Here is a 144179-nt window from a genome sequence, read left to right as displayed (position 1 = left end):
AAACAGGGCAAATCCCAGCAGAGGGGCTGGCTGGTTCCAGCTCCGCTCCTCAGCGCCCAGTCCTGCCCCAAAACAGTTCCCATAAACAGGAATATTTACATTCCTGAAGAAGTTTGCCTTGCCTGTTTGTTCGTTTGTACACCACCTGTAAAATTACTCTAATGTTATACGATGCTACAAACACTGGAGAATAAAAACATTAAAAGAAGAGGTTAGGGCCTTGTGCCTTGTTCTTTGAAAAAATCCAGTTGGTAAGCAGTGGGAAAGGCTGTCATCTGCTGTGTTTCACTCTCTAGATACTCTTAACAGCTGGTTACATGGCCCTAAAATGATGGTATGGAAAACAGAATTTTGACTATATCAGTACTTTAACAAAGAAAGGAGACCTCCCCTATTTGCAGTTAGGTTACTGGATTATATTTTTAACAAAAACTTGGTCATACTACTGGATACATAAGAAAATTTAAAAAGACATACAGTCTAAAAGCTCTTGGTCTTTTGATACTGACACTGGTAACTAAACAGTAAGAAAATGAGGTGAGAACTCTTTTATTAAACCTAGATAACAGCAAAGCTTCATTTTAGAATAATCATTTTTAGTATTTAAAGGTAGTTATAAAAAAAGGTTTTCATTGACATCATATACCTATATTGAAATACGGGCTGCAGTAAAGATGTAGGAGTTTAAAGAATACAAGCTTAGCTTGAATGAAGAACAGCGAATTGGAGATCTACAGTTAAATAGGGCTATATATAATTGAAAATCTGCTTGCTTGAACACCACTGTGACTAAACAGATAAATATCATTATTCAAAAACATCAAACAGAATTTTGCTGTTTACCTATATCAATATGCAAAACAAAAAAAAATTATTTTTGTTCTTTATAAATTCATATTAGATTACAAATGAACAACAAACTATAAGCTTAGAATGACATATTTTTTTTCAAGTATTTAACACTGCTAATAGAAGAAAGCAGGCTAAGAAATATTTTAAGTATATATAGCTAATTCCATGGAAATTCAGTGGATGGGAGAAAAAAAGCCCCATATAACAGAAAAAGCTATTTGAAACAATAATACAATGTGCAGCATATATTAAAATCCATTATTTCTGTCAAATATTTAGTCAGCATGGATGTGTAAACATATGCAAAACTGTGATTTTATGTTAACCAAAATCTGACACATACTGTTGGACTCTGGAAATACAAGAGGGAAATTCTATAGCATAAAAGTGACCAAAATTCATATAAAATTAGTATTTAAACTTAAAGCAAACATGCATGGAAATGCTGTTACTAACAAGTTGAATAATATCCTCAAAGCTTGCTTTTTAAAAAAAAATACTGTGCATTTTATATTAAAAAGACATTCAATAGAGTTCTCACTACAGATTTTGTATTTGCTTTTCCGTTTTCTTATTAACTCATGTTTTCTCTATGCTTAACTCATGAAATACTAATACTGCAACCCATTTTTTTAAAAAAGCTCTTCAGTTGATTAAAAAAATAACTGAAAATACAGTTTGTTATTTTTTTTGCAGCATTTCCAGAGACAATAGACGCTCAATAGTTTGGCAGAATCAAGAGAGATCATGGTTTATCCAGTGTGTGTGACAACTGCTTGCTGAAAAGGGAAAGTATATATGATATTGCAGTTTTGGTTCCTAAAACTATATCAAGGCTACTCTTTTAGTCAACTTGGAAATTTATATACTATACACTAACCCTCCTTTAATATCCTCTCTCTCTTTCCTCTGGGCATTTATTGCTGTTCTTTCTAGTTCAGTAACCAGTGAGCAGAAGGTTCATTAAAACTAATTGAATTGGAAACTTGTCTGCCCTGGGAAATGTTAACTCTTTGTTGTTATCTCTAGGAAATTCCTTTTGTTATTTTCCTTTGAATTATACTATTAGGCTGCAACATAGCAAGCACCACCTTGAAAATATTTTCATTTCACAGCTTGTCTAGACAGCAACTTTAGGAAGGCTTCTCTCCACCCCCCACCCCCCAGTTTTTCACAGCAGAGAGCAATATTCTGTGTGGGTGAATCCGAGCGTGGTGCTCACCACAGCCACCACGCTGCCAGTTTAACTCCTGGAGATCGCGAGAAATAGAGCATCTAGCAGGCGCCCACCGCAGCTTCTTCCAAAATGGTAAAATAAACAGCAGAACTACAGGTTTAGGAATCGTGGCTGCTTTGATGCAGATCATCATGGCACAACAAACCCCAAGTGGATACGACATTAAATACGAGGGACTAAATGTTGCAGGGAAATGACGGGGTGATTAGCTTGCACAGTGTAGCGAATCTTATTTTAACTTCCTTCTTTAATCATTTGTGAGCAATACTTACCAAACAGATAAGAAAGTAGTTTCAGGACAGTGTTCTGTTCAGCTCTTTGTAGCTTGAAAATATTGATGAAATAAAACACTTGATAATGGTCACAGTGGTAGATTTTTGACAGCTTTAAAAATCAATTGAAAATAACAGGCAACCCACTGTTGCAAATAAAAGTAAATATTTATGACTGATTTGACTGAGCTTCAATACCAGTCAATCACTTTCTAAAGGATCTTTGCAATTCATTAACCTCTTTTTACTGGTCTTGTCCCTGTTGGTATTAGCCATTAAAAGGGAATAAGGGAGGGGGGCTTGATTTTTCTGTTCTCATCATTCATAGCTTATTTGTTCATTCCCTCCAATCCCATACGTTGCTGTTAAATTGATTGTCTGTTTAGTCATATGAATGATAAAGTAGCTCTGCCAGGAAGAATGAAAGCATCCATTAATTTCTGGGAAGGGTGGGTTTCTTTGATTCAGCCTCAATCTAAACCAAAACTACTTCCATAGTTTCCTACAACATCAGTAACTAAATTTAGACCATAGCATATTGCTGATAAGTACCATAATTCTCTTCACAAACTTTTTGACGTCAAAACTTCAGGGAAAATTATATTTATTAATACCTATTAAAGACTGTTGTTACCAGTCTGGTATCCTTAATCTGTAACATGACGCAGCAGGAAAAAGACAGCTATATTAATTTTATAATTTAAATATGATTTCTAAAAAAGCAATGTTTGCATGCTACAATGGAAGAAGAATATACACAGTTGTTCCTTTAAATAATAAAGAGAATGAAGGGATGAAGGTAGGTCTGATGTACCAGCCCATAAAAATTCCATGTTTGTTTGGGTTTTTTGAAACTGATGACCTGCAGCATTATTCTAAACATAGCGAATGATACAGTACCTTGTCCCTTTAAAATATCCCAAAGAGACAGCGGAAACGATGTATCTAGACAGAATACTTTCCTTACTCTCAGACTGTAGTCAAAAGGACTTCTAATTGCACACAACTTGCTTTGTTATTGAAGAACTAGCTGTGGAGACAGAGAATCTGAAGGATCTAAATGAAAGTCAGCCTAGGGACAACCTCGTATCATACATCCCCGCTAAGAAACACCTTCTTCCTCTTAACTCTTGTCCCATAATCAGGGAACAATGATGAAGGAAGCCTGTCCCGTATCACAGTAATTCTTGATAGCTATACCTTAACAGTTGAAGACGCGTATGATGTAATTGTTTTCACCAAACCCACCAGTTTCTTTTGCTTGCACCACACTGAGCACTTCTGAAACAGAATACTGTAAAAGAGAATTGTCCAGCCTGGGAGGCCAGGCTCTTGCTTTAGTGCCCTTGCCCAGAACTCACACTCACCTGAGGGGTAACTGAGTTACCACACTGTGTATGGTGCCTGTATTCCGACCCAGTCTGTGGATGGTGAGACCAGCACATCCCTGCCACCACTGACCCAAACAGACCCTGTTTGGTCTGAATGGGGACCATTGACCACCCTCCTCTTTGAGCATCACAGCGACCAGGCTGTGTTTTCATCTGGTCCTGAGGCACAGTAGGATTAAGAATGCATCTTTTGCTCTTATCGGCTCTGAGGCAAATCTCTATTGTCAAGAGTCTGGGCTGCTGCGTAAAAAACCCTGAACAAGAGAAAATGCTGGCAGAGGTTGGGGCATCTGGAGGGTAGGAAAGCTGGATGTCCGTGAAACAAAGCAATGCTATCCTTGTAGAACTCTCCTGCTCTGCAAAGCAGCATTAGGAGAAAGGGATTAATCTATATTTACCTGTTTGCTGACCACGCTCTAGAGTATCCATTGCAACAGCACAAGAGCAACCACAAGGACTGTCCTTCAGGATGGTGAGGGGAAAATATAATTAATGTTACAACTAACTCCACAGCTTAAACAGCTTTGGGAGTACCACGGCTAAGTCAGAGTCTTTCACTTCCATCTCTACTTCATGCGTTAGCTGCAGGTCCCCTCTCAAACCTTACTCTGCTGCCTTTCTGGGAGCAAGAAAGGGACTTGCCAAGGGACCAGCTGACAGCAAGGTGAAAACATCCCTAACGTACTGTGCTTACTGCTCCACTTGAAACAACAGGTGCCCAGGCAGGGAATGGCAGACTGAAAGACACCCAGGGCTCTGCATAGTTCGGGCATGTCTAACCGTGGGTTTAGCACACCAGCACTTAACTCTTTCAGGTAAGGTCCTGTTTCAGTACTTGAACTTCAGCACTTCAGCATGTTCAGAACTCCTTTCAGAAGTGACTGCTTCGGTACTGAACATGCAACAGCAAAACATTTTACAAAAATATGTTTCCTTTACAACCTGCTGAAGTTTTCTAAATGTTATTCACTCTCTAAAGTGAAAAATTTACCTTATTCAGGTAAGATAATAGTTGATCATCCTGTTGTCATCTTCAGACCGGAGTATTGTGATGGGCTGCAGCACAGAGCTGTGCAAGAAGGTCACCCACTCTCCACCTGGTGCAGAATGTGGCAGTGGGATTTAATGCCGTCAGCTGAAGACAATATATCTTTATATCACTGTGGTAGAGACAATACTAATTCCTCACTCACCACCAGGACCAATTCAAGATGATGATTAGGGTAACAGATGAATTATCTGCAGTGAAAATTTTTTTGACAGATGTACCACCCTTTTCTGCTTATGAATTATCCCTACACAAACTTCCGTTGATACTAATTTATTACATTCATTTATAAATTACCCTGATTTATTCAATGACTCATTTACAATATCAAGGATAACTAAAGATTGCTCACACACTATTCTCAAGCCTACTGGCTTAAGCATTTATTTTTCTGTCTGATTAGTCATTTAAGTCACATGATGTTATTTCTAGTCATTGACAGCTACCCTACAAATTCAAAAAGGCTCATATCCACAGCTCAGGGAACTCAGTCCAGATGTAAATGCCTTAAACCTTCTGGTAGGGAATTTTCAGTTAAAGAACCTTCAGTCTGGATTTTTTTTTCCCTGATAAATACAGCCCAGGTTGAGTTTCAGAGAGTGAGGCATGACTTCATTTCTGCAAGCTTTCACATAATGCAGAGTTGAGAAGGTACTTTTATCTGCTAGTCAAGGTACTCATTTGCTGCAGATTTCATTATTTAAGGTCACTCCCTCCTTTGCTCCAAGATTCAGCCTAAATTTTCCTAAGAAGGGTAAGGTTTATGAACAGCAAAACAACTGCTACTGAATCTTAAAAGACAAGTTCTTAATCTTTCCTTCTAGGATTCATCATCACTTGTTCAATGTGATGCTGCATTACCATGTTACATGATGAATATACCAATTTAAGTTCAGAAATGGCATCATATCTGCTGCCCGCACTCCTGCCTTCTAGCAGTTTGTAAGGCACAGCTGTAGTGACTTGAGCTGTTGAGAAAGCAGCTCTGAACCCATCTAACTCAGCTTCTCTGTAGAGTGTACAGGGAAAGACAGGATCTACATAAGATTAGACAATTAAGTTCTATTTAGATGGCAACTTGGACAATAAGACAAAGATCATAAAATCTATTTTATCATCCTCTTTCTTTGAGAATGAAATAAAACCTCTTTCCTTGTTTGCAGAGGGTAAGAAAATCATATGAAACCTAGACAGCAGTGCACACAAAATAGGATGGAAGGACATCAATATGTATTTCTCTTTTCATACCACCTATCCTGTTGACTTTGTCCAGGATATTATTCCTATCCAGCATGGAAAAAAGCAAGCATGATAGTAACACTGAGGAAGTTCCTGCACTCACTTTCCCCATGCGGCAATGGCAGCAAAAACACAGTGCTCTGGCTCTCAGCACACGCAGCTCTGAGCCCACAGTGCTCTCCAATCCCAAGGGCTCCAGTCTTGCTCTCAGGAGAGTAATAAACCCACACAATGAAACCTTAATTTTCCTCCAAAAGTTACATTTACAACTTTTCTCCATGGCAGTAACTGTTGTTGTGGAGCATTTAAAAAATAGTCATTATAAACTTGAGTTTGGTTTCAAAATTAATGATTCATATGTTTAACCTATTTCAGGACATCTCTATCTAAAATGCAGGGGAACCAGGCATTCAGACACTCTTACCCTTCAGTAAAAGTTCTGCTGACTGCAAGGGGCTCTTAACTTGATTTCTTGTAGATAAATACAGAACGTATTTACAGCTGCCAATGACAGATGTTCAGTGCAAATATTATTCCAGCAGATTTTTTAATCAGATGGTGTAATGCATGATAGTGTAATTTAAAAAAAAAAGTGTGAATACAGTGAAAAAATTACCATTTGAAAGGCAAAACTATTTTTGCAGAATTCATAATGAACTTATTTTTATCATCAGCAAAACGATGCTACATGACACACAAAACTTATTTCTTAGTTGTAAGAAACCAAATAATTAAAAATTGTATACATGTTCACCTTTATGCTCAGGTGCAGAGAAGTCCCACACACTGTGACCTGTATTTGTTCAGCACCATGGAAACCATTTCACTCCATTATCCAAACATTATTTACATAAAACCGAGGGGGAAAAGGTAAGAGAAAATAAAAGTGACACAGGCAGAAATAATGACAGCGATTGGATTCATGGTGGAGAAGTGGGCAAGGAACCAAGAGGGCTTTAATGAAATTTACATTCACTGAGGGGAGCGGTTTATGCAGAGCTGATGGCATCAAAATGGGATAAAAAGGAAAAGTCAAGCTTACGTGAAGTAAGATTTTCTCCTTCCTGCACTAGCACTTGTGCAACTACTTTATCAGAGTGATAAAGCTTACTTAAACAGAGCAGAGGAAACTTGGCAGGAGGAACACAATGGTACAACAGGTAAATGAGCATAAACTTTGTGATCAGACCACATTTGTAATAGGCAGTCTATGGTGCGGTACCTACAGTTTCACAAGTAATCGACACACCTCTCTGATGGGGAGAGATGTTTTCTGCTGAAGTCTATAAACAGCTACTCGACAATAATGTGCTGGTTAAAACATTCTAAGATTGTAAAATATTTTAAAATTGATGCTTTGAGACTGCTACTCAGCATCACCTTGTACTTCTGGCAGTGACTGCTTCAGTACTGAAGATGCAACAGCAAAACATTTTACTAAAATGTGTTTCCTTTACAACCTGCTGAAGTTTTCTAAATGTTATTCACTCTCTAAAGGGAAAAAATACCCAGAACAATCAGAAAATCAAGAGAAATATTAAAAAAGGCTGAATTTAGTACAGACACTTCCTTGTTGATCTGGCTCATGAAGCTGCCAAAGCCAAGAATTCTGCAAACAGAGGAAGGGAAAAAACAAGCAAACCAAGAACAAGAACCTCCTCATCCAGTTTTTCTGCCTCGGGGTGAGTTAGATACACCTTAGCTGCAACTGCCAGCCTCTCCCAGGATGGCAACTCCAGCCACGGCAGCAGCAACCCTGTCCATGGCCAGAACACATGCACCGACCAACTTCTCATGTAATGACTTCCAAAACAGTTTATAACTGAGTGTTAGAATACTGGATGTTAATGTCACTTAATTAGAAGATTTTCATTTTAATGCCTTTCGCACATTTAGAGCCAATTAATGCAAGGTACTAAGTACTCTTAAATCACATTTCAGCCAAGATGAGCTAAGGATGATCAACTGCTCACAAGATGAACCGTTTCTGATTTGACAAAGGATGGGAATTCTCAGCTGAGATCTTGCAGTGTTCTTCCAAGTGTCCTTCTTTGAGATGGGACATTGGAGAGAAGCAGAAGAAGCTGAAGAAGCAGAAGAAGCAGAAGAACTGAAGGCTTCCTCTATCAACAGCAACTGCAGAATGTGGCAGTGCAGCCACCGCTACCCCAGAATACACAGAAAAAAACTTCAGTGCTCTGGTTGTAGTCAGTTGAGGGCTGGTCTCACCCTTGATTTCAACTGGACACAGACTCCTCTTGCTCTGTTGTGTCTTACCGTTAGAGGTTTCAGAGCACTGTGATGCTGAATGTGCTGCCAACCATATGTTCTATTCCCATGTTACTCGTGGCTACATAATAAGCAACTAAAATGATTTTATGTGTACAATGTATATATCAGTGTGTGGTTTCCAATCATTTGGAAGGAAATGGACCACAGACATTTAAAATAATTTAGATATTCAACAGTTCTAAATTTTTGGTTTTAAGATAACCGTGCCTCCTCTTTCCTGAGTAGTACAACCAAAGTACTTAACAGCAAGGAAAAAAAACCAAACTGGCCTGCACTGAAATTCCACCACTGGAAGATGTTAAACAGAATTACAACAACAACAACAAAAAAAATGTTGTACCATTAGCTTTCTGTGGAAAAATAAGTGGTATATAGCAGGAAATATAAATGCATTATAGCAGGAAATATAAATAGCCACTAATATACTGTCTCCATATGTTAGACTGAACAACCATTCTGAAATATTGGTCCCAGTAATTACTGGCTGATCTAAATAATATGGACCTAGTACAGCCCTATGTTTCTCTTTATCAGCTAACTCCAAACAGAAAGACCTGGCTGCATGAGAGGATCCTTTTCCCCACTATCACACATTCAACTTGACTGCATGACAAACCAATGCTCACGTGTTTTTTTAACTTGTTCTTGCCTTTTGGTATATGAAAACAAAAGAGCATTGTAGGTGGCATAAGGTATGATTTGCTATGGATGCAAACATTGAAGGTGTCCTTATTTTCACTGTTTATAAGCCCTTACTGTCCTGTTGATGTCACTGGATTCACTCCCAATTGACAGAGATGTACAAGAACAAAGGCACAGAAAAAAAGGACAGCAGGGAAGAGAAGCAGCAGAAGCAATGAGACCAAATGTATGCCAAAAATACCACCATGATGCAAAGTCATGTCTATTGGTTTATAGATCATTGGACACTAAAAAAGGCAGAGTAAAGGAAAGAAGTCACCAGGCGACTGCAAAAACTGGAAGTTAAAAATCCACTCACAGCTATATGAACACTGGAAAGGAGACCGAATACATCAGAAATCAGGTGTCACTAAATACATGCAAGCATAACAGGTTTTTTGAAAAGTCATAAAACTTGCTACTTATCATGAAGAATCCCTTCTAATTCCAGCAGAATGCACAGAGCTAGGGCAGACTTACCCATTGTTGAAATGCTCTTAAACCCAGTTTGCCTCCTTCATTTAGGACTACTCAAACACTCGTGTAGGTTCCTCTGGGTAAGTCTCACTAGTTGCAGTTTCACAGCTGATCTCTGATCTAGGTCAATATTTCCTTTGTGACTGATACAGTATCATCTCTTTCCTTTTGAGCAATTCTAACTTTGATCTCTTTTTCTTTACAGCTTTCCTTTTCATGTATCAGTTTATATGAGGAGCATGTACCCCAACAGGAAAATGTTTACCAGTCTTCACTGCTACATATCTGAATGTATCCCATAATTGCTGATGTCCTAAATTATGTTAACTAGCCTGAGCTAACAAAATACGGGCTTTCTAAAACATGCTACTGTATGTAATACTTAACCATGGACTAAAACATAGCTGGGTTTTGGTTGGTTTGTGGTTTGTTTTTTAGTTTTTATTTTAAAATAAATCTTTTATGTAATTAAAAACAAATTATCCTTCTCACTCTTAAGTTGAGAAGAAACAAGACTGGTGTTTTCAGTAAGGTAGCCTCTACCCATTTTGTTATCTGCCTTCCAGGAAGAAAAAAGGCAAATCAAGCATATACAAAAATCTCTAAAAAGGAGACTGCATAGGAAAGATACCATCTCATGCACTTTTACTCTACTCAAAATGCTGTTGAGCAGAGATTAACTGCAGTGTCTTCACTGTGAAGGGATCGCTGCCTCTGACCAAGCCCTTTCTTTGCAGCCATATGGCTTTTTTTTTTACGAGATCTCAGTGAATACTTCCATATCTTTGCTGAAAGTTCTAATCAATACAAAAAATGAACCTCACTTTGTAAACACTGTGATCACATCAATTGCTATTGTATTTGTAATTACATTCATTTATCAAATGTGCTACTAGGATGATCATAATAATCTCAACATATCCATAAAAACTATCTAACTAACATTATCTCAAGGTGTGCACACATCCCCAAGTCATGAATCATCCATCCTATGTTATGAATTTACCACAGAAGTTACAGGCAAGTATTTGTGAAAAAGAAACTTCCCTCATTTAGAAATTTTATTTTCGTGAAGTATCATCTTCCTGTGCTCATTTAGCCTCCATAAAACAAAAATCTAGGCAAGGCCTTTAATACTCACCCACTTGTGATACTGATGGGTAAACAAGAAAAAAAGAAAAAAGGAACAGAAAAAAAAAAAAAGATTCAAAACCCTTAATTTCACCTTTGTACGAGCATATTTTGTTCCTGAAACACTGAGAGTTCAGCTGACCAAGCAGAAAGTAGAGAACAACTAGTAGTACAAAGAACATCCAATTTTAAAACACACCTCACGAACAATACAATGTTATCTGCTTATTTTGAGAAAGTTGGAGGTGACAGACATCAGATTCTTGAATACAACACAGAACAAGAACAGCGAATAGAAACTCTTTTTCCATTCCCCAGCAATCCCCTAACCTCATGTAATCTACATTTCTCACTAAACCTTCAGACAGCTGCTGAATGCACATATTAAAAAAGTTTTATACAAAATAGGGTGTGCACTTAGTTAAGTGAATGAAAAAAGGACAAATGTAAGAGAGGACAAACACAGCCCTTTTAAGAATCTACTTTCTATTTTCAACCCAAGACTTGTTTTCCATTTCTGTGCTCTTTCCCTACATGCATCCAAATGACACACTCTATTGCTCACACTAAGGCAAATCCCTGAGTAGATCCAATGGAAGAACAACCCAGCCAGTCATCAAAGGGTGTATATTAGAAAGGTTAAAGATTAATCAGCATTTTTCAAGAATTTTAATAATTCTGCTGCTTGTCAGTTGCTTCCAGAGCGCTAATATTGCAAAGAGCAGTCCCATACAAAAGCTGACCTCTGAACCCAATATGAAAAAAGATATTTGTGGTCCCGAAGAGTAGAAGACTCCAAATTTTGCACGAGACAGAGAAGAGAATCGACAACAAGACCTGTCCAGTTCTGGATTCTTCAGTGCCATCTGCTCCCTGAAGGGAGATGCACCACAGCTCTGCGTCAGTAGAACCCCACTGCAAGCCAGTTACATCCATCCAACATGTCGGGAAGCCTCTGAGCAATGTGGTATACTTTAAAGGTATGCTTAAAAGTCAAGAACAATTCTTTTATCCCAAAAAGCATCAGACAGCTTTTTGACACCAAGCTGACATAATTTTTTTTGCTATTTTGCTTCCCAACGGAAGCCCTGTATTTTTAGTATGATGTAATTCTGGTCCTGTTTCCCATTCAGTCACTAATGCTGTGGGGCAGGGTGATCATAAACAGCTGGACTCAATGATCTTAAAGGTCTTTTCCAACCTAACCAGTTCTATGGTTCTGTGATCTACAAAGTGACATGGAAGCTGTTGGAAGAAAAAGGTAATCCATTAAGTCATGGGGCATTTGCTTACCCAATGCAATGCTGAACGCAGACAGATGTTCAGTAACATGATGTGGAGTACACTGACAGAGTTGTTCTCCATCTAACATGTATAAAATTGTGTTACTTTAAAAATTATATAGATTAAGTCACATACAGGGTAAAAGCATTTAACATGCTTAAGGGCTAGTATGAGATTTAACTGCTGCACAATGCAGCGTGCACATCATTATATGAAAATAGGAAACAAAAGATGTATCAGTGCCTGCGAACTGAAGTCTCTTTTCCCATTCCTCAATGCACTCAGGCAAACAGGCTGCTGCTTGCCATCCCCTGGGCCACCACCTGCGCCTGTGGATCTCCTTTCTGGTCCCTACGCTTGTGCTCAGGGTGCAGCAGGGACATTGACAGGCAGGAGTGTCATCAAAGATTTCATATAGCTGTATGTGCCCTGTTGCTCATAGTTACAAAGCTGCAGTCCAAGGAGGGGGGGGGGGCGGGGGGGTGGAAGGTTTCTCTGGCATGATGCGGAGGCCATAAACCTTAAGATTTTGATCATTCATAGGTATTTCTAGAGCAGACGCCTTCAACCACTACCAGGTGATACTGTAAGCATCTAATGGGATGTGCTCCAATACAGACTCTGATCCCCCATACTCAGTATTATGTTCCACTTGCATCACAAGATGTTCTACTGATTTTATAGGAGATTTCTAAATGATGATGATGATGCCAAGAACAAATGAAAGAACCTGGCCCTGTAAATCTTACCTTTATATATTTTACTGAATTCTTATACGCAAGGCTTGCCTAATTCCTTTAACACATACCTCTGGGAAAACATATGAAACATTGAACTTCACTCTTGAACACAAACATTTCATAGACATTCAGAGAGAACTAGAAGTACTTGAAAACCTCTGATCCCAACTTCTGCCTTTTTCCTTGCATGGATGCTAATGCTGATTGTCATGATCCCAAGCTCACTGAAGTCAATGGAAACTTTTTACCCTCCTATGGATTTTGGATTATGTCCTACAGAAGCATAAAGTGTTGAGTCAAGACCTAAACCACAAGCTCATTACAATTTTATCTGTGCTTACAGAACAGGCCTGTAATCTTAATTTATGTATTTGTTGCTGAAACAAAGGAATGTTGGTAAATAATTCCTAGAATTACAGGGCACCCCCCAAAAGACGGCATTTCCACTATTTTTTGAAACATGATAGTATCCTATCCAAATTTTATCAAGACTCAACAAAGGTATAGAAGACATTAATAAGTGACATTTTAGGTACTAATTGATAAAAATCCACTAAAAGAGGATTGGCAGTATAATCTCAGCTATTATGATTGATTTGTTAGTTAAATCTGTGTTTATAATCAATTGCCCTCCAGATAAATAGGTGGTTTAGCCTGGGTGGTATGTTAGATCACTAATGAAAGATCTAGGGTAATCCCTGAACAATTATGTAGTCCTGTGCTTACAAAACAGCCTCATATACTGAATCCATTAACAAAATTTAGGTATTTAAGCACTGTCTTTTGGATGTCCTAGAATATTAATTATACCTGTTATATAAAACGTATTTAATTACAGCAAAACGTGAATCTGGATGAATTAGCTACACACATAAAAGATTACACACATCCTTTTCTCTGTTATGAACAATTTAGCATCAGCTCTGAAGCATGAGCTTTGTAATGTAGATGTTCACAGCGAGAAATCAGCTGTGAAGGGACTTCAGAAGAAACATAGAGAACAGAGCACCAAAGACCTCTTTGGTAATTGCTCCACAGGCCTGGGACATCACCAGAAGCAAACCACCACACCAGTTTGCCACCAAGATCATCAAAACATCCCAGGTAAAGCCACGACAGTATCTGCACCACTATGAAATGATTCCCAGCCCAAAGCGGCTTGAAAGGGATATGTAGCATTTCCAGCACCAACACTCACGGAAATCCACATTTTCAACATGCTTTTTTTGTGAGCAAGTTAGTCTGAAAGTTCTTGGAAATGGTACATACCTTCCAAAGAACGGAAGATCACGAAATGTTTATAAACACCTGCTTTGTTCAGCTACTTCTAATTGTTTCTGGCCATCAGACTGAGCTACAACAGTGAGCAGTTACCCATCTTTTGACCAACATCCCAAACTTTTCACCATTCTGCCACCACTGGAAACTGACACTGAAAATCTTTTCAGTATATTTTTACTGCATCCACCTTAAACAGCAAAGGAGCTCGAAGGATTGGATTTAAACAATGCAGATTTCCTAAAATGGAAAATTAAATCCCAGAGACATCTCCCTCATTTCTTGTTTTGAAAGGAAATTCATTTCCATGCAGTTTACTATGTTGGGAAACTTTTGGGCAAAACCCTCAAAACAGAGGCCCCATTTCTGTATGGTTATCAAGGATCAGATTTTCTCACCTCTCCTCTGGAATACCCTTACCCAGCAAAATCCCAGTTTAGTGCCTCTGCCTCAGTGGTGCACAGTGACCCAAACCACAGCAGCACTGAGAGGATCATGAGACTATGAACTAAAATATGTGAATTAAACAAGCAATAAATTTGAATGATTCTGAGCCCTAAACCTTTGGAATAATGGCTTCAGAAGATCCAGTAAAGTACAGTAAATAAATGCTTCCACAGCTGAGTCACAGCGACAGTCTGTCTTACATGACCAGGGAAGACAAGTTATGTACAATGAATAACCCCAGTTTGCAGGTTCAGGTAGCATATCTACATTAGGCTTGGGCAGTGAAGGATTTTACCTGCATATGGAAGTACCAGGCATTAGGAAACACCACAGTCCACCCAGTCACAGAAAAACTGTTTGCTCAGTCTTTGGACAAACCAGCTTCAGAAAACAGAAGGTAACTTCTACTTCATTTCTCACCCTAACACTAAGTTCATTAGGGTTTTTGTGTGTGTTTGCTGTTACTGTGAGGGGTTTTTTGCATTACATTTTAAGAATATACACACCTCAAATAGCCTGAATTATCATATATAAAGCAATTATCTGTTCTGGTTAAATGTATTTTTAAAACATTCTAATACATAACCTTGCCTCTACACATGGTTATATATCTCTGTTGAGTGTGGACAATGTACAATTGTTCTGCAGCTCCACTGCTGTATTCCTGAAACTAGTAAGATCAAAACAAACAATCTAATAAGACTCGCTTGGCTGCATCAGAGTTGTTTATAAAAATGGCCTGTATATTACTGGTACATAAAAATCAGGCAGCTGGGCCTCACATGTGATCCCGGATCAGAGTACAAAGGCAAGGGAGGTGCAGCATATATATTGTAATGGAGCATAATCACCACGTCATATCATACTTCTGAATAAAGTAACACATCAACATTTGTCTGCATTCTTAGACATACCCTTAGCTTCAAATGAGAGGAGCTTGTGTCTCTCCCATACCACATAATTTTCAAGAGCCTCAGCCACCCGTGTTTCACATGCAGGATGCACACATGAAAAGTGGAGGCATGGTCAATGCTAGGAGGGGCATGGATAATGTCATGCACACATTGCTACTGCACAGCACTCCTGCCTTGCTCTGCACCCCAGCTACCCACAGTGCAGAGGGCAGCGCTGGGGGCACATCACCCTTCCCACTGTGACCTGCCAGCCCAGGGCCCAGGGCCACCGCCGGTGCTCACGCAGGCCCGGCACCCACCAGCCAGGCAAACCCCAAAAAACTCACCTGCTCCCAAACTGCCGACCTGCAGCTGAGGGCCTGAAGCCTTCCTTGGGGACGCTGGGGTGCAGCGCAGCAGTCGTTAGTAAGCCTTTTTTTTGTTGGGTTGTTGTTTTTTTTTAATTTTCATTGCCATGACGCTTGAGAGTTTCTCCCAAAGTAGACAGAGATTGCCCTACCCGACCCAAGCCACCATTAACGCGCTGGAGCCGCAGTGGTGCTTCCCACACCTGGCAGGCTCCTCCAGGGAATAAACACGGCAGATCCTCGTGGGCTGGGACCCACCGACGGCCTGGAAGGGGCAACACCCGCAGCCAGCGCCTGCGCGCCCCCGCGCACCCCTGCCCGGCCCTGCCCGGGCCCGATGCCGGCAGAGGGCGGCAGAGGGCAGCGCCGCCACCGCCGCGGCCCGGCCCGGCCCTGACCAGCGCGGCCCGGCCCGGCCTCGGCGGCCCTCACCGGCCCTGATCAGCCCGGCCCTGACCAGCCCGGCCCGGCCTCGGCGGCCCTCACCGGCCCTGACCAGCCCGGCCCTGACCAGCCCGGACCGGCCCTCACCAGCCCTCACCGGCCCTGACTAGCCTGGCCCGGCCCGGTCCAGCACGGCCCAGCACAGCCCTCACCGGCACAGCCCTGACCAGCCCGGCCCTCCCGTTCCTGCCCAACTCTGCCTGGCCTGGCCCAGCCTGGCCCAGCCCAGCCCTCCAGCCCCTACCCGGCCTTGACCAGCACTGCCCGTTCCTGTCTGGCCGTGATCATCCGTGCCTGGCCCTGCCCAGCCCTGCCCAGCCCAGCCCTCCTGGCCCTGCCCAACCTTGACCAGCCTTGACTGTCCCTGACGACTAGCCCTGACCATCCCTGACTAGCCCTGCCCGGCCCTGACCAACCTTGACCATACCCGACAACTGACTAGCCCTGCCGAGCCCTGACTAGCCCTGCCGAGCCCTGACTAGCCCCACCCGGCCCTGCCCAGCCCGGGGACACAGAGCCGGCAGCTGCTGCCCAGCCCAGACACCCACAGCAGCAGTGGGGCCTTGCAGGGTTCACTTTGCATTCAGATGACGTGGGTTTGGCTGTAGGCATAAACATAAAAATATTTAATTTGAATAACCTGGGGAGAGCTAGGCATGTCTTAAAAAGACTCACTCTGTAGACAAAAAAATAGGCTTTTACTGAAAAATGGAAGGGTTTTTCCCTTGGAGGTCACATAGAACCGGTGGGCCTCATTTCTTGCCATCAGACAAGCACTGGGTTTGCCCAGGAAAGCACTCAAAATTAATTCATGCTATCATTGCCCAGCATTTCCTGCCCAATACCCACATACTCTCACAATTAATAAATTACTCTCACATCTTGCAGTGCCATTTGAAGCACAGGGCCGCACCAGGCACGTGTCAGAGCTGCTGAGAAGGGAGAGGGTGCCATGGAGGACACATCTTATGCTGAGCAGCAAAGATGACCAATACGAGTTACAAGAAGAACACCGTGGAGACGTCTGCTCTTCTGCAAACGCCCTTCACTTTGCCTGGGACTTGGAGAGGACAGTTTGCCAAGAAGTCCTGGAAAGGAAGCTGGTGACAACAAAGAATTGCAGCAGCTGTTCCCCTGAATGAACGAACCTCAGTAGAATTGTCCACAAGAAAAGGACGGTGGATGACTGTTCAGACCCACCCTAAAAATGCGGCACTCCTACTACAATTCTGAAGTTACAGACGTCAAAACAAGAAAATGCACGACTAAAAGTAAGGCAGGGAACTGTACACAGTAAGCAAGAATGGTGTTCAAGTGTCATCCTAAACTTGCATGGGAGAAAACACTCTAGGTTTAACTTTATATTCCAGCTACCCTTTCATATTCATTCTTCGAAACATGACATTAATTCCCAAAACCAAACTTCTCAGTTTTCCTCTATAATCAAAAGAATTTCAGAATTCTCCAAAAAGCATGAAAACGCCACCATGCAGAATCTGATTTAATGCAGCAGTCAGGGCAAGATCCTCATTAAATCTTCATCCTAAAGTACCAGAACTGCGTAACTTTTTTCCACTTTTCAGCGCTTTCACCAGCGCTTAATCTTAAAATGTTAAAGCCCTTGACACTTAACTGCTGTCCTGTGTATTCACCTGAAATAGCTTGCCTGCGTAACTTCATTGCATTCTAATGCCACTCCTTTTCTATCCTGCATTCAATGCAAACCATTGTCTTTTAAATAAGTAAGTCAAGTCCAAGTAAACCCATTAAATTTGGAACCATTCAGGCTTAAGATTTATGCTACAGCATCTATACATTTCTTCTGAACGAACGTAGTTAGTTAGCCTCAAGGTAGTCTGTCTCGTAAGATGTAAGCCCATTGTTTGCCACTTTAAGCACATTCATTAATAACATCTCAAGGATTTTAAAGTAAAGTTTGAAATAGATGCAGACTGTGAGAAAAAGAGATGGGCATAATTAAAAGATGTCACATGCATACACCCTAAATCTAATACAAAATTCCCCAACCCTAGAGTCACATCTGATTGAGATATGGCCAGGCCTCATGAACACCATTTTAAAACTATCTTAGTTCTTTAATAGCCTTTTCACAGTGAAACCCTCCCAGGAAGCACTGACTTCCCAAGGAATATGTTTTATTGAAGATCCATGAGAGATGATTTTAAAAGACAAAATGACACATTCTCCTTTCCCTGCTTGCCCTGCCACCAAAGATGCCAGGATCTCAGCAAGACAGGTAAAAGTTTCTTACCATTTTAAAACTCCCATTAAAGTACTTAATCTTAGAAAAAGAAATAATCATAAACTGAGAAGCTATAAAATCCAGAAAGTTTCTGTAGAGTGTAGGATTTTTAAAAATGTCAAAGAGAAACACGATAAATATACGCTAAGATAAAATTGTAAGTGGCAAATGATTAAAGTGTGAGGCCAGTATTAGAAAATACTCCTTATAAGTAAGTAGAGAAAATGCAGTCATCCTGCCAATGAAAAGCAGTCAATTACAATAAATAGTGTATGAATGCATCTCATATGCTTTCGATGCAATACACACACCAAAGGAGAACTGTCGAATTGTTATAATTTGCATGGGAGAATTACAAATGAGACATAAAATATTCTTTTGAAATGCAAGTTATTTTTATTTTGGAATTACCATGATCAACAGTGATCCCCTGCATCCAAATCACCAGACAAGGCAATAATAAATCACAAGGACTTATGCTGTAGGCAGCACAAAGAACAGAGGGTCACTGACTGTTTTGCAGATATATTATCATATTCACTTTCTACCCTAAGTATTCACAGGACATTTGTTTTTTCAAGTATTCCATATTAATTGCCAATTACACTGATCTACTTTGAGATATATTTGCCCTGTCCATTTGATGACTGCCATCCCCATGAATGAAAAAGTGAAGAGAATATAAGGGTGATATAGTACAACCCACATCCACTAGAAATTTTATGTACAACCTTTGGGCTTGTGGCTTATCTTCCCAGATACAATTTTTTTGTAATTACTTTTAGAACTTTAAAGTATTCTAAAACAAAAAAGTACACTAAAAAGGACTGGATTGCCATGGGGTTGATTCCTGGGGGGGCGGGGGGGCAGGCGGTGTTTTGTTGGGTGTTTTTTCCCCAGTTACTTAAAAAGTTACAGGGATTGCATAAATATCTATGGCTAGTTGTCGGCCTGATCAAACAAAAATGCAACCCTGATTAATCAATACCGATGGCCATTATTTAATTTCTCTTCTGGTTTCTATAAACTGAGTATTTTGTTCTGCCATAAATCCTGTATTTCTTTGTAGTTGCTGTTTATAGTGTAGTATTAAAAGTAATGAATTATTTTATTGGCCTCATTATCTCCATAAGAGGCATGCAAATGCTGTATGCTGCTTTGACTTAATCTTTGTCAATCAGCATGTCTTGCAGAAAATGTATATCCATTGAACATGAGCTCCGTACAAGGAACACAGTATCAACAGCTTTATGTAAATCTCTAGAAATACAGAAATACATGAACAGTTTTAGTGTTTGCAAGTTGTGAAGATCCAAATTTCTTCATCTGCTGATACTGTAAGCTACCACACCTATCATATGTGAGATGCCATCTCTAAAGAGGAAACACTAACAAAACAATCTCACAATTTTGTTGTATACCAAAAAGAAAAGAAAGAACACAAGCTAGTTAGATAAAAATGTTTCTATGTGTTAAGGTCCCTATAAACTTCCAATAGCTGTCAGAAGTTCTCTTCAGGAAACAATTTTGGGTTTTATATATTGCTCCTGAGAAAACTCCGCATGTGTGACTAGGACCAAAATGAAGAAAAGCTTCTTCTTTGTTCTCAAAGATGGACAGCAACAGGAAAGCAATTGTTTGGGAGTTTTCATGTGTTTGATTATTGGAATCGAAGAAAATGTGCTTGTGCAGTTCAAGATAAGATAAATTTTTACATTTATATATTTCAGGTCACATGCACAGTTCCTGGCCAGCGCATTTACAAATATGGAAACTCAAAACCAACATCCAAGTTTGGGAGCTCAGAGCCTGTCTCTAAATTCACTGCTTATTAATTTTAGACCTGCCTCCAAATGCCTCCAACAGCTACCTTCTCTTCCAGTTCATTTTCCACTCAAGTTCATAAAAAGAGCAGCAGTGCTTCTTCCAGTGGCATTTTCTATTGTCAGCAAGACCAGAGTCACAACCTTCTTGGCCCGCTTTTCTTACTAGCTCTCTACTGCCTGTTCACACATGCAATGCAACCCACAAGGTTTGATGTACTCTGTCATTATATCCCTCCAAGATCTAACTGGCTGGCTGCAAAGCTTTTTGGCATAAGGTATTTACTGTCCAGACAAAAAAAAGGTTTCTTTTCCTTGCAGTTGTATCAGTGCTGGGGTGAAAACAATGGACTCTTTTTTTTTTTTTTTTTTTTTCTTCCCACAGTTACATCTTTTAAATTTTTTCAGTCATCTTCTTTGCCCTCCTGGCCTTCCTGTTCCATCACCACTGGGAATGATATCCACAGCTCTGCCCAGTGTCTCTAAACAAGGATGAACGCCTCCAGAACTGACTCGCTGCTGAGGGTGAGTTCTAGGTCTGAAATGGAAGAATTTCCTCTTCCTAGGATTTTTAAAACTTGGGTTGCTTGTATTCAGCAAACAAAAAATTTTGGTCAAGTAAAGGAAATCAGATTGCAAGGTAGGCATTCCCAAGAAAGTAATGGCTGGATTCCTTAAAAATAAATTCTTAAGCAACTGGGCTCTTGATTTACTGAAATTAATGTGCCTCATATCTTTCTAATTGTTCTTCTAGTACCTCCCTACTTTTAGTAGCACATATTTTTTGTTAATTGATTACAATCAAATTTCTTCAATTTGTCCCACATTCCTCAAAGTCTGCTAATCTAGAGACTAATTCTTTTGAGCTACTACCTTTCATATAAACCCCCAGGTGGATTTCAAATATGATATGATTACTAGACCCTAGATATTCACCAGTTTCCATCATATTTATCATACTTGCTTCATTTCCTAGGAGAAAGGGTCTGATTCATTAAAAATTATATGCCCCATTTAAGCAGGTTTTCTGCATACTTTACTCAGGAAAAAATGCTGAATGCATTTTTTTCCACATAAAAGTATGTCTTTTTTGTGATTTATCAACCTCTTATACCCTGTCTATAAGTGGATGCCTCTCTGTCATGTACCCTAGTGGTACATAACTCCTGAAAAGGGTTATAACAAGCATTTCCAACTTCCAGCTCAGAAACCACAACTGTTTCAGACAGAACAAATGTCACGTGGTTTTACTGTTTATGATATTTTTGTGGTTTTACTCAGGCACCATGATTCACAACTTGAATTCCCTGGAACAGTTAAATTCACACTGAGTTTCACTTCAGTTTTGAAAGACTGATATCCAAGTATTTGTGGGTCAGACGCGATTCAAATAATACTAAGGTGGGTGGGGTTTTTTGTAGAAGCACAGATTTTCGCATTACTGTAATTTATCTGTCTTTATTACTTTGGAGATTTAAGTGAGCCATGCCACAGTTAAGCACAGGAACTTTTAATAACATCTAGGATGAAATTCACTCTTGGGCCCAGAGCTCAAACAAGGTTCTCTGGTCCACCTGAAGGCTTCAAGATGGAGTTTACATAGTCAGGCACCTTTGCACAACCTCCTTATATTATGACAAATTTCATAGCTGAGGGAAAAAAGCCTTTTCAATACTTACCTCATGAAACTGTTTCTTCCTTTTATTTCCTTTTGGTTGGAGAGGGGGAGAATATGGGATGGGGAAAGGGCATTAGAAAGAGGTAAGATAGGCAGCAAGAGGCAGATAGCTCTAAGGAAGATGACAACCAAAAAAAGAAGGGTGTTCTCTATCAGCACAGTGTTGGTTTGGAAATCTTGAAGCTAATACTGAAACTAACTTCCGTATCTTTTAAATGAGAGAAGATCTGAGACAGAAAGCTTGGTTTATAATGAACACCTCTCATAAATGACTACCAGAAAGCTTGCAAAAGTCCTTATTAACATTTCTAGAGTACAAGTGAGTTCTGAACCCTCAATATACATGACAGTATAATTATTATTTAACAACACTTTGCAGCGGTCACCATTAACAAAAACACCCCAGTATTTATCAAGTCCTGCTGATATTCAACCCATAGGAAAATGAAGGTGGTATCATCAGATACCACAGGAGCACTGTCAGAACTGACAATGACTGCCTCGTAAGCAGCGGCCAAGTACTGAGCGCTTCCATAACAGAAGCCAATACTAACTCCAAAGAACCACCACTGATCTCACATATAGGAGTTACCACATCCCTTTATGGTTAGTATATCCAGGCATGAAGAAACATAGAAGTATAAAGAGACATTCTCCTGTAGTTCAAACTGAAAAAGTCTGAAACGTCCCCAGAATTCTGAAGCATGCACTGTCTACATGTTCACATAAAAGATGCCTCTAGTAAAATATCAGAAGGATAAAAATTGCAGAGACAAAGGGCAATTTCCAATATCACTGTTCACACAGATCTCAACAGATACTCCACAGACACAGCAAGAAGCTCCCACTGACCAAGTTTTGAGTTTCTTGTCAAAAAGACAGGAGTCTTGGAGCTGTGAAATTCATGGAGAGAAAAGGTTTTCCAATAGTCTCTGTGGCTGTCACGAATTTATTCACATTAGTCTTCTGCTATATTAATCAATAAGGTTCTGCAAAATCACTTTGCCTGCCATAGCAGGGAGTCTTGAAAGGCAACTTCCTAAGAGCAGTTAAGATCTGGTACAAGGTGAGACAATCCTTGGGCTTCTCCAAGCGGTGCTATACACAGTGACACAGCCTGTGAGTGCTGGTTTCCTTCCTACTCCACGGTCTTGTTGATCTCACCTTTGTACAAGTGGTTACTGATAGAAGTTGTGCTTTCCAGTCTCTTCCTTGCTGTGCCTGTATCTCATTTGGCAAAGGAGATAAGCACAAGGACTTCTGCTGCTCATAGCATTTTGACAGAGCTTCAAACCAAGGTAGCTAAAGCAAACCCTTCCTTTCAGCACTCCCCAGAGTAAGATTCTGCCTCAGACTTCTGCCTTTTTCCTTAAGGAGAGAAACTGTCTTTTTGCTGTAATCTGAAGGAATAAGATTTATCCTGAAACACGGGTAGTTCATATTTCACAAAACCAACATAGTTAATACATGCAAAAGTGTAATTCTTATATTAAACAACAAAAAGATTATGAAACTAAGTAAAGCACTGCATCATTTAATCTTGCCAATGTTTAAAATGCTAAGTGTTATGCAATTGCTTGCCATGATCCAGACCCCAGCTTAAGAAAGCAGCAGAGATTCTGTTAATGCCCTAGAACACTACCATCGTACAACACACTTCCATCAGGGAAAAACACCAAAAAAACCAAGACCTTTGCTTGCACTGCAAGGGGCATTTATTCTGTAACACACTTTCATGATGCCCTGATCTGTTATATGATATAACTAATGACTGAACCATACAGTGTCATGGATGCTTTTGCAGAAGATGGTCACTTGCTAGCCTCTGCTAAGATGTAGTAATGGTAACATCAAAGATTCTGCAGTCCCAGTCCCTGTGGACGTCATTGAGTTTTACATGCAGAATTAGATAATGCCCCACAGACAAGAAATGCACATACCAATAGGGAAATAGTCCCTTATGTAGCCATACAAAAAACTGTCACAGAAACATGCTCAGGATGTGACTGAGCTAAAATACAAGTGGTCTGTGTAAGAACAGGGTATCAAGTTGTTCTTTAACTTTCAGCTTTTGGGTTCCACTTTGAACTCAGTAATTATACAACACAAAAAGTAGGCAGTTAGCACAGAGAACAGATTTAGCTGCTGACAAAACGCTACTATTCACAAAGTTCAACCAGTCAGAACTTCAGTTATTCAGAAGTCCTCTGCTTGCAGTATTATGGGTATGTTTTCCAATAGCGTGTATTACTCAGGCTAGCAAAACCAAAACATAGCCATGACGAACTACACAAAACTTTTCCACTGTATCTAACAAAACTGCAAAAAAGGGAAATTTAGATTCTATACGGAATAAACAGAGAAAAAACAACATTGCAATCAAAGTTTATCTGTTATTTGTCTTATATTAAATCAGAACCAGCTCAAAGCTAATTTTTTTCTCCATTTTGAAAAAACTTCCTCACAACTTCATCTCAATATGCCTTTTGATACTGCTTAACATTTTCTTCTAATTATTTAGAAGAAAACTGACTCGCTCAGGTTTTGGGAAGCTTCACATCCTAACCCATACAGTCGGCCATACCACCTAATTATGCTTACAACATCAACCTGAAATCTGCAAAAGAGTTATGCCAATGATAGCACAGAAAAACACATGCTAGGCATAAACATCTTCAACATGAAAGTCCCACTATGAGCTCTCATTTCTGCTTACAAATAGCATATAGTTTTTGGGGTTTCTTTTTATGATATAGGATCCAGTCAAATTTTGTTAAAAGCACAAATGAAATTATTTTGCAGAATTTCCTACCTCTCAACTTAAAATGCCCTTTTTGTGCGTGTTTTCCATTTGGTTTATTATCCAGACCACTAATGTCCTTATAGAAATATTTTACAATTTTGTAATCATTCCCTGTGTCCCTACAATGCCATTTTATCTATTTACCAAGCATCTCATACTAGAATACATCTTTATGCAGACACCATTTCATTCAGCACCTACCTTACCAGTCACGTTTGCACTTGTTTTGTATTACTTTGCATGCACAACTTTGCATTTTTGTGCTTTGTATTAGACCCTCAAAACATTTGATTGTGTTTAAATGAAAGAGAGAAGCCACTTACATATTTGTGATAAGTTTCCCTCCCTTATGCGGAACATGAGCTTCATCCCAGCCCGATCATGGAAGCAAGATTAAATTGTCCAAAGTGTTACTGGGAGAAGTTCCTCTGATATGGAATAAAACTCTGGAAGGCACGGGTAGGAGGAGCAAGAAGAGCTTTAAAGATTAGAAGGCCTCATAGAGTTTGGAAGGGACACATTTTGAATCTATCACACTCCGACATTAGAGGTAGCTTTATGTTTTGCTTTAAGAACAGTACAGACCCCAGTGAATTATACAATGGAATATGTCTCTTCAATGTAATCAAAGTTGACCTAACAGATTTGTCTTTCTGGCTATACAATCTACTGAAAAACTTTACCGTAAGGAAATCAGAAGTTGATTCTAATGGCAAAGAGAAAAATAACCTTTTAAATATACAGCAGGCCTAAAGAAAGCAGTTCCTATCAATTATACGTACCACAATGAAAAGCACCATCAGGAAACTAGTAGCTCTTCTCTTCATGACTTCTGAGGAACATGTGCTCTACAGGACTTGGATGTGGTTTAGAGCCAGCAGAGCCAAGATTGAGGCTGGCAGGGAGAGAATACGCCATTGCCTGCAAGAGGTGATGCGCTCAGAGCTGCGGCTCCCAGACCTGAGACCGAGGCCCAAGAATTAACTAAATACCCCAGTACAGCACTTGTGTAACACACATGACTTACCCTTTAGTATCTACCTTCAGGTTTTCTGAACAGCCCATAGGAAAAGGGTGGCTCTGAACTCAGAGCATCTGAGGAACTGCAGGGAGAAACCAGATTCTTTTCACTGTCTATGTTGCTCATGTGCTTCAAATAAGTACTTGTGATGGGGCAGACAGACAACAAAGGCAGACAACAGCAATGCTTCCGATGCTGCACTTGGAAAACCACAGCACTTAACCTAAACATTACAGGGGATGCTGAATAAGTACATCCAATTAAAAAAAAAAAAAAAAAGTATTTATTAGGCTTGGGAAAAGTACTCCTTCCTCATTAGAGGACCAAAAGGAATAGACTTCAAGCTTGCATTATAAATGTATTTCAAGGGCATATCTCCAGGTCTATGCAAAAAGATATGGTTCTAAATTTGTATAATAATAAATAGATTTCATTAAATCCCTCAATATAAAAACATGTACATGATTCTTTTCCCAAAAATGTTTTCATCATAACCTAAGTCAAGTTTACCTGTTGCTAACTAATCTCAGTTTTAGAATTGCTGTTTACTAAAGAACGTAATGCTAATATCTACAAAGTTAAGAGCAAAGAGTAAACTTCCAGAAGTAGATGCAGAAATTGAAATTTATATTGCCAAGCAACTGAGCAGTGGAACCTAAATCAAAAGGCAGAGCCACTGCTAGTCTCATGAACATGCACAATAAAGCCAGTCAGATTCCATTTGTTAAACATGTTATTCAATTAATTTTGCCGTCTTTACTGAATAATTTACTTGATGAATCAATTCTTCTGGTAAATAACCACTTCTACATCCCATTGACTTCTGTGTGGGCAAAACTGATTTTTCTTTTGGCACTAATCGTGTTTTTCAGAGCCAGTAGACAAGAAGGCAGGGTGGGTTAGCAGGTAAACTGAGGGAAAGCAATAAAGAGCATCTGGTGTCAATGAATCCATAGGTAACCAAGGCAGCACCCTCCTCTGCAGGAAAGGATTTAAGCCAAGCTCAGCAAATCAACAGGGCCACAGGATAACCCTGTTAGCTTTCAGCTGCTGGTAACCCATGTTCATTCAAACCAGCAATATGGATGATGACGCACTTGTATATTTTTCCCTAGTCTGGTTAGCTACCAAGATCCCCCTTGGCTATTAAATACAATATGGGAACTCTTAAGGACATTCTTTTATTTAGATAGTTACGTGACTAGTGGAAAACATTATAACATTTTTAAAAATGAGGTTTTCCTGTAAGCACCATCAATTTCCTTAAAATGTTTGCTGTGAAACCTTTATCTCAGAGAAAAGCTAAACATAAGGATACAGAGAAGAGATATTTCTGCATCTATTTGAAGAAATCTCATCCATAAAGAAACAAATTGCCATGGTAATTATCACTATCTTACTTGTAATTGTAAGAATAACCCTGCATGGTTTATACATATGGACCGTTCTCATTCCGTTTGCTTTAATTCTCCCTAGAAAGAAGTGATCTTTTATGGAGCAGAAGTATTAAATGTGTTCTGGCAACCAGGAGGCAGTGGTTTATTGAGGTGCTCTGCCACAAAGCAAGCCCTGTCTGCACATTTTGAAGTGTTCCTGGTTGTGCTTCAAAGGAGTATTACTGGAGACTAAAACACCAAATCTTCTAGGAACACTTACCTCAATATTCACCAGCAAACTTGAGAATTACCTGCCTGTTCACTAGGACAGTGTTGTCGAAAGAGTAACAGACTTGATCTGCATTATAGCAGTGTTAGTTTACATTAGACTCCCTCTCAAAAATAATTAGTAAAAACCAAGAAAGGGTCTGTATTATCAACATGATGAATTACTTAAATATCAAGAGGGTGAGTAGATCTACTGTGGTTTGGGTTGTAGGGTTTGGGGGGGGGGTTTGTTTTGTTTTTTTTAAACAGTGTCAGAGCACCATGTAAAACTAAAAATCACATTTGCATTATATAGCTATGCATGGATTAATATTTAGTTCCCCTAGTCATGGCAGATAATCTATTCTGAAAGGCCAAAGAGTGAGAGAACTCACATTCCTAGTCCAATTAGTCAGTGGAAATAAATAAACAAATTCTTCTAAACAATCACCAGCTACCTATCGGGAATAAAACTATCTGCCCGTTCACCCAGTCTTCAAACACAGCAGGTGATACCCACAAGCCAAGTCACAACTTTAGTGTAGTTAAGTAATGTTTGTGTATTTATTCCCCGAATGTTTGCTAAACATTTGTAGGCTGGAGCTGGTTGGATTTCCAAGAAGGAATTTCATACAATTAGTCAAACTGCAAGAGTCAGCCGCAGGCTGGCAGAGCTCTGCATGGATCTGTGAGGCTGCGGGTTCGCCCCAGCCCGAGCCTCCTCCGATGGGGAGCACAGCATGGTGACTGTCCCCCAAACAGCACTCTAGGGAGGTTCATAAATCATAGGCAAACAACATGCACTTAATTTGTGCTTGAAGCCAGGGAATTAAGGCAGCTTATGAAACTACAACCCTACAGCTACCTCTTAAGAGCTTGAATCAAGACATGATAGAGTCTTGACAAACCAATGAAAGACTATGGGTAAGTCAGTCGTTTCACTTTCTGAATATATGGCTACATATTTTAAAAGCTACTCATCCAGATTACATACAACTTTCTTGGGGGATGGTATTTCTAAATATGTGAAATTTCAGAGAGCACATTTCTATTTCCAAACAGGATTAAGCAGGAGAGCGATTACCATAGGAATGAGTAGCTAAAAATAAATCCATCCGCTCTTGATGGAGGAGAAAAGGAGAATCCAGGCCACAGTGAGGACCACCTCCTCGCCTTGTGACCAGGGCTTGTCCAAAGGGTACAGCATATCACCTGCTAAGGGGGTCAGAATATGGGGCTAGGAAAAAGTATTTCAGTATGTCCTTAGAGAAGAGCTGAGCAATGAGAAAGTGCTTGTAACAATTTGGAACTACTACGAGACTCCTCTGTGACATTCTCAAATTTCAAGCCCTGCAATAGAGAACTGGCATAAGAACAGCTTAATCTTAGTGTCTGTATGCCTAAACTGTATTTATGTGTACGCTTAAACTGTATTTATTAATCTTGAGGATTAGTAAATTAATTAAAATTATCTAATAAACTATTAATCCCTTCAAATAGAGAAAAATCAGACTCCAAAACTTCCATTTTAATTTATTCACTACTGGCACAAGATCCTACTGAAGCTAAAGGCTGCTCACTTGAGGATTAAGCATATAGTTCCAAACATAACCATATATCTTCAAATGTAACCAAAACAGTGAAATAATCTCATAGAAAAAATAAACCATAACTTTCACATTACTAGTTGCATCCCAGCTTTGCTCTCATTGATTCTGGGAAATGTTTTATTACTCATTTCAGGATGAGGGTTGGCCCATAGCTTTGAACATAATGCATTTCAGAGAAAAAACAAGTTTACCTTGCCTAAGAAAAAAATTTGCAAGTAAGCTAGAGACAAACTCGCCCTAGTCATTCATTAAGCAACTGAAAGCTTTTCACATTTCCCTTGCTGGAATGAACATTTCCATTAAATATTTTTCAAAGATGATAGGGCCATGTGTGCGATTTCTGAGCCCACAGCTGCGATACAGACAGCACGTGTATATGGGCTCACGTTATCCATGACAACACACAGAACAGAAAACAAGCTTATGTGCTCGCTGTGAGGCAGCACAAATGCAGATCGTAAGGCAGGCAGGTAAGTGATTGCACCTGAGAAGCTCGCAGTCGATTCCTGGCTATTCTGTACGTGCCAAGGGATTCCACTGCTCCTGCTGGCAGCAAGGCTCTGGGCAGAGGGCTGTCCTCGCCTGCCCTGCATGCGCCTCCGACTCTCACAGACTCTCATTTAGCTGTGTCTGCTCTTGGCCTTTAGCTTTATTAACACAAACTGAAACTGTTCCCCCTTAAGATTGATAGTTTCTGTTCTCCTCGATGAGGATTGAACTGCCCACACCCCGAGGAGCCCGTGTACACACGTACCTGCGGGTCTAAGGAGCCGCACATGCCCTTTAGCATCCGAAAGACACATTCAGCAGAGTCGCCGATTAAGTCAGCAGAATCACTCGCTGCTTTCCCAGAAGAACTAGCCCCAGTTGTCAGGATAAAGTATCATTTTTATCACAAGGCAAGTGCTACCACTGTATTAAAATCAGGTCTAACAAAACAAGGTCAAACCCAATACAGTGAGAAATATTACGGCCAGCATATAATTTCTATACCTTAACTTCCACTGCAGTGTTTTAAACAGATCGGGCATGGACCTTAGATTAAAACCCACAAAAATAACAAATAGCCTCATTTTGTAATTTATATGTTTTTCTACTGAGATAAAGGAGGTGGCCTGGCCATAAATTTACCAGTCCTAGTAGTGCAAGAGTACTTCAACTTACTGCTTCAATAGTTCTAACACTGAAAATACTGTACAAGATTCTTGCCTATGAAATCCTATACCATAGCCATGTCTGTGCAGAGAGTGTTACCTGGCTTCTCATCCCAAAAATCAAAGCACTCAGAAGTATATTTTGTAATTTCTGTTTGATTATTTTTGACTCATAGATGTTAATAGCAACTGCCCTCTAGAAACCTGGAATTAGAAAACTCTCATTAGTTAGATTTTTCTCCTTCTGCAGGGAACTGCAATTGTTACTGTAATATTATTTACAAGTAATGAAAAAAGACATGGATTTCACACTGCATCAAAACAGAAAGATTGTTGCAAGGAGTACTACAAATAGATACTGGGCTGGAGAAAAGTGTAGGGTGGTGCTGGCAGCAAGGGTGGAATTTTGGTTTACAGGAGAGCTTCCATGGGGACGCAGAGGCATGAAATGGGGTTTTCACCTGCCTGATACACGTCCCAGGGAACCTTCAATGCAGGTGCCTCGGGGTGAAGGCTCTCAAAACCAGTGCAAAACCAAATCAGGAAACAGGCAATAGGAACGCTAGCCATGCTTGCCTCCAGTAACTGCCAGCGCTCACCAGCTGCAAGAAACCTTGGCTTGTCTGCAGCTGCTGCTGCCACAGATGTCAGAGCCATCCCCCAGTGCTCCCAGTGCCACCACTACCCGTCCCAGGTTGTCCTGACCGCTGCAGGCCTCCGTCTGTTAGTGATGGGGGAGTCTTGCCCTAAAGTCATACTCTTCTTGCCTTGCCCATGGGTATTGGGACCAGGAGATCTATTAGAACAACACCACAACTGTCTGATCTTACACTAAGAGCTGCTCAGCCCTGACTGCTCGCCAAGTGCAAGGAATACACAAAATTGAAATATCCTATGCTGTGCACTCATCCTGCCTTTTACTCCTGATACACATACACGTACGAGGACAACAGAAGCAAACTTTTTAAAAAGTTTTTTCTCAGATTTTTGGCCTCAAGTTGACAAAGAAAAAAAAAAAGCCCTTATTCCTATTAATAAATGCAATTAAACTTCAAGAATGTTAATTGTAGCCCTGACTTAGTCCTTCATAATCTGTTATTTTTCTCCAAAGGCAGCTACAGGACTAAGCTGTTCATGAGAATCTGTGCACAACACTTCTACGGCAGGCATGTAAGATCTAACAAATTGTATCATCCATGTCCTTTGTATCCTCACATACCATAATCATTTTGAAAGCTTCAACACATGGCTTCGAATGGTGTCACTCTCTATAATGAGACAGGCAAATCAGATTGGTGTGAGAGAGTCTTAATTGCATTACATCATCTGAGTTGCAAATGTCTGTCTAGTTACTGTCCAGGTAGGGCAAAAGAAGAGAAAAATCCATTTTCTCTGACCCCAAAACAAAACAGACTTCCATTACTCATGGGCATACTGTACTATACGCTTCTCAGGCACACTGCAACAGTGGGTAAACACCAATGGAGATGCATCACTTTTCCCCCTATTAATGCTCTAGGAACCCTGGCTTCCAATGTTTTGCAGTCCTCAAGGTATATTTCGTATATTGTTTTTAAAGCTTATTATAGACCCTGAGGAGGAAAACTTAGATCAAATACAGTTTGACAGGTAAAGGGCATTGTGAAGACTCCGTAAGCGTACCTGCTACAGGGGGAATGTGCTCACGATGTAGAAAACCCTTTCTATGCCATGCAGAAAGATGTCCCCTGCACACATGTTTCCAAACACTCCTTACTACTGATAAGGAAAAATTATGATTTTACTTATGTGAAGTACAAGCACTACTTTACTCTTTTTGTGCTTTCTTCCTCACTGTCACCTTGCCACTGCACAGATCAGCTGCAGAAACTGCAAACGAAGGAAGAGGCAAAAGCCAGTGTCACAGATATCCTCTTCATATTTGAAATAATGCACGTAAAAACAAATCCTTTTGTATAAAAATCAATACACTTCATAGCAGCTATGAGAAAGCCTCGAAACGTGGACATTTTTAAAAGTCCTTCTGTTTGTTCATCAACCCAGCCAAGATGAAAAGCTTACATTTGCAGGACTGGTGAGCATTTTTATGCATGTAACCTCAGAATATCTTAATGGTAGAGGACTCCTTATACTGAAAACCAGTTATATCTCTAACATGTCTAGATGCAGGTACCCAGAGTCTCTCTACTCACTTCTGAAAAAAATTGTCTCTGTCAACTTCTTTTAAAAGTTGCATTTTGATGTAGGTAATGTTTTTTGTACTTAACTCCCAAAAAACAGTACAAGGCTTTCTGACATAATAGTCGCAGGAAGAAAAATGCTGAAGCATAGTATATTATGGACTTCTCTTTTTAGATATGTGAGATTATAAAGTACATAAACCTAGTGCTGTAATAATTTCTACAATCCCATCTAAAAATATCAAAATTTTCTGCTCAATCTTTGCAATGCTCATGTTTATGTTCCAATTTTTCCGATAGATTTAGTGACAACTGTTTTTTAACAAAACAGCCGGGCTTTCTTACTGAGATATTACACAATACATTTATTATTCAAAAAGTGGATGAAAACAGTACTGAAGATAACTCGGTGGTTAAATTTGTGTCATATATTACTTTTACATAACGAAACTCAGTTGAGTTGAAGTATGCCCCCAAAGAAATATCTAACAGGAGGAAGACAGCCACAGCTATTCCTTTCGTGTCCGTGGGCTGGGCACATGTGCTTCAGCTCTCAGCTGAGCCCCCCCCACCGACACCACACCTCTGACCCTCTGCAAGGACACAGCCACGTTCTCACACGGTGTTATAGCTACCAAGGTCTCCTTGCACACCCTGCAGCATTATCATCAGGGAAATCTGTTGCAAGGAAGATCTGAGAACAACTGACAGCAGATTTACTGTAAATCCCACAGATTCAGTACCAGACACCTTCAGAAGACTGCCCAGAAAAAGCAGCTAAAACTGGGCATAACCTAATACACCGACAAAGAGGAGCAATGTGGGTGGTTAACTTTAACTAGGTAATGGGGTTTGATCAAGAGCCCACCAATGAAGAACTTCAAGTAGAATAGACAGTTTTTCAAACCTGAAAAATCGCATCTTGTCTTTGCCTCGGAGGAAACCTACCCATCTTCTAATTGCAGCTTTCCAAGACAACAAAGCCTATCCATCTTTTAATTACAGATGGTTTAAGTAAACACACTCTTCCCACTCCAGCTCTTATCTTCCCAAATGATTCCCGAACTGTGGGATGACTTCCTCGTTACAGCTCCTTTATCCCCAGACAGGGAGACATTGCTTAAACCAGCATTAGTCCTGTTCCCGAGTTCTTCTGTTGGAAGCAGATCAGCCTCCTACGCTGTCTATTACATCAGTTCATATAAGCAACAGAAGGAAAGACATTTAATTTACCCCACTCAGACAAGGACCACTTCTTCAGACCTTCTAAAACAACGAGGAGTAGCCCAGACCTTGCTGACAGGCTGAGACGCGTTGCAGTCGAACGTTCCTCATGCAGTGAGCAGACACGTGGCGTTACTCAAACATCTCGCTGCAGGCCGAAAGAAACAGAGAAAAGAGGTGGTTAGGCAAAGGGGCTGAAGGCAGACCAGTTGCATCCTGCATGTTAGTTGTGTTGGTTCTTCTGAACAGTCACATGCAAATCAAAAAATTAAAAATGGGAAACAGAAATAGGGAGTACATAATTACATAGCACTACCCGAGAAGATAACAAACGCAGGGTTACCGCTCAGCACGTAAGGTCTCTGCTCAGGCCTTAGTGGTTCTTACACTGATGACCTCTGGCTTAGCAGAAACAGGGCAAACCGCAGGTGATCTTCCCGAGATGTCCGACTTCAGCAATGCCTTACAAAGGCACTCCGTGCTAAAACACCCCAGTTTCCTAGGTTCCAAACACTTTGAACACACGGTAACTAAATGGACAGTTCTCCTCTTAGTTCGTTAGCATGAGGCATGTGATCTTAAAGAGGTTAAACTGCAATACACTTAATTCACTGGAACCCGGGGCTCAAACACTGCCATGTGTCTGCTTTCCAAAGTCATCAGAACATCAGGGCTCTCGGCCAGTGTTGATGTGTATCTGCTTTGCTGTCACCCACAGCTTCATGGAGGGAAGCCTTGCCATGAACAGCCACCTGGGCTGCAGAGGGATCTAGCTGGTGCAGTGGAGAAAGGAGCACCAGTTCAGTGGGCACCCCTCCCCGGGCGGAATGGCTGCCCCCCCTCTCTGCCTGCCTGCCTGCAAGATCTCCAACACGCCGCAGCCTGGCGTGTCCCCAGCCTGCTCCCTGGACTGGGGCAAGGTGGTTGCTCTTGCAACGAACTTAACATCTCTAGAAGAAATCATTAAGGTAGGTTTGTGTAGGTTTGTCCCCTGTGGAATTTATTTTTTTTGAGTCTCCCTTAATATTTTGAGTTCACTTGTGCCCCAGTCCAGAGGCATTCAGAGTTCAGCTCAAAACCAAAGAAAAACTAGCTGGATTTCATAAAGACTTACTGCTGATGCTTATGTTGATGAGGATTTTTTTTCCCTTTTCTAGCTTTCTTTTCTCTACAAAGTTGATACTTCGCAATGCTTTAACCCAGGAAAATGTAAAGGCTTTTTTAGAGATATTTGATGGATTGTTTTTTTCCCCACACACTGCTGTCTGGTAGGAAAATGTAATCTTTCCTTCAGAAAGTATGCACATCTACAAGTAATGCAGAGAAATGCCGAATGGTAAACTTAAATCCAGATATACTCTCCCAAAACCTGATATTAAGCTATTGTTATTACACTGTTCAAGGAATCAAATGACTACTAACCATAATTTAGCTAAGATCAAGTGTAAAATCTGTTTAATAATATCAGATACATCCTCTATCTAGGAGATTATATCCTGCATTTGCAGGGCATTGACTCAATAATCTAATAGGTCTTTTCCATCTCTGACTTCTATTAGCCTATGAATTATAACAAAAGGACCATTAGGCAGACCATAATTGTGGAAACAGCCTTTGACACATGAGACTAACTACTGCCATGGTACAGGAAAAAAACCTAAAATTAAAACATGGACAGACAATTGAAAGTAAAGCTTTCCCTTTATCCAAGTGTTAACTCACTTGATTAAAATCATGAAAAAACCTCAGTAAGTCACACAGAAGGCACTTTTTCTCCCCATCTTGTTAGGTAAAACCACCTTGTTTTGACAGCACGGCAAATGCTGTTTTGTCACTGAAGGAGGGACCAGGACTGCAGGTTATGTGGGATATTTTCCTAAACTGCTGGGTCTGCCCAACCAAACTTGCCCTACAGTCCGGACCAACGCTGGCAGACTGCCTGGGTTCTGCTGAGGAAAGTCACGTGTCTTGGCTTTCAATGAGCTTTACCTGGGGAAGAAGAAGAAAAAAGAAAAAAGAAAAGGAAAAAAAAGCGCACACCAAAAAAACCAAAAAAGGCACAAAGCATACAGCCAAGGCTCGCCGTCGGTGAGAGAGTTGTAAAATGCAGCCATCCTCTCACAGCTCGGTCTGTCACACATTCCTGCAAAGAAGGTCATCAGCTTTGCCAACACCTTAGAGAAAAAGATGAGTTAACAAATGGAGTCACACATTTTAATACATTTACAGGGAATGTAAACTTCACAAGAGCCCAGCAGTGGGGCCACCTGCAAAGATCATCAGCAAAAAATTCAGATTTCAGCTCCCTTCTGCAAGGGCTCATTTAGATTGCTGAATTTATCCTGCTGGCTGTATTAGCAGTGGCCAGGTACTGCTCTCCCTTGATGTTGCAGGAGCTGCCAAAACCAATGCGAGACAGAAGGGCTGCCGGCACGGACGCGTTATTTCTCCCAAGCATCTGCCCTCCCTTGACAGCACGGACGGTCCCAGGCGCTGCGCATCAGCCCCCGCCAGCACAGCTCCCCCCCCCACAGGGATCGCACCACCATCATGTCCCGTTCAAAGTGACCGAAGAAGACCCAGGATGCACACTGGAGGTGTGAACAGCTGAGTGAACTACAGATCCGTCCCTGAGCACAGCGGTAACCATGTGTCTGAGCTCCTGTGCCAAGGCCTCGATGCTCTGGGTGCACAGGCACTGCGCTTCTGGCGGGTGCGCAGATCCCCAGGTGTGTTGAGATTTAGTATCGCAGGTAAGGGAATGAACACACCATGAAGTCATGCCTGTCTGGTCCCATGCTTCCGCAGTCCACCACTGCAGGGGTGTCGCCCCTCCGCTCAGAGAAAGGTTTTAGAGGAGCACATCAGCATTTGCTATTGGCAAAGCACCACTGACACTGGAAGTGAACCATAATTAATGCACTTCTGACAAAAATCACAGCTTTCAGTTTTCCGTAAAATTTCTCAAGCTTAATTAATAAGCACTTTTTACATGAACAACTGTTCCCTTTTTTCCCCATTACCTTCTAATACAACTGTTTATGCGAAACACATTCATTAAAGACAGTTGTGCAGCAGCATCTGTTTACGCTGCTATTTGCAAATACTGCGAAGAAAAAGCAATGGCTAATATCTTACCTTTATAGATTCTACTGCTTCCAAGATGCCTAGCTGTAGGAACTGCAAACTGGAGCCAAGCCCATGCATCCATTTGTTGTACAAGCCTCCTCGCACAGCTGTGCCACTGCACCATGGAGCAGACTTACAACACATCTGCTCACCCAGTCCCAGCCCTCCGCTGCGGAGGAGCTGCCAATTGTGCCTCGCTGTGCCAAACCGTGTGGCAGAGAGGTTTTATTATTATTTATGAAACAGAGGGATATCCAGTAGGGATTAGGAGGACTCTCAAGATCACTTCTGTTTGTGACTCAAGCAGGATTGGAAAGTGGGTATTTTCAAATGGCAGGGAGTAAAATTATACATTTCTGCAACAACATGCTTAGAGCTATATTAACACTTTCATTTAAAAATCAGTTTTCCAAGGGGTTTATGAGTTGGCAGTAAATATTGTCCATGAGCTAATAGCGGCCACACCTGAATTATTTTTCTCATTAAAATCAGATCCTGAGAAATATCCATGCAAAAAGCCTGTTGACTGAACAGAATCTGTGAAAAAGCAGACGGGCAAAACCCACTCAGGTTACACAGGGAAGTTTTACTAGTTTACAGTTATGGCATGCTCGCTTTCGTCACCTGCTGTACTTTATAGCCACTGGCTTTGGCAAACAGCCACGAGCAGTACAGAAACAATCCTGCACTAGCAGGAGCAACAGTATGAGTCGAATAGAAATGTTAATACCGACTCTATCACGAATACAGCCACCATGTTTAAACAGGGTACTCAGCATTTCATTCTGCTGGACTCCTGCATTCGGAAAGAGGGGGCTGCTACATCTCCCCTTTTCACCTCAAAGCACACTTCCAATTTTAATTTTGGCCGCATGTCCCACAACAAGCTCATTAAATCCTGCTACATTTCCTTCCAGCTCCAACTTAACATCTTTTCTTTAAAGTGACTTCCTTCTCACTAATATGTTGGTCTGCATTATTTCTGCACTAGATAGCAAAGTAACAGTTAATCTGGAAAATAAAGTCATCCTGAGCCTGACCCTAATTCCTAGACCCAGCTTGTCTCAGGGAGTCAGAGCAGTTTGCATTCGCTTATCAGTTTCTGAAGGGCCCTACATACATTGGTAATCTCTAACTAACCGAATTGTTTGGAAAAAAGAAAACAAACCACCACATTAATTTCACTAAAAATATGACACACCTGCTGTTTGTCTTCCAAATCATCAGTACTGGTGCTGAAGACCCTGAGCTTAACACCAAGGGCTGTAACAGCTTCCCTGGAAGCCTTGCCCAGACCCAGCACTGCCTTGGTGCTGGGCTCCCAGTCCACCAGCTGGCTTCCAGCCACGCCACAGCGCTCGCAGCCTGGCCCTTGTTAATTAATCTTTCGAGCAAGATTCTGTGCGGTACTGCATTAAAAGTTCAAATACATTGCTATCTTCTGCATTCCCACGCACTGATTTGTAATTCCATCTAAAACAGTGGATATGATGGCACGGCTTCTCCTGCATTAAGAGGACTAACCACTCCTGTTGTAGTTTCATGTTTATCTGAATAAAGAACACCGCAGTATTAATCCCAATTAAATATTTGCTTAACTTGTTAAGGAATCGCGGACGTACAAATGAAAACAACACAGGATTTCTTTCTCACATTGCACTCTGGTGCAGAAACATCTGCAAATGTTCTCAGGGCTTGTACATCCTCTGATCACTACGGAAAATAAACCTGCTCAGAGTTTCCATGGCACAGGTATTTCTAGGATTACAAAAATCATGGTTTCTACCTACCCCTCGTTTACTGAACCTGCAACTTTCTTTCCTAAGATTTTAAGACAGGCATAGATAGCAGATGTTTGTGGTTAATTTTAGCTAACAGTCCCGCTCTGTTTTTGCTAATATCAATGTCTTTTTCCAAATAACTTTACGCTATTATTTCATATTTGTTTTGCAAATCTGCTAAAAATACGACTCTAAAACAAAAGTATTGTAGGAAATGTGTATTTCTCAGTCCTAGTGATATTGCTCACATACAAATGATTAAGGAAGTAATGTGAAAACATGAAATTTATTTGTTTTTGTTAGGAAATGCAATGAAGTAAAAATTTTACAGTTCTTTGAGTTCTATAAGCTCCATCTTCAGGAATTAGCACAAAGATTCATTTTTATAGAGGCTTTTCAGGAGAAAAGACATCAGTATATGACTTGAAATTAACTTGTAATAGGCGCAACTGTGTTTTATTGTCCTTGCTTATGCCCTCAGTTACACAGCAGATTATTCTTGCTATAAATATCATAAAGACATCATTTGGGGTTTCTATTCTTTGGGACCCTCTACCATTTACATTAATTTTTTGTATATACAGATATAATTTAAAAATGGTACGATGCTATGCTAACAAGTCCTTGGTTCAGCCGCTTATTAATGCCAGTATACTCACATGCCTAAGGTTTGTAAAACGAGACTCCCGTTGTAAAGCAAAACTCATAGCCACATACTGGAGGTTGTGTCACTACTCAAGAGTCTTATCCACATTATTTGAACACATTGTCCAGGGCAATACCCAATTTTACAGGAAACAGAAAAAAGCACCCTATAGCACCTAGTCACTTAGCTTCTCAAACAACTTAACTGCAGCTGTAGGGAAATGTTGTGTTTTGAAAATACGATAGTCCTGAACCTTCACTAGGTAACTTCAGCTACAGCACGGTTTGCAGGAGCAGCGAGTTCTGTTTCCATGGGCTCAGCAGATTCCTGCTTTTACACTTCTATGTTTTCCATTTCTTATAAAAGGAGAGTAAAGTTGTCAAAAATAAGGATTACTTAAATGGCTCTGAAACAAAAATACCCAACAACTAAAGGACTTTTAGAACTGGAGAGAAAGAGAGAGATTTAAAAAAAAAAAAACCAGAGTTTGTGGGGATACTTGCTAAGCTGTGCTTTACAAAGCGATCCTGATGCCAGGGGCTTGCCTTCCACAGGCTGGGAGCACGGAGGCAGCGCATGTCATTGCAAAATGCTGATGGACCCCCCCGCCCAGCTCCATCCCACACCTTCCCCCAAGGTGAGCATCTCAGAGTCAGGCTGCATCCCACTCCAGGGAGAGGGCATGGAGCAGGGAGCACCCACCCCAGCAGCCTCGGAAAGCAAAGCAACCCTGGCATTGCTGCCAGGGAGAGCTGCTCACCTGCCCTCCTGCCTGGAGGCAAGGAGCTGTGCTAGCAGCTGGCAAGGAGCAAGTGGAGATAAAAACAGGAGAAATATCTGGGACAAAAAAAATGTCAGCCCATACAAACCCGGGGACAGTCTTAAAGAGCATAGTATTTAGAAGCAATCCAACAGAATTAGCTATGTCAGTGCTAAAAAAACCAAACTCTGTGTGCTAGAGGTACCAAATCACCCGTGGAACCTTCCGACAGAGCTCTGCAGAAGGGCAGCTGCTGCGCCCTCCAGAGAAGCCTGGCCCCTGCCTCTGCACACCAAGAGGATTCGCAGTTTGCACCTTTTCTTTCAAAATGCCCGTGCTTACAGTTCCCCAGGAGTGCATTTAAGTAGCCCAACAGGCTCAGGAACAACCACTGCGGAGCACCCACTGTGATACCTCGCTGTGGCTGTGGTCCATTTTGCCAACCCTGGGTGGGCTCCGGCTGCTGCTCCCTCCTCACCCATGCGAGGGCATCCACCGGGACACAGCATCCCTACCTGCCGCCTCAGCCACATTTTGCCCATCAAATGGCATGGCTGTTCCAAGCCCGGACTGAGTACAATCGAGTGGAAATTAAGACACTGCTTTCAATCTGAAAGACAGCGGTTCCACTCCCCACGCCGTGAGCTGAGCCCATCCCTTGCTCATGGTGACATTCTCTCCCCGGAATCAGAACATTTCCAGAGGGGCTGAAGCACCCACTCCCTCCTCCCGCAGCAGAGCCCCTCGTTGTTGGCCTTTCCAGTTTTGCTCCAGAGCTTGTCGCTTCACTTTATTTCTTTATGAATAAGCTGGAGGGTTTCTTGTCTGAAGGTACATACCTTAACTGTTTAAGAGAGATCTGCCACCAGCGCAGGCCTGGCGTTTTCCTTGCTATACACCGCAGTGTGCATCAGTGACATCTCACCCTGGGATCAAACACACGCAATTACCAAAGCGCCAGTTGAGCAGCTGTTCCAGTAACTAAACGCAGGCACTTTCACAGCATTTAAGGATTACAAATCCCAAACATCTTTACAAGTTTTGTCGGAGAACGGGAACAGGCAGAAAAGACTTTTTGCCGTTTATTTTACAACTGGATTACAGCTATGTTTTATTGTCTGCAGTTCTGAGTGGGTTCTTGTAGTATACCATGTAATTTACATGGAACATTAAAATGGTAGAATGATTAAAATTTTGGATTGATGTGTCTGTAGAGAACCAAGTTAGTCAAGAAAAATTATTTAAGTAATGTTATTCAGTGTTTCTTAACATGTGCAAGCCCCTCTGCCTTTAACAGGGTATACAACAAGAATTAAAAGCTACTTTCACCAGTGCTGTACAGCAGATTTGTCCTATTAAAGCCATTACTTCAATCACCAAACCCAAAGTGCTGCAGTTTAGAGCACTACCCCAGCAACCCCCACTGCCTGCCAAAAAACAGCTGTAATCACCACCACTGCAGCGAGCTGGAGGAACCAGGCTCTGGTCCAACATAGGGAGGTTACATGAAAAAGCTGTCTACATAGAAAAGTTGTTTGAGTATCATTTCTCCTAAACAGAAGCATTAGTCTGTATTAAACTCTTCCTACATTCCCAAAGCCACTCAACCATCACAGAGGGAGCTGAGGAGAAAGACGTTTAAGTGACCAAAACACCCTAGCAGCATCACAGAAGTTCTCTTGTCTTAGTGAAGGTCCCAAATTTACTAATGAGATTTGGTTGCGTACAGAACACTGTATATAGATGTGGATAAAAAACTAGAAATTATCGAACAGACGTAAGGCCTGTTCAACTCGATGTATTGTTTACATTTATCCAAAATTAGTTTTCTCATCAGTCATTCCATAGCCTGGCACGTTCTCCACCTTGCGGAAAGCATTGCATTGGAAACTCAAGCGATCACAAATCACCTTGCTGAATTAAGTAGGGCTGCCTCGCTAGTACTGTAATAAACCTAATACATTTATACTGCATCTACATTAAGTTCTAGTTACGCAGAATTCCCTTGCCTTCAGATTTTTACAAATCTGTATGCCAGACGTGCTTCTTTTGAAAGAGAACACAAATCACCTATTTTGTCAAAATGAGCTCTTCTGATCATAGTCGCACCACGTTAAAATGCAGTAATCCCTTTATTTACCTAAATGCATACTTTGAAATAAAATAACTTAAAAAAAAAAAGCAAAAAACAAAACAAACCAAACTAAAACAAACCACAAACCAGAAAGCTTAAGTTTTTTTGCAGATCCACCCTTCTGCCTCCAAACCAATCCAGACCACAACACCCTGATGAAGGCTACTATTTACTACTAAAATAGGGGAGCAAAGACAGGAGGAAATCAGAAAACCAGAGAAAGAGTGCACCATATAGAAAATGTCAAATATGTCAAAACATTCATGAATACCAACATCTCCCTCTGCACCACAACCAGCTGTAAAGGTTACTTAGGGCTAACGTTTCAGCAAGTGCAGATTATGCAGCAGTGGGTTTACTTATACATAAAAAAAATCAGCTACAGGTGCATCCGAAGTGCTTTTACGTATGCAGCCGGTACAGGGATTTCTACTGCTAAAGAAGTCAGAAGGGTAAAATCACATAAAACACAAATTTTCTAGCTTTGACTACCCTAGACATAGATTCCTCCTGGCTGCTCTCTGTGTATGTGACATATGCAATGAGGATAATTAGGTAAAGGACTAAGAAAGCAAGTGTTGCTGATTGCATTCCAAAACTAATAAAGCTCCTACACGGGTCTCGTGCCTGCAGTAATTCATCTTCCCGGTGCTACATTCAGGAAAGGCGGTTTCAGAATACATCGCGACACTTTCTTGTCCCTAAGTCACCGATTGTGAATTATATCAGAATTACTGCAGGCAAGCACAGCTTTATGGAACTCGAAGCGTAACATATGCAAGGCATACATTACATGATCCCAGCCCTCAGATAAATGAAGCTTAAATTAAATGTCACAAGTTGAATACGATGTACTGTATAAGCAAACACCCAACCTGAATTCACCCCCAGTTTGTTTGTCGAGTTTGTAAACCCTAGCATATTTTGGAAAAATGTGCCTTAGTGCAATCTTCTCACCCTTCCACACCAGGAGGGAAAAGGTGTCCGGCTCCGCAGAGGAGCAATGAGACCATCCACAATGTAACTGCGACTGGAAACAGAAATGTGACTTTTAGATAAATAAAGCAAATGGATTCCGTCCTTATGCATCGGTGCATAGAAGGAGTAACTGTGTAGAAGACAGTGCAATGGTATGAGCAAAAAAGTTTGGTTATATCAGCCCAGCGGCCTGACAATGAACTACAAAAAAAAAAAAGGAAACCTGAGGGAACAAAACAGAATGGTTTTTGCCTGCCTTCTCCCACAAGCCAAGCAGAAAGAGCAGTAACAAATTTCACAATTTAGCATGGAGCTAAAATAATTAAGCCAGTTACCGATCTGAAATACTGTGAGCCTACAGAAGTAAAATCTTTTAATAAATCCTCCCATTGATAAATACCGTTTCAAAATTATCCCTTCAGCTCCGCACTCCGTGTCGAGCTTCCCCTCCCAACGTTTTTCCGAACGCCTCCGTGCAGCCCCTCGGTCCGGCTTTCCGTCCGCCCGTCCTTCCTGGGGGTCTGCGAGGCGGGGAGCGCGGCAGCGCCCGGGGGGCACCGAGGCCTCTGGCACAAGCAGCCCTTCCCCTGCCGCCTGTCCGGCCGCCCGCCGAGGGCCGCGGAGCCCCGGGGCGCCCGGCGAGCGTTACCTGCGGGGAGCCCCGACCGAGCCGCCCGGGCGGCCGGGCAGGCAGCGCTCCGCCGAGGCCCCGCCGCCCGGGCCGCAGCCGTGGCCGGAGCCCACCCGGGGGGATGCGGAGCGGGGGGAAGGGCCTGGGAACCTGCGGGAAGACGGGACCGCGTGGCGGCCGGCGGGAAAGCCCAGGCAGGTGTAAGACGGCTGCGTCGGAGGGGCAGCTGCTGCTCCCCGGGGTGAGGGGTGGGCACCTCGGGAGGGTGACCCCGAACGGCGCGGAGGGGAGCGGCCGGGAGCGGGGGGAGGCTCTGCCCAGGGTTACAGCCGCGGTGCCCTCAGCCCCCGCCCGCGGCGGCACCCGGCTCCGGGCCGCGAGCCCCTCCGCTGTGCCTAACGCGCTGCCCCCGCACCCCCGCAGTAAGTACGCCGCTTTTTATTTCTTCTTAAAACTTTTCTTTTTAAATTTTTTTATAGGAATCCCGAGCCACAAAATCCCTACCCGCGACCAGCCGAGGGGTCCGTTCCCCCCCGGCCGCAGCACCGCACAGCCGGGGCGGGCCCGCAGCCCCTGCCCCACGCCGGGCCGGCAGCCCGGGCCGGGGGCGCGTCACCCCGCCGAGGGGGCGGCTGGGCGCGGGGCCACCCGGCTCCCCGGCCGCGGGTGAGGGGCGGCCACGGGGGGCTGCGCGGTCCCTCGCCCCAGCATCGCCCCCGCCGCCCCCCTCCCCCCCGCCGTGAGCCGTCCTGTGTCGGCGCGGCGGGACGCGGGGCAGAGCGGGCTGAAGGCTGATTTCAGGGGTGCCCCCCCCCCCGGCATTTCTCTTTTGTGCCCGGCCGAAGTTCCCCGTCCCAGCCGTCCCACCGCGCTGCCTTCCTCCCCCCTCCCACGCCGGACGCGCGGGCTGCGGGGCCGAGACACCCCCTCCTCGTCCGCGCCGAGCCCCTCGCCGGGGCTGGAGGGGGGCGGTGGGGGGAGGCTGTGGGGCTGCCCCCCGCACCGCCGGGACCCCGTACCGCCGGGACCTCCCGCGGTCGGTGCTGCGGGCGGCGGGTCCCGGCACAGCCGCGTTCCGAGCGACGCGCCCGCCCCGCCGGGGAGCGCCCCAGCCTTCGGCCTCCCAGCACCCCCGCCGTGCCCACCAGGGCTGCCACCCCCCTGGCCCATCCCAGCTGCGGGGCAGCGACGAGACACCCCCGCTCCGTTCCCCCAATTCGAGGTATTTGCCGAAGCAAAGGCCGGCGCGGGAGCGGGCTGGGGATGCTGCAGAGACGGGGAAAAATCTGGGAAAGGACCGACCTGGGAGCCTCAGGGTTTCCTCCTCGTCCCCCCGCCGAGCCGGCGCGTCGGGCCGCCCGCCTTGTGAACGCAAAGCGCCCCATCCATTCTCCTCGGTGGGTTAGTCCTACCTTGTAGAGGCTATTGTCCTTATGTGCAATGGATGCTGGCGGTGGGCGCTTCTCGCTTGGACAGAAAGAAGACGAGATTCTATTCGTTTACATGTTTTATTGTTGTAAACATTAAAATTGTCTTTCTCAAAGAAAGAGTTATCAGGAGGGGGAAAAAAAAATACCAACCAAAAAACCAACAGCGTTTCTAACTGTCATACACCATAGAAAAAAAAACCCAAAACAAAACCCCAACCAAAAAGGCAGTGACTCGTGTCATGTGCCATACTGGAAATACACAAAGAAAAATACTACAGGATATGGCAATATTAAAAATATTACTCGAACATAAAATAATATATTAACCGACAATTTCAGACATAAAAAAACAGAACAAAACAAAACAAAAATTCAAAGTGCTCAGTAATTTCCAGGGAGTTATGTATATTATAAGCACTCTGGAAACAGTCAAAAGCTGCTGCATGCAAGATTTGTTTAGCTTTAGACAACAAAATAATCAAGATATAAACTTCTTTTTTAATCAACATCAACAGTACATACAACACTTACAAACAAGGAATGTCGGACGGTGTTTACAAACACTATGTGTCCCTTTGGGGAGGATTTCGGGTTTTGTAATACTTGTGCCCACCTATTTTACAATTGAGAAAATGTTTGAAGCTTAGATAACTACCAGTCTTTATAAAAGCTAACAGACTACATAGTGTCTGAAATACTATTTATAGAATATAGACATTACTGAAATAGCAAGTGCCTATAACATTGTCACCCTAGAATCGTCATGCTTTCCTGGTATGGAGAGATTTATTTTTCTTTCTCTTTATTCTCCCTTCTTTATTTTTCTTTCTTTTTTTTTTCTCTTTTTTTTGCAAACACGTTTAGCTTTAATTTGTAGTTATTTTTTTAATTGTTTTCCATATTTCTTCATAAATAGGCACAGAATAATTTTTAAAAAGCCAAACTGCATCTGATAAATTTACAAGCCTTTGCCACCTTTAATGACATGCCACCCACGCAACATTTAGGTTTCGTATATATTACAGCTTTCTTTTACAGCAGAAAACTTTAGTCTTTAGGAGGGTGAGACTTGTGGGTCACCTTAACGCTTTGTCACCGTATGAGTCTTAGCTGCGCACCCGGCGTTGCCAGATATGTTCATCTCTTTAATCAGAAGTCCTTAATAATAAATTCATTTATAAGCTGATAATAAAAAGTTTATACCATGGTATTTGTGTTGTCCATGATCTGCATCCATGATGCCCCAGAGCCAAAATGCCCATTCGCGTTCTGCCTGCAGGAGGTTAGCAACACTGGTTTGGATGGGGAGCTGGCACCCAGAGGTGCTGCATTGGGCCCAGATGAATTCCCCTTCAGAAAGGTGAAGATTCTCTTCAGTTCAGTGGAAGTGCTCGGGAAGAGTCTTAAAAAGGTAAAGTGTCCAGAAAAAGTTTGTCGATTATTGCTGGCGGTGGCACCAAATCTTCCAGTTTCAGGTAGAAAATGCGTTGCAGCCCCTGCGTGCAAAGCGTGCGAAGTTCAGGGAGCTTCCCCAAGAGTTTGGACAAATAGTTGGGGCGATTCAGGCCCCCGTTATTAAAAGTCACATGGTCTTTGAGACAATTTACAATCTTGTTTTGAAGTTCTTCCACCCTCTTGGGTTCCTTAAGCCCATGTCTCTCTGCAAAACAGAAGGACACAGGAGGTTACATGTCTGACAGGGAGAGGAAGGGAAAAGGAGCTGCCTGGCTGGGGCTCGAGCGGGAAGGAGGGGGGACACCGACCTGTGACCATAGCTAGGGCAGCGATGCAAGAGAAGGCAGAGATATCGATGTTCATGTTTTGCAAGTTGGAGGAAAATTCAACAATGGAATCGATCCACTCCCCAAAGCCACGGACGCACTGCAACCGGTGCAGGACCACCCCGTTGCAGAAGATAAGCTTGCCCTCCACTGGATTTGACCTGGAAGGAATGTGACAACCCCAACACATACAGATGAATGAATGAATAAGGATGAAGGTAGATTAGATAGACAGAGGAAAAGAAAGAAAAGCAAAGGTGAAGAAGAGCAAAAGATGAAAAGTAAAAAAAAGATTTAAAAGATAAGGAGAAAGAGAGGAAGAAACAAACACGGGAAGAAATAAAGATACAGAGAGGAAGAAAGACAAGCAAAAAGAGAGAGAAAAAAAAGAAAAAGAGAAAGGGAAAAAGTTTTTTTAAAAAAAAAAAGAGAGAGAAGATGGGGGGTGGGGGGAGCTAAACAACTAATTACTTGAAGAGCAATAAATGAAGGATTTAAGAGGCACCTAATTACCGAGGAGTTAATAAAACGCAGATCAGTGGACCTTGAAAGGATCTGATTTCATAACTGCCCAGAAGTTCCCCCCTCGGCCGGCCACGTACCTGTATGCCAGGCGCAGCACGAACAGCTCCAGGAAGGCGGATTCGAAGAGCAGGTCCTGGTCTGTTTTAGGGAGATCAGTGAAGCCGGGAATTTTCTCTGCCCATCCTCGGATGATCTCCATGGAGCCGGTCAAGAGATCATAGAACTGCTGGATGTGCTGGGTGTCATCTCCACTCATCTGGTAGTCGGGGTTAGCCTGGAACTGGAAATTCATTTTATAAAGCACTTAATGAGGTTCTCTAAAGTATATAACCCGTGAAATTGCTAACCCCGCTTCTAGTCGGGGAGCCGAGTTTTTATAACAATTAAACCTCTCCCTGACCAGTGAGGAAATGAGATGTTCCGGGGCAATTAATTCAATTAGGAACGGCGCTACGAGGTCGCCGCTCTCCGTGCGCAGAGGGCGGTTTCCGCGGGCCCGATCCCGGGGCGGGCGGCGCGGCGGCGGAGCAGGACCCCCGGGGGGGCGGCCGGGCAGCGCCGGGCAGCACCGGGTCGGGCCGGGCGGCGGGGCCCCCGGCTCGCCTCTCCCCGCCGGCCGCCGGAGCCGCCGGAGCGGGGCCGGCTGCCCCCCCTCCCCGGGCGGGTGGGCGCAGCTAGGTCCCCCCGCGAGCTCGGTCCCGCTTACCCGGGAATAGTCCAGGCTGGTCATAGCCGGGTTGGAGTCGACATGGGCTCTCACCAGCGCACTGATCAGACTCACCGGGGGAGAGGGGGGAGAGGGCTCCTGGGGGCTCTTCGGTTTGGATGGCAAACGACCCCTCCGGCCTTTTAGGCTGTCTGTGCGCACCACTGCAAGAGAGACGGTGCTCAGCCGCCCCGGCCGGCACGGCACGGCCCGGCACGGCCCGACGGGGGGCGGCGGCCCCGCGGACTCACCCTCCTTGACCATGCCGACGGCCAGGCACTTCTGGAAGCGGCAGTACTGGCAGCGGTTGCGGCGGCGCTTGTCCACCGGGCAGTTCTTGTTGGCCAGGCAGACGTACTTGGCGTTCTTCTGCACCGTGCGCTGCCGGACGGGACGGGACGGGGCGAGCGGCGTCAGCGGCCGCTGCTGCGGGCCCCGCTCCCCACCGCCCTCTCCCCGGCCGCCTCTTTATTTCCTTTCCCCCCTTCCCCCCGCCTTCCTTTTTCTTTCCATGTTCCATTTCCCCCTTTCTCCCTTTCTTTTCCCCCTCTTCCCCTTTCTCATCCCCCTTTCTCCCTTTCTTGTCTCCCCTTTTTCTCTTTCCCCTTCCTTTTATCATTATCCCCTTCTTTTTTCTTTCCCCCTTCACAATTGCTTTTTCCCCTTTTTTCCATTTTCCCATTTTTTTGTTCCCCTTTTTTCTTTTTCCCCTTATTTTCCCCTTACTGTTTTTATTTTCCCGTCTTTTTTTTTCTTTTCCCTTTTTTCTTTTCCTTTTTTCTTTTTTTTTTTTCCCAGGGCATTTAACAGGAGAAAATTGATAGCGTTAACATTTGAGCTAACCTCACAGCTCCTAGCTGTGTTTTATATGCCAAGAGGAGGGAAAGGGATGCTCAGTAAATACAAATCCGTGGGCATTCATATTATTTACATTCCTTGGAGACCTTCTCTATTTAAAATGATAAGATTATTCAATCAGGATGGTGAAATAAAGAGATCACTTAATTTTACCACAGGGAATTCTGTTCCACATGGTTAGCTCAGACACAGTTCTCTGTCCTAACCAATTTCCATCTGAAGGGGAAAGCGGCTCTTTGCCCCGGCGGGTCCCCCCCCCCCCCGCTGCCCGTCGCCCTGCCCGCCGCCCGCTCACCTTGAAGAAGCCCTTGCAGCCCTCGCAGGTGCGGACGCCGTAGTGCTGGCAGGCAGCGTTGTCCCCACAGACGGCGCAGAGCCCCTCGTTGGAGGGGGACCCCCGCGAGGGCGGCGAGGGCACCTGGCTGTCCAGCAGCTGGGGAGCGTGGCCCAGCTGCAGGCCGGGGAAGGCCATGGAGGGCTGCTTGCGGATGGGGTTGGGGACGGCAAAGGCCTGCCCGTCCACAGCGTGGTGGGCCCCGGCCGGCTCGGGGTTCATGGGGACGTGGAGGGGCCCATCGAAGCGCATCTGGCAGCTGGAGACGGGGGTGCCAGGGGGCGACTGCTTGAAGGAGAAGAGGGAGAGGCGGGAGACGGGCGTTTTGCGCTGCTCGATCATGTGTGTGGTGGCCACATAGTTGGGGTGGAAGTTGTGCAGGGAGCTGGGGTCATCCCACATGGGGCCGTGCTGCACCTGGAAGCCGGGCGTGGAGGGGGTCGGGGGTGATGAGGGCTTGTAGTACACGGAGCCTGAGTGGGACATCATCTCCTCGGACTGGGGGGGGAGGTGGCTGTGCTGCTGGTAGCCGTGCATCTGAATGTCTTCCACCTTAATGGAGGACTGCTGTCCGGACAGGGGCATTTGGTACAAGCAAGGTGGCTTCACGTCGTAGCTTGTGTTGTAGTTGTCCATAAAGGTACTGAAGCTGGGGAGAGAAGTGGTGGCAGTGATTTCAGTGTTGGTGAGGTCCATGCTAAACTTGACAAACTCTGGAGTTAAGAAATCGGAGCTGTATTCTCCCGAAGAGTGGTAACTGTAGCTCTGGGAGGCCGGGCTGGCTCCTTGAGGCGAGGACCCATACTGAGCCTGAACACAGGGCATGGCTGGAAACGAAACACGGTCATATAGACTCGGCCCGCACAACCGCGCTGCCCCCCCCGCCCCGCCCCGCTCCGCCGGGCACCGCGCTGCCCCGGCCGGCGCCGGCAGGAGGGAGGCAGGCGGGGGGTCCCTCCCCGCCCCGGGGCCGCGGGGGGCTGCGGAGCGGAGCGCACAAACCTTCAGCCGGGTTAGAGGCGTTTTCGGAGGAGCTGAAGGCGGACAGCGTCGGAGGTCAGCGGAGAGCGAAGTTTCCGCGGTTTCAGAGCACGGAGGAGGGCTCCAGCCTGCCCAGCGCGCTGGCTGCAACACACACACACGCAGCGGCTCTTCAAGCTGTCTCGGGGCCGGCGGCAGCGGGGGGCGAGGGGCACCCCCGGCAGACCCTGCCCGACGCGCGGCCCGGGCCCCCCCTGCGGCCCCGCTCCCGGGGGAGCTGGGCACCCCCGCAGCCCCCGCCGGGCCGGCCGGGCTTGTTCGCTTTATTTATTATTGTTGCGGGTTTTTTTAAGCGGGAGGAAAACTTTCAGCGGGCGGGCTGCGATCGTTCGCATCTCGGACAGCCGGCGGGCTCGCCCCCCGCTCTGCTGTTTAGCCCGTGCGTTCCTCCGTCTCCTCTAAGGCGAGAGACGCGTCCGCGGGGGAGCCGGGCGAGGCGCGGGGCTTCCCGCCTCCCGGGGGTCTCGGCGCCCCGCGGGACCGTGAGCCGCCGCCCGGTGACAGCCCTCCCGGGCAAGCAGCCGCAGCCGTGCAGCCCGCCGATTCCGCCTGACAGCACCACGGGTGACACCACATCCACGGGCCACCCACCCCGGGCAGCGTGACAAGCCCCCCCTACCCACGGAGCCTTCCCCGAACCGGAGCCGCGGAGCCGCGCGGCGCCGCACCCCGCTCCCCACGCGTGCTCGGCGGGTGACACACACACACACGCCTCCATCCACGCACCCCCCCGCGCGTGGGAGCCCCGCGTGGGGAGGGGGCACTCACCGGGGAGCGGAGACCTGTGCATGCATCCAAGTGCCGGGCGGCGGCGGGCGGCGGGCAGGGCGCGGCGCGGCGGGAACACGTCGGGGCTGCGGCGGGGAGCGCGGCGGCAGCGCAGCGGCCGGACTGTCCCTTCCCCGCAATGTGCCTTTGTTTATGTGGGCTCCCTGTGCCACAGCCAACGTGCACCTCGAGCCCCCGCGCGTCACCGCGCGTCACCACCCCCTCCGACCAATCAGGACGCCGGAGGGGCCGGCCTTCCCCCGCCCCTTTGGCCGCGCGCTCCCTTTGGTAAATTTCCGACGGTGACATCACACCGAGGGACACGCCCTCAGGTGGGCACCGCCCCCCCTTTTCCCCTCCCCGACGGCACCTTAAAGCGCGGCGGGGCGGGGCTTCATTTGCATAGAGGGCGGTGGCGTCACCCGCCCGGCGAAAGGGAAAAAGTGAGAGTGGGGCGTGGCGCCGCGCGCCTCCCGCCCACCCCGCCACCCGCCGGCGTCACCATTGACGCAACCGCCCGGCGCGCCAAAAATAGCGCGCGCCCCGACGGGAGCTCCCGGGGCGCTGGGTCGCTCCCCCCGCGGTTGTTTCTGGGGGGACCCAGCCGCTTTGCACCGGTGATCGCGCAACTTCGGGCCGGCGCGGGCCGGAGGAGGTAGTTGCAGGGGGAGGATGCAAAGCAGAAGCGGTTCAATGTAATGAAGGGCGCTGCACTTAATAAAAATTATCAGAAATTTTAATTTTGCCGAGCTGCGATGGCGCGCGGGGCTTCCGAGGGGTCGCTGCTCCGAGGTTGGAGGGAACGCGCGGCCTCCTCCCGGACAGGCTCCGGAAGGTGGGTCTGACACTGGTCGTGGGCCCCTCAGCTGCAACCCAGCCCGCGGAAAAAAAGGAAAAGAAAAAGGCAAAAGATCACGTCTCATGGCTGCGGGGCAGCCACGCTGTCGCACACGAGGCACGGTGCGTTGGCTCGCGGGTGCTTTTTCTGAAAAGTGCAAGAGAGCAGAGCGTGTGAGGCGTAGTGAAGGCCGGGGAAAGGTGCTGCACATGGGGCCCGGTCATACCATTCTGTGCAGAACAGCAGGACGACAGACAGCGGCACCCAGCGCGGTGCAACCTCCACCTCAAATGCCAACTTTTGCAAGCCCGAACCCTTGCCTTGCAGCAAAACCCTCCAAAGCGCTTACATAGGAATGGTTTGTGGGAAACCATGATCCTTCCTTCCCAACACGTTTCCCCCGCTGTAACTCAGTCATCGTTCTCACTCAGCAAACGCTTTTACCTTTCAGCTTACGCTGTAAAAACTCAAACACCCGAGACAAACGGCTTGCTGCCGTCTGGCTCCTTCACATCCAGAACGGTCGTTGCCACTCGGTGGTTATATTCTCCTGCTCCTACAGAATTACTGCTGAGGTTTATCCAACAGGAGAGGAGATGAGACAAATTAGTACAGAAATCATGCAACGCTGTAAGGTGCCTCTGATCCGCCAGGACTATATGAAATGACGGTTTCGAGTCTGGATGCGCTGCCTTGGCTTTGTCCCTGCTGTGCTCACCCCAAGGGTGCCGGAGGAGCTTGGCCGGCCGCCCTGCGCATGCCTTCAGCTGCCAGGCCTCCCGCTGCAGGGCTGCCACGGAACTGTCCACGTCGGTCTGACCCCGGGAGCTCGGCCAGGCTCTAGTTTGAACATCACCGAAGAAACTTACCGCAAAGGCCCTTATAGAGATAAGTAATACATCTAATTACCATATCCTTAGAATAGATGTAATATAAATTTCATTACTCACTTAAAAGTTCTAAAGTTAACAGCATAAACTTGAAGTTGAGTAATTAAGTAATCCTTATATAGACACTTATTAAAGTATTTATACATATTATCTTAAATCTACATCTATCATTTTGCCAATTAAAATTAGGACTTTAATTGCAATTAAGTAATTTAATTGCCAATTGAACAGCAAAATTGCTAAGTGACTAATTTTAATGCCTATTTTAATTACCAATCATGACTGGGGAGGGAGCTAATCAAGCAGTATCAGAGTAATGATGTGAAAAAAAAATGAGAACAAACATTCGAGACTACATGCTTTTAAAAAAGAACTGTAAATTAAATAAATGCAAACACAATTTTATACATGTGGTGAAATGCTGTATTTTGGTATCTAAATACATGAGCACAAAGAACACATTTAATTAAAAAAGAACCGTTGCTCTTCCCCCGAAGTACTAACGATGAAGTGCCCCTTGTCCCTTGTTGCTGCATTAGCCTCCCTGAAGGGTAACCCCAGAATGGCACGGATGGGCGCTCTGCACGCGGCAGGCTGAGCTCCCTTAGCAAAGCAATGCTTCAAAACGAAGCAGCTGCTAAATTGAAGAGGGCCTCACCCCACCCCCATCCCCAACACCAGAGACAAGGGAAGAGGGTGGCACTGCTGCGACATGAACCTGCACAGCAAGGTCCCCCGCGAAAACCTTTTGGTGGTCACTGCAACACCCCTCGCGCCCAGGTGAGACGTGCTCGCCTTGCGTACAAGCAGCGCCGGCGAGGAACAGCCAGCCGTCGTGGGGCTCACACCCACCGTGCTCAGTGGTGCTGCTCCCTCCCGTCGCGGGGCCCGCTTCACCTCCTTCCCCGAGGAAAAAGCGCAGGTGCACACATGTGCGCACACCGAGGTGTGTCGTCACTGAGCCCACGCCCTCCTGTCAGCGGTCAACAGATGCAATGGTGAGTCACAAGTGGTTTTGACCTTGGACGGCCCGTATAGGAGGACCATCCCCAAACATGCTCCAAAAAGCAAAAATCCATCTTCCTGGAAGGCTCTGCCCACGTCTAATGAGGTTTTGCAGTCTGCAGCTCATTAGAACAGCTGCCACAGGAGGACACACCACAACTGAGCCCGTAGGCCGTATTTTGGAAACCACCTGCACACAGGCTTGCTTTGGGGACTGTCACTTCAAAGAAAAGTGCAAAAATCCATGTCACTCCCATCTGCCCACACAGCAGGGTCCCAAGGAAAGTCAGTGCTTGTTTAAGATTAAGAAGCGCAGGAACTGATGTGCAGTTGTATGCCCGTTAGGAGAAAGACCGTCACTGGATCACAACGACCACGATGAAACACTTGGTGTCTCAGACACGAGGGCAGCAGCCGCACTGGCCAGGCACTGCAGCTGCGCCCAGGTATGCGATAGCCAGTGCAGGAGATGCGGCCAGCGCGGTTGGATGCAGCTAGCGCTGCAGTTAGCACCCACAGCGACTGCAACGCATCATGAGCTCCGTGAAACACCTACTTGCGCCATTCTGTTAGTGCATAAAGTCTGAACTGTGTTCTGTGTCTGGCACTCTTGGGCAGCACAGCACGGCAGGAACTCACTGTGCAAAAAGCAACCGTTTGTTTGCACATGGGCAAACCCAGCTTTGGCTTCTCGGTCAGACGGGTGTCCTGCAGCAGCATCCCGGGTTTGCTCCTTCTATTCTCCAGGCCAGCCAGCCTCGGTGGGTGCCCCTGTACAACAGGGCCACGTCCCTGCCGGATGGACGCAGAGGCTGCCACACCGGCAATGCATCCGCTGCTGCCGACCCTTCCCCGTGTGAACACGCCTCCAGTACCCGTGCCACGAGCCATGCACGTGCGCCCTGTCTAACTTGGGCAAGCATTTCAGGGCGATGTTTTGGGAGAGGGAAGCTTTGTTTCCTCTTCAGCAGAGCAAAAGACTTATAAAAAGGTGCTGGACACCAGAAGATACAATTATGTACAAGCTGCCACATCTCAGGACGCTCTACTACAGGCCAAGGCCATGTTCCCCAGCCTGGGGACAGGGGGGTGCTGGCCCCCCAGAGCTCCTGTGATCCGTTCCATGCTTTGTGAACCCACATGCTGCTGACGGATGTTTACAGCAACACATACTGGCATCTTCCCTGAGAGATCCAAAATGAGTAGCATCACTTCAGTGAGCACCTTCCAGAGGGACAGATGAGTAAAGCACCTTTTTTGTCCAATTTCACTTGAGCACACCAGGTGCTATGTCCCCAGCTGCACACCCAAACGGAGCAAGAGGCAGGCTGCACATGACCGCTGTGGCTGTGCCTGGCCCCGACACCACCAGAGATCGGCTGAAGATCAGTGTCTTCACGCAGTGGCTGCAGCGCCAGCACTGCCATCCCCTCCCGGTGCAGCTGACAGCTCCAGCCCCGGAGCAGCGCATGGGGGTACACGGAGCAGCATGTGGGGGTACACATGCTCCCCAAGAACTGCCAGGTTTCCCCTCAGCAAGCGAGCAGCTGCGACAGAAGCTGGGATGTTGGATGCTGATGTGGAGTGGAGCCCTGGTGTGAAGCAAAAGCCGTCAGAGCGTGGGCGGGGGGATCGCTGCCAGACTGGGATGTGACCAGAGCGGCTCACGAGCACTCCCTTACCCCCCTTATGTTTTCCTAAAACTTCCGAAGGAGCATCACTCTCCCTTCTTTCCTGCTCTTAGTCCACTCCTGCAACTCCGTTACACTGGCAGTATCAGATGATATCGGGTTATTTACCACAGTAATGTTTATTTCCGCTTATATTCTTGTTCACATGTGATTATTCTACGGACGACCATACAGCCGTACTTTCCCTTTATTGTCACCAGCAAGCGCGTCACGGGTGGCACGCCAGCGCTTCCTGCTTTGACAGCTGTCAGGGCCCTCAGTGCAGAGGGGTGTTTGTGGTGTTTGAAGCCTGGCTGGGTTTGGCCACTTCCTTGGCACAGCAGCAGGGCGATCCGCGCACCGTCTCGTCCTTACACAGGTCAAGGCACCGGAGCTGCACCGAGCCGTTCATCCCGCCGCGCCGAGCCATGGCGGTTTTCCCAGGATCTATGTGATTGATGTCCTTCGAGGTGAAAGGCTAAACGGACCATATGGCACGTGTTGCATTCCATCTGCGCTCTGCCCATCCGTGCTCAAGCTGCCATTAGCAACATCTGCCCTCCCCAGCGATCCAGCTGCGCGGGAACCGCTGCCGGAACCGCGCACCGCTGCAACTCCCGCTACCCCCTGGGCTGCGGGGCCGCACCCCCCCGCCGCTGCCCCGGCCCGCTCCCGCTCCCGCTGCCGCTGCGCCCGCCGCTGCCTGCCTCCGCCGCCGGTGCGGAGCGGCGCGGTGCGGAGCGCTGCTGAGCGGAGTGGCGTGGTGCGGAGCGGCGCGGTGCGGAGCGGCGCGGTGCGGAGCGGTGCGGTGCGGAGCGGTGCGGAGCGGAGCGGGGCGGAGCGGCAGGCAGCCCGCCCGCAGCCGGGGCCCCGGGGCCGCCCCACCGCCGCCGCCGCCGCCGCGCGTCACCGCCCGTCAGCGCCGCGGCCCCGTGACGGCAGCGCGGAGCGGAGCGGGCGGACCCGGGGGCCGGGCCGGGGGGCCCGATCCGGGGGGGGGGGGGCGATCCGGGGGGCCTGGCGCGGGGGGGGCCGCTCCCTGCGGGCAGCGCTCCGCTGGCTGCGGGGGCTTTTTTCCCTTGTTTTTTCTTTTTCTTTTTTTTCCACCCCCCACCCCTACCCCCCCGCCCTGACATCCCGCTGCAGTTCAGTCTGTCCCAGGGGGAGTTGGTTGGGGTGGGGATGTGGGTTGTTTTTTGGTTTTTTGAGGTTTTTATTCTTTGATTTTTTGTTTTCTGTGGTTTTTTTTTCTTTGTCTTTAGTTTATTTTGGTTTTTCTCCGCACCCCACCCCCTCGACGTCCCGCTGCAATTCACTTCGTCTTCTTCAGCTTTTCTGGGGATTTTTACGAGGGGGGAGGATTTTTTTTCCTTTGTTTTTTTAGTCATTTTGCCTTCTTGGGCTTCTCTTTTTTTTGGAGGGACGGGACGTGTGTTCTTTGGGTTTTTTGCAGTTTATTTTGGTTTTTTCCACCCTCACCCCAACATCCCACTGTAATCAAGTTTGTCTTGTTCAGCTTCTTGGGGGATATTTTTATTTTGGGGGGGGTGTCTTCTTTGTTTTTTAGTTTATTTTTGTTTTTTTCACCCCCCACCCCAACATTCCACTGCAATCCAATTTGTCTTCTTGGGCTTTTGTTTTCCTGGGAGGAGGGTGTTCTTTGTTTTTTAGTTTGTGTCTTTCCCACCCCCCACTCCCTTTGACATCCCACTGCAATTCAGTTGGTCTTCTTCAGCTTTGGGGGGATTTTCGAGGGGGAGGGGGAATATCCTTTGTTTTTTAATTTAGTTTGTTTTTTTCTACACACACCCCTTGACTTCCAACTCCAATTCAGTTTGTCTTGGGCTTATTTTGTTTTGTTTTGCTTGTTGTTTGGGGGTGGTAGTGGTTCCTTTTTTTTATTTTTTTTTTCCCCTACCTCCTCCCTGACATCCCACTTCAATTCCATTTGGGTTCGTTGGGGCTGGATGGCCCTGGAAACGTTGCTGGACTCTCTCCAGCCCCACACACCTCAATGCACCCACATCAGCGTGTCTGCTCACACCTGAGGCCCAAACGGGTCCTGCCCTGCCCGGGGCCCAGCTCCTCGCCTCGGTGACAAGGAGACATCGTCATGGTTGAGTATCCTCTGGATGGAAGCGATTCCAGAAAACAGACTATTTTAAGTACCTTGTAAAGTTTTCTTACATAAAACACACACCCCTATACTTAAACACCCCCCCACACACGCATACATACTATAACGCATATGCAGATTGGATTTTTAACTTGGCAGTGTTTTCCTAAATGGTTTGAAAATGCCAAAAGTAGTAACTACGCTGCAAAGACTATTATAGCTTCTGATTTGCTTCTCATTTCTGAATTTCTGTTATCTGACAGGGCTGCCAGCCTGGTTGGAATAACAGCAAAACAACCCCGAGATCGCCCCAGGAATGGCACCAGCCTCTTGTCTGGCACTGGGGAGGCAACGGGGAAGGGGCAGCAGCCGCCCACTGCCGCCTCATCAGCAGGTCAGGGATGGGACAGCAGACAAGCAGAGATGAACCATCCCAGCTCTTCCAGTCATTTTACTTCCAGTAGGATATATGAATGTATCTACATCTTTTTAACCCCAAATTTATGTATGCAGACCATGGAGCTGCACGTGGATCAGATGCTCCCAAGGAAGCAGCTCGCCACAGGCTGCAGGTACCTACCTGGACAGGCATGTTTGGCCACCAACACCCAGACCATGCACAAACCAGTCATCACGGCAAGACGGGCCGGCTCTTCACAGGGAGCACTATCAGATCGCCTGGAGTCCAAGCAAGCCATCCGTATTTAAAAGCACAAGAGCCCCGAGCCATGATTTTCGAGTCCTCTCGCTGCTTGCTGCCTTGTTTCGCGTGTTGCTGCCAAGGCTGTCGCCAGAAGCTCTGGCTGGTGGATGCTGCAGGAGCAGCAGACATCTGCCTCCAGTTGCCACGGCTGGCTGGCAGCGAAGCGCTGCGCACCCGAAGGGGACCTTTTCCCTCTGCCCACGTGTGTCTCCTTCGTCAAGAAGCCCCCATTAGCGCCACATGAGAAATCAGGATGGTGAAGGTGATGCGGAGTGTCCCGGAGGCTGGTGCCTGGCTGTGGTGGCAGTGGGGGTGGCCAGGGTCCCCGCTAGCCATAGCCTGGCTTGTTTGGGAATTGTCTCAGTGATTGGAGCCATGTTGTTCTGCCAGCTCTGGAAACCCCCAAAAATTGACACTTGAGTGAAGTATTTATGCCACAAGCACTCTAAAATACCATACTTACACAAATTACACATTGTTTTCCCCATATTTGAGAAATTAACTGATAAAACACACAGGAATCTGGTTTAATTAGCTACTTTCTTCAAGAGAAATCCTTTTTGTTGTTTTAAGTTAAATCCTTGCTTGTGTGTGGAGGGATTTTCTTGACATATCTGTGATCCTTCCCCCTCATGCAGTCCTCAGAAATACATTCCCTGAAGACGCTGCTGTATTTAACTGCGGGAAAACAAAAATCCACAGGAGTTGGCAAAAGGGACAGGCTTGCAGCGCAGCCCTCACCCGCAGCCAGCCATGCTGGGAGGTGTTGCTGGCCCCATCTCCAGATGGACAACACCGTCCAGAGGTCCTTGTGCGTGGGGGGGTCGATGATGAGCTGTGTGCACCTCTGGGTCTGCCCAGGGCCGGTGCTGCTTGGAGTTAGAGCCAGGAAAGGCGCTTGACACACACACAAAAGTATTTTTCCTCCAATATGTTTTTCATTAATGGAGCCTCATAACAACAGCATGAGGCTGCGCAGGTCTTGGGCTTGGGAGCCCTGCCCACGGGTGCCAAAACTGCCTGTGCGAGAGAGGGAGTTTCTTGGGACATCACGGCATTGTTATCTTCCATCCTGCGTTGCGGTCGCTTGCATAAAGCCCCACAGATGTGAAACATAATGCCAGAGGAATGTCTCATTCAAGCGAGTTACCATGAGTCTATTCCTATAATCCACAACTAGAAACAATTAGCTGAAGTCCTCTCAAACAATTTGCTGCGGGATGGACCCGCTGCCAAAGGCAGGAAGTGTTTGGTGCGGTGCATTCATCGCCCCAGAGGACGCTGTGACCCCTCGCTTGCTGAGTCTGTGTAAAGCCCTCATGGCTTTAAAGCAGTGGGTGCACAGTCTGCGTGTGCAGGGGAGGTGGGCAGCGGTGCCGACGGCCTCACTGGCACTGCCACGGTGCGGGGGACCTTGCCCGTGCTGCCACAGTGCTGGAGGATGGACGTGTGCTGCTTTGGGGCCCAATCCTTCCCCTCCACTCCAGTCTTCAGAAAATAATTTTCCATTGAGGCTGTAAGCCTCGAGGCCTCCCAAAATAGAGATATTTTGAGTATTTTACACAATATCTTTGAAAACTGTTATGCTCATGACTACTGAGTAGGCGATTCGTGCACGCAGATCTCGCAGAGCTGCAGTGGAGCATGCCAACCCTGTCGGGTGCCAGCCTCCTCCTCCATCCCGGCGTAATCTGGGCTGTGATTGCGGCACAATTGCCCCCCCAGTCACCCAGCTGTCTCCGGGCTGGCCAGCAGCTCTGCCCAGGGCACCCCGTGTCGCAAGGTGCCCATCGGAGCTGGGTCCCTCACAGCTGAGACGTGTCCCCTGGGCGAGGGGCTCTCCCCAGGGATGGCCAGTTTTCATCTCCCTGTTTCCTCAGGCAGTCCCGGGGAAGGCATCTTTTGCCACATGCACATTCAATTTCTAGAGGTGAGCAAGCTGTATTTTGCATTCATTGCACTGAACTAAGCCTGAGTTATAAAATACAGGCCCTTTTCGGCAAGAGGGCTGCTAAAGCTTTTTTTTGACTGATGAAGGTACTGATGCTAATGGGACAGGGGGCCCAGGCTGCAGGACAGTCACCAGGAGCAGAGTTATCAGCATCGTGTGTTTGTCCAGCTGCTCCTGTGACAGTGACCTTCCCCTATAGCTGGCTCCATGACAGGTGTCGAGCAGTTAGCAAAGTCCAGAATACAGGCTGAGAAATGGAATCTCACGAGAATTCTGGTTATCTCCTGGGTAAATGGCTCATACCATACTGCAGCCTTCAGAAAACGGTAAAATTAAGGAAAAAAACCCTCACGATAGTTACGATTTTGCAAAACTCTTCATGTATGTGACGGTTGCTGTCATTAGAGGTAAATAGCAGGGAGAATGAACCCATTAATGAAAGATGTTAATTGAAAACAGGACTCGTGTAGAAAGAATGGAGTTTGTAATTATGAGAATAGTTATTAAACTATCATTTTGCTTTTTGAAATGCCTGGCTTTAATACCAAGTATGAAGGAGTCATCTTTTTAAAAAAGTTAATTATTTCCAGTGCTTCAAAAAGGAAAGTCTAAGCTGAAAATGATTTACCAAAAATTCTTAAGACAGTATTTTAATTATCAGGTTTAAGACACCGTCATAGAATATCAGCCAAACCTTATTTTTACTTTCACTAAGAAATGTGCTTTACTCCTGGGTAGCTCCCGCTCCTTTTCAGGGCTTTCTCTGGAGCTCTGGGAATGCTGGTGGTGGTGGATCGCAGCTGCAGCCTTGGCCGTTACAGGGGCTCCCCGGTAGCATTTTGACTTGCTGCTGTGGCCTCTTGGCTGTCCCACCCACAGCAGCATTGCCACTGGTGGCTTTTCTTCATGGTCTCCCAGTCCCAGTGTGGTTTCTCAGGCACAATGCTGCGCTTGGGCTCTGGCCAGGGCCCCGAGGTGCTGGTGCAGCTCTGCAGCCAGGGGTCTTCTTCCTGCACCGCTTTTTGGAGCCCCAGGTTGATGGGGACCAGCGCTGGGCCAGGATGGCTGAGAAGGGGGCACCCACCCGCTCCTCTGGGCTTTGGGTGCTTTGCAGCCTCCTGCCACCTCTGACAGCGTGCACTGGTGAAGGACCCAGCACCACAGCCGCTCGCTGCTCACAGAGCAGCTGCAGGCATCTTGCAAGAATCAGGAGAAAACAGAGGAGCATTTTTGTGGGGAGTAAACGCTGGTTAGAGCTGGGCACATGTTGCAGAGTAACCAGCTCCTTTGGCAAAGCAGGCTGCGCAGCATCATCTGCAGCACTGGCGTCTGCAGCGCATTGCACATGGACATCACGTTGTTAACATGAGTGCTTACGGCAGGGTTCGCGTGCATGGGGGTGAACAAGGAACGGGCTCTGTGTGGTGCACGCTGCTTGTGCCTGGAGGCATTTGCCAGCTGTAACCCCAGCAAGAGCCCGCGAGTGGTCTGCTCGCACAGCGCCCACCCATGCACGCCCAGAGGTGTGGGCATCTGCCCTGCCGGGATGGAAAGCAAAACCTCAAAAATCACCCTGGGAGGACCCATGTTTTCCATCTCTCAACAACTTATTGAGAAGGGCGTCAGAGCTTCGACCCCTCCTGCCCTCCCCAGCAAATTTTTGTTGGAATTGCGTGCAAACGTAGTGCTTACATACATCCAGTGGAACACAAAGTGTATTTGTTATATATATATTATAAAATATGTATTTATATATATATATATATACATATATCTATAATGCTTACCATATCCAGTCCATGAAATAATTACAGAGAAACCGGCAAGTAGCAACACACAATAAATAGTGCAGTCTCCTTTGCAACATTGAAACATGGCAAGTAATAAACACTAATTTGAGAAAGAGTAGTATTAAATAAAAATACCCAAAGTGTAGTTCAACCTGCATGCAGAATGGAGGGAAAACTGGGTTGTTTCTTTTTTCATTTTTAACTAAGTAGGATCTGATTCTTCAAGATGAAAAAAATAGATTAAATCTGAGGCAAAAATTGAATACCATTAATATTACCAGTAAATAAAAATATATTATTTTTTGGGTGAGAGCGTTTTAATAATAAGAGGTATCATAAAGAGAGAAATCAAACCTGGATTGTATATTCACCAGATTGTTCAATACAAAAGCCAACAAAATTAGGCTATATTGATGTGATAAGCAAGAAGACATATATTAGTTTCCAGATCACAACATTCCAGTACAAGATATCATTGGAAAACCAAGTCAATTTTTGTATCGGTCAAATCCCTATTAAATTAGCCCATACTTTTCAGCAAGCAAATCTACAGACCTGGCCCCTATTGACATATCGATAATAAGATGCAAGTATATTGCTTTCTGGTTCACAGCGATTTAGCAACCCACCGCCGCTCGCTAGCAGCGACCTCGCGCAAGCTCTGCTGCAGTCAGGCCAGGTAGGCAAATGTTGCCAGGCTCTTGGTAGCCACCACAGCCAGTACCGGCTCTGTGGCCAGGAACAGTGAGCAGAGGCAATGGTTGAACCTTTCTCTCTGCAGCTGTTGAGCTGAACACCAGTCTGACCTTTCCACCCATGCTCCAGCCAGGGCGGTAAGGACATGGTTGCGCGGGCTCCGTGCTCTAAGGGTGACCTGAGCCTGTCCCTGCTGCACTGAAGCCTGGTTTAAACAAGGGAGGGTCTAGTGCTTGGGGAACAGTTGTGCTCACGTCGGGAGGGTCGGGATAAAGCCACATTCTTCACCCACGCAGACGTGGACTGTGTCGTGCTGATGGCACCCATGTAGCCGCGGTCCCTACCGGACAGAGTGCATTGGGAGAGCACAGAATCTGTACCGTGTCGCTGAATAAAAAAATCTCCACTGTTGCAAATGGAATGAGTCTGGATTAATAACAGCAAGGAAAGGGACAACTTTCTGATCTCAAGTCTTTGGGCTGTGAAGCTTGGACACGTTTCTTTGCAGTCCATGGTAACTTCTGTGTGATGGGACAAGAATCAGTTTGGCTGAATTCCCAGTTCTGTGGGACTTCGACATTGTTTTATTAAGGTTTTTAAAGAAATAAAAAGTTGATTTTTTACAGAAATTTAAAATTTTAATCTTCCTCATTTACCTAAAAAAATGGTCATTTAATGGCTTTGTAAGAATTTATTCTTTCTGCTGTATGCAGATTGTATTTAACACACACTGTAATGGCCTCGTGTGTCTAATTATTTTTCAGCCTTACATCAAGCTACTTTGACATTGCAAGCTTACAACAACTAGACAAACATTTAAGAAAATCTAGGCCAGTGAAAACATCTTTGATAAACATGACCAGGAAAGTAGCTACTTAAGTTGTAGAGCTGCATTTTTGTTCCACTGTCAAATATACCATACCTTGCAGCAGGTTAACGTGTGGGCAATCATAGAATCACAGGACGGTTTGGGTTGGGAGGGACCTTAAAGCCCACCCAGTTCCCAGCCCTGCCCCGGGCAGGGACCCCCCCAGCCCAGGCTGCTCCCAGCCCCATCCAGCCTGGCCTTGAGCACAATGAGTTTGGGAAATTTATTCAGTGGGAATTAGATCAGGAATTATCTGAACGTGCTGGTATATTGAAAAATGCAAACACAACAAAACTCTTGGTCCTGCCTTACAAGGTGCTTACTGGCATGGTTAATGCCACTGCGATAAATGCAGCCAGCAGAGAAGAGCCGATTCTCAGGGTTGGTAGAACAGCAGACAGGGAAAGGCAGGAGGAATGATTATGTGGATGTGAGAGAACTTTTTTTTTTTTTTTTTTTTAAACCTTGTCAATATATTTGAGAGGTGGAATGGGCAGAAAAAGCCCTTGGTGCACCAGCCTTCCAGTACCTAGTGGAGCATACAGGACAGCTGGAAAGGGACATTTTACAGGGGCACGTGTGACAGGGCACGGGGGTGGCTTTGAGCGCAGAGAGGGCAGATGCAGGTCAGAGATCAGGAAGAACCTCTCCCCGTGAGGGCGGCGAGGCGGTGGGCCAGGCTGCCCAGAGCAGCTGTGGGTGCCCCATCCCTGGCAGTGCTCCAGGCCAGGCTGGATGGGGCTGGGAGCAGCCTGGGCTGGGGGGGTCCCTGCCCGGGGCAGGGCTGGGAACTGGGTGGGCTTTAAGGTCCCTCCCAACCCAAACCGTCCTGTGATTCTGTGATTTTATGATTCTATGATTTAACTAGAGTTTGAATTTCAGGGGTGCAGGGTGAGACACTATGGGTCAGAATCTTGCTTTTTCAAACACTATGGTTTGTTGCTACTTTATCTAATTCAAGCTCAAAAATGAAAAATACTCTTTATTTCTTGAAGTCAAAGTCTTTTTCTTCCTTTTTAATTTTTTATTTTTTCTTTTTTTTTTTTTCCTGTGGGTTTTTTGTTTGTTTGTTTTCTTCTGTTGCTACTTTCTGGTTCTGAGTAATCTTTTCTTTCTCAGTCTTAGCATTATAACAACATTGAAGGATTCAAGGTCCACTGAAGGAGTTACCATGACATATACTCATTTATCTTCCATGAGACAAACTTGAGAGTCCACGCAGAATATCCCTTTACAGGAATCTGTTCACTTGAGTAATAGCAGTAAATTCCTGTCCTGAGGGTTTCTCAGTTATTTGTGTTCTTGATGTCCAGTGAGACTTTCACTTTGCTCAGTTTTTTGTTAACGGTAAATTCTTGTTGTCCTTTGGTGTATGATGCTTTTTCACGGTTATTTTTAGGTTCATCGCTATAATATGGCTGTCCAGCATTAGAACCACAACAGGATGTGATAAATGTGTTCTAGATACTAAGAAAGTATTTGTGTTAATCTACTTGCACGAGTGCAGAGAAATAAAGCAGTTGTACTGGTATTTTTATATGATGAAAATATATACAGTAATTACTGAATTATTATTACAAATAAGTAATTATAATACTAATGAAAACAAAAAGTTTCCTATCAGCTCAAAAGTAGCCTAGTAACAAAAATTAAATCCAGCTGCATTTTTTGCAAGAGCTATTAGTAGTAGCCCTCATTTTGGTTTTCTTTCTCTATGAGCCTGGGTAAAGGAGCCCATTTTCCCATATGGATGAAGAAAGTGGGAAAAGATGGTTTTGCATGAGAATATTCATGATTTCTGAGGGGAGAGCATGCTAAGCATAGCAGGGCCCTGGTCTGCAGAGGAGGCAAAGGGAATAATGGTTCCCAAAACCTCGATAAATGCAGCCTGTTTTGGTAAAACCAGTGAAAATGCCGTGTTCTTGGACAAGATGGTTGACCCATGGTCCCCTTACTCAGTTTAAATGGTTTTGTCCATGCAGAAATCAAACTCTCAGTGATACTAGAAGACAGCATTATACATAGAAGAAATTGTTGGCTGTTGGATCTGCAAGGATGAAAAATAATTAATAAGTTCAAAAAAGCGTTTGTTAATTTAAGGCCACATCTCCAGGATCTCCAGGTCCATTTGGTTGTATACATTTTTATCCTAATCTTAAAGAGCTACACACCTCATCCTGTAATATCTCAGAAGTTATTTATTTCCAGAAGATTTACATCTTCCTTTTGTCTGAAAAAAAATATTTATGTCTTGAATTCTAGATGGAACCTGAAGAACATGAAGAACAGAGAATCAAGAGATTCCCCTGGAGATAATGGAGTGCTGGAAGCTGAAATGCTCTGTAGTAATTTGAAGTAAGAGTTAGACTTGATTTAAGACGATGAGTATGAGCCTTGCCTTCTTCTTGCATAATTTCAGGCAATCAGAAAAGTTCTTACTTAATATTTGTAATGATACTGTGGTTCAAACTAGGTTAATGAGCATGCTGTATGATACTTCTCACTAGAAGGTGATGTATTTCAATCGGGACATATGTATTTCCAAAGCTGTTCCAGGAGTAACAAAGAACATTTGTTCCAAAAGAGAGCTCATAATATCTCTTCCTAAAAAGACATGATACTTAGCAAACAAGCTGGAAAAAAAAATTATTTCTTATCTATTATGTTTCTGCATGCTGGGGACAGAGTGAGAACTGCAGACATGGAATAAGGTTCAGAGAATAAGTCAACACTTTAGGAAATAACGATAACGATAGTAGTACTAGCAATAATAATAATAATAATAATGTAAGTTTACAGGGTTGGAGTAAAATATTTCACAGAGTATTTTAATCATGCATTCTTTAAACAAACATGTAGTGCCCTGTTGAATGATCTGTCCTAATGAGACTGCCATGTTGGTTCCAAATCAGCTTCTACCTTGGCTTCATGGGTAGGTCTGTAAATTAAAGGCCTGTAGAGAAAGCAGGAGCATTCCACTGTCTGGGTGGCTTTATAGTCGGTGTAAACCTGTATAATTGTGCTAGTCACTGTCTTTCTGAGCTTTACAAAAAATCTCCTATTTGCCTCGAATCCTGAAATGTTAATTTTCATCTCTGATTAAGCTGAAGACCAGTTGAGGCTCCTTTTATTAAGTCATGCAGACTCCTACCTGCTTCCTGAGGGCTAAATTTGGCTGAGAAAACCATTGTAATATTGTGTAATTAATTTGCCAGTCAAATAATTTCTGCAGAGCTATAATTTACTTATCTGTCTGCAACCCTGTTCAGTACTTTAATCCTTTTTTCTGCCTTTTTATCTCCTTTTGAAACTCTAACTTCCATAGTTCTTTACTATGGGCTGATTTGTAACCTGTATTTTTGGGATGTTCTTATGATGCTCTCACTGGGAACAACAAAAAAGAGCTACACACTTAGACTGTGTAGTATGACTTGCATGACTACGAATTAATGAAAGACTTCTTTGCTTTATTCCTCCATTTCACCACAACAAACAAGGGAGTTGATTCAATAAAAATCAAAGATGTAAAAATACATGAGAAAAAGCGATTTGTATTTGGAGGACTTAGGGTGGCAACTTCATTCAAATTCAGTCTAACATATGTGCAGAACTTTGTAATGGTTATTCTGAGCACTGTATTCCCTGATTTGTGGCAGTAGGTAAAAACTCTTTGGTAAATGTAACGTCGGCAATTTTTGTAGTTAAGTTTAACTTTGCAAATCACAACTCTGTCCTCATCTTTTTCCTAATACATTTATTATTTGAAATGGATTGATAAGTGGCATAAACAAGTGGTTAGTGTGTGGTTGGTTCATAATCTCTGAAATTTGTCATTTTATGGCTTTCTCAATCCCCAGCAGGAACATTTTTTGAAGGAGGACAAGAGTGCTAAATGAATGTAAGAGATCTGTGAATAATCTGCAGTGACTCATTTGGATACTTCAAACAAATGCACAATATGATCATATGATAGAAGAAAAATAACTTCAGCTATTCGTGAATGGCTGGTGCTATTGCCACGGGCTCTAGCGCTTGGTCAAGGCTTGTCACAGCAGCACACGGAGGGCTGCAGTGTCAAAACCAGAATGAAGATAGCACATTTGGTGGGGTTTTTCTGCTTGTTGTTTTAAGTGGTGGAGCCAGAGGATAGTGTTCTGGGATCTGTTTCAGTACCTAAAGAGGCCTACAAGACAGCTGGAGAGGGACATTTTACAAGGGCATGTAGTGACAGGACAAGAGGGAATGGCTTTAAACTGAAAGAGGGTAAATTTAGATTTCATAATAAGGAAGAACCTCTCCCCGTGAGGGTGGCGAGGCGGTGGGCCAGGCTGCCCAGAGCAGCTGTGGGTGCCCCATCCCTGGCAGTGCTCCAGGCCAGGCTGGATGGGGCTGGGAGCAGCCTGGGCTGGGGGGGTCCCTGCCCGGGGCAGGGCTGGGAACTGGGTGGGCTTTAAGGTCCCTTCCAGCCCAAACCTGTGATATGCAGGGAGCAGAAGACCTCACTCACACAGGCCAGGCAGGTTTGTGATTTTGCAAGGTGATGAATGTGTATGGCTGAGCTGGATCAATGAAATGAATACTCTTCATGTTTGCTTTATACTGCTAAGCTTTGCTTCTATATTTTATTGAATGAGACTGTTTGTTTTAAAAAGAAATTTTGAGTGCAAACATTTAATGCTAGGAACAAGTGCAATGATAGGAAACTATATCAGAAAGAAACACAGAAATGCCTGTCTCTTCAGTTTGATTGTGATCATTCTTACGCAGTCCCAACATGGGGCAACTTTGAAACTGAACTCTTTTCAGGCTGGACTACAGAAATCCATCAGCTTGGAGAAAAATTGCTGTGAAAAAATAGAGTGAAATTAAGCGTGTATCTAATGAGAACTGACGGAATATGCAACAACTTGAGCAGATCCAGTGAAAAGCCAGTCCCCAGGCAGAAGGAAGGCCTCCCTGACAAGTGTAAGGTTCGCGAGGTACCAGGAATGAGTTAATCCCACCAAGGAATGCGGAGGAGCTGCCAGATAACAGAGTGACATTGTTTTTCCCTGATGTCAGCACAGAAACCCAAACACAAAGAGGTGAATGTAGTCCTCTGAGAGAGCTGTTGAGAAAGCTGAATGTCGAGCTTGTGCCCTGGCATCCAGCAGCATTAAAAGCTTTTCGCACAAGATGACAAAGTGTTTCCTGGAACCAGGGGCTGCCTCCAGACATCTGGACAAGACCAGCACTGTGGGCGATAGTCGGGAAGGACCATGAGATGTGCATGTGGCTGTGCTGGGAGCTGTATTGATGCTACGGCAGCAACAGGGTTCCACCTCTGCATCCTGAAGTTGTAAGAACGTGCAGTTCTGGTAGGCCTGGAGTTACACCGAGTAGCCATCTATGGGTCATTTTGTTTTACTCTACGGCTCAGTGTAAGGCATCTTATTTTCTCCCGTAGCATATGTATGTTGAGTCTTGCCTGAACCGTTCAATTTATTCTGTATTTGGTAGGTGATGGTCTAGAGGATATTTAGATCTAGCTGCAATAGAAGCATTGTTCCACTTTAATATAGGCAGCACATAACCTCTGGTATTGGTTCCACAGGGGTAGTAATGAAATACTTGCTGATACACTTTGGATCTGTAGCTGCTCTTCTCAGCAGCTTGAATGTGCTCTGCCTTGATCCACCTCCCAGACGGGAAGTTTTACAATTGGACTGACTGTCCGTCACAGCTGAGAAATCCATAAAGGCATAGTAATATCTGTATTATTCATTTTCTACTATTCTGAAGTATACAGAAAGGTAAACAGAAGGAGAAAAAAACGGAGAGGAGGTTTAAATTGCTTTGTGTTTTTATTGCAGTGGCTGGTATTAACCTGCTCTGCACCCTTGGCTCAGCTTTGTTAGGAGCCACTGCTATACTGTGCTTCGCGTTAATGCACAAATCAAATAGTTCATACATTGCATTAATTATGAAAATCAAATTCAGTAACTCCTAGGAAGCTGCATCTTAAAATCTGTTTTGAAGAAAGGCAAGCTGTTAAATGCTGCTTTTGGACAGGATAGAAAAACATGAGTTGCTGAGGGTAGGAATGTCCAACTGGGGTGCACTGGAGGGACTGTGCTCCCCGGGGAGGGGTCCTGGCACACGCTCTGTCTAACAGGCACGGCTGCTGGCAGCAGCTTCTTGTAGGGGTACAAATTAAATGCACAATGGTACTATGTGCTGTAGTACAGGTGCATATTGAGGGGAGAACAGCACATATCACGGAGGCAGTGCTTAGGTTCTGAAAATAAACCGGAACGGAGAGTGGGGCCAGATAGTTCCCACAAAAGCTAATGGAAGTGGCTGGTTTTGCTGGGAAAATTCCACCGAAAGAACCTGGCCGGGATCCTTTTCTTTCAGTTATCAGGGCTCTAAACCTGGCGAGTCCATATTTTGATAGGAAGATTATCCTAGAGAAGGTGCATTTCATTGTCACGGTAAGTAACCGCTTACCTGACAACGTGGAAGCTCAGATGTGGTAGGAAAACCTGAGATTAAAGACGAGGCGGCGCCGCAGCCGGCGCTCCGGGGGGCGTCACTCGGCTCCCCCCGCTCCCCATGTGCGCTTCGCCGGCGCCGGCCGGGGATCCCGAACGGGGCTCGGGGACCCTGCAGCTCGGAGCCGCTCCGGGCCCCGCGGTGCAGAGGGGGAAGGGGCGGCAGTCTGAAAAGCCGGCGGAGCGGAGGGGAGGGGGGGGGGGCGGCTTTTCCCCGTTGGTACTCCCCGCCCCGCGGAGCCCGGCGCTTGTGCCGCTCCCGAGCGGAGCGAAGCCCGGGTGCAAGCGGGCGGGGGTCGTTACTCCGCGCTCAGGGGCCAAGCGCGGTGCCTGGGCGCTGTGTGCAGCGGGAGCCCCGCTGCCCCGCCAAGGAGTGACTCGGGACGAGGGGACGCGGCGGGGAGTGGGCTGGCCCATCCTCGGATAGCATCCGGCGCAGAAGCCTGGCAGCCGGGGATGTAGCTCAGTGGTAGAGCGCGCGCTTCGCATGTGTGAGGTCCCGGGTTCAATCCCCGGCATCTCCAGCGGCTTTTTGTCTTTTTTTTTTTTTTTTCCTTCTCGCTGCTTGGCCGCCGTTGATAGGGGTACAGGCCGCCGCCGGCTGCCCGGCAAGACCTGGCTTAGCACCCACAACACCGCTTGCTCCCGGTTGGGAACCCCGCAGGGAAAAGCAAAAGGTGGTGCAATTGCTCCGCGCTTGAAACGCAGCAGTTGTTCCGCCGAGGAAAAAATGAAGTATTGCTGCATTGGCCGGGAATCGAACCCGGGCCTCCCGCGTGGCAGGCGAGAATTCTACCACTGAACCACCAATGCGCGCTCCTGAGATGCTGCTGCCAGCCTCTTCCTCCGCGAGCTCCCCGCGTGTAGGTCGGGGTTTTTTCATGGTTTTCTTCCTGTTTTAACTCCGTGTTCACCGCCACTAGTTCTGAGCTGCTATTTCCGGGGGGGGGGGGGGGGGGGTAGTTTTTTAGAAAGTTAGCAATGTCTTTATACATTTATTCCTCTAAAGGATAACAAAACCCTAGAAAATTGTATAATATACCCATAAATATACACTTAAAAGCTTTCAGACCAAGTTACAAAAGGTGTATTTTTGTTCCTTTTCCATCCTGGAAGGAGTTTGCCAGAGAACGCCACCAGTTAAGGCTTAGGGACTCACAAGATAAAGGGATCACCATGGTACAATATCCAGACTTAGGTCTCTTTGTTTTGTCAGTTGATGCAGTGCTACAGATCCTGACACTTCAGTACCATGTTACCGTGTAGTGACGACATACCGACATAACGCCATTGCTTGCACTGAGAGGTAATGATGCTATGTCCCAATGTAAATTAAGTACAGTCTCAACACTTAGTTTGTGTTGGACACACTCCCAAGAATGGCCACCCATGAGCCAAAGAGTTCAAGGGAAAGAAACATCAAGCGTTTTGCATCAAGGGAACATTAAGCTGTTATGTATGAGTAGAACAGCTGTGCTTAAGAACACACTCCAGACAGTACAAACACCCACCACCAACCACCTCATTAAAGGTAGCAAGCAGGTGTTTTCTTCTTCAAAGACAAGTAATTTGGCACTACAGATGTTCCAATTTCCTGTGTGAACATTTATTAACACCAAAACGTAAACTTCCCTATAGAGCATCCTCTGCTTACCAGTCCTGCAGCTATTGCCTAACTGCTCCCCATTGCACGTTCAGCTCAGTGGAAGGCAGGGGGGTTCTGCATGTGTAAAAGCAAAAGCTGAACAAAACTTTTGTTCTCAGTGAATCTGGAAAGACAGTTAAGACCACAGTTTGCTCACCAGCCAGTTGTATACCAGGTGACAATTATTTCCCAGTCACCCCTGGCCCACAGGAACAATGCTAGCCAGTAACAAGGCCATCACAATTCCCTTTCCCCTAAGTTTACTTGCAACTTCTTTATTTCCATTGGCAGAAAGGAACAGTAAATACTTCAAGTAATAACTGTTATTTAGGCTATTGCCTACAGTTGCATCAATCAGCCTTGAAAAACTGTTTACCCAGACAAGCACAGGACCAGAAATCCCAAAGCAGTCAGGCAAAAAATATTAATCTCGAGAAGACTCTAATTCACTATTTTAATATATCTGAAAGTTAGCCATGTTGCAGTAAATAGCAATTGTTGACCAACCAGTTTCCCCCTCCCTACTTTTAATCTCGCACATCCTTTCATTTTTGGTGAGCTGAGGCACTGCAAAGCAGAGGGCGGCTGGCGGGGAATGGATCTGGCAATGTCTGTGCACACTAACAACCTTTGCACCGTTAGCAAGCCCCTCTTCTTCCCAGAGTAGAAATGAAACCCGTTCTTGCACTCATACTTAATAATTTAGAAATCAGTTTCCCATGTACATTAGACCACGTTTTGCATGTGCTCGGAGTATCTGTGGGTGTTGGCTGATGCACTACAGAGAACTCTGTAAATCAGGAGGAGTTGGGCAACTCATATGCCTCACTGGAGCTCAAATGTTGCTCTAGAAAATGCTCCAGAAACCCTTTTCCGAGCTGCATGACACAGGCTCATACTTGGCTTCCCTTTAAAAATGCCTGTATGTAGGACAGCGCTGAATGAAGGAGAGAATCAAGCCCTGTAATATCAGAAACTGGTGGTCCAGAGTCTCAGACCTGGTTAAAATTTCATAGGACTGGTTCAGCTGATTAAGAATCTGCATCCTATTCCAGTGAGATGAAGAGCCCTTAGGAGTTCATTGTCTCAATCATCAAAACGGGAGAACGGTCTCTGCAGAACCTCAGTGCAGGATACATTCTGTGTAAGGCTAGCAGAAAAGTACAGGATCATTCAAGTAAATTACTGTGCTAAACAAAATATAAGTACAAATGCTATAGCTGCCACCCATGAAACATATGCAATTTTAGAAGTTCAATAGATGGCTTGAATGGCATAAAGACTCCAGCTTTCAATAATAAGGTTATAGCACCTAGGGAACCTCTTTTAGTGAGATTGCTTAAAATGTGCTTTCGTATGTTTCTATCTAATATCTGATGAATGGCTGAGAGGGATTATCTTGTCAGGACTCAGGACATCATTCCCTTTGGTTCAGTTCAAAAGTCTTTCAGGCAACTAAGGAGATGCCATAGATCTTCACCAGAAACAAGGAAGACAAAACTTGTGACAGGAGGAAAGAAAAGGATTTTCTTAGGCCCTTTTATCTCACAGAAGGAAAATTTTTTTCCATTCCAGGTCACCTTTAAAGGGACTCTGGTATTGATGCTTCTGGCTAAGGCTTGACACAGCATCTTCTTATGAGGCTGCCCCTGTGTATCTATGAGGAGGGTGCTGTCACACAGGGGCACCTGTAGCCTCAAACATCCTACGCTCAGCTGGAGCAGCTGCAATAGGAAGGGACTGATAGTTAAGTAGCAGGAAAACAGCTCAAATTAAGCTTAAAACTGCAGGTGTGGATTACCTGAGGTGGGGCAAGTGGTTATCATTCATTCCCTCCTCCCTAGCTGGTACAGACATGTGTTCCCATGTCACGCGATATGACTGCAGCTGTGCAGCCACCCGCTTTAAAACTGGTGTTGCATCGATCCTTGTATTGGTATATAAAAAAAAGAAAGTGTGATGCTTCAGTGCACCAGTACTGCTTGCTCTGATTCACTTCTTTGTGTGGAGCTGCATTAAATGGAGATCTTGTTAGAAATAATGCCAAAGGAGTAATTCAGACCAACCTGAACTATAACATACCTTTTCGTAAGAACCAACTGCCTGATCACCAGTTCCTCATGTTTAACTAACACTTGATATAACCAGGGAAGTCCAGTTAAGACTTCTTACTGGCCCTCAAAATAATGAAGGATAACTGAAGGCCTTTCAAAATGGCTTCTAAAAGCCTCTTCACTAAAGGCTTCCAAAGCATGCTCTCCTCTCTGTTTCCAGAGTGCAGAAAAATTGTACCATTCCTGGCGAGTTCTCTGCTGAGTGGAGTACACTCACATCAACTTGATTTTAACAGGTCACGGAATAAGCTGGGCATTTAAAAATATCCACCTACCCAAAAGGACAAATGAATACACATTGTGGAGCCTTCAGCAAAGATTGTCAAAACAAAACAAACAAAACAATCGTGGTAATCTTTTAGGTTAAGACTTATAATGTAGAACAACTTGTCAGTGCAGGTTAAAGTTTTAAGGCCTAGCAATTTTGACAGCGTCCCTTTGAGCACAGTGAGAGCGCAGGGACGAGCAGGACAGCAAAAGGTCACTTGGTCACACGTATCTGCTGCCTCTTTTAAGTCTATCTCAAGACCCACTAGGCACGTCCCAATTAATTATTTAAATCTGCAGGGAAAAAATATTTCTGTAGATGAAAATGTATCATCTTAAATTCTGGGCAAGCTACAGAATGGTTGGTGTGGTCAAAAATAGCACTAAGAGAAAGCTGAGGTATGATATCTGATCCACAGGCTTTGGACACTGAGAGAAGTCATTTACATCCTGTAATGTTGATTTGTTTCAGATATCAGCAAAGTGGAAACTTACAGATTTTCCTATATCCCTTTGTTTTCAACTGAACAGTTCTGGATTACAAAAGGTCACTGAACCCAAATTGACAATGATATATGTGGTTATTTAAAATAACTTTTCCCAACACAACTATTGATTATGTTACTAGCAATCTGCACAAGTTCCTTGTAAACCTGTGGACACCCTGAAAACATCTGTCCCGGATACTATTCAAATGGTCACAAACAAAAGCCATGAGGCAAGCAATGCTAGTGAAATGGGCATTGGAAGTGAACAAGAGACTCAAGTCCTGTATTTATTCATGATGTACTGGAATAGCAGGCTAGGGCTTTCAAAGTGATTGCATATGGCTTTGAACAAGTTTTCTAAGATCTTCCCTAATCAATTCAATGGAGAAAATACCTGGATAAAAAGCAGATGTGTATATTCACTGGGGTTGGTTTTGGTCTGTCATTGTCTGAGAGAAAAAAATAATACAGCACAAATTCCAAAAAGCCTTTTGCACTCCACTTTCTGAATATAATCTCTCACTCTGGCACACATAAAGAGAAAATAATTTTTAATTTTTTTTTTCCATATTTCCTGCCACAACAAAGATATTTAAACAACAGAAAATAAATACTCTTGGGTAGTCCAAGCAGTCTTGCTTTCTAAAAGACACTGTCTTTCTTTTCTCTCTCTCTGCCAATGAAATTCATGTTCTCTATTAGACCTAAGTTGACTGTTTGCCCCAGAAAAACATGGATACTGCACATCGCTTCTTTCCATTGCCTGGCTCTCCCATAGTTCAGCTGCTGGTGCTATCATTGCAGGGAGAGGCCGATTAATTATTGTGTTTGTTCTGCAACAAATAATGTGACCCATGACCTTATTTTAAAACTGCAATTTTTGCATTTGTTTCTGTGACTCAGCCCTGATGTGTTCTCTTTATATAACAGCAAACAATAAGACATAATTATGATGATAACACATTAGTTTTAATAGAAAAATGAGCCACTTTCTCTTTTCAGATACACACACAGAGATACACACACAGAGTGGATGTTTTTATCGGTTGCAGTGTAGGGGGAAAATGTTTAAACACTAGCAATACAGCCTGGTTCAGCTGGTAAACCGAGTATCTGATATGAAGCAATACAGTTGTATTTCTGAATGATACTTGATACCAGCAGCCAGAGATGGGGATGCTTTAAATGTTTAATCATAGTTATGACTAAGTACTTCTATTTTCCAGTGTGAGGACCTACCATGGATCCTGCTTGATAAAATCTCGGTAAAGAAATTTTGCTTCTGTTTCTGTCACTTCGTTTCAACTCTTCTGTGATTATGAATACCCCTTGCTCCCCACAAAGCCTTTTTCCTGAAGACAGATTAGAAGAAAACATATTTGTGAACATATGAACAGATTTTCTTCTTATGATACATAACTCTGGCATGCAGTCAGGAAATGATGATAATCTTTTTCTCCATCTTCCCTTGCTAATGAAGAGAAACTGCCTCTGGGGTTAAGGACAAAAGGTGAACTCTCCCTGAACACAATTTACACCTGCTGAGCACATGATTTTGGGCATCTAAAATTCTTGTCTTGGCAGGTGTCCCAGGGACCAAGCCACACGCACGGAGACTTAGGAGGTAATATTTTCATCTAGACATTAAATAAAAAACAGACTCAAGAGGAATGAATTTTGTGATACTTTAGGGCACCTCATGTTTTTGCTTAACCTTGTAAAAATCTTTCACTATTAAAACTTATGAAAAGCAATCTTTACCAACCAGTAACGAAGATAAAAACAAAGTTGAAAAGTAACTAATAAAGAGGCAGCTGTAGTTGAAAAGAAGCCTAATCAAGGAAGGAAAGAACAGCCCATCCCTCTTTTGTTGGTAGCTTCTCCGTCAACAGGTAAGAAACCACTCCTGAAAGGGAGATGGTTAGGTAAATGTCATCCTTATAAAAGTTTTCACTCATTCTTGGACTTCCCTTTTATGAAAAGGCACTTTCATTTTCTAACCCTTTAAGATTCTACTGGTTTGGAAGAGTTCATGAAACACAGAAGTGCTGGGAGGCTGAGCCTGTTCACTTGGAAACTGGACATAGACACATTTACACTCATACGTTGCCTTGTTTTGAATCAATCAAACATAATAAACTGATACAGACAATGTAGCTGCATCTGGGTAGACAACACCTTGAGTGGTGGGAGGATAGGATATTTTCCCAGTTCTTGCAAATTTATGATGATGTTTTGAATATTTGTTAGAGACAGGCAAAGCAATAACATGTAGTGCTATGTTAGTATACATATACAGGGTAGGTATTCACATGTAGGACTTGCATGTGTTGGATCATGCTGAAATTATTCACCACAAATTGCTTTTAAATCCTTTTTTTTTCTCCCTAGCCTGATTATTATTCTTCCTTTCTAACACTCTCTCTCAAAAAAAACCCAACCCAAAAAACATACCCCCAAAGAACCATGAGCCACTTCTGGGCCTTTTTCCTTCCATTTTCTGTTCTCTCTGTTCAGTTGAAGTATTCCCGTGGATTCTGAGGCTGAATTTCTATGGAGTATACTAATTCCAGCTGCCACCATCTTCCTTTTAAGAGCACTACCATGTCTCCTAATGTGTCTGGGATAAAAACTGCTTCCAGCATAAGTCGCCTGAATATCACTTACTTTGCAAAACTTCTGAAATCCAACCCTTGCAGTTGTTTACCAACTTCAAATGCCACCTAGAGAGCTGATAGCCATACATTATTATTGCAGCTTCCAATTTAGCTCATCTGGTTATATCTGACCCAAGAGAGAGGGATTAGGTTCCTACGGTCTCCTCAGATGGGACCTGTTGCTGACATTTAGCTGGCTGACGGGGGGACTGCAGCATGCCTGAAGGACATGGTGGGAGGTAGATGTGCCCCATCCTTCACGGCAGCAGCAGGTTGTTTTTCTGTGCCTGATAGAAAACACGTCTCATGCTGCCTGTAAAGCATGTTGACTAAGCAGTGAGCACGGAAGAACAGCAATAAAAGCAGTTTCTGGGAGACAGCCAAGGAGCACAGTTAGAGACACAGCTGATTCCTGTATGCCTGGAAAGCAGGGAACAACGGACAGTACAGTGCATGGGGTGTGCAGGAGTCCTGTGTGTGTGACACCAGTCGTGTCAGGCAACTGGTACAGGCAGTGTGTGGCCAAAGACAGATTTGTGATGGGCTTACAGGTGTCAACAGGCACAAGATCAGCTCATGTTTTGGTCCAGCATGGATAAGTAGATCCCAAACACCTGTGGAACCACAGCTGCAGTGCCCTGAAGACATAAACTTGCAGGGAAAAGTACAGCCAAAAGTTCAGCAATGAGTTCTGGAGGGGGATGAAGATCCTGGCTTATGACTCATGTGTGTCTGGCTTTCTCACTGCAAAAGAAGCAACCAGCAGGAATCTCCAGATGATTCCCCCAAAACACATAGCTATGTTTGTCAGCTGTGTCCCTTAGGAGCCAGGAGTGTGGGAACCAGGATGAGAAACAAAGAGGACCATTAAAAACTGTAACTCTTGGCAGCGGCCCTTCTGAGTCTTGTCACTTGGTATCATAGAACAGAAAGTAAGAAGAATGAGGATACACAAAGTGTCTTGAGGTGTCACCCAGTCAAAAACTCACTTACAAGCCTTCCACAGCAAGTGCCTAGGGAAGTTCAAGATTGGAAATCTGCTGTCTTTGGGAGGTAAAGAATTGGAAAGCTTTCAATTCAGGAAGCCCTCAAAAAGAAAAGCAAGCCTGCATACCTTGTGCTGCAAACCTGAAGTGAGATTCACCCTGTCCCAGCACAGACTTTCCTCTCTGTGACTGTGTGAGTGTCACCCCGTGGTGGGCTCCATTAGCTGTGCCCCAGAGGGGCAGCTGTGCAGCCTGACTGCAGGTGGAAAGTCTGGCTTCTACGAAGACCTGCATTAACCGGCTAAACTGTGCTTCTACCAAGTCTGCTAGAAATCCATGGCTCCAGTGGGGTTTCATGAGATGTTTCAGTTGTAGTAAGGGAGCTGGCAGATGCATCAAGCCACTGAGGTGTTTCTCAACTTGCTCCATGCCATGCTGTAAGCACTGCAGGACAACTGAAAAAGAGGAGGCATGAATTTCTGTACAACCATTGTGCACCATGGTTTTGGTTTTGTTGGGGTTTTTTTTGTTTGTTTGCTTGGGGCTTGTCTTTTTTTTTTTTTTTTAAATAAAGGTGATCCTCAGAGATTTAGCGTTTTTCTGGTCTGGTATTTCCTCTGTGAATCATCCAGGCTATGAATATTACGGTGTTATTACAATTGGAGAGACATGTCAGAAAGGTCTTCTCTCCACTGCACTGCACTTTAACCCACTAGGCAAGCAGGGAAGGAATCTGCAGTAGATGAATGGTCAGCAATATAATGCACATTAATATATGTACACATAATAATACAGAATATATTTACAACAACTCATGTTAACATCGTGGATCTGTCCCCCATTTATTTGTAAGGCAGAATCCTCTCCGTGACCACAAAGCGAACCACCACCAGAACCCCTCAGGAGCGAAGACGATAGATTCAACCAAATGCCAGCGCCGGCTTCTAAGGCAAGAGCAAACGACCCCAAGAAACCCCAGCGGCAGCGCTTGAAGCAGCCGGCAGTGCCTGAAGCACCCGGCGCCCCCGCCGGCCGGCCGGCGGAGCCCGGGCCGGAGGAGGGGCCGGGGTGGGCCGCGACGCCCCTCGCCACAGAGCGGGGTGAGGCGGGCGCGCCGCTCCCCTCAGCGCCGGAGCGGGAAGGCGGGAACAGGCCCCGGCGCGGGGCCTAGCGCGCTTCCCTGCCTGAGGCGAGCCGGTTCGCCGCTAGGCCCAGCCGCGGCCTGCCCGGCTGGGTGAGGCGGCGGGCAGGGCGGGGAGGCGCCGCGGGGGTTAGGGCGGAGCGAGGGGGGCCCGGCTGGCCGCCGCAGGCGAAGCGAGGCGTGCCGCGGCCGGGGGAGGCGCGCAGGGAGCCGGCCGCCCCCCCACTCCTCCTCCCGCCGCCCGGTGAGCAGCCCGGAGGGGGACGCGGGCTCGCCCGGCCTCCAGCAGTAAGTGGCTTTCGGTTCTGGCGGCGGCGGGGAGCGGGCGGCTTCGAGGGCTTCGCACCTGGGCCCGGCGGCGGGGCGGGCGCCGTCTCCGGCTCGGGGGTGGGGGGCTTGGGGAGGCGGCAGCGCGCCCGGCCGCGCTGAGGGGAGGCGCGCCGGGGGTGGGCTGCCCGGACACGCGTGTTCGCGCCGCGGCTGAGTCTGGCTTGCCCCGGGTACCGACCTGCGGCCGCCTCTGCGCTCCTCCGGACCTTCACTTTCTGCGAAGTACAGCAGGAGCCTGCGCTGCCAGCGGCTACCAGCCCCCTACCCCCGTTCTCTTTAAGCTTTTGGATGGAAAAAATGACCAACAAAATCGAGTGTGTGGCAGTTCTATGGAAGTAGTATAAAGTCCTTGGCAGCTGGCCCCCTTGTCCGCGCGTTGCCACCCTGCTGGGGGCTGAGCCCCCCGAGAGTGCCCCTGCAACCCGGAGTATGGCCCTGGCTCGTGTTTGCAGGCCTGCAGGTATCTGTATTTTTGTTAAATATATCAAGTGCAGTTATCTATATCTTTAACAAATAGGGTTTGCAGAACTCTCTTAACTAGATTTTCATTCTCAGACGGAGCTGGTAGAATACAGCATCTCCTGTTACTAAAAAAGGGTGAATTATAGGCAAAGAGTAGCATAGCCACACTAGACTTGGGAAAATTAAAAGTTGCTTCTCACTTGCATTGAACATACTCATGGGACCATTTCTGGTTGAGATCATATTGGTGTAACAAGTCCTAAACTTTCTAGAGTTCTTATCTCTTCTAACCAATCCCTCCAGTAAACATTTTAAAGCCCATTACTACAGAAAAAGATATGTGTGTGTGTGTGGAGACCTGAAGTTTAAAAGAGCCAGATTTATTACCTGCTGAACTTACCCTACTGTTTGCAGTTGCAGTAGTAAAGGCGCACTGAAGGTGAGTTGCTTTCTACCGGCTGCTAGGAAGCAGGGCCTCTCTTCTCCGCGCTGAAGCCTTTGCAGTTTTCTTCCCAGCTCTTTATTAGCCTTCCCAATGTCTCTTTATTGCCATCAGAGGGCAACGCCGTCCAGGAGCCTCTCCAGCCTTGCCCAGGAGCCTCTCCAGCTTTGCTGGGCACAGTTGGTTCCCAGCTCTGTGCAGGACAGCTGCGGGGGCAAGGACTGCTTTCTCTTGAAGGCTGGGAGCCCTGTAGCTACGTTGCTCTGCTACCCCTACAAACCTTTGCGTTTGTCTTCTAGTGGTTCTCGGGTCATGGCTAGCCTTCTCTGTGTCTTACCTTCACTCTCAGTGTTTGCAGTCTGCTGCTTTGCCGAGTCGCTTTGAACCATGATCGCTGTTCTGCAGTGGGGTTTTCACCCAGAAAGTTTCCCTGTGTGAGAGGTTTGCTTGAGTGTAATTACACTGATGTTGTCCCGAAGGTTCTGGAGTCATTTTGTAAAATCATCTTCTGACCACAGATAAGCAAGCTTGGAGGCGCAGCTGTCAGGAGTGTGGTGTATTTTTAATTGACTTTTTAGCAGGTTTTCAGACCTTTTTTTTCCCCACTTATTTGTAGGTACAGTTCCTCAGGAATGTTTAGTTATCGGCAGTGACTGACAATTAGCTAGTAAAGACTCTATCTGATATTTCAAGATATTTAAGGGTTGATAGCTAAGGCAAAATCCAATGTTGGCTCTTCTATAGTAGCAATAAGCAGAATATTATAAATTTTAATGTTAGACATTTGCCAATTTTATTTAGTCTAACTTTGGATGAAAGTTTTGAGTAGGCATGCATGTGCATGAAAAATTATACACACCTTTTACCTTTAGTGCTACTTTGGCTGTATACATATGGATATACAATTTGTTTTGCTTAATTACGTGTGTGCATATGTGCACATGCACAGGAGCATAGAAATAATAACTTTGTGAGCTAGGCCTTTATTACATAATGTAATATTTTCTCTAGAGATCCATTTCTACCTGGTAATCTGTCACTAATACAAATTTAGAAAGCTGGATGGATGTGGCAAATTGAAAGGCCGTTAATGCAAACCAGTTTTCCAAAGGAAAGCTCATACAAGTTCCTTTCTGCTACTTGATTTGTCTTCACAGAAGTCTCTGCAAGCTTTAGCAAATATTTAAAAGAAATGTGCTTTTTCCACAGTCAGTTTGCAATTGTTACTTTCTACTTTCACATGTAAATATGTCGATGGTTTCAAAAGAGGGTTTGCATTTGCAAGTAGCTCTGTTAAGCAATGGTTTACTTTTATCCTAGTGCTTGTTTACATGCTGGCAAACAGGACTTAAATAATTATTTTACCTTTTCTAAAATACACGGGCCTATGCTGCACTCTGTTCAAACCAGAAGTGTGATAGTCCAGTTGTATAAATTAGTTAACCTACTGTATATTGCTTGGCCTTCGGGTTGTAGTTTGAGCCTGCATTTTTCCGGGGATTAGCTTTATCATCGTGGGTGTGCCCGGGCTGATGTGAGCTCTTGGATGTGAGCAGGACTACAGGGTCCTCCTCCAGAAGGGTGCGGATAGCTGTGCCTGCCACTGGCCTGGGCACAGGCCTGTCCCCTGCCTTGTTGGGTGCCCTCGGGAGAGCAGGAGACCACTGGAAAGCTGAGTGCTGGGTAAAAAGGGAGACTATGATGAAATAAAAATGTAGATGTAGCCTATGTCTTCCAGAAAGCATTACTTTCAAAAACAGTTCTTTTTATGTAATGAAGAAACAGTTTGTAATCAGAACTCTCCTACAGTATCACCGTATTGCTTTTAGAAACATTCCGTATCCCTAAATAACTTTGAGCAGTTCTGTCTCAAAGGGGTTTCCAAATGCCAGATGAACTTGCCCAGAGCTACAGCCCAGTAATGCCAGTGGAGCCCAGGTTGTTGTTTCTCTGCTGGCTGGGCATGAAGTCTTGGACTGTGCCTTTTTTTTTTTTCCCTCTTCTTAGCTAGGGGTTTCTCAAACATAGTGTTGATTCTGATTTCAAAATGCTATTGAATGCATGCCCGTCCTCTGGGATTAGATTTGCACATACTATCAGGTCTCAATCTTTATTCCAGTACATAAAACTAGGCTACTTCCTTGACACACCTAAGTAATCACCTAATTTGTAGTTATTCTTTGAGCAGATACCTGTTTGTATATGCAGATCTGTGTCCAGTCTTGTAGTAAGTGAAACACCGTATTTTCTAATCCTTTCTCTTTAGTGTTTGACTAGAGGAGCAGAAAAAACCCCATGGATATAGTTCAGTATTAGGATTAAGCTGAACTGGTAGACTGTTTCATCAAATAGCTGCATTAACTATGAGGGGAAATGAAGAATATCAGAAAGGCTGAACAGCTATAAATTAACTATCTAACAGGAACACATCTTTCTAATTACAGTAATTGGTTTATAGTGTTGTGTGTATTGTATTGTGTGTATGGTGGGTTTTATGGCTGATATTAATCCCCACTCTAGAAAGCAAGAATGACTATTTGAACTATTTAAGCTAAAGACAACGTTGGCACAAGAACAAAAAAGTATGGGAATCATCATGTGTACATTTATTCAGGCTGGAGACTAGTTTTCCCACTCCTTGGATGGCAGATTTCGAAGTAGTCTTTGCGTAGGACAGGAGGGAATTTAAATACTTTTATCATAAAACTTGATAAATTTATTATGAAGTTGGTATGGTGAGAAAGCTCAAAATACTTGTGACCTCAGTGTTTCTTTGCATTCCTGTTCTTAGGTACAGTGCTTGGGATTACAGCCATCACTGTCTATAAGTATTGCCTCTTCTCAGAAACATACTGCTTTCCCTGGCAAGATTATTACTATCTAAAATCCCAAGAAAGATTTACAAATCAGACTTTTCCCCTCACGATCTGTAAGACTTTTTATTATTCTTTTTTAGTGTAGGAGGGTAGTGAAATTGAAGAGAAAGAACTGGTCAGATTAAAAATAAAAATAGTGGAAAGAGAAGCCAAAAAACTTCGTTACTTGTAGGATACAGGTTAACGCAGCTGGGATATCATCTAATGCTGGGTAGGAAGATCTTGGTACCTAAGTACAGGAGGCAAATTAAGTAGTCTGAAGCAGTTGGGATCAAGAGAAGGAGTGAGAATAGTATGCCTATTTTTTGCTTTGTTTTTTCTTTATTTTTGTGCATGACAAGTGCTGCCGCTACTTTGGGCATGATAGCTGAGCTAGTTGCCTGTACTGGAGCGTGGGAAGGATTTTCCCCATATGGTAAACTGCTGCTTTTCTTCCACCTATTAGTGCAGGGTGGCCTGTTGGGTTGTTGCGTTTGAAGTTCTGTGTACAGGAACTTAGACATTTGTGGCATGGTCTGTGGCTGAAAGGCACTTGTAACCCTGTGAGCTCTCTAGATATTGAGGGTTATGTTTCTGTGCTTGGTTGGTGAGGTAGTTCTTGGATAATTGCTTTAATTAAAGTGCTGTAACTTGTATTTAAAAATCCAAAGTAACCATTGAAGGCTTTCATAGAATGGTTTGGATTGGAAGAGACTTTAAAGATCATCTTGTTCCAACCCCCTGCCATGAACAGGGACACCTTTCCACTAGACCAGGTTGCTCTAAGCAGCGTCCAGCCTGGCCTTGAGCACTGCCAGCCTCATTAGGCTTTAGGAGGGGATCTGGAGGATGGACTCTGACATGATGTGTCAGCCATGTTTCGTACCCACTGGAACTCTTTCTTGGTGTGTGGCTTCTTTACACATACGGCTTACAGCAACTACTCGTGGAAGTCACGAGGACATGAATCAGTGGCACAGACTTCTGCTGACAAGGTGATAAGGAGCTTTGGTTGCCCTTCAAAGCATGCCGCTTTGTTCTTGTTTGCTGCCGTTGTTCTTTGAGTAACAAGTGTGCAGGGCACCCTAGGAGATGAGACTCGTATCAGCTGAGGAGAGAGATGCTTGAGTCGGGAGTGCTGCAGGGGAAACATCTTCAGTTTTGCTTGGTTTAAACTTTAACCACTTGCTTTTAAGATGCTTACTTCAGTTAGCATGGTCTGACATCCTATGTAAGCTGGTGTTAACCACTTCAGTCTTTTGAAAAGCAAACGAGAGAGAGCTGGTAGATGATCTTAGGGGGAGATGCTAATAGGATTATTTTCTGATTACATTCAGTTTTTGTTGTTACCTGGCCACTTCCTGCATTGACACACCCAACAAACTGCCAGTAAAGCTCTCAGAATAGTACAGTTTTAAATGTTTGTTACCCACAGTGGTAACTGTGGCCTGTCTTACTGCTGTTTTGTGCACCGTCACAGTGGCCACCTTTTAAGTAGTCCTGTGATCAAAAGCTGAACTAGAGGGAGCTGAGGATAACAATTTAGCTGTTTGGAGAAGCAGAGGTGCTGCAAGACTCTTGACTTGGCCTGGAGGGACATTTGGTCTGGGTCTCTCATGACCCAAAACTTACCTGAGAACCTTTTGGAAGGAATGAGAAAGATTGAATTAAACCATGCTACTGTGCCAATGGCAAATTATGCAAACAGTAGTGGTGATGATTATAAGTTTTCTATTTTTAAGTCTTCCATTGAGTGACTCACTTTATTAGATGTGTTCGTTTAAAATGGAATGTGAAGCACCCAGATTCCATGGTAATGGCCTCATAAAGCACACAGATATACAACATAACAGATTGGATTTTTTCTCTTAATTTAACAGGTTTTGCGTCTCATACACCATGTCTGATGGCAGCATACAGGGCGTCATGCACTCTTATTGCTAAGCTCTACAGTTTGTATCCATCTGTCTCTTCACTTTTGCTAAAGTAGTCATCTTTCTTTGATCTCTAACTCGCGATTCTGCATCTGAATTTTCCACCATTCCCCTTCCCTCCCTCTTCCCTCATCCCTCTCATTCTTTCCCCCAACTTTGGCGGTGCACTGCTTAGGTCCAGCCCAATATCTTAATAATTAGAAAGTACTTGAGTACAGAAATGCTAGCAATTGCAGCACTTCCTTTTCAGTCACCAGGCCTCCTCGGGTGGGAGTGGGTTACGCAACTCAAAATAAGATCCAGCCAACAGTCTTGCAGCTACCTGGGCTGGGCATTATGGGAAATAAGGAAGGCAAGTCACTCCTAGGATTTGTATCAGCCTAATTGAGAGCTGCAGGGTGGCAGATGTTTGTCGTGTGGGGCATGCTACTTGGAAGTATCTGCTGAAGATGGTGTTGAAATAACGTCTTTAAAAAACGTGATGTAAGTTGTGCTTTGTATGCTTTTTGTTTTTTTTTTAAATGTGAGGCTGAAAGTGAAGCAGAAGAATCCTGTGTTTAAGAAGTATATTAATTGATGAAGCAGAGCCCTTGCCCATGATGCGGGAGGTCCAGGGTCTGTTAGCTTGTGAGAGTCACCCGGGGACCTCGCTGAGGCAGGGTCACCAGTCACCAGCCCGGTAGCTTCCTATGGAAGTGACTGTTGCATGCTTATGTACAGCAAAGTTGATGTGACTGAATTGCTGGTTAAGAATGTACTGCAAGAGGGAGCAGTGCCTGCTGTGATGACAGTTTGTATTAACTTTTTAAACTTTTGGAAACGGAAAGCATGAGCTTGTCCTGCTATGTCTTTTCTGTAGTTTCCATTTGTGTAGACTAGTTCCTTGCACCACCCCCACCCCCGACCCTCTTCCTGTTTCTTTTCAAGTTTAAAGCCTATTTCTTCTTATCAGGAGTCCTTTAATAGCTGGAAGTATGAGCTAATGTCCCTGTGAATTTTTACCTATTCGCTGAAAAATGTTCCCTGTGGGTTATTTAACTCTGCACAATACCCACCCCGTGCAGCATGCTACTGACTCCTTCCATGCCAGTCAAGAGCTCCTTGCTCCTGCCAGAGCTTGTTCTAGAGCCTGTTTAGGACTTCAGGCCACCCTTAGATCGAGGGCGTGGGTCCAAAGGGTATCATTTATGGCCTGTATTGAAACTAAGGATAAGGCTTAACATGCCTATTTACAGTGTCAGATGGCACTGGCAGCATTAAAGCACTGTACACTGTTTGAGCCATTTTTAAAGGTGACTCAAAGTGTTTGTGTTAAGATGACTGACTTCTGACTGTATCACTTATGCTGTTTGCTATTATGATTTTCATTAAAATTTAGGTTTCCATCACAAGCTATTGATCTTGGCTTGGAAGACAGTCAGGTTTTATTACCTACTTGAAAAAAGATGAGGGTTCTTTAAGTGTAGGCTCTTCTGTGTGTAGATCACACTCTGTAATTCTGTGGACTGCAGTCTTTCCCCTTTCATCTTCGATGCTCTGGTTTATCCTGCTTGGTGCTGACAGCAGCCTTTACCAGCAGTTTTGGGACAGAACTTGAGGAAAAAAAAAACCAAGTGTATGTTCAGAGAGCCTCTGGTTTCTCTGGTTTTGTGGACACTGAGGCAGTGTTTAAGCCATTGTCCTGCCTGGAGGAGACCTTGCTGAGTGCCATTTCCCACATGCAATACAGTTCCTTTCAGAATGAAGCTGGGGCATTTGGGCAGGGAGAAGGTGTGGTATGCCCCAGCAGAGCTCCACTGAAGAGTCCAGGGCAGAGGCTCGGCATGGCAGCCAGGCACGTATAGACTGTGTCTCCACTGGCTTTGTCTGGGGCTGTGCCTGTCTGCAGTACCTGCTGATGCCCCGAGCTCAGTTCAGCCTAATCCAAATACATCTGCTCATACCTTGCAAATATGGCTTGCGGGTTCCTAGGAAGAAATTGAGATGTTCTAGGTGTAAAAGCACTGTCTGTATGTTTGAATGCCTGTCTAGCTTTGTGTTGGAGTGGCTTATGTTAAGCCGTATTTTCCTTTCTGTCCCTGAATAAGCTTCTCTTACTGATGGTGAGCAAGATTTATGTGGCAATTTGAGCAGCTGGTCTCCTGGGAGCATTCCTTTCTCCGGAGAACTGCATATAATCTGGCTATCGGCTCCGAGTAGAGCTAATGACACACATACCCGGCTGTCGGGCGTGCGGAGGGTAGCCCCTTGCCGACCGCTGAGGGCTGAGGCTAGAAATCCCTCCTGTATAGAGGGCATGGAGCCTGCCGGTTTGTTTGTGTTATATATATAATCTTGCGTAACGAAAGTGGCAAAACTGTTCTCTGCTGCGTATCTAATTTCACTTCAGTGTGGTTAGGAGAACTGTATCCACAGTGAGACTGGTGTAAGGTCCCGCTGCAGGAGCGATCCTGGAGCCCCTTCCCTACGTGCCCGTGCCTTCGTGCCCACTGTGGTAGTGCCTCGAGCTCGTCCTTGGTGTCAGCTGAGTTGCTATAAGTAGGTCGTGTCAGTAAAAAGGCTTGTCACAGCTCTCTGTGTGTTGTTACGTGTGCAGTGAAAAAACTGTGCTCGTTTGTGGGAGGAAGCTGCGGGGCAGTCGGATCAAGTTGTAACAGTGTGTGAGCAACCATGTTTTGTATTCTAAGGTATTAAACTGGGACAACAGAGGTGAGTGAGGCGAGTGCCACTCGGCTGTCCTGTCCCATCCTCCTTCCAGGCTATTCCCTTTGCTGCTTTTGAAGCAGCTTCTGTACCGCTGGGGTTCCCAGCCTGGTATATAGGTACGTTCAGGTCTCTCTTTTTTTTCTCCCCCACCCCCTGCCCCCCCTGCCACTTGCCCCCTTATTATCAGTACGCGTTTGTGTCTGGGTTCATGTGAGTCAGCCAGCTCTGGGAGGCGGTGCAGGCGGGCCGGCGGGCAGCGGCTGTTTCAGCTCCCTGGCTCCAACTGCTGGTGCTTGAGTGTCAGCGCTTCCAGGTGCTGGTGGAGCTCTGCAGACTTCCCTGTGCTGCGTTGCTTACACTAGGTTCTATAAGGTAAAAAGTTTCACTGTTAGAAATTTGAAAGTGCAAAAGGTTAGTGTGCCAAAAGACTGTGATATAATAGACACCATTCTAAAGATTTTGTATCTCAACCTAATTTTCAAGATTTTCAAAAATTTTCAAGAAACCGATTTTGACTTGGACTTTCATTTTATTTCAATATTCATTTACCCTCTGAAGACTGACTGTCCTTTATTTATATGTAGGAAGGAGTGCAACTGCATGCAATTGGTAGTGGAGTTTGTTAGGTTCCTAGCAGAGATTTTGTATACGAAGCTTAAAAATTGTTTGCTTGCCTCTATAGTGTTGTGTTAGAGCTGGTGACAGGTGCTTCAGAGCTTTCTGGATCAAAGGAAGCATTGTGGGGGCTTTTGGTTTTGCTGTTTGTTTGTTTATAAATTAATTCTTCTATCTGGAAGAACTAGTGTTTATCCTAGTTAATAAATGAGAACCTATGGCATCCATAACAAAACATTGCCTGTCAGCATATGTGAGTACAACAGCAGGGAAGGGGTTAGGGAAGGTATGTTAGCATGGGGGGTTGCTGACACCGATGGGAAGTATAGAGGAGATGGCACCGGGAGCTCCTTTAACTGAAGTGGCTGAAAGCAGAGACCTTGGGTCTGTGCCTGCTGTTTGCTGGGGCCTGTTGGGAGCTGGAAACAGAGTAGATGTAGCTCACTGAACATGAAGAGCAGATGTAATAATAGTCATTATCTTATTTCCCAGCACTGTCCCAGTACAGCTTTTATTCAGTACTGAGCCTATTCTCTTTGAAATTTTTTAACAAAGTTACCAGAAGAATAGATACTTCAAACTACTGAAAAATGGTATAAGGCTATCAATGTAACTCAGAATTGTGGTGAGTGTTGAGTTTGTTTGTTCTGCTTACTTTCATAAGCTTGTGCAGCATTGTTGTACAAACAACTTGGAAATCTACTACACAACTTTGGGGGAATTAATGTTCTTTTTTCTTCATATTAATATTTCCAGTGTGATTCACAATGAGAGAAACTTTAGATTTAGGTTGATGCAGTAAGGGTTTTTGAACCTGTAACTAAAGATGTAAAGGTCAAAGAGGTACATTATTTCTTCAGTTTAAAAAAGTTGGGTGGGTTTCGGTTTTGTGGGTTTTTTGTTTGTTCAGAAGTATTGATAAAATTCTTGTTAAAAAGGTCCATAGAACATGCTGTCCTAAGATCATGATTTCTTTGTTTTAAAAAGAAAAATAAATGACTTCCAAAGCTGTGTGGAAAATGGCATTTTTAGAGTGAACTGGTATGGGTGGTGATCACTGAGCCTTTTAGTCGGTGGCTTGTATACCTTGTGCTGCTCTAGTTCAGTCCTCAGTGAAAGTGTAGTGGTTTAACTCTGGTAGGTGTGCACCTGGTCTGCCAAATGAAGTCTCTGAAAAGGTTTAAGGAGGCCAGGCGACAGGGAGCAGGGATGAGTGCTGGCTGTGCTGTCGGGTACCCTGGTCCTGCAGCCTGCCCTTCTGCAGGCTGGGTTTGGCCTGGGGTGGAGGGTGCCTTGTTGTGCAGTGGAAGGTGGGGGGGGTCAGCACATGGCTAGGACCCTCTTGGACTGTGCTTGCTGTCTGACACCAGCTGCTGAGCTGTGGCTCTCAATTAGTTTGCTCATGGTTAATGAACTTTTGGAGTTTAGCTTAACAGGGATAAGTAGGGATTTGTGCTTCAGCCATCACCCTTTCTTACTGAACATGGTAAAACACTGAAAGGATGCACTTCCATTGTTTGCTTGAAAGCCAGTATCTCTACAGACGTGTAAACCGTCTTGTTGGAAGATGCTAATTTGTTCTTTTTAAACTCCCTTGGATTCTAGAGCATATTGTGTTCCCAGAACAGGCACTTGCAAGGGTTTCATGCTCTTACTTGAAGTGACTCCTTTGCTGATGCGTAAGGTGTGTGAAACTACTTCAAGACTCCCACCAGTTTGCAGTCTGAAAGATGAGTTATTATCCTAGCAACTTGAAGAAACCTTATGTTAGAAGTGTATAGTACACAGAGTGCTTGGATAATATGTATGTATCCACCATCACCATATGCTTCGTGTGGCTATAGACAGTATGTGAACCGATGTTGATTGTCTTAGTTCTTTTATTTTGCAGGAGTTGATGAGTGTGGTGATGGCAGTGCAAGTTTTCCAGCTGCTGTTTTAATTCTTGTGCAATACTGAATTTCATATTGTGTTACAACTTCATGAGTATCCGTAGGCATTTTCAGGTCTGTAGAAATTATATTACAAAAGGTTGTCTTAACAGATTTAAGGTGGTAGTGAGCTCTGTGGCAAGAATAAGGGGAGGTGTAGGGGTGGCTGCAGCAGTGCAGCGGCCTGGCTACCTGTGATGGATAGCACCCTGGCGTGGTGCATGTCTTGTGTAGCTGTGTACTGGTGGTAGTGTGGCTGCTTGCTGTTATGGGCAGTGAGGTCCGAGATCCCTGACTCAACATTTACTCCCTGTTTTTGTGGAGGTGCTGTAGCTCCTCCATGGTAACTTCCCTTTCAGAAACTTCCCTTGCAATGGGGGTTTTGACAGTTGCCTTTCCCTTTTACTCCTCCTGTTGTGGTATAAAGGAAAGATGAAGCTGGTCGTCTGTGAGTCCAAAGTATGAAGTAAGTGGAAAATGTGATACTCTCCATACATACCAAGAAAGGTTGTTATGGTGGGAATCTTCAAAAGTGTACATGTTGCTCTTCAAAAACTTGTGGGAAGCTTCAGGTCTTGCCTTTCTGTACAATAATAATTTGCATAGTCATACAACACTTGCATATACATACATCTGTACATCAAATATTGGTGTACAGTAACTGTGTGTGGAGTACCCCCCCAGTGTGTACTGCAAGCAAATTGCACAGGGAATGAAGTTACCATCTCTACAGTCTTAAAAATTTCTTGTTTGGCTTGTGTCTTAAACATGCTTGGTGTATTTTTTTAAGAAAAAATTATGCTAGCTGGAAGAACTAACAGGAGAAAAAAGATGAAATGTGTACAGACATATAGTAATGTACAGTGTTTCCTGTTTAATTGTATTTATACGGCCAAAGAAATAACTTTTCAGTTGTAGGTAGTTTGCTGCAATTCTTGGCACGAAAGCTGTGCGCTGTCAGAAGTAATGGTTTATAGCCCAGTGTGGTGTGTTTGGTGTAGGATGGGCAGCAGCTGCGGGGGGAGGGCAGTGAAGCCTCTAGATGAGCCGGTGCACAGCACAGCGAGGCACCATGCTAGCACCGGGCTGGACCAGGACAGCAGCGCTGGCCCACGTGGCCTTGCCCGGGGCCACAGCAAGGGCAGATCCCCCTGGTGAGGCTACCGGGGACTCCCTCCTGCCCCCTGCTCCTGGCCCGGGGCCGCTCCCGCTGCCTTCTAAGTCTGCTGGTGTTCCGGTGTTGGCACAGGACTGTACGTGTTGCCTTGTTCTGCTTTAAGCCTTAATGGTGCTAAATCTCATGCGTGGAGACTTCTGGGTGAATCTGGGGCTTGGACAAAGATAACTGGAGGGCTTGGAGCACTGACGGGAGTCCTTCAGACTTGATGTATGTTGTTTCTAATGCGATGTGAGCTGCTGCGGTCCTGGGAAGATGGATTAGGTTGTGCCTGCTTAAGATTCAGGTCAGTTCCATGCAAATTTTTCATTCAGTATCAGAACACTGGGTCTTTTAAGAATTAGTCTGACCCACATAAGGCTAGATGGTAAAGTTCTGCGCTTGTTTCAAGCCACTTAATCTTGTCCGCTGTCTTTGCTGCTGCTTCGAACTGAAGGACCTGCTTCCTAACTAGCAGTGCATCGCTTCTCCACCATTCCTGGGTAGGACAAGCATTGCTAATATATAATAAATACAGGGATTGTAATTCCTGGCTGGAAGGCGCGATGGAGTGCTGTTAGGCAAATGCAATTGTAGAAGTAGCTTGATGGGATGGGAGGGTAGCTATAGGTGATCTTGTCAAGCAGATCAGCTGTTCTGTTGTGGTAAAGATTTGATGGCCATCTGGCTGATGATGGGGTGTTCTTGTTCTGCTTTTGCCACAGTATTGTTAAGCACTTGTCACATATATGAGTATTTAGAGTTTAAATGGGGTGTGTGTGTATGTATCTACTTGTATATCTACATACTTTTTTGTATGTTCAGCTTTCACAGCAAATACCAGAGCAGTCTGGCTTGCCTCTGTCTAGACTTTGTTTAGAAATTATTAATATTGCAATGAAAATTGCTAATTAATATATTGCTACCCCAAGTTTCAGCTTGTCACAACATTGTCATTAGTTTCTACAAATGGTCTATTCTGTGTAGCCTAGTTTCTAACATGGTAAAGCTGCCTATTAATTTTTATCTTCTTTTCTTACAGTAAAAAAATGGCATTTCAGAAGGCAGTGAAAGGAACTGCTCTCATTGGAGGAGGTGCCATAGCAACAGTTTTTGGCCTCTCTCAATTTTCTCAGTATAGAAACAAACATGTAAGTATTAATTATGATTTCTGATAAAATATGAAACTTAAAATCTGTTTGAGCGTATGTTAGGCTTATACGAATAGTTTTGTTTGGAAAGGAATGCCAAGAGCCTCTCAGCTTGATTTGGTAGGTGCTAATCTGGAGGGTGGCATTAAACGATGTTTCACTATTGTAGGTCTTTAACCAGTGGGGAAGTGTGATTCTTGTAAATGATTTTTCATGTTTAAAAAATGACCTTTGTGTACTGCTAGGGATTTTACTTAGTTGCAGGAGGAGTGGAAAGTACTGATTGAAGTATAAGCACTAAGCAGAGTTTGGATGGTATTTTCAAACTTAGAAGCTTGAAGTGAAGCTAGTGAAACCACTAGCGCTACCTCTGAAAATCTCAGCTTCAAAACAGTCATGGTGCCAGCTCTTGTTCAGTTTAAAAAGCTGAAAAACGTTTGACGATAGGATCTGTGTCAGAGAAGTCAGTGGCGAGGCTCCTGTTTCTGGTGGGCCCAACCTAAACACTGGTAATCTTGAGGCACAGTTCAGTGCTGTCTTCCAGGTGACTAAGGCACACAGACAGGTTAAATTCTCCAGCAGCAAAGGATGATGATGTTGGGGACTTACTGTTAAAGTAGTGGTATCAGAAAGAGATGCAGTACATTCTGGTGTCAGTTTGTGTATTGATTCTTGCCGTTGCAGAAAATAGATTTCATTGGCATATCTGCTCCTCACAGTAGGGTTGGAGTTGCCATGCTGTTTAACTCACTTCTCAATGCAGAAGTCAAGGAGAAATCTTTAAAAGGAACGTGACTTGTGGACTGGTTTTAAGCAGACCTGCTGTGGATCAACAACCATTCTTTGAAAGCAACTAAGTGCCCATTTTAATGCAATTGTTCTCTGCTTTACAGTTTTATAATAATACATACTAAAAATATGTATCTTGTAAAACTCTGTTTATGTAGAGTTTTATTTGCAGATGACACCAAGTTGGGTGGGGCTGATGGGCCAAGGCCAGTTGTGTGAGGTTCAACGAGGCTCAGTGCTGGGTCCTGCCCCTTGGGTCACAGCAGCCCCCTGCAGCGCTACAGGCTGGGGGAAGAGCGGCTGGAAAGCTGCCTGGGGATCTTGGTCGACAGCCAGCTGGCCATGAGCCAGCAGCATGGCCAAGAAGGCCAACAGCATCCTGGCTTGTGTCAGAAACAGTGTGGCCAGCAGGATGGTCACCACGTACTTGACGCTGGTGAGGCCCCACCTTGAATACTTTGTTCAGTTTTGGGCCCCTCTCTACAAGACAGACATTGAGGTGCTGGAGCATGTCTGGAGCCGGGCAGGGGCTGGGGCACGAGCCTGATGGGGAGCGGCTGGGGGAGCTGGGGGGTTCAGCCTGGAGAGGAGGGGGCTCAGGGGGGCCCTGATCGCTCCCTACAGCTCCCTGAAAGGGGGCTGCAGCCATGGGGGTCGGGCTCTGCTCCCAGGTAACAAGCGACAGGACCAGAGGGAACGGCCTCAAGCTGCACCAGGAGAGGTTTACATCGAGTATTGGGGAACATTTCTCCACCAAAAGGTTTGTCCAGCACCAGAACAGGCTGCCTAGGGAGGTTGTGGAGTCCCCATCCCTGGGGGTATTTAAAGGACATATAGATGTGGCACTTAAGGATGTGATTTAGTGGTGGGCTTGGTGGTGCTGGGTTAACGATTGGACTCAATGACCTTAAAGGGCTTTTCCAACCTAACCAATTCTATGGTTTTATAAAATAACCATGTCTGGGCTTAGTAGATGTGTGTAAGGGAACATCTCTGATCTTGTGTTAAATGTGGGTTGTGAGGCTGGCACCTTGCATTTGGCCAAAAATATTTGCAGTCAGTGTTCTGCAAAACGGTTGATGTAGGTGTAGTCAGAGCTGTGGCCTGATTTGCTTCAATATGGATTTGGAAAAAACTTAAACCCAAGGTTGGGACTGCCGCCTCCTTCCTTTGAGATGGTATCAGTCTGAGCAGCTAGGTGAGCAGGTGCTCATTTTGCATGGTGTTTTCCGCTTCTCACCTTAGAAATGTAATCAGTCAGCTCTTTATTTAGACAAGCTGTTACTCTGTGAACCTCTGTAGTTACCACACTTCTACTATAAATTGCCATTCAAACTGGGCAAACTGAAAATAGGAACTGAAGTGGATCTTAATGGTCTGGTTGAAGGTAAAACAGTGGGTAATGGGAGCAAGTCTTCACAGAGCTCCTTGAAAGGTGTGTGTAACGTCTGAATAAATGATAATCTGAATCTTCTGGCTGTTTCTGTGGGGAGGAGGAATAGCAGCTGAGGTATTGGTAAAATGAATGAGATGAGTCATTTCTGGGCAACCTGGCTGGGAAGTGAATAAGCCAGGATCCTTATGGCTTCAGATACTGTTGCAGAAAATAAAACCTAGCATTTAAAGTGAGCTTCCCATTGGGCTGCCTGTCTTGCACCTAGCTGCTAATACTGTTTCTAACTCTCTCTGGAGCCTTTATCACATGATTTTACACTCTGGCTTCATTACTGTCAGAAATGGCAGCTTCAAATTTTAGGACTGTTTAAGAGGAGGAGTTGCAAGGGAAAAGTGATCTGGATAGCTCGCTTGTTGTATATGCAGTATTGTATTCTAGAGTTCAGGGAATGCCCATTTTTGTGGAAATGGATGGCCATTACAAATTTCCAGAGGTGGATTAAACCCCCAGGTTTTACAGAAGGTGATAAAGATGTCAAACTGAAATAACCGCTTGTCCCCCGATTTCAAAACCTTTTGTGTAGGATCAGTCTGCAGAGGATCTGAGAATTTCCAGCATATGTGTCAGCAAATGGATCTGTCAAGTGAACAGCGGGTTGTTTTCATGTTGTACTAACTTGCACATTTCCCACGTGATGTCCCTTAAAGCTGCTGCCTTAAACACCTAATATAGGGCAGCAGGTGGAACATAACTGGAGGGATTGACACAAAGGAGGACAGTCCATTTGTCGTGTTGACATATCTAAGCTGTGGGCATGTCCCCCAGCCCAAGTGTCTTCTTTTTAATAATGCCTGCCAATCAAATATATGCTAGGGCAAAGATCTTGTCTTCCTTTGCCAGAGAAGGGTATTGCCCCAAGATGTGCACTAATTGGCTACACATTGTAGGAAATCTGTTGTTATTTCAGGCACAGAATCCATCACATAGTAAGACAAAAATAAAAGGCTCAGTTTTTTTACCCATGTTTGTATTGCTTCAGTGACTAGATGTCTGTGCTATGGCCAGCAGCCTGGAGTTAGGGGCATCCAGTTACAGAATAATAGCCTCATTTGGCTAATAATCCTGGACACACAGCCTAGTTGATCTGTCTTCCTTTGTTTTGCACGTTCACTCAGCTGGTGTTCTGTGTTTCTGTGAAACTTTGCTGTCTCAGGTAATGCCAAGGGAGAGGCTGAAGGGTGGTGAAGTTCTGGCCCTTGAGAACGGGTGGGATTTGTTAGTTGAGCATACTAGTGAGTGGTTTGTCTGCTAAGAGAGATGAGTTTTGACAGTTTCTGATGTTGAAATTTAAATTGTCCTTGCTACATTCGAGAGTCAAAGCCTTACTGTGAGGGGGATGGCACAGTTACCACAGTTAACTTTGTCTGTGTGTAAACAGCTGTAAAGTGTTTACACCTTGGAGAGAGAACGCTCCATTGATTCAGATCTGCCCTGGTTTTGAAGGTTTTTATCCTAACTTATTGTTTCTAAACACGCGCCTGTGTGCTGACATTTTGGAACAGCTCTGCAATAGCAATTGAGGCAACATAACCTGAGAGTATGTATATCTATGCATGACATCTGCAGGCATATGAGCAGTTTAGAAAATTGCCCTTATTGTGTGTTGGGTTTTTTTGACAACACACAGTTCCTGCTGAGCAAAAGGGGTGATGGGAACATGTGTTGACATGACAGAGTTGTTATTGAATTTAACTCATAAGCTGATAGATGAATATTGCACTTCTGTGTCTTTTATAGTAACCTGATCACTGGGAAATTTACTGAATTAATAAGCTGGGTTAGCCTAATGCTATGTGTAAGGGAATAAGTAGGAATGACACTAATTCAAGCAAAACCTCTTTCAGTAAACACACAGGAGTGGTTCTTTCATATTTAATAACCATTACCCTTAAGGAAGCTGGTCAGGCTTTCTGTGCAACTTTACTGTCTTGGCTGTTGAGGGAATAAGTCTGCCGAGGAGGCTTTTGGTTAGATTAAAAAGAAAAAAAACCTTTCCAGAGAAAAGGGGATGGTTGGGGAACTCTTCACAGCAGGTTGTGCAGAGGTCTGAAGAAACTAGTCCTTCCTAAACTGTTTTTGGGCAAAGCAAAAGTGTGCATGGACTTACGTATTTTTTTTCCAGTGCCACCACTGTAAATGAATTTAATCTTAAATCATACAGGAACTCTCAAATCCATGTACACTGAATTAACTACCAATCACGAGCTCCTGAAAAGAATTGCATCTGGGATGAAATTGGACCCCTCTGAGACATAAAATACACAGGCTATGTGCATGATTGATTTGGCTTCAAATACTTAGATACCTGAATAGCAAAGGTGATAGAGCCAGCCTTTGCTAGCCATTTCACCAGTGCTTGTAACACTAATGGTGGTGGAGAAATGGAAATACCAGTTTCTCCTGCTTCATGTAGATGCTGACTGAATTGCTGCATTCTTGCTTTTTGTGCCTTTATTTTAATGCATCGAGCCATGTGTGCTAGTACTAGGTATGATGTGGGTATTTGATGTGCCAAGTTTGAACTGGAGACCACTGATGGTTTGGGGTTTTGTTTTGGGGGGATTTTTTTAATGAGTAAGGATGATGAATTTGACTCTGCAAACCTACCTGGAGATTTACATTAGCAAATTAACAAGAATGCTTGCTTATGGATTACTAGATCACTTTATAACTTCATGATTAAATTCAAACTGCCAAACTAAATTCCTTCTCGCTAAGAGTGTAATCAAAACCATTCAAGGAACTCTTGCCTGAGAAATTGTAGATATAAACAGCAATTGCTTATTTCAGTAAACATACTTGTTCACTGCCAAACTAATCACGTTATTGCAGATGGAATCCCTGTATGCAGCTTTTCTTCACTCTCGCATTTAATTGACAGTAAGATGAATCATATCTATATCAATTCCTAGTGTGCTAATCACTTTGCTTATATTTCAGTGCTAATCTCTGTACTCTTGCTACACCAGTGGCTGTCTGCTTGGGACTCTGGTTTGTGTTTTTCTATAAGCCATTTCTTGTAAATAATGTGTTTAAAAGCAAACCAAAAAATACAGTCAAAACCAAGTGATGGTAGTACTTCTTGAACTCTGAATTTTGGTTTTCTTTTGTTCTTTTATTTTCCTGAAGTTAAGTTGTACACTTTGAAAGTAGTCACTTGTTTTGCTGAAGCAGTCATGGCTGGAAATGTAGTGCAAAACTAATTTTGAGATGGGGATTTTAAAGTTTAAGGAAGTTGAGATATGTAGCTGAACGTGATCAGCCAGAGTACATGCAAGGCTAAGCCATGGGTGGTTTTGGTCTTCACAATTTCCTTCTTGTCACTGTTGTCTCCAAGTCACAGGGTGATACTTAGGGAAGCTGGGAAACTGGCATCGACTGTCTGTCTGAACTCTGTAATGATACAGCACTAAAAAATATGCTTAATGCAACAGCTTACCAAGGAAAAACCAGAGACCTGGGTAGGAAGCCAGGCAGTACCACCTGCTACGCAACCCGGAAAGGTGCAGCATTGTCGCAGTTTTCAGGTATTCAAGGGGAAGAACCTTCTGTGCACTGCTTCCTCATCCTCTTTTGAGAGGGGAGTCTGGGCAGAGCCACTGCTGGAGACAGGCAGAGCAAACCTCTGCAGAAGCACAGGCGCAGGAGGGTTGTCTTTATGGCCATGGACGAAGGTGTGTAAACGGGAATGGTGGGATCCTCTCAGTACCTCCGTCCTTCTATTTGTCGCTCCCTGGAAAAGCGCGTTCTGGAACTCTGTCGGTATACCATACTTTGGGGATATAGCTTCTGTCGTACTTGCAGGGATATTAAAATTTTTAGCACTGCTGGAGATGAGTAGGCTAAGAGGCAAAAGTAGGTGGGAATGTACAGAATTCATTGGTCAGAAGAATAATGTGGAAGCTGAATTTCTTTGCAGTGCCAAAACTTTGTACCTCATTTGATGATCTTTGCCATCTGCCACATGTTAGTATGTAAACATGTGAGAGCAAGGGCAGGCTGTAATTGGGAGGGTTATCACGATTTCACCGGTCTGCTTCACTTTGACTCAACCTCTCCACTGTCTGTGTGTGTCTCGTAACTCCTTGGAACTCCTGGGGATTTTTGTCTTTGAGGGTTGCAGTGGGTTTAAACAAGCTTCTAATCAGGAGACCTCTCGCTACTGTGCATTTGTAGTCGGTGACTAAGCCTGGGCTTGCAGTTGGTTGAGCATTTAATGTGGCTGCTCATGTGCCGGGAGGTGAGCCTGTGCCCAGGCGCTCGCTGGGCTGGCTCAGCCGGAGGTGACCCCAGTGGAAACCACCAGTGCTGTGCTTGGGAAAAATCCATGGTAATACTATAGCCTGAGCGGTAATTTGCCAGGCTTCAGCTGTTTTAAATCTTAATTCTCACTTCATTTCTGGTAAGATAGAAATCCTTGCTATAAAGTGAAGCACTCTTTCTCTAGTCCAGCTTTCCTTATTGAATGAATTGTAACACAAATGCAATGACAGTGGGTGCTGCTATCCTAAGTGACTTGCATGAGCTATTTGCGTTATAGTCAATATAAGCCATGATTACAAGATGAACTTGATTACTACTTACTTTTGAATATGCACTTCCTTTAGGCATGGCTACTGGTTATTAGATTTTATTCTCACTTGTATAGTAGTGATAGGAACATGCAGAAATAATGTGTTTCGATCACAACACTGCTGAAGAATGAACAAATGTTTTTGAACAAAATTATTTAGGTTCTGTGCACCATATAATGGGTTCAGGCTTCTTGCATGTGGTTGGATTGGCTGTTAGTTTACAGTGGATGTGTTGCAAGAATCGCTTTTACCTTTAACTCACACGGTCTCCTTACAGAGCTCTGTGACCACCAGTGGATTGCTTGCTAAAGAGGAACTATGCCGTTCGAGTAGCTGCTCATGGAAATCCATTCAGTGCACATGAGAGCAGATGGTGGCAAGCAACTGAGTTACCTTTTGTCAGTCAAGTGATTTTCCTATGGCAGGTGTATTTTCCCTCCCCATTGCAAACGCTGGGGAAAGTGGCTGGAGTTCCGAACAGCTGGAGGTGGCCTATATTATCAGACAGCTTTTCATAACCACAGTGATCTATCTGGGAAACTCAACATGTGGGCTGCACAACGATAAAACACCCAGGCAGGGTAAACGGTCCTTGTGATGGAGTGTTTGCAGCGTGGGACTGGGTTTAGGAGCTATTTCTGTGGCAATTGTAATTCACTGTTAACGGTGCAATAAGTAATAAAGTTATTTCTGTAACTGAACAACTTGCCTAATTCAGTTTATTCAAGGAATGTTTGGAAATAAAAGCTTAAATGAGAGAATTTCCTTGCACATTGTAAGCGTTTAGACAGATTGTTTTAGATCATAGTAAGAAAGCACTATTTTGTGTTTTGTCACTTGAATTTGTGTTAGTTTACTCTTTCCTGTCTAGGAGCTCTGGACACAAGCTGTTTTACATCAGTTAAGTCTGTCATTTGGACTAAAGACTAGATCATGCTCAGACCTTAGACTATAGGGTTTAGGCAGTTTTTTTCTTGTGTTGAAAGTGTTTATAATTTTCAGGAAACTCTGAAAATGTTAATTCTTCATTTTCTGTTGGTTTATTTTGATCCATTCTGAATTGGCCAATTAGTTCTGTCCTGGCCTGGGAAGTGTAGGCATTTATTTGTTTTCACATACGTATTTCGAATCAGCAGTGATTAAAACACTTCCATTGAAAGTGCTGTGTACTAATAAAAGCACTCCTCTCAATCAAACAAAACTTCAGAGGACCAAAATGTGGTTATTTCTGGAAGTGCTGGTTCAAGCGATGTTCTCAAGGTCATCAAGGGTTCTGCTGCTGAGCTGTGATGTGCTGCAGGTGTTCTGGCTCTATGGCCAGTACCTTGACTACCCTTCTTGTAAATTCAGGTGCTTTGTCTGCCAGGTTCACTTATGTGCAAGTGGTTACTCTGTTGTGCAAAAGATGGATCTTTTGGGTCTTGAAAAATCAGTGGTGAGAGGAATTCACAGTCTAGTTTTGTGCAGAGGGACAACGGTGAATGAGGAAATTTTTTTGAGAAAAAGCTAGAACAAAAAGCAAAGCTAGAGCTGAAAGCAAAGAGAAAGTAAACATGACTCTTGTGGCCTTCCACTCCATTTAACTGTCTGAAACACCGTGGTATCTGCCTGCAGCCCACTGAATACAAAATTAGTGTGATGCGTATGAACCCACAGCGACGGTGCTTATAACATAGATTATGAAGTATATGACAAGTGATAGGGTTTGGGGATACCTCTGACTGTAAAGGTTTTTAGAGTTAAGTTTAAATTAATGTTAACAGAAGAGAGTCTTCAGAAACTGGTTAAAACCTTAAAAATCAAACCATGGTCCATATTAGTTGACTGAGAAGGCATGTCAGCCTTTCTTAGCCTGGTCATTGAATGGCGAGCAGCGGAGGCTTGTGGAATGTCAGGCAGAGTACTAGAGAGATTCTCAAAGCCATTCTAGTAAAATCTGAACTTGTCTGGAAACCACCACATTGTTAACTTCTATCACTTTGAAAAAAAGTTGAGTTCTAGCATGCTGTAGAATATAAATTGCTTTCTTGGAAGATTTTCAAAAAGGATATGGCAGTAGTGTTTCTTTGGTGTTTGGTATAGTATATTTGACAGTAAACCACATCATCTCATGAACCTGATCAAATTTAATCTTAGATTAAGGCCACCATACAAGTACATAAAATGTACGTTCATCTTTTAAGTCCTTTGCTTTGATGGATTTTTTTTTTTGGAGAGTTGAGAGCCAAACCATGCATCTGTTTATTAAAATACTTCCTGAGCATCCTGTAACATAGCAAAAGACTATTCCTGGAAATAATTTATATGGCTAGTAGCACTTGAGTACAGCATTATATTGAAGTAGGCAAGATTAAGTAAATTTGTGCTAACCCTTTATGATTTTTGCACTGTTTATTGCTCCATAATGTTTTAATACAATATTATTATTATATATAGGTAAAGTGACTGGGAATATTTGAGTTTATTTGTGTGGTTTGGTTGTGTGTGTATGTATGTATGTGTACACATTTGTGTATACACAATAAATACAGATCCTCATGTGTTGTTTGTAATCTGTGCAGGGTACCTTTGTGCATGTTCAAGCTGCAGAAGCCGTGACTGTTCCAATAATGAACCATTTCCCTACAAGAGAACAACAAATTTTGGCACTGCAAACCACAGGTGAATTTGATGTCCTTGTTATAGGTGGAGGAGCAACAGGATGTGGCTGTGCTTTAGATGCAGTCACTAGAGGTAAGGCTTGAAAATTTAATTGCATTCTTATTCTTGGATTACATGGTTTATAATAAGTTTATCAGGTTGGCTTTTCAAAAGTACTTGAAGATAGAGGTGTACTCTAAATGCCTGGTTATAAAACTCCTTCTATTTTCAGAAGCTAAAATGAACTTGAAGAAAAAATTGCCATTGTGTTTTGTTGTTTCAGCAGAGTCTTTATTGTCTAGGTGCTTGTATGCAGTTTTCTACCATAAACCTTTTTGCTGGATGATCTTGGATGGACTTCTTATTCTCTGTTGCTCCTTATTTAGTGGGTTTGTCTGTAGTCATGTTTCAGTTGTTTGTGCAGGAGAATATTGGCAGCAAAGAGAAGACAAGACTTTTACAGCACTTTTAGCAACTGTTTTGAAAGGGCCACGTGTGAATTCTGGATGAGGCACAGTGGCTCTCCAGCTTGTAACTCGAGATCCCTGCAACTTCTAATGCATTGTAGCTGCAGTTGTAGTATATTGCAGGTTTGGAGAAGCCTGTTTGAATTTTCAGTGAAAGGTACTAGCACCACTCAGCTTGAGGGTGCATAAAGTAGATCTGTACTTCTGTTTCCCCTCTTTTGGGGGATTAGCTGTGTAACCGGTTTAAGAAGCTACTAGACGCAGCAGAATTGATGTTAACTTTATGCAAAGCTTTAACTTAGGGAATGCTCAAGGTAAAATGAGTTTAAGCTAATGCTTTTTACCTGACTTCTGCAGGAGGATGAGAATCTGTGTGGTGACAGTCAGTTTTGCTCAGTAGATGTGCAGTTGTTGCCCAATAGCTCGTGCAGTTGGTCAGACATGGGAAGAGCTCTGTTCAGGCGTTGAAAAAGCAGGACACTAATGCCCACTCTGTGTCATCCACCTTACACAGAAACTTTGAAATTGGCCACCAGGTTCAATCAAATTCGAGAGCTTTCAGAGAGAGTAAGTCATTGCACAAATTTAATGAAAATAGACCTTCAGATGCAGAGATGAGAATGCTTTGGTACTGTTCCTGTGGGAGATGATGTAGCATGAACTTTTATTCTATTGAAATGCGGTATTCCCCCAGAATATCATATTTTAATCCAAAAAGCTATATGAAAGATTGGTGAGAAAAGCTTGTTTTGCAATGTGTACTGTCAGTTGTTGTTTTCCATACAGTCAGCCAGTGAGAGAGAGAATGTGTCTTCCTTTGTTTCTGTGTTTGTAGACCTTTTTTCTGGTTTTGGAACTAAAATGGAAAAAAAAAAGGTGAAACATGGTAGGCAGCCATAAAGTTCTTCTGTAGGTTCTTTAACTTCTAGATATACCTCGGAAATAAAAGACAAAACATGACTCCAGGAGTGTTTTTTTAGTTTGGTTTGGAAAATACTTGCCCAGAGGGTGTGATAATTTTGAAACAGATAAAGCGGTAAGATCTGCGCCATTGGTAGATACATACAGACTCATACCTGGTTATTATTTTTTTTTCGTATGTGTTATTAAATATAACTTGGGATCTTTTCGCTTCTGCCTTTGCTATATTGTGGTAGAAAATGCAGTTGTAAAGCATACAGAAATTATTATAGTTAATCTATGTTTATCCTTTTACTGGATATTCTGATTATATCAGTAGATTTCTGAAGTGTGAAATATTCCTAGGCATTTGGTTAATGAATTGTGTATTGTTGCTGTTCATTCATGGAACTTGCTCTTTTATTATGTTTGCTTCACTTAACAACAAATTTTGCTTTTCATGTGTTTGATACATCTTCACCAAATTATTTCTGATTGTATCCATTAATCTTCAGTCACATTTGACAAAAATAAATTACTCTGATCTTTGGAAGTTACCAGTAATAATTAGATTTTTTTTTTTTAAGGACATAAAAAGTTTTGGGAGAGCAACAGATGTTAAAATGTGTGTTCACCAACCAGTAGCATAAAGCACCCTGCAAAGAGGGTGAAGGCAAGACCCAAGGGATAACTTCTAATGCAGATGATGCTCTTCTTGGGTATGCGTCGTCATGTTGTTGCTGTTGGTTTTGGTACAGTGTCACTCACTCTTTTCCTTGCCTACCTAATTCTGCCAGTGATGGAGGGGGTCTGTTCTGCTAACTTGGGTAACACAGGTTGTCCTTCCACATACATTTTAAGTGAAAGACTGCCTTATGCTTGTCCTATGGTGCTTATCTTGGTTGGGTTTACTTATGCTGGATGTTGGAAGTTGTTGTTGGTTGTGTTGTAGGTATTAGGTATGTGCCAAAGGATGTTGCCTGTATCTTACCATTCTAAGGCATCTGCTAATCATCTGTTTCCTGCAACTCTTCCCTTATCCTAACTTCCATCACATAACTCGATGTCAATCTCCTTCATGAAGAAGATGCCAGCACTTGCCTGTACAAGGGACGTAGTGTCAACAGTATTTGGGTATATGGTTTTGTAGCAATTCACACAAAGCAGAGTGCCTTTACCTATGGAATGCTTTTTCCTGGCCTTCAGGGTAACTGGGAACACAACTTGTGTAAAAAAACCCCACGTGCTAACCTCATTCCAAGTGTTTGGTAGAGTAAGCATTATGATGTTCAGTTATAAAGCAGTTTGTGTTCTGGACTTGTGTGAACATCTGTGAACCATGTGGTTATTCCTTCCTTGTGCTGGTCAAACTGTTGGTGCCTGCCAGCATCAGGGAACATGTGTGCGCATTTCTGAGTCAACTCCTTTCTGAAGTAATTAGTGGTATCTTCTAACGAATGTTTTGCGTATGTGTGCCCTTGGCTTATGTAATGTAAAAGGAGGATGTCTGTGCTGTATGAGCACTGTAGTGCTCTGCATAGTGAACTGGAGATGAACTTCCTTTTTCACTTTGCTACGCTTCCAGGTAACCTACGATATTTTGTATTAAGCCTCATCAAACCTATTTCATGTATATGGCAGAATTCTGTATACGTGTGCATCATGTTCTCCGGTGAGCTGTCCCTGAGTGGTGAGCATGCACATGGCTGGCTCTCCTTTAGTTTTGGGTACCTCGTAAGCAGAGAAAGATGCCAGTTGTCTGCCTCTCTGGTATGCTGTTCAAATCATTAGTGTGATAGATTTAGAGCTCTCTGCTGCAAAGAGTTAAAAGTATTCATGAAAATATTCTGTTCTTGCCATGAATACGAACTATGATTTGCTTGAGGGAGCATGGCCCCTATAATGTACTGTAATGCCTTTCTATTGTGAAATATCCAGGTTTTAATGTGCTTCTGTTTAAGTTCTGTTTTGACTTTTCCCTTAGGAAGGAAGCTAAAATTTTTCATTACAATATAGACAGTGCACTACACTTTGAATACAAATTTATCCATGTACAGAGTAATTTTTCTTGTGATTGTCTCTACCCTAGAGAAGTGTCTTTAATGAATTACATACAAATTGTGTAATTTAAGAAGTTAATTTGGTTTTCTGGTAACACAGGACTAAAAACAGCCCTTCTGGAAAGAGGTGATTTCTCATCAGGGACCAGCAGCAGGAGTACTAAATTGATCCATGGTGGAGTGAGATATCTTCAGAAGGCCATCATGAAGTTGGATTTTGAGCAGGTAATTGTTTATGCTGGTTGTTAAGCAAAAATTGCTAGTAGACACTTCCCCTATCCCAATTATATCCAAGTCTCCTTTTTATTTTTTCAATACTTGACTGTTGTATTTCAAAGCTGCTGTACATAGAAAAAGCGTCTTCTCCCTTTGAGCTTTCTAGGATATGGAAATCAGTGCTCCTGCCTTTTGCTAAATTGTTGTATGGGCAATACAATTGCCATACTTTATAGACTGTGTATGTTCTGGGGAAGGAAGGCAGAGACAGGGCTGATTTCAGAATAAAAAGAGCTTCCTACCAGTCATGAACCGAATTTGGAGGAGTGAGTGGTTGTCCTGTGTATTGTAGAATGAGGAAAGAAAATATGGTAAATGAGTGATTATATAGAAATGCTTTCATGTATTTTTGTGTCGGAGGAAGCTGATACTCTTGTTTTGTGAAATTGATTTGTCTTCTCATTGCAACCTCTCTAACTTCAAGTATATTTCAATGGTTGTAATACTGCTGTAGAAATGGTGACTTCTCAGGGAAAAATATGTAAAACTTGTAGTTATCCAGCTACAGAAATCAAGCTTTTTTTGCCAAAGAACAACTTCATATTGATTCATATTGATGGATTTGGAGAAGAGCACGTCTACATTTGCAGCTCAGAGTTAGTATGGGATTTAATTGTGGGAACTGGCACAGAAGGTATACTGTGGGATGAGTTCTAAACTTCAAGTGCCTCCTGCCCATAGTTAGGATTATTGCGCTTTACACTCAAATTAAAAATTATTCTGCTGACCTGCCAAAATGAAACTAGCAAAACCTCATTTTCTTGGGAAATGTTTTCCTTAACTTTTGTATTTTTCAGCAAATCTTTGTGTGTTTCTGAAAGAATAGTAAAAGTTATGCAAGATATTTGCTTTGATAAACCATTTCTTATTAAATGTTGCACATGGAGACAAAATTGAGTAACGTGGGATCCGCATGTACACTTCTGTTTTTCAGTACAAGATGGTGAAAGAAGCACTTGAGGAGCGTGCAAATCTGCTTGAAATTGCTCCTCACCTCTCGGCTCCTTTGCCAATAATGCTGCCTGTTTACAAGTAAGCTTTGCTATAGTATCTCTCCTTTAGCGTTGTTCTTGACAAGCAAGCTGTTTCCCTGGAGAGTTTGCAGGTGCCTTTTTCCAAGCATGTCATTAAACCTGTCATAAGCTTTGTCCTCCAGCAGGTGAGATGATGTCATATTGTAGGAGCGTGAAATTCTTCTGTGGCACCAACCAGTTATCACTGCTGGCTAGGAGCTCATCATGGACTTCACCAGTTCAGTGCATTTTGACCACCCCAATAGCGGGGAGGAGGGGAGTTTGCAGCTGGAATGAACTCTCATTCCCAGCACATTATTTGATATTCTTTTCACTACGTCCATGTCTTCAACATGCTATCATGGTGTTCTTAGCAATGTGACATTTAGTCCATGCAACCATCCCTGTTCAGTGCAGTAATTCAGTGCACTTGCCTTTCACAGCACATGACAGTTTAGTGCTGATGCTTCTCATCTAAGAAAGAGACTTTAAGTGATTTGGAACAGTTTCTCACTGTAACAGGCTACTTAGAGCAGATCTTAATGTATGGCTTTATTCCTGTCTTAGTAGAAGGGGCTTGTAATAGGTGGAGCTCGTGTAGGTCAGCGGCCAGCTGCATTTATTTGGTCCTGTTTGTGCAGGAGGCATTAGTCAAGGTGTGCATTTGAGGAACCCTTTCAGCTTGCACATGCAGCCTGGCTCTTCCCTTAATACATAGCTTTAATATCTCACTTTACACTGAAGTAAAAAAGGCAGGTTTGTGATCCTAATTCTAGAATAAATAAAGCCTTGAATCTGCTTGACTAACTGCAGTGAGTAGATCAGTTGAAAACAGTAGCGAACAATAGATAAGTTCTTGTGTATTTGCATTCTGTTGTGATACCATGAACTTATGTGATGGTACAAAGTAAAACTAGTGTAATACTACATGCTGTGTTACTTACCATGTTCTATATTACTATAACATTGTGTGCATACACTTTTGCATTTATTTATTTCACTTCCTGGGGATTTTTTTTTTCTTGCAGATGGTGGCAGTTGCCATACTACTGGCTTGGAATAAAACTTTATGACCTCGTGGCAGGAAGTCAGTGTCTGAGAAGCAGTTATGTCCTTAGCAAGTCAAGAGCCTTGGAGCTCTTTCCAATGCTACGCAAAGATGAGCTTGTTGGAGCTATTGTCTACTACGATGGTATGTTGCCTTTCTGTGTTTTCATTATTATGTGGTGCTGTGTTTTGAGTTGGGGAGAAACACAAGTATGCAATTATAGGTCATGTACATAGACTTTCTAAAGGGAAGAACAACAACTTGGAAGTATTTAGCTTGCCTCTTAAGCATTAATTTGGTAGCTAAGTTGCGTTTTTCACAACAGTAACTTACTGGACATAGGAGAGAATATATTAGTTTTCTTGGCTAGTAGGTATAGTGATACGTGAAAGCGTTCTAATGTTCTGGTGATTCCCTACAACTTTCCAGCCGTGCGTGTTTTTGCTATATACTTCCTTCGACTGAACACTTCTGAGGTATTGTAAGTCAAGAAAATGTGATCATTCTGGTAATGTTAAATGGTTTGCTGTAGCACTTTGACTATGCAAATAACTTAAGACCTATCTAGCTGATCTGGCTGCTGGTTGTGGTTCTTGCACTGGGTTGGATGAGGCCTGGATCAATTACTTGTTGTATCACCAGTAAAATCGGTTGCTCTGCAAAGACAGCGTTCATTGTAATTATAATCAGATACTAGAGACTGATATAAGATATGAATGGTTTTGTTAAAACCCCTTTAAATAAAGGCTTATAAATTCATGAGAGGAAATACGCCTCCAGCACAAGTTATTTAATCTATTATATCAGCTAGTTTTAGGTATGTTTGTGTATAACGCTTACACAAATTCAGTGTCTGAGTGGGAGAAAATAAAGATGCTTTCTGCAAGTCTTCTGATGTTCATTCAAAATAAAATGATGATTTAATAGAACTCATTGCAGTCATCTAGAAATAGCAATTTTAATGTTCAAAAGTGTTCATGTGTATTCATGTTAGGAAAGAGCGTCACTCTTGTTTGTAATGCAAGAATGGATAAGCCTTTTTGCCTTGTTCTGTGAAATAAGTCTGGTAATAAGTCTCTAACATAGCTGTACAGCAACAGGTGCGTGCTGCAGTGGGTCTGCCAAGCAAAGGATTTAACTCTGTCCCTTCAGACTCTACAGATACACAAGGCAGTCTGAAGCAGAATTGGTGAAGGTTTAGTTGGCTTACTTGACACAAAATTTGCTTGTCCAGAACATTAGTGCTCATGTTGATGTGCAGGTGCCTTGAGCTTTATCCAAACTGCTGTATCTCAGTACTTTCTAATGTCATGCAAGTCCCATCCCCAAACAGTATTTAAAAAATACTGAACTTGTACAAAATCTAAGTGCTGGAAAGTTCACTGCTTAAGCTGGAGTTCCAGGGTGTACTGTCATAATGGCTTTCTTGATCCACCTGGTTATGTTGGCAGACCTGGAAGATGTGATACCTTTTCTTTGCGGCAGAGTTGTACGCTGTTTCACAATGTGGTTTCAATTAGATTGGTATTCCTCCTTCTCCAGCCCCCTTCCACTTCCCTTCCAAGACTGAAAGTTTGGTAAAACTTTCTTGGTAATGGGGCCAGCTAGGTAATACCAAAATGTCAAATATGTTCAGGATAGGGCAAAAAGCCGTAGATTCTTTGCAGGCTTGGAGGAGCCCTCCAAAGAATAAATAGCTTAAATACTGATTTACTTCAGTAGTGGTGCAGTTCTAGTTAGTTTTTACCTGAAGATGTAGTTTCTGACCTTTTGGCAGCCAGAAAGGTCTTCACACAAAATTGATTGTAAAGGTAGTTCTTTTCCCTTTTTAGAACTGCATTTACCCTATTCATCAGCTTATCAATAGGGGCTTTTGTACTGGGAAGAAGTAGGAGGGACTCTCAGAACACACTGGAGTTAGTATTTATGAGGCTTCTGGCAAAAGCATATGTTGATAATTGCAGGTTGCTCATACAGAGCCCACAGAACGACAAAAAAACCCTGTATATATATGTGCAGGAATATATATGTGTAGGTTCTTACTTGGGGATAGGGTAAGATTTAAAGGATGGACTTGATTTTTACTTATTTCTGATGGAGACTGCATCTTTTCTATCTTATTTTTAAGGTCTGGAGGAAATAAGAGGTTATTTAGAAGCAAATTTGTTGTGGGATTATGTGGTATTTTTGTATACTGTAACAAGAGCTGCTGTAAATAGCATGCATAGAAGTAATTCAGATTTATTTTTTCATTATCATAAGCTATCCCTTAGACTGTTTTAAGGGATCCCAGGAGCATACAAGAACGACGAAGTGGTTCTCTTAACTGTAATTACACTTCTCATAAGAGCACTATAACTTGAAATCTATTTATAATCTATTGAAGTTTTTCTGATTAAATAAATAGTTTGGATGTATCATAGCTATTTACTACTCCAGCATTCCAAAGATACACATTTACAAGATAGCCTTAACATTAGTTTTCAGATTTCTTGGATGAGTAATTATTTTAAACAGTGTTACAATAAATCTAAAAATTCAGCATGAAGATAACCATGTGGAGTTTTAGTGGAAAACATCTGTGTAGCAATACAGTGCAGAACTCTGGATGACTGAGAGATGTCTCTGATGGTTTTGTTGACTTCCCAAGCAATAAGAGACAAACCTGCACTCTGCATATTGGACACAAAGAAGTGTAAAAAAAAAAAAAAGAGAAAGAAAAAGGAAACGTACAGGATTATTGAAGAACAGTTTAAAGAGAAAGAGGATTGTGTAATTGTTCTGTTTATTCATACAAATCTCAATAAAGTCAGGTAGCTGACAGAGCATCTTAACAGTTCTCCTTCAGAGGAATAGCTGCAATGCTAGCAGGACTCTTGGACTAATTTGATGAGAGATATCGAAAATAGACTTTTAAGTTTTGCTGCCAGTGAAGCTACTTATTCATGCCAGTATATCTGGCCTTATTTTGCTTTCCTTGTAAGAGTACAGCTTGGTTATCCACATTTTTAGTGCGGAATTTAAAGAAACGGTGTTTTGCAGTGAAAAAATTAAAGAAATTCTCAAAGCTCCACTAAACCTCATTTTCCTAGAAGACTAAAGTAGTTCTGAAGGAAAGTATCAAATTTGTGAGTTCATAATGTACATTTGGGTTCTTTGAGGCTGTACCTAATCCAGAATAAAAACTTTCCAGCTACAATGTTAAATCAATTCTTAACATGCTACATTTCAGAACTAAATTTTATCTGCAGTGACTTCTCTGTAGGTCAGCCTGTGGCCCATGGTGTATGTGTACTCATGCTGTGTTGTAACATGTTATTTTATTGTGATCAATTAACTGTGTTCTGTCCACAGTGAATTTGTTTTAAGTCATAATGTTTCAGCAAGCACCGTTTAATATTATACCTTCATGCCCTGAATTTGGAGACATGGAGGACAAAAGGGAAAGGGAATTGAACTTAAATCCTCCTTAAAGAGGAGAAAGGGATGATAAGATCAAATTGAACTCCTTTTAGTTCTTTCAGAAGGATTAGTCATAAAATAAAGCCACTAAATAATGACAAAATTTTATATATATATATATGTGTGTGTGTATCTGTACCTGTCTTAAAGTAGGTCATATCTGTGTCTTCTCTGTCCATCCTTTCTCTGTCTTCCCTAAATAATGAATAAATAAATTGGCCTTTTAAGAATGGTGTGTCTTAACTGACTGTGTATGTGCAGTTGAATGTAGATTTATCTTTTTTTCTTGCCTATTTCTATCATACTTTCCCTGTATCTGTAGTTGTTAACAGCACCTACTAGCAGCGTCTTGCTGTCTGGCATGTTGATCACCACCACCAAAGGGAAGAATTAAAAAAGTAACCTACATAATGAATGGTTTTGTTTGATAAAACCACCTGTCCAGTTGTGACTTTTTGGTGACAATGTTCTTCTGCAGAGGAAAGATCGGGAAAGCTTTTTGTTTTGTTTTGTAATTGTTGATCAAACTAGTGGCATGTCAAATAATAATGTTGCTGTGGTTGTCTTAATTACATTTTTAAAATTGTTTTGGTTTCTTTTGGGGGGGTGGGGGTGGGTGGGAGGGAAAAGTACATTATAAATGTTTGAAGTACCAGCAACAGCAAATCACAGACTTTACCAGAGGCTATTCTTGCTCTGTCTCGGCATCAGGAAACTAAAGCATATGTTGGATGTTAGCCTGGGTGTACACAATGTGTCCTATTTATTCAAGGTTTTCTTTGAAGCCACAACTTACAAGTTTGTTTCTTAGGGGTACATGTCAGACTTCATTTAGCATTTGTTGGTATTAGGATACTCCTGAATAGCAAAAAGGCAACATTTTGGGGGAAGAACGTGGCTGCTATCTGAGCAGTGATCTGTCAGTTCCACTTACGTAGCTCAAGGAAGACTGGAGAGAGGCACTATGGCGATGCTGGGCTGAGATCTCAAGATCATAGGCAGAATTATTTTAAAGCACTTTAAATGGAAGAATTAATCTCCATTTAAATTATATATAGTTCATTATGTTAAGAACTAGGAAAAACATTAAAGCAGAGGTCCAGCTGGCCAGAATATTTCAATTTAAAGTGTTTAGAAATTCTAAGTGGCACAATTATTTTTAGGATGCATTATTTTTCTATCTCCAGGTGCTTGCAGACCTCTTTGTTAACATATTTTTGCCTTGCAAGATGAGCCTTTAGGTGTGTAAGGAAAACTTGTGTTCTGGAATCAGTCCTGAATTTAAGATTTTTGGGCTTTGTTGACCCTGCTCTTTGAATTTACTGCTATTTTCTGAAAGCACGAATTAACATATACCACTTGTGTGACTGTGTTGTCACATCAGGGTATTTGATTGCTTAATGTCTTGTTCTATGAATTTCCAGTATATTTGCTGGAATGTAAGTAATTTTTGTTTATTTTTTGTATATATTCTCTCCTGAAATATTTTAATATGGAGGTTATTTAAAGGTAGAAAAGGAAGCTTTGGCAGAGGATTTAGCTTTCCTTGTTTACAGCAAACCCCATGAGAAATCCTTCCCAGGCACACATGCACACACACAGACGGACATACACACAAAAATCAATGCAAAAGAGTAGGGCATTCATTAAGCTGTCAAAAATGGAATAAATGCTTTTTTTTTATTTGGGCTCTTGTAGCTATTTTTCCTAGTGTTTGAGTGTGTCCTGAATTATGAAATGTTATAGCTTTATAATTCATATTTGACAAATTAATATTTTGCGAATGTTGAGCTGTAATAGGGGTATTACCCTATTACAGATGCAGACAAGTGTATGACTTTTTTTCCCTCCCTGGATATAAAAACTCTTTGACAGTTTGTCACTAAAAATACTTTCTATAGGTGAAATACACGGCTAACCATATTTCTTGGTATTTCAAAACTGAAGCTGGATGAATGAGAGAAGCCTTGCAGGCACACTAACCGTAGGTATAACCTGGGAAATACTATGCGTATTCTCCATATCCCGTTGCTTTCAAATACATTTTGTCCCATGTTCTATATAATAGAGTTGTATGTAAAATCCTGAAGAAAACCGGCAGCCTGCTATGAGAGGGCTCGTAAAGGTAACGCTGGCTTCCTCTAGTGGAATGCATGTAAAATGGAATGCAGGTCTCCAGCTGAAGCGATGGAAGTGGTAGGATTTTTTTCTTGCCAGCACTAGTATGAACACTAGTGGGGATCCGTTATAAACGGTGCTTCCCAACTCTCTGGTAGAATCCGTTGGGTCTCTGCTGGCTTGTAATGTTTCTCAGTGCACGGTGACTCAAGTCATACTGTGCTTTATCCGTCAGAGCTTTTTTATTGTTTTCAAAAGGGATAAAATCAATAGCCTAAAATGGCTTGCATCTTTAACCCAGTTTTGCCTCTGTCAACGGGTGCAGCCACATGAACGTCCCTGCAGGAGCAGCCGTTTGCCCCGAACAAAAGGGACCGTGCATCCGCAGCACTCTTCTTCCTTTTGCTGGAGGCATCCTTCCCAAAAGCATGCAGATGATAACTGCATCTCCTGCTGTACCTGTAACAATTTAATTGTGTAAGTCAGCCCAGTCAAGCATCCCCAGCTCATGACTGGGAGACATGAAATTCATTGTCATTATTGTCCCTGTCATTTTGGATCATTATATCCTGCTGCAGAATTTTCCTCACTCCAGTGCTTTCTTACCTCCAGGAAGCAGGGATTATGGCTGAGGTTGGGGTGGGGGCAGGACTGTGAACTACATTTACCTCAGGGGAGCCACAGATTAAATTGGCTTTGCTCTCTGACTTGCTGGATTCGTCTGTTTGTACGCTCTGGGTTTAAGGTTGGAAATGATGAATATTCTAGTGAATTCTGTGCCCCTCTCTTTTCTTTTTTTAATGCTCATATAAGCAAAGGATGGGTTTTGTGTCCCTTAAGAAGAGAACGGGGAATAATTCTTCAGATCATGTTACCTAAAAGATTTAAGATTATTCCTGAGCAAAATGACATTATTTGCACATTGTGCCACAAACATCTGAGCGTTCCCCAGTGTGTCGTGGCTTTTAGGGGAAAGACTCCATTGAAGCATGTAACTCTGCTGTAATTTATATGTGTGCATTTTATGTGAACTTAATGGTCGGTCATTAGTTAATATGTACACGGTTCCGTATTGTAGGTATCGTTATATGTATGTTGAAGGAAAACAGATTATGGGATGCCTGTACGTCTTGCTGCTTCTTCCCCTGCTCTGGTGGCTGTCCCTGTGTCAGCATAATGGGTCCAGAGCAACCCTGGTCCTCGGGAGGGGCTGGGGACGTGCATGTTGCTCATCTTCCTCGCCACGCTCCTCCGCTCCCATCAGCAGAGTTCACCTCGCCCAGCCTGTTCCTGTATCCATTCGTGCGCTGGGTTTCTCTAGGTTCAGGGGAGAATTGTCTGATCAGGCAGCGGCATTTGAACAGATGGGGTGGATCCCTCCCCCCGTGGCAGCCCTGCCTGCTCTCCGCTTGGTGCAGGAGATCCCTTCCAGCTGGCACCTGCCTGCCTGTCCCGGGCACTTGCAGCGTGCCACGTCCCTGCCCTTGGCGGCTTCACTGCCTCTGCCCAGCTCTGGCACAGCACTCTGGCCCTCCCGTGACTTCTTGCTCCCTGGCTGGTCCCCCCCACCCCTGGCCGGTCTCATGTGTGTCCCACCTGCTGAACACAGCATGTGATAGCTGACAAACCGATCGCTGCTTTGTTTAGGCTTAAAAAATAGCTACTGCGGTGTGCAAAGCAAACTTTGCCTCAAAGTTAAGTTTGCCCCAAATTTAGGCTGTTAACGTGAGCGCTGGGAGTACTAGTCAGCTCTTGTGCCATGCGGGTACGCAGTGAGCTCTGTTGACATCATCACGTTTCTTTCTGGCACGGTGGCATGGCCGCAGCAGAACTGCTGTGACAGTTGTGCACGGTGACATTTTAGCGTGGTTTCCATAAACTGACAGTGACAATGTTTAGTTTCATTTTAACACTGTGCTTTTACTTACACTGACATTGCAATATGATTGTAGTGACAAGTTGAAGGCTGATACAAAAGAAGTGGGAAACAACATAATTATAAAGCAGTAGCACAGAACAGTAATTCCAAATTTTGTCTTTCACTTGATGTGCCTGGATATTGCAGCTTATTTTTGTATTCTGATATCTTAGTTTCCGTACAAGTTTTAGCTTCTGTACTGTAACTTGGCAGTAGACTTGATTAGACAGACATTCTCAGGGTGTTGTGGTTTTTAGTTTTTGTTTTGTTTTTTTTTTTTGTTTTTGTTGTTGTTGTTGTTTTTTAAAAAAGCTTTTATGGACTTCCAGTCTCTTGCTTGTGTTACTCATTTGTTTATAATTCTGTATGTAAGTTGGAATGTATCATACTTTCATTTCCTAATCTTCATTGTGATCTTGCTTGTTTTTATCCATACACGCAATTTGTTTGGTCATAGGTTCCTTCATTCCTTTAATCTTGGTTGATGAATATAATCTTGACTTTCTTAAGTTCCCTAAGCTTGTCTTGTAAAATAGTGGTTACATTGCACCTTGGGTGGTCTCTGCAGTGTGCTCTCAAGCTGTGTGTGTTAAGGTTTGATAAATGTAGCTGTTACTGGTAAATGGGCATTAGTTCTTTCAGACCCTTGAGGAGCAGAACCTAGAAGTCAGATGCTGATGGTTACCTCTTCACCTCTATGGCTCGGAGGAAAAGGGAAGTTTATTTCTTGTGGCCTAAGATGGTGCTAAATGGAGGAAGCAGAAATTATTTAAAATGACTGCTACTGGATTATTTAAACTTGATGTGTCAAATCTGAGCTTGAATGTTACCATAAATTTACCTGTGAGAAGGCTTTCCTTTCCATTAAAGCTCCTACAGAGTGAGGGCTGAAAATACCTGCATCTCAGGGCAGATCTGTAAGACCTAAAATATGTGGGGTGTGTGGTTCTTTCCGGTGCAAAGTGCATATTTAGCTCTGTATCATTCTTCCCACCTGGTTGGGCCATATTTCAGCAGCACGGATATCACTGTGGAAAGCAGAATTCAATTTATACATGATTTGTATGACACTTATTAACAGTCTGGTGTGATATTGCTGTGTTGTTATATGTGGGTGTGATGGAACTGATTTAACTGAGTCAGAAGGCTCTTCCCTCTGAAGCAGTCCAAGAACAAATGTGTGCTTGCTACGTATCCTAGAAAGTCTGTTAGTTTTCAGTGAATTTTTGACTTAAGTTTCATGTGATTCAGAGAGCAAGAAATAGTTCAGGTCTGAGGGCATTTTTAATGACTTGTGACTCACAAGTCAAATTCGATGTTTACCTCTGACCTTACTCTACTTATGTTTGGGGAAAAGAACTTGCTGACTTCTTTCTCAGAGAAGTCTGGAACAATTTTGAGTCACTCCAGCTGATTCATAATGCCTAAACTTGGATGTAACTGATTTCCATATGTACAACAGATGTTGAGTTCCTGTTTTAATGCTTGTAATAAAACTGTTCATGCAATTAAGCACTTATTTAAAAATTAGAGGATAACGGGTAGTCCTGGTAACTTAGTTATCTATAGTAATGTATAATTATCGCTCATTAGCCTTAAACTTGGTAGGGTTTTGGTAAAGTTTGCATATACACAGCAAGAAAACTTCCATGCACGTGAAATTACTTGACTTTGTGCATTGCTTTTCTTCACTATATGCACGCAATTATCTAGTGCAAGGCTGCTGTGAGAATATAACGTACAGGTACAGAAATATAGTTTTAACATAGCTTTTAGGATATCCGTGCTTTTGGGGACAATGGGTGTCATTGCGGTGATCCAGTAATATCTTTGTCTTGATGCTGAGTGATAGGTTTTTGGGTATGTTCCAAATCCAAGTGACTGCCTCATGAGTTGCAGCTGAGTATTCTAGCTAAGTAAGTGGAGCTCACTGGTGTCAGTAAAGGAGCAACGTACATGCAAGAGATTAATTTGCAAGTATTTATTTTGCCTTTATCCCCTCAGCTTTTTAAAAGAAGACAAAAACCCCACACCTGCTTATTTGTACGGCTGCATTATGTAGGGATATAGAATTGTGACCGTACTGTGGGCCTAGTTGTATCATTCAAGTATTTCTGTTAATGTATTTTTCCTTTCAAAAGAAGCCTGGTAGGTGGTTCTATGGAAGGATCTGCCCTCTTGAATGTTCATTAAGACTGTCATATAGTTTTTTGCATGGCTAATTTCCAACTCTCCATTAAACTTGACCTCCACAGCAATAACTAGATATGCCTAATCAGAAAAGACTGTAAATTGTGGAAAGGTGAGAAGGCTTTCATGTCTGTTGCAGGGACCAGCCTGCTCTTTAAAGCAAGAAGTTTGCAAACCCACATATTACAGCTGTGCCATTGCAGTAGGAGCCAAAGCCATGTTTGTGGCAGTTGCTTACGTGCATTATTTCAAGACTAATTGTCACACAGCAAGTATACTCAGTAGTGAAGTATAAATATAAGTATGTATTTATTTATATATATATATATATATTTATATCATTAAAAGTTTATAATGAACAAAAGCTACCCTCTTAGGATTAAAAGAGCTTCCAGCTTTTTAAAAAAAGATACAGTCACTGGCTACTCTGTGCTGTTGATCTTCAACTGAATAGAGTTGCAACAGAGAAAGCAGGAATTGGTGTAAGCATAATAGGTGTCAGAGTGTGACACAGGACAGAATATACTAGAACTACCAGAGTGCCTTATTAATACTGTGGTTTTCACACAACTCTACTGCATCAGTCACAAACAAATTTCTACAGTCTGTGGGCTTTGTTACCACTACTGGCAGTGGCTCAGCATTGATAAAAATAAAATTGAATGTACACTATGTGCACTCTGTGGGAGGATTCTTTTAGTGCCAACGGAAGCATTGTCTGTTCGTCTTTGAAGAAGTACAACATTTGCTACTAAGGAATGAAAATAGAATTTTCCTAAATTACACAAAAAAGAAATTATAAACCAAATGGCATCACTGTTGGTTTCACCATGATGTAGGACACACTTACACAAAATGTCTTTGCACACTAAATGTCTTCAGCAGTATGCCTTCTAAGAATAAGGGATTTTTTAAAGAGGATTCAGTGTTAATTTGGTGAAAGCACTTAGGCCAGCATTTCATTAAAAGCTAGGTTGACTGCCCTTAATACAAATCAAAGTATTACTCCATTGTTACTGTATTACAAGCAGATGACAATAATGAATAATGAGATGGATGATTCTTTCAATTTTTCTTGCTAGAAATAACTAAGGGGTTTAAACATCCTCTTATTTTTGAGACCTGTCGTGGGAGAAGTTGTAAAGAAAACTCAGCATGTTCCATCAGTTGGCTCTTGGACGCTTCTTCCAAAGATGCTGAGGTATGACTGCCTTTCGCACCACCATTGAGATGCATCCAGCTGACAACTGACACGCATACTACAAACAAGTGCTTTCAAAACTAGCCCTTGGGCAACAGGACTGAAGCAGCAGTGACCTCTCCAGGGCAGGGTGTTTATGAACATCTGCTGTTGGTGAATGTCATAATTATAATTTCACTATATTGCCTACAGGTTAGTTATGAGATATGCAGGAGCCTACTCATTTATGGAAAAAAGATGCCAAATTAATTTAGCTTAGCCATTCTGTTATAACTTTCTGACTTACAAAATTTGGGAAAGAAACCCATGTTATCATAGAGGGTTTACTGCTGGTAGCAAGGGGGAGTAATTATTTTTGTTGTTTTGCTTTGGAGCACCAGTGGCTGCTGTGAAGGACAATGGATGCAGAGCTGTCCTGAGTAGGTAATTCAGGACCTTCCACAGGAGCTTTTGGTTGCCTTGCTATTTATCACACAACTAGCCTTGAGTGCCCTGGGCATCTTCTGAAAATGGTCATAGTGCTCGTGTCCAGAAAGCTTTATGTGGCTGTTCTGGAGGAAGCTAAGCTTGGAGATGCTTTTATTTTGGGTTTGGAGGATCTGTGGGGAGAATAGTGTTTAACTGAAAAGTCAGAAAGGTTGAGATGCAGAATCTTTGCTTTGCTTCATCTTTCTATTTCTCTCTAGAGCAGAAAGGATCATTTAAGTACCAGGACACGTACCAATCTCCTTGAAATAAACATTCCTGATTCCAAACTGGCACACATGTAAATACTGACTGTTGCTTTTAATCAGCAGAAAATATGCTTTGTCAACTGTGAATAGTGCTGTAATAAGAACTGATCTGACTGTGGTACCTTTAGGATGGGGGGCGTGCATGGAAGAACAGCAACTGCTTCTTCAGACTTTGAGAAAAAATGACAGTTGCATACAAGGTGGAGGATCTTAATGTAATTGTCTGGGGGAAAATGTGCACATGTGAGTTGGAGGGTTTAAAAAACACAACCCAACCAAATAGCTGTTCCTGTATAAAAAAACTTTTGTACTGTTACCCCATCTCTACCAAACGCAGTATTATTCTCCACAGATGATAAATTTCTGGGCCAGTAAGTCATTCTTCATTTCTTTCAAATCTAGACCTCTACAGATCTCTGCTGTTTATACTATGAAATACTCTAGGACTCCACACTGTAGACCACATCACTCTGAAGCCAGTGGTTTTTCTAGATGTGTAGTTAATCAGGAACTGGTTATTTCCCAGTCCTCTCCCTGCAAACACATTACATAGGCATTCAGAGTTCTTTTTGGACAGCTGAGAATTGAGTAATAGCAAGGGATTTCTCACATCAGAATAATGAGGGGAAAATGAATGAGAGTTTCAGAGAAGCCTGAAAACGTTTTCTTGAACACAGTGGTCCAAAACCTGAAATGCACCAGACATGCGCTTAGCTCACTGACATTATGAGTGTTAGGAGTTTCAAGAAAATGCTGAGCAGCTCTTGGATTTGGAGCTTAATAAACAATTGTTCCTTAGATGTTTGGGGTTTTTTTTAGAAATTATACCTGTTTCTACGTGATTTATTCTGCTGATTGGCTTCTCTGGATTGCTTTGGGTCTGGCCAAATAAGTCACAAAACTGGGAAGAGGCAAGCTTGCAAAATTTAAACAGTAAGACTTCCTATAGACCAAAACTAATATTGGCTAATGCTGCAAATTGTGCTGCTTTTGTGTGATGAACCCACACCCTGTATTAGCCAGAGATGACCAAGTTGTATCGAGTACCACTTTATGCACAGATGGCAAAAACATATTGATGGAGGATCAAGAAATAGTAAGGAAACCCTCTTGGCCTTGTAGTCCTCCTACAATAAAAAAATAAATCTTACCACACAGACACGGGTACTTCAGGGTTTCATTTATGCATAGACCTCACTTGTTTGAGGGTGGCATTGCTGGTTTGTGACGGGTTTCTTGTCCTGTGAAGCCAAGACTTGCAGTATCCTGTGGGTCAGGTGGTCCCCCAAATCAAGCACCACGATAAAGAGGAGTGTCTTTGGAACACTGCACTTCCAAAAGCCTTCGACTTCAGGCTGGAGGAGCATGGCCTGGATTACTTTAGAATCTGTGCTGTATTCTGCTTTACATAGAAGCAGCTACTGTAATGCAGCTTGTCACTGTTCTTTGTCTTTTTTTCTCCCTCTGTATATGAGATGTACATTCTCTCAACCTTGCACTAAAACGTTAAGGTTTGAGGTAACTGTCGTGAGGTCATTTTATCCATTCCCTGATGCTACTGCAACGTAAATGTTGATGCATTTATTTAATGATTTGCCTGCCACTTCTGACAGATGGTTGTTTAGTCTTATGCATCTTGTGTGATGGAGCATCCCCAACTTTTCTTGACATCTTGCTCAGTTGTTCTGCTGTTCTTTTTTGCAGTTTATTCTGGGCATTGTTTGCTTAGTTGAATTGAAGTTACTATTTGTTTCTTCATCGGTGCTTTATCATGTTACTGTTTCTGTACGCCTCGCATAACTTTTTTTTCTTGTAGTTGAAGACTGATTGCACTGTATGGTCTCGGCTGTGTTAGAATGAGAAGTTTGGGGAGGGGAGGTGGCACCTTTGAGGCCATTGATCCCATCTTTATAACTTTGCCCTTTTAGCTAGGAACAGATTATTTGCGCAGTGGTTTGAGATTGCACAGGCAGAATCAGAAGGACCAAACTTTACATAAACCATTTATACTAAATGTTGGGAATGCTGGCAACATAAATCAACTACAATATCTATTACAAATTTATCACTTTATCAGTATTATCTTTGATAGAAGTGGTCCAAACACGTGGGGAAGTGAACCGTACCTCAGGAAGTTTAGCCCTCTTGTAAATTAATTATTCAGGACACACAGAGCCTGGCCCCTTCAATGTATAGTAATTCTTTCTAGCCAACATCCAGGACTTCTAACTTCAGTGGCAATAATAAATAGCAAAAGTCTCAGGTGAAGCCAGTATTTCAGAGTAATTAATCATCTTCCCCTCGTGGTCCCTCCGCCTCTCTCTTGGTCTTCTTTAACGAGGGAATTTCAGTAATAAATCTTTAATGATATATGTTAAGGATCCTTCATTAATTCTTGTCTACTTATTTCTCTTTTTTTGATGCTTTTATGTTTTATGTTGGGAAGTTAAAATGCATATACAAGAAAAAAAGTTACAGGAAGCTGGTAATTTGGCACAGTCTCTGGAAGGTTGTTTCTTGGATGTTGAATGTTGTGTGGTACACTTGCTAGTAGGAATTGTTGATTAATACTGGTTGGACTGTCAAACGAATGCTTAGATACAGTTACAGAATTACAGCATGATTGCGTAGGAAGAGATAAAGAAAAAAGCGATTTGTCTGCTCCTAATTTGCAGGCGATTGAGTGCTAGTTTTCAGTTTCGTAACATGCAAAGGCTGTGGCGTGTTGTATGGTCTCATAGTCTCAGGTGCTACAGAGGCCCGTGTGGGTAACGCAGCTGGGTGTGTTGCTTCCCGTACAGCGGTCGGATGCTCCAGCACAGCAGAGGGAATGTATCTTTAAATAATTCTCGTTAGATGCGAGCAGCCATCACGCCTATTCAGTGTGACAGGGACAGATGTGACAGATCGGTTCTGACACGCTTCCATACCACAAGTCCATGGCTGGAGGTGACTGGTGTCCTTCCTCTGGTCCCGTCCCCGCTGCAGGACAGCACAACGATGCACGGATGAACCTCGCCATTGCCCTCACTGCTGCCAGGTACGGCGCTGCCACGGCCAATTACGCTGAAGTGCTGCGCTTGCTCAAGACGACAGACCCGGCCAGCGGGAAGGAGCGCGTGTGTGGGGTACGCTGCAGGGACGTCCTAACAGGTGGGTGCCTTCCCAGCAGCGCGGGGACCCAAAGGCAGCCGCCTGCCCACCTTCGCTGGTCGGTCGGCGAGCGGTGCAGCACTGCATGCCCTTCCATCTGCATCACCCTGCTCGGCGGGTGGAAGCAACCTGCGGTGGGTTGTACTGTGCCACAGCTGAATAGAAAGTGCAGCCCTTGAGGAGACCGTACTCTTTTCGTTAGAGAAACACAGAGATAACGAAACAAGAGAGGAGTGGGGAACACTGCTGTTTGTAAATATCAATGAACCGACAAAGGAGCCATCTTCCCAGAGTGCAGTGGCATACCATTAGTGTCAATCATGTTTAACTTCTGTCAGATTTTTCACTCAAATCCTAGTGTTTTGGCAGAGTAGACTAAGCTTTACATCCAAACCCTTCTGTCAAGCAAAGATGATATTGTAAAATGCTACGTGCTGTACAGTAATAATCCCATTTACCGAGTCTACAGGTTGAGACTGAAATCTCTTGTTTGAGAGGCAGATTTCAGCTGAACTTCTCCCACCCAGTCTATCTTCTTCTGCCTTTACAGATAAGATGGTGTTTCACTGCAAAACATTTTCTTTCAAATCTGGTGTTACATGAAAGCTTTGTTAATTTTTAAAAACCATTCCAGCTGTTCTGTTCAGACAAGCACGATATACTTTACAGTAGGTTAAGTTCGTAGATAGATTAATAATAGTGAGTGTCAGTGAGCAGGAAAACAAATGGTGTATGTGATTGATACTGTTTTCTTTCACAGGGCAGGAATTTGATGTCAAAGCCAAATGTGTTATCAATGCTACAGGACCTTTCACAGACTCTGTGCGCAAAATGGATGATCAGGAAGTACCAAACATCTGTCAGCCAAGTGCAGGCGTGCATATTGTGATGCCTGGTTATTACAGGTAACGATATTCAAAGCCGAAACCATTTGTAACAATCTCTGACGGTGCCTGTAATAAATAAGCTTGCAGAGATGCATTTGTGGGTTTTACGGTAGTTTTGGATGAACAATTCTCTATTTATTTATTTATTTATCTATCTATCTATCTATTTATTTTTAAAAAGAGGATTCTGGCACTGTGCCTATTAGAAGAACAGTTTCACATATTCAGAAAATGCTGAGACCTTGTAGTTCTTAGTTAAAACTCACCAAGGCAGAACTTGCGCTGAAGCAGAAGGGTGTTTAGGCAAAGCATCTACAACAGACTTGTGAAAGGCACCTTTTTTGATAATGAGTTTGAGATGAGTGTGCTGACTGCTTGTTCACCCCCACCTTAAGAAAACAAAAAAGCATATGAAACCTTCCGGAGGGGTTGCCACCTTCATAAAAAAACTCTTGTCCTATTAAATACAAAGCTGTCTGTGCAATGACACTCTGCCACTATACCCTGCCACATTACGACTCCACTTGTAGCAAGTATGAATGCAGCACGTAAGCACTGTAATGAGTAGTTCAAAATAACATGATTAGATTCTGACACTGCGGTGGACACACACCCATGGTTGTTTTGGTGGAAAGGACTTGCCTCCCTCTGCTGCCCTTGTTGCAGAAGAGGTTCCCGTGGCACTCTGAGAGCGCTCTCTTTCCTTATTTGCTGTACAGAACCAAATCCCTTTCTACCACATAAGCTATGTCAGTTGAAACTCAAATATTACCTTTGGTTTCTGAAGTCATTAGCATCCTAATGGAAATTCACATTTATAGACTTATCCCAATTCTGTTGATACAGTGCACTTTACAATAATGCCTTCCGTATCATCATTGCACTCCTCTGTGAATATGAATTTAGACTTTCAGTGCACAACATGGTGGCTTTTGCTGGAGCTGTCCCAACAGGGCATGACCATAGACTGTAAAATCGAGGTGGTTTTGGCCTAGTGTAAGATCACTCTTGCATGCTGTTCCTTTTTTGGGTTTTGGTGTCTTTCCACATGAAAAATGGGAAAATGGCCTGATAGCAGCTGTAAAGCACTAGCAGCGTGGGGAAATGGGTTGTAATCCTGGTTTGCTCATATACTATGAGAAGGGCATGTGTGATTGATTTTATGGCCCTACAGCAAAAACATGTAAAGGTTTAAGACTTTGACTCACTTTGTAAATTCAAAGTTGAAGATGGCTTGATATGTATGAGGGCTCTAATTTATTTATTCTGTAATAACTTAATAATTTTAATTGGAATTACAGAGAATTCTTGTTCTCCTTGTTCCCCTGTGTATGTCAGCATGTGGGCATTACTTTTCTTGTAAAATAGTATCTACCCACATACTGCCTCCACAGAACAGCTGATTAGATAAAACTGTACTGAATTTCCTTGAAGTGGGATAGCTTAAACCAAGGAGCTGTCTGCTAAATAGAAAATACTTGTGTTATTTAATCTTAGTTGTATCAGGTCTTCTGGTGCCAAGGAATATTCCTCAACAAACAAAGATTGTAATTTCAGTGTGTCCATTTGCCTTGTGGTAAATCTTTTATAGAATTTTGGCCCATGCTTACCCAAATGAACATTTTTTTAACAGGTAGAGGTTTTTATATATAAACATAGTTAAAGTTTTGTAAAACTGATGCTAACCTAATGCATTCGTTTCCCATGGGTTTCTTACTCATTTAGGTTCTTCCTTAATAGTCCCACTATTCCTCCTCCCATTAATTCTATTTTTAGTACGTGCATGTCTATTCTAGTAGCTATGCAAGTCTCTTTCACTCCCTATTGTTTAAGTATGTTATCTGCTAAAATGACAGGATTTTGGCTGCATTTGTTCAGATAGGCTTCCTGCCTGAAATGCGTCTATGAATGCAGTACTTTTTTCCCCTTCTTTCTGCCAAATTTCAGATGGTTTATGTCTGTCTTGAATTTTCCTCTCTGCTCTGCATTCCAGATTCCAGGTAAACTTGTGTGTTAAACCTTAGTTCTACTCTACGAAAAGATACTTTTTTGTTCTTTAACTGCATTTGTGGTGCTTTGGTCAAATGCTTCTTCAACTAGAGGTTTCCGTGTATCTGGTCTGCTCTGTAAAATGCCATATTTAATGTCTAGGAATGAACCATGTACTGACTTCAAGCTCAAGAGTTCAGATCTGTCCTTCAGCTGAATCATCTTGTCTAGTTCAGTAGTCTATAGCTTCTTACGTTCTATGTATACTTCAGTCATCTCTTTCCAAGATTTCTTCCTGATTTCTCATATGTTCGACATATATTGCCCAATTTAACTGCATTTTTTTTTAGGAAAGGAGGCTTTTTAAAAAGTAGTTGTTTTCAGTCAATTCTTAAATATCATACTCTTGCTTTATCGTTAGGCTGGGTACCTTGATGTTTGTTTTGCTGACAGTCACTTCAGAGCCATCTGTATTATACTCCAAGACCATTTGCTACTCTTATTTCCGTGTAAAGACATTAATTTATACCTCATATTAGAGTTTACAATCCTGAACTTACCCATGTTAGTAGTCTTTATAGTCTTTCAAAATTACTAGAGAAATCTTGCAATGGCTGATATTGCTGTAGCTCGCATCCATTCTGTAATCATAAGAATTCATGTCTTATAAAAATGTGTTGTTTCAGAATTATTCTTGGTGTGTAGTGGCATGACTCTAGAGACATTCCAGAACAGCCAGTATTTAGGTATTAGGATGCTTCTTTTTGATGGGAAGCACCTTATTTTACATTTTTTTTAGTGGCTCTTCAGTTATTTATATAAGATGAAACAAGCATAGTAATAGGAAATTGAGAGCGCTTACCAGGACAGCTGGTAGTCATTAATTCAGTAAGTTAATCATCACATGGAAAACTGTTTCATCCTTTCTTATCATTTGCTGTGTAATCTGATGGAAAACACTTCAGTCCATAGGTGTTGCGGTGAAACTTAGTTTTAAGTCTTTACTTGTTTCTCTTCCTTATTTTTAACAGCTTTTACAAAATCACATTAGACATTTTCTCAAAGTACAACTTTTTTTAAGTTTTCTGAATATTCTGATACTGTATATTAAATCTCTAGTTTTCTCTGTCTCTAAATCAATAGCTTTTTCATTTTAAAAAGTAATCATTTGTCTGACGCGATTTACCTTTCACAAATCTGTGTTGACTTCCCCTATTAAATTGTACTTCTCCAACTGTATGCTTAAGCTGTCTATAAATATCATTTAAAAAAGTTCTAATATACATGCTATGTATAAAATTTTCAGCTTCTCTTCTAGCCTTTCCAGATATTGAAAACTTACCTTCAGTAATCAGTTCAGACTTCCTAAAAACAAAATATTCAGTGATTCAGCTTGTGGCTCTCTTGAATAGGTAATTGATATCCAAGCAGGTCTTTGTCTGCCTTCAGCTTATTCTGTTACTAGTTATTTGAGTCCATTGAATTATTCCCCTCTGATGGTCCTTACCACCACTGACATACCCCCCCATCCTCCTTCCATGTACCTCCTATAGCCTCCTTCCATTATCAGAAACAGATGCAAAACCTGAAGACTGCTAAACAGACTGCAAATGTTTTTACAAGGACTTCCAGCACCTGAAAGGGAAGTCCACATCTTTCCTTTGAATGAAAATGAACAAAAAAAGGGGCAACTTAAATGTTTTCATATATAAAAGCTGTTTACTTTGAAATGTCTATAGAAGCCTTTTGTTTTCTGAAATGTAAGCAGAGCTATTTAATAATTCATGAGGATAAATGGTTTTGTACCTGAGGATTATTTTTGGTTTTGATGTTATACCAGAAAACATTGATACATAAATTTTCCTGTACGAAGAATTACAGTTTTTTCTTCATTTTACTGAATCATTCTGTTTGTAGTACTGGCATAAACAAATGAAAAATCTCTGAATAGCAGTATCCAGTTAGTGTCTCTTTTGTCTTTTTTTTTTCCTCAAAACACGATTCCCCATTCAGGAATGCAAGAGCGGGGAGCATTCAGAGTATAATTCTTGGTCAGAATCCCTCAGGAGTCTGTGGGTGCTCATCCCTGTTGAAGTGGCAGGTGGTTAACAAACTCGGGCTGTGGTATCACTGGAAGTTTAGGGTTCAAATGTACTCATAATGCTTATGATTTCACTGTTGCTGTTCTCTTATTTTCTTTACTTTTTCTGTCCGTTGCTAACGCTCGCCCCCTCCTGCCCTACATTCTTTGTGAATACAGGGTGTAGAAGTCATTGGGATTATGTATGTCTTTTGTCTTCTGTTTAGGGTGCAGATAATTGATAACTTGGGTTAATAATATTTCATCTTTAAACTTTCATGTGACATACCTAGATGCATCAAAACAGTACTGGGGTTCTGTGCTTACTTCTTCCATTTTATTGTGCATTCCGTTTCAGCCTACCCTTTCCTTTGTGGCATAATATAGACGATTGTCCATTTTTTGATTAAAAGCAGTTGTTCATTTCTAATGAGTTTCAAGTAATTGTTTTAAAATTTTCAAATGTTTGTATTTGAAATTGCAATGAGCAAGATTTTCCAGAGTGAATGGAGATGTGACGTGCCAAAGGCCTGATGGCTCGATTTAAGGTTGTGGTCTACTAGCTTGCTTAGGAAATCAAATTGTAGTAATATCTGAGCATCACATTCAAGGGCCTTATTTCTCTCAGATCTTCTGGGACTACCATATAAAGTCAGGTCATGGCCACATGTGAAATCTCTGATTTTTTAAAAATTTTATTTATTTATTTTAAATAATTTGATCTAAGAACAAAGGTAATATTCTAATACCTTATCTGGGGTACCAGGTGTGCAAAACCAGAATCCCTGGATATGCCTGACCTGTTTTGAACCATGTCCCTTCTTTATTTCAGCCCTGATAATATGGGTCTGCTTGACCCAGCCACCAGTGATGGTAGAGTGATTTTCTTCCTGCCATGGGAGAAGATGACTATTGCAGGGACCACAGACAGCCCAACTGATGTCACTTCCCATCCCATACCAACAGAAGAAGATATAAACTTCATTTTGAATGAAGTGCGCAACTACCTTAGTGTTGATGTTGAAGGTAAACTTTTGTCAGCTGTTTTTCCCTGGGAAGGTACTGATGAGTCTGTGGCATTTCAGTTTGAGTAAGTGCTGTCTGTCTTCCGTTTTTTTTGTGACTCTGATAGCTATGGTTCTTGTGCATCTGGGAGTTTTTAAAACAGGTGGGTCACAAGTGTCATCATGAGCTATAAAATGATGCTTTGCCCGATATACCTGCACTACTTGGACTATTTAAATGCGAATCTGTTGACAGTTGCATGTTCAGATTTCACATACCTTTCACCTCCCTGGGGCTAGCTGTCCAGCTGCACGGCCAGGTCATTCTGGTCAAGGTTTGCAGGACTGGGACAGTTTGGTCATACATCAACACAAGTACATCAAGTGATTCACCTGTTTTTCTTAAAGGGAAAATTGTCCTGACTTTTCCCATGTCTTTGTTTTTATTTCCATTTTCTAGGCACTTTATTCTTAGAATTTACTTTTCTTGATATGGTGAATATCTAATAGTGTCAGATTTCAGGGGGAGGGGAAAGTACAATGGGAAGAAAGGCGAGTTTATAAAAATTACTTGTTGATAGTTGTTGCCTTCGGTAGCTGAGCTGAAAACACATTTGTTGTAAGATGCTGGCCTGCTTTGACTCAATGCTGGTTTAAAGGAGAGATGTTTCTTTCCTTCATAGTGAGGATGGGTTTTATTTGATTATTCTGTGAAAGCATTTGTACTTTTGTATTTCTGTTGTAGTAGCAGCATTAAAATAAATCTGAAAAGCACTGGGTCAGTAACATTGCAACATTCTGCAACATTTAGGAAAACTTGCTGTCTGGAGGTTGGAAATGCTAGATTACTTGTTTCCTGAAGTGGATAATTGATGGCTTTGTATTGTGTGAAGTTCAAAAAAAGTCTTCAGGAAATGTACCTTGAGTTTCTTCAGCAGAAGTCGATAATAAGTAAGTGCAGTAGGCCAGACTGGTAGAGTTAAGAATGGGAATAAGATGGAGATTTTGCAAGTTATTTTACAGAAGTACATTATGAAGTGTTTAATTCTTTTGAATGAAACCTACCTAGGTGCACGCTGTTTTTCACATATGCAATTAGCAGTGTTTATAGATTGGTTGTTATTGAATTAACAACTGTGCTGGCCATATCAACTCACTGCAGACCTGCCTTTTTGCTGCCAGAGACAGTGCCAGGGTTATCAACTTACACAGGCTTGGATGTGTTCCAACTGTTTAATTATAGTGTCACGCATGCTGCTTTTTCTAGTTTCATTAGTTTATAAACGTAATATGGTATCTTATTTCTGTGATTAACACTTCATTTTGGCAGGTTAAACATGCTGGCAGAGCACCATTGATTTCTGAAATCTATTTGGTGTTCTTTGGGGGATATTTTTACACCCTTTTACTGATTTTCAATTACCATTTATTTGAAAGTTGTGTAACAAAAATATGCTCCAAAGACTTCAGTATAAAGTAAATCTGTCAATCTTAATATTGCAAATTTAATAAGCAACAAAATTAATTTCATTAAATTCTCTATTTGTCCAATGTTTTTTATATTTAAAAAGGTGACTTTTGGAGGCTATGGTATTTCTCTACAAATGGGAAGGGCTTTTGTGACTACTTGATGCCTTCAGGTTTTCTTCCTCCAAGTTTACTGAGAAGTCAGGGTTGGTCTTGGGGATATACCTGTAACTGGACAGGAAGCAGAAGAGTAGCACAGGGCAACAAAGTAGTAAATGGCCGTTAGGTCAGGCTTCTTGTGGAGTGGCATGGTGTTCCTGATGCAGCGATAAGGAGGAAGAGAAGGCAGGGCTGCAAGAGGCAGTTGTGTTAGGAGATGTGGACTTCTGTTGGGTGGTTTTGACAAGGCAGCTGGGCTCTCTTGGGTTGCTGTGCCGTGACAAGCACTGGCGTAAGGGTACAAGCTTTGGGGATGTGCTACAGCCAGCCACAACCTTGCCAATAAATTTCCTCCATGTCTATCTGTGTAACTGCACTTATGATTAAAGCTGTGGATAAAGATGACTTGTCAAGAAGAAAACTTGGAAAAATAACCTACAAGCTAGAGGAAAACCTTTGAAGTCCTAAAAGCAAATGTTACACTCATGTGGAAAGAACTTGATTTTGATTTCTGAAATGTAATGTAAGGAGTTGGACTCAGTGGTACTTCCAACTTGAGATCTTCTGTGGTTCTGTATGACTGTCCTGTCAGCACAAGCAAACAAGGAGAAGACTTAGTGCTGGGGGCTCTGTGTTGTTTCTGTTAGGGTTTGTTTTTTGGGTTTGGGTTTTTTTTGAGCTGATCAGTGGATTTAGCAGTTGAATCTTTCTTGGTCAATCCATTCCCAGGATGTCTCTGTTTTGTTGGATTTTTAACCGTGTGAAAAACAGACCTTTCTGTCTCTGATATTGCTTTGGGCTAGAGAATATTACTGATACCAGCCAGGGCAGTGCTGTTTTTAATTCTGGAGCCCAGCTTATTCCATTACTTTGGAGAATCTTCTCCAGCTTGGTGAGTTGCTCAGCTAACAAGCATTGTGTGGTACAGTCCTTGTTTCACAGCAGGTATCTACTCGGAGGCAATGCCACAAGGACCGTGGGAGGGATAGGAGATAATAATACCCATCAGTTCCTGGCTGACTTTGGCTGATCTTTGGTTCTGGACAGTGAGAAGAGGAGACGTGTTGGCAGCATGGAGTGGCATTCGTCCTCTGGTCACAGACCCCAACTCCAAAGACACACAGTCAATATCCCGGAATCATGTTGTTACCATTAGCGATAGTGGCCTTGTCACGATAGCAGGTACTGGAAGTTCTCTTTGAGGTATAGCTTTGTTGGGCTTTCCCAGTGTATTTTATTCAAAACTTTTCTTGTTACAGGTTAATCCTTCATGTACCTATGACTAGATAATGATCTGTCAGTGGTAGCATGACTGGCTCTTTAGAGCAAGTCTAGTAATGAAGATGTGAAATATATATCGTACATACTGCCTTTGTATTCTTCTTGCATTCCGCAAATAAAGAAGTAAATGTGTGGTTACAGGTGGGAAGTGGACAACCTACCGTGCCATGGCACAGGATGCCATCGATGCAGCTGTTCAGGCACATGATCTGAAGGCAGGTTCCAGTAAAACTATTAGACTGCAGCTACAAGGGGCTGAGGACTGGAGTCCCACTCTCTACATTAGGCTGGTCCAAGACTATGGACTTGAAAGTGAGGTGAGTCATGGTGTCTGTTGATGCTCTGATGTTTCTGTGTTGGAGGGTTTTGTTTTTCCACTAAATTTAATATCAGCATAACTTGTACAAAGGTCTGTTGAACCTAATAAGAGCTTATTATCTGGCTGGGGCAAAGATAGTTTTAACAAAAATACATTTTAGTAATTGTTCTTCTTTTCTTCCCTTTTCCCTTCCTCCTAATCTTGACTATTTCCTGCTTTAAAATGTTGTGACATGCTGGGGTCTGTCGTCTTGGAGCCCAACAAAATCTATACCTCAGATGTGATCACAGCGTAGCAGAAGAGCGGAGCATCATTGGTCACAGTTGTATTGATACATACGCAGTGGTGTCAGTGCTGATCTAACCCATTCACAGCAAAAATAGTTTCTTCCCACACAATCAAAATCTAATAACTTCTTCAGCCTGTTTCTTATTGCTGATAAGAGAATTGACAAGAAAAACATGTATATTTGTTATTCTTTCAGAAGCATATTGAATTTGTTTTGAACTCCATAGGTGGCTCAGCATCTAGCTTCAACCTATGGTGACAAGGCTTTTGAAGTGGCCAAAATAGCCCAAGTTACAGGAAAGAGATGGCCTATTGTTGGGAAGCGTCTTGTGTCAGAATTTCCTTATATTGAAGCTGAGGTACGTGGAAAAACTATATAATGTTCTTTGATTCTCTTCTTGGGATAAACAGGTTCTAGAGCAGGTCAGTCTTGCTCTGGAAAACCTCTCTATAAGCCCTTTCCTTTGGTGAGGTCCAGAATTTTTTTCTGTTCTTGTTTCTTCTCTTCCCTGAAGCATGCTTTATTTTTATGTTTATATACACACATATTTAATATATATAATTAAATATTTATAACTAGATAATGTTTATTTTTTTATTTCATATATACATGTTTGATGCCAGATGCATTTTATAAAATGTTTCAAGGAAAAGGGAGCTTTTCAAGCCCTGCTCTTGGCTGGGTGTGAAGTAGTTACAGAAAGTTCATTTTGTATAGCCAGCCCACCAGAGTGGTTTGTGACACTAAGCATAATTTCTGACAATGTCTGTCTACTTTCTCATCTGCATTTTTTCCCCTTTGTCTTACTGTTCTAGGTTGTCTATGGTGTTAAAGAGTATGCCCGCACGGCAGTGGATATGATTTCCCGACGTACTCGTTTGGCCTTTCTGAATGTTCAGGCTGCAGAGGAAGCCCTGCCAAGAATCGTAGATATAATGGGGAAAGAACTTCACTGGAGTGAGCAGAAAAAAGAGGTACAAAGGGCCTTTTTCATCTGAAACTGTTTTGTTTTTCTTAAGTAGTTTCCATGTTAACGATCTAAATCAGTTGAATAGAAAACTTCAAGTGATGCTTTCTCCCTGACAGGATGATTCACTTGGTGTATTTCATTAGAAAGACTTTATCAAAATAGCTGTGAAATGAGTTGGTATTGGCTGGGGGGTGGAGGGGAAAGTGAAATCTGTATCCTGTTGTTCCCCAGCTTTAAAAACGAAAGCAGACTTCGCATTGCTATCCAATTCCTGTTCAAATATTTTGTTTACTGGTACTTTTCAACAGATCTGCCTCAGAAAAGGAGGATCTTGTAATCCATGTCACTCCTTTTTGTCTGCTGTGACTTTTGAAAAGTTATGATACTGAGTTTGCACCATCTCTGGCCTAAATCAATGTTTAAGGTCATTGTTAGCTTCCTTTGCCCCCAGTGGGTCTTCGCTTAGACATACCGCATGGGACTCGTCTCTCTTTTACTTTCAGTGTACTCGTCTCTCTTTTACTTTCAGTGTCGTAACAGGCTGTCTCTCTCTGAGCTGGTTGCTGTGTATGCCTGCTTTGTAGTAAACAAACTTCATTCAGATGACTTACCCTAATGAAGGCATCTGCTGTGCGTGCACTGAATTGCACCCTACAGCCCTGTTTAGATCTCCAGAAACTGCCAGGAGTACCTTGGATAACTAGCTTAGATGTAGACATCCCACTTACTGACATGAATCTTGCTCCTTCTGAGCTATTACATCATGTAAGTTACCGATTATCACTTCTTTCTGTTGTCATAAAAAGATAAATGCCCAGAATACTGGAGGCTGCGCTTGCAATGCTGTTAAGAGCATGACGGAGGAAAGGCAGCGCAAGGAGTGCTGTACCCTAACGGAACATGTGGTTCAGGGCTTCTTTGATTCAGAAGCAAACACAACCTGTGAATGCTTACCTAGCTCTTCCACTCCAAAGGGGATGGGAAGTTTCCATTGGACTGTTCCTGAAACCTTTTAGCCAGTTAGAATTTTGATTAACATTCTGGAAGGAGCTCATTAGAATCCTGCTAGCCAGGGGACCTGCTGTGATCCTAAAGCCTTCCCACAGGAATGCATAAAGAAAGGGATACCATTGTGTCACAGATGTGACCTGTGTTGCTGGCATGCATGTATGCTGAGCAACCTCATAGTCAGAGGTGTTTGAAGTTAGATGTGTCTCACCCATACCCAATGAGATTTGCTGATAGAACAATTGACTGTGTTATAGCTATATCAGTTCTTCCATAACAATAGATTAGAAAATGGGAAGCTTGCAAAGCAAAGAATTTGAAACCAGCACGATGTTAAAGTTGCATGGACAGCCTTAATTCCAACAGCCTGTAGCTGGGTAGTTCGGCACCCATTCTCACGGTAACCTGCTGGAAGAACAATTAGCAAATACTGTGTGCACCTGTAAGTTACAAAGCCGCCTGTGGCTTGTGTGGGCTTACTAATGCTAGCAAGGCAGCCTCTGCATTCTCTGAATGTCAGCTGAGGTTTCTTTTGGAAAAGTCTCCTTTTCTTTCAAAAGAAGCTAGACCACCTTAATTATTGAGCATCCCTTCTGTAACCAGTCTCGGGCCATTTTGAAGTGCTACTTTTCTACAGCATGGGCTATATTTCAGCTTGACGGACGAGGCAATTCAATGCCTATCCAGAAGAGCATTCTTTTAGTAAGACCATTAAATAAATCTCTGTTGGTTTGGGACTTTAAGGCTAATTTGTGTGCTTATATTGAAGTATGTAAGAGTAGTCTGGTATAGTTTAGTTGGTCTCCTAATATGCCTTCATGAACAAGTCCTTGCTAGATGAAGTGGCTTACGTGTACGTGCCTAGGAATCTTTTACTGCTACTGCTGCTGTTACTTAGCATGCTTACTCTTGTTTGTTAACTGCAGCGCACACCATTTAATATTGTTGTCCATGTGACAGATGCTTGATCACTCTTAGAACCCTATTTGGTATACTCATTGCTGTAGAAAGAACTGCGTTTGACAGTACTTCATATATGTCAGTTCTTTATCACTTATTAAAAAACCTGGCTATGGAAGGCCTCGCGCTGAACTTTCAGGTAATAAATTAATTTCATTACCATCAGGAAAACTAGTTCAAAACATAAAGAACTTGCCTGGTGTTGAGCCAGTATTTTTTTCCCCCTGATTTTAGACAGGTAAGTGAAACATTCTGCTAAGATATGAGCTCTGATTCAAATGGCATTTTGTGGGCCTGACTTGCAAGTGCCATTCTTCATGAAATAGGTAGAAGTACCATTTGTGACTGAAGGCGTGGTATGGTCCTAAAAGCTTTTACACAGTAATTAGAAGTCTTAACTAGACTTGGTAACTCTTTTCAAGATTAAAAATTGCCTAAGCCTAATTTATTTTTTTAATACTTTTCAGCTACCATCTGCTTAATTTTTGGACTTTAGTTAAGTTCTAGTTAAGTGGAAGAATCTAAGAAACACTACATTAAAAATAATTGTGTAAGAACTTGCTATTCCTGAGATATACAGTTTTTCTTTTTTTGTTGCAGGAAGAACTTGAAGCTGCTAAAAAATTTCTCTATTATGAAATGGGCTACAAAGTAAAATCGGATCAATTAACAGACAGTTCTGAAATCAGTCTACTGCCTTCAGATATTGAAAGGTAAGTAAAGTAAAAGAGATCCCTGTGCTGCTTGGAATTCATACCTGTCATTCTTCTGAGTGCAGTTTTTCCCACTGATAATCCTTATCTTGCAGGTACAAGAAGCGATTCCACATGTTTGACAAGGACAAGAAAGGGTTTATTACTATACTGGATGTACAGCGTGTCTTGGAGGTAACGTTTCCTCGTGCTCTTTTAGTTTCCTTTTTAAGCCTCTTATCTGAATTTCAGAGTGGGGCATAAATAGTGCTGAACAATCCAGTTGACATACTTCTGTGCTTTTATTTTGTCTAGAGCATCAGTGTGCAAATTGCTGAAAATACACTTCATGATATTCTAAATGAAGTAGATCTGAACAAAAATGGACAGGTTGAACTCAATGAGTTTTTGCAGGTAGGTGTTTCTTTGTTACAAGATAAGCTGTAACTTTAATGAACAAAGGCATAAGTATTTCGTTTCCACACACACATGCTCTTTGCTGAAGGGCTGGGTTGTAGACTATGTGAGTGTTACTTGGCTAAATGCTGGAATATTCATGCTATTTGCCAGATCACAAGATAAGTGACACACAGAGCCATCGTCAAGCAACTTTGAAATTCAGCTTTTTTTTTTTTCTTGTACAGAAACAATGGGACCCAAAGAACAGGTCCAATTTACAAAGTACAGACCTGAATTTGGCTTTTTTAATACAGAAATGCTGTTTAAATATATTCAATATGTTAGAATTGTCCATTGGAAGGTATATGGCACAGCTATGCAACTGGCACTTATCTGGGTCTTTTAAGTGATTAGAGTTTCTAAACTATTTTGATTATTTTAAAGAATGAGCTTGTTAAAGCACATCCAGTCAATATAATCCCATTTTAATTCCTGGATTGGCTAACATTATCTCAGTTTGTATGGAAGACATTACGTTGACAACCACACATCTACTTTTTGCAGGATTTTAAAATAAAATTAAGGGTGCTACTGAAATGTTTGTTTGCCCAGCTCCTCTTGCATGTGCAGCTTGCCCGCCAGCCTTGTTTTTGTAGACCCTTTCTTGGTGTGGTATTTCAAGTGCCTGCCATGTCTTTCCTGCATGGTGGCAATGATGAATGCCGAACATGAGATAAATTAATGCTGGGGATTTTGGTCAATGTCAGCCCTTTCTTCACTGTGTCAAGTTAAACAAACAAGATCAAGGCAAAGGAAATGGTAATTGTCTCTCTCGAGATGAGCTGTAGATAAGAGCAGCATTGTTGAATCTAAATGCAGAAAATTTTCACAGGTTGTGTCCAGCATTAGAAAAAAGGACTATTTATTTGCCTAAAATGCAGCAATTTAGCTGGGTAAATGAAATGCAGTTGGGGTAAGAGGAAAAAAATACCCTGACTAAACCATGGGGAGGAAAGAAGAAACAATGGCTTTGGGAGTTTGTGCTTACGTATTCAAATATAAAAGAAAATCGCAGCTGTTTTTCTGGCTATTGAAAAGGGTCTCTGTCTTAGATCCCTTTGCATGTGAAAACTTTTCATTGATGGGGGGGGAACCCACCGTTTATTGTAAGGGCTGTGTTAAACTACAGTTTGGTTAGTTTGGATACCTTGTTGTTAAGAAGCTGAAACAACTAGTAATTATGTCTTCTGTGGATTTTTGGTGGCTTTCTGGAGTTTTTGCTTTACTGTGCTGAACCGTCTCATTAGGGGTTGCCTGCCCTGAGTCATAATATCCGTAAAACATAAAAGGCAAGTCACTGTTTTGGTGTAGTTTCACAATTACTTTTGTAAAACTGTGTAACTCTGTGGCTTCTTCTGTACATTTCACAATGCAGTCTAAATATTTAACATTAGTGATTGGCCCTGCAGTAATGATCACTTGTGCCTATGCACCTCTTTCCCGTAGAGGCAGAGAGCAGCACATGGGGAGCTGCTGCGTAGCCAAGTGCTAAGGAGAAGCGTGGTAATAACATTAACAGGAGGTTGCCATGGAAGGAACAAAATACATTAAATGTTTGTTTAATTTTTTTTTTAATGGATCTGTTAAGTCAGTTCCCAATACTTTTGTGTTTGCTTTCTGAAAACTTTCAAGTAATTGCATTTTACCGCAGAATGCTTGTGGAAAGCCATGTGCAAATATTTGTGGACGTTTATATTAGAATATAGGAACACGTTGTACCAGGGTGGCTGCATAGCTCTCCAGGTGGGAGCAGGGCAACGCCAAGGGCTTTCATTTGGCCAACTGCAGATTGCCAATGTAACTCAAATAATGGTCTTGTGAGGACTGGTCCCAGCAGACACCGTGTTTCACCGGCTTACAGGTGTTTCACACAGAGAAAGTGGACTGCATTGATCAGCATTTAATACAAACAGGTCGTTCCACCGCAGCAGGGAGGCAGAGCGCTGACAGCGCTGAGGAGCGTGTGGAGCTGTCTTACTGCAGTGACTCTTTTTCCAGAGACTTGCACACAGAAGCCTAGTGCTGTTGTCATTTATGCTTAAGAAACGAGGGGGACCTTGGGAATTAGTTTTGGTACATAAATGCACCACCCCCCCATGTTAAATCAGGAGGAAGCTTGTTTCCCAACCTGACGGACACTTGTACCAGAAACTCTTGCTTTCATGGCAGTGCCAGAGGATCAGCCATCTTTTTTGTGGTCGCTTCCACACAGCGCACGCAGTGTAGTCCGACCGGACACACTGGTAGTCAGGTGTGTTGTCAAGCGGGGTGAATGGGTGTGCGAGCAGTGCCTCTCCTCGTAGGGCCTCCCGTCCGTGTGTAGGGATTGCTCTGGAAGCGGGAAGGGAGCCAAGGGAGAACGCCAAGCCCAAGCAATGGTCAGCTTCCCTTGCTGGCAGTAGCTACTGCTGTTGCTGTTGGGTTTCTCCTTCCCAGCTCTGTCATCTGTCCTGCCTCGGGGCTGCACAGGGTAGTCAAAGCTCCTTTAAAACACAGGGAGGTTTTGCCATCCTCAGCTGGGTCTGTAAAGCACGGGGGTCCCTTCTCTCCCTTTCCCCTCCCTGGCACTTGTTCCTGCTTTGACAGGGTTGATGCCACATTTGCATAGGTCCAGCTGCAGATCTAATGAATAGGTTTTCCTATAGAGGGAAAGAAATCTGAAGGATTCTTAGCACTCAGTGGGAGTAAGAAATTGCATTTTCTAAGTGCCGATTGCTTTCCATAGTAGTCTTTGACAAGCTGACTGCATGTAATTTCAAGTCTAATGCTTGCTTTATCCATGGGATAAAAAAGAATTAACTAAAATCTTAGCACTAGTGTGTATTCGTTAAGATAGAGCTGAGTCCAGTTTCCAGGACTTAAAGGCAAATTAGTTTTAAAAGTCTATAAAGGAATTTGGATTTGAAAGAATTGTGGAAGTCAAGTACACTATCCCTACAAAGAAGGGCAAATGAGGAAGGTGTATGGTCTGGGGTCAATGGTAGGTGAGGAATGGTGTTCTGTTAGTTACATCTTTCAGGTTTGTTTTTTTTTTTTAAAAAAAAGCAACACCCCCCCCTCCCCAAAACAACAACAAAACAACAAAAACCACCCCACCCCCCCTCCCCAAGCCTGTGCAGTTACATGGGTTATCCTGCATTCTTAAATGTCACTGAAAAAAAGCTGGTGTTGCTGGTTGCCTGCACCGTCGCTTCCAAGTGGATCATATTTAGTACTTCTGCTCTTCCTGCCACCCATGCCTGGCCAAAACTTTCACTGATATTTCTGGAAAATGTAAATGAGCTTTGAGGTGAGTCTTTGAAACCGTACAGCAGTTTTGTTTTATGTATGGAAAAATCAGTTCTGTATATTCATTAACACTTGCTAATGGCTCACGGAGAAAGTAATTAACTCTGTCATTGTTTAGACTGGAAGTGTGCCAGTGTCCACCGCTGGTGGCCCATGGGCAGGACAGCCAGCAGTTCCACTCCGCCTCGTGCGGAGGAGGGAGTAGCACCGAGCTGGTGTCTGTGCCCCCTAAGCCTTGTCAGCAGAGGGCTGGTGCGGTGCCTGCTCAGGGACTGCTGTTGGTTGTGGGTTTGGTCCAGTTACCCCGTGTCCCTCTGGCTGCTTCCTGAGGCCTGGCCATCAGGGGCTGTACCTTCTACCTTCATTCTTTGTCTTGCAAATGAGTTAACGGGATGCTCTCCCTCTCCTACCTTAAGCTCATGAGTGCCATTCAGAAGGGCCACGTGTCTGGAAGCCGGCTGGCTGTGCTGATGAAGACTGCCGAGGAGAATCTGCGCCAGCGGATGGTGATTCCGGTGGACCGGAGTGGTGGCGGACTGTGAGTTCAAACACGATGTCTGCTCCCAGCTGCAGCTGGTGGAGCCACATAGCTGCGTCCCTGCTGAAAAACATTCCAGTGCTTCTGACTGTCCTTGTGTGTCCGAGATGACCAGTATCAGTCCATCGGTGTAGCTCTTTACAAAAATACGTTGGTGCATTTGTTTTTATTATTAATGGTTTTCTGTGCAGCTCTTAATACTCCAGTATGTGGCCTTTTTGATTGGATATTCTTTAGATGGGTTTATTAACAAGAGTTCAGGAATACGGTCTAGAAAGATTTGGGTGCACGCACAAGCACGTGTGCAGATACTGCCTTGTTCATTAACTTTTATATCACCATTACCTTTAACAACAATGATGCTCAGAAAGTGAATCCTGCCTTTAAATGTGAAAAAACGTGTTTAGTATTTAAAAGCTGCTGATCTGTCCTCTTCAGCAAAGAGAAAGCGAGGGAAGGCTGATGTTTTGGATTGAAGATGGTATCACAGAAGGAACAAAACTGACGCTTCCTGAGGTAGTGATTACGGTGAGGAACTGTCATGAGCCTTCTGTAGGTGGTTGGTTTTGCTGTTTCGAGTGCTCTGTTATTTCAGTGGTACCAGTACTTGGCCAGACAAAAATATCAGCAGTATGAAACTGGAAAACTGCAAGACATCTTGATTAATCACCCAAGCTCATAATTTAGTTAAAAGCTAGGGGAGACAGCTTTCTTTTCTCCCATCTTAATAAAAATAAGCTTCCCTTAATAAATAGCGTTGTCTAGCAGGTGGTGTTCTGTGCTGTAAAGGGCTTCATACTGTTTCAAGTTTTGGACAAACACTGGTTATATGTAGAAGGTGGCAGGTTTTGACAGTGTGACAGTCTTAATTGTTTGTTTAAAAATGCTCAGCCACAACGTGAAACAAAATGAAATGTTTTTTGCATTCCACTAACTTTTCTGTAAAAGCAAAAGGGCTATTTTTCAGCAGATCAATTTAAAAAAAAAATAAATAAATTAGGACCACTCACTTGAGCTGTTTCCAACAATGTTGTATGTGGCTATTTGCCTTTCTGTTGTTAGACTGACTAGGTTTGAGGTCAGATGGAATATTTCTGCTTAATATAGAACAAGGAAGGGAAAAATGTAAGAATAGTTTATTGATGAATTTGTTGTTCTATTCTAGTATTTCAGTGTAAATACCAATATACCACTCAAACCAAGCTTCAGTTCCAAAATGTCAGAATTTATACTTGTGTAAAATCTGATCTATTTTAACTGATACCACCACTTTCACTAATGGAAAAGAACAATACAGGAATGAACACCAAGGATTACTTTGATATTTTAAAAGGGGAAATTATTACATACACAAAATGGAGATGCTGAGGAGCGTTAGTATGTCGCATAGTAAGTGCAGATGTTGTGTTTGTCTGAGGAGGTGAGTCCTTTTAAAAAAAATTATTTAAAATTCATGTGTTTAAAAATAGCAGATAAAAAAAATGGGCAAGCCTCATTTAAAATCCAGTACTGGTTATATTTCTGTCAGTCCAAAAAATTGGTAAAATCTGGAGGGAAGGAGATTGTCTTGGGTAAAATGCCTTTCAGATAGTTTCTGCATATTAATTTTTTTTTTTTTTGATGCTGCCTTGTACCAAAATGCAGAGATTGTTAAAAGGTTGTGGCTTTTCTGCTTCAAGTCCTGTGCTAGTGAGGCACAGGTGAATAAGGAGTTAGAACATTCGACCGTGTGAGAATTTTTTTATGAACAAAGGGGTTTTTTTCTGTGGTCCTCTAAACTTTTCTTTTTGAAATATGTTCCAGTATATTCAGGTTAAGTTTGTAGTGTTTGACACAGCTTCGTATTTCTAAAACCCTTTTCAGATAAGAGCACGGTAACAGATTTTACATACGCTGCAGAATTGGAGGGAAGTGAATGTACAATACACAGGTTATTTTGGTTCAGTGAGCAAGGTAGGGAGGGAAAGGGGCTAGGATTTTATGATTCACAATAATTAAAGGAGGAAAAAAAAATAAAAGTAATGAGACCTTTTCCAGGCTACATAAGGAAGAATATTTACAATATTTAACATCTTTTGTACGGTTTAAAGAGAAATTCTCCACTCTATAAATGGCACTGTTAAGAATTAATAATACAAGTTTACCTGTAAAGCCAGGATTTTCTGCTTTGTACCCAAAGTATACTCTTTGTTCTCTTGTTTTAGTAATGCTGCATACAGAATGTGACTTTGTGATATTCATGGCTATATGTGTGTCCTCCGATACGAATTTGCTTTGCATCTCAGGCACTTTACTGTCATGCTTCTCGGCTCTTTTGTATGGCACAGCAAGATCTCGTATGACTACCTTGTGTAACAAGAGAAGATTGCACGTGTTACTTAAAACAGCTAAATCTATGCATGGAAAAAATCTAGAAGTATTTATTTATCACCTCACATCTGTTTTCAGGAGTGATGGCTTTGTTGTTTGGGGTGGGGGGTTTTTTGGGTTTTTTTTGTTTGTTTGTTTTTGTGAATGTACTGTAGAAAGAGTTGTAAAATGTCACTGTTTTCCATTGTTCTGATCCTAGGTGGAAAAAACAGTAATGTAATTTTTTTTTTTTTTTTTTTTTTTTTTTTTAAGATGGGAGTTGGATTTCCGGATGGGGGGGGTTGATTTTTTGTCCTAAATAATCTGCACGCCTTGGGGGCAGGGGATGCATATACATGCAGCGTGTTCATGTGTGTACAAATATATCTATATATGTACACGCATGTATACACACCGCAAGTTTTACGTGTGGCACTTACATATTTTGTCAGGTTACTGTTCTAGACTGAACTGTTAAATACTGTGTTTGAGGCTGGGTTGTCATTTTTATAACTGTCTTGGTGTTTTACTGCCGTTATTTATTACTTTTGATATACAGAATGAGCCGCATGCATTTATAGAGCAATAAGAAGATGTATTTAATGTGCCTTGTTTTTAACAGAGTAAGAACTGAAAGCATGAATCAATAAAACTGATTAAAAATGGTCCCTTCACTGGCAGTTTGTTATGGCAGTTACAAAAATAACTTTGATTAGCCTTGAAAAAGTTTATTTTTAAAGGAAAAATGTTCAGATAGATGTTTTGTAGTAAACATAATTTTATCCATGCTTTCCCATTTTAGCTCAGAATTTAATACTTCGTAGTTTAAAAGTGAAAATTAGGAGTTAATACAGCACTTAGCATTCTTGGGATGTAGGAACTGTGTGCGTTCGCTGGTGACATGCAGGGTAAGGCATTCTGCAGCCATCTCATACTAAAATTACAGCCAGCCAATTGGCCTGGATTTTGTGTGTGTGTGGGAGAAATGCCAGTCGCAAGTGTTCCTTTGCACACTGATGAATTTTATCATAACTAAAATCAATAGAAATGAATGGAAGAGATTTCGTAATCCATTTTGATCATTTTACATGTCAAGTTAGTCCAGGGTTGCCATGTGTTGATAAATGTTCTGACAGGAAAAATGCTATATATTTTCATTGTCAGTAAATCAGTAAAGCTGTTATCAGTTTTAACACATTTTTTATAATCTACATATTATTTTATAGGTTTTAATTTACACTTGTAATAAGGATATTCTACAACTGCGATGTAGCTATACTGAGTATGGGGGTTGTGTACGTGCGGCCAGAGTAGCTCCCCTCAGCGTGTCCCCCCCAGAAATAAACAGGATGGAAACCTCCCAAGTATAATCACAAAGATTATGAATTTTATCTAATCTGTGGTGTGTAAGCAATATGTCAGAAAACGTTTGCTACAGTCATCTTTGTCCCAAATACTTCGCAGCACTAAAATTGCCTTGGGTCATGATCCTGAATTTGCTACTCGAGGCAGAACTGAAATGAATA

At 43.2% G+C, this 144179-nt stretch overlaps 2 protein-coding genes and 2 non-coding genes across 5 annotated transcripts; 2 read left to right on the top strand and 2 right to left on the bottom strand.

The window, feature by feature from the left end:
* Positions 1-45915: 45915 nt before the first annotated feature.
* Positions 45916-51100, bottom strand: NR4A2 (nuclear receptor subfamily 4 group A member 2). Its single transcript, XM_037398741.1, has 8 exons — positions 50976-51100; positions 50169-50291; positions 49128-49993; positions 48226-48355; positions 47975-48138; positions 47346-47548; positions 46726-46904; positions 45916-46622 (listed from the first exon to the last, which is right to left on the bottom strand). Exons 3-8 carry the CDS (start codon positions 49989-49991, stop codon positions 46366-46368), a joined length of 1797 nt encoding a protein of 598 aa, XP_037254638.1. The 5' UTR covers positions 49992-49993; positions 50169-50291; positions 50976-51100; the 3' UTR covers positions 45916-46365.
* A 19387-nt stretch (positions 51101-70487) lies between these two features.
* On the top strand, positions 70488-70559 carry TRNAA-CGC. The gene has a single exon. It is a non-coding gene; the product is annotated as a tRNA-Ala (tRNA).
* Positions 70560-70777: 218 nt separating this feature from the next.
* Positions 70778-70848, bottom strand: TRNAG-GCC. Its single transcript has one exon. It is a non-coding gene; the product is annotated as a tRNA-Gly (tRNA).
* Positions 70849-79258: 8410 nt separating this feature from the next.
* On the top strand, positions 79259-143327 carry GPD2 (glycerol-3-phosphate dehydrogenase 2). 2 transcript variants are annotated; one of them, XM_037398017.1, is made up of 17 exons: positions 79259-79621; positions 92807-92915; positions 102296-102467; positions 105902-106026; positions 107012-107109; positions 108119-108282; positions 122750-122914; positions 123675-123819; positions 128703-128896; positions 131548-131682; positions 131923-132098; positions 132616-132747; positions 133205-133363; positions 135928-136040; positions 136136-136214; positions 136335-136433; positions 140183-143327. In XM_037398017.1, exons 2-17 carry the CDS (start codon positions 92814-92816, stop codon positions 140306-140308), a joined length of 2184 nt encoding a protein of 727 aa, XP_037253914.1. In that variant the 5' UTR covers positions 79259-79621; positions 92807-92813; the 3' UTR covers positions 140309-143327. The 2 variants fall into 2 exon arrangements, with proteins under 2 accessions (XP_037253914.1, XP_037253915.1); XM_037398018.1 differs by lacking the exon at positions 79259-79621 and adding an exon at positions 85700-85839.
* The last annotated feature ends 852 nt before the right edge of the window (positions 143328-144179 follow it).

The sequence above is a fragment of the Falco rusticolus genome, chromosome 8, assembly GCF_015220075.1.
Source record: "Falco rusticolus isolate bFalRus1 chromosome 8, bFalRus1.pri, whole genome shotgun sequence".
Taxonomy (NCBI): domain Eukaryota; kingdom Metazoa; phylum Chordata; class Aves; order Falconiformes; family Falconidae; genus Falco; species Falco rusticolus.
The sequence above is the reverse complement of the archived record's forward strand: the minus strand, read 5'-3'. Positions and strand labels throughout refer to the sequence as shown.

Bases quoted from the DNA above. Each gene is read 5' to 3' on its own strand.
- NR4A2 (XM_037398741.1), bottom strand. From the start codon at position 49,991: ATGCCCTGTGTTCAGGCTCAGTATGGGTCCTCGCCTCAAGGAGCCAGC. The intron at 48,356-49,127 runs GTGAGCGGGCGG...CCCGTCCGGCAG, and splicing joins GCTGCAAGGGCTTCTTCAAG to CGCACGGTGCAGAAGAACGC. The intron at 47,549-47,974 runs GTAAGCGGGACC...ATGAATTTCCAG, and splicing joins CCAGCCTGGACTATTCCCGG to TTCCAGGCTAACCCCGACTA.
- GPD2 (XM_037398017.1), top strand. From the start codon at position 92,814: ATGGCATTTCAGAAGGCAGTGAAAGGAACTGCTCTCATTGGAGGAGGT. The intron at 107,110-108,118 runs GTAAGCTTTGCT...TTTTTCTTGCAG, and splicing joins ATAATGCTGCCTGTTTACAA to ATGGTGGCAGTTGCCATACT. The intron at 136,041-136,135 runs GTAAGTAAAGTA...CTTATCTTGCAG, and splicing joins CTGCCTTCAGATATTGAAAG to GTACAAGAAGCGATTCCACA.